At 41.5% G+C, this 133666-nt stretch overlaps 5 protein-coding genes, 3 long non-coding RNA genes and 2 pseudogenes across 15 annotated transcripts in view; 5 read left to right on the top strand and 5 right to left on the bottom strand.

Moving 5' to 3' along the window:
- xpo4 (exportin 4) overlaps positions 1-32584 on the top strand; it is a 71524-nt gene extending 38940 nt beyond the window's left edge. The window contains exons 8-24 of the mRNA XM_023950593.2: positions 2886-3043; positions 8418-8592; positions 9622-9798; positions 9912-10054; positions 12320-12465; positions 13103-13280; positions 17546-17705; positions 17845-18014; positions 18208-18382; positions 21277-21483; positions 22705-22791; positions 23694-23874; positions 23951-24072; positions 24158-24288; positions 27701-27818; positions 29024-29116; positions 31335-32584. Coding sequence (XP_023806361.1) covers positions 2886-3043; positions 8418-8592; positions 9622-9798; positions 9912-10054; positions 12320-12465; positions 13103-13280; positions 17546-17705; positions 17845-18014; positions 18208-18382; positions 21277-21483; positions 22705-22791; positions 23694-23874; positions 23951-24072; positions 24158-24288; positions 27701-27818; positions 29024-29116; positions 31335-31532 — 2619 coding nt within the window. The 3' untranslated portion in view covers positions 31533-32584. The remainder of the gene's footprint in view (positions 1-2885; positions 3044-8417; positions 8593-9621; positions 9799-9911; positions 10055-12319; positions 12466-13102; positions 13281-17545; positions 17706-17844; positions 18015-18207; positions 18383-21276; positions 21484-22704; positions 22792-23693; positions 23875-23950; positions 24073-24157; positions 24289-27700; positions 27819-29023; positions 29117-31334) is intronic.
- A 2962-nt stretch (positions 32585-35546) lies between these two features.
- On the top strand, positions 35547-41739 carry eef1akmt1 (EEF1A lysine methyltransferase 1). Its single transcript, XM_004081598.5, has 5 exons — positions 35547-35687; positions 36094-36313; positions 36695-36777; positions 40943-41232; positions 41331-41739. The coding sequence occupies exons 2-5, from the start codon at positions 36161-36163 to the stop codon at positions 41462-41464; spliced, it is 660 nt and encodes a 219-aa protein (XP_004081646.1). The 5' UTR covers positions 35547-35687; positions 36094-36160; the 3' UTR covers positions 41465-41739.
- A 4034-nt stretch (positions 41740-45773) lies between these two features.
- Positions 45774-61833, bottom strand: cryl1 (crystallin, lambda 1). 2 transcript variants are annotated; one of them, XR_013652710.1, is made up of 9 exons: positions 61674-61833; positions 59096-59203; positions 57756-57882; positions 56571-56732; positions 56258-56353; positions 53972-54070; positions 50518-50626; positions 46858-48331; positions 45774-46134 (listed from the first exon to the last, which is right to left on the bottom strand). XR_013652710.1 is itself a non-coding variant. In XM_004081597.4 (9 exons), the coding sequence occupies exons 1-9, from the start codon at positions 61712-61714 to the stop codon at positions 46030-46032; spliced, it is 954 nt and encodes a 317-aa protein (XP_004081645.1). In that variant the 5' UTR covers positions 61715-61833; the 3' UTR covers positions 45774-46029. The 2 variants fall into 2 exon arrangements, 1 of the variants encoding a protein (XP_004081645.1); XM_004081597.4 differs by having other exon boundaries at positions 48225-48331.
- A 228-nt stretch (positions 61834-62061) lies between these two features.
- On the top strand, positions 62062-91394 carry ift88 (intraflagellar transport 88 homolog). Of its 6 annotated transcripts, XM_011489444.4 has the most exons (27): positions 62062-62324; positions 62488-62550; positions 62945-63004; positions 63654-63707; positions 63919-63982; positions 64715-64784; positions 65100-65190; positions 65495-65599; positions 66818-66920; positions 67536-67882; positions 69538-69608; positions 69686-69772; positions 75415-75514; positions 77823-77909; positions 77999-78185; positions 79875-79983; positions 80139-80289; positions 80388-80503; positions 81425-81477; positions 82169-82234; positions 82323-82429; positions 84442-84505; positions 84770-84817; positions 85756-85770; positions 85881-85931; positions 88403-88501; positions 90565-91394. In XM_011489444.4, the coding sequence occupies exons 1-27, from the start codon at positions 62244-62246 to the stop codon at positions 90681-90683; spliced, it is 2568 nt and encodes an 855-aa protein (XP_011487746.1). In that variant the 5' UTR covers positions 62062-62243; the 3' UTR covers positions 90684-91394. The 6 variants fall into 6 exon arrangements, with proteins under 6 accessions (XP_011487746.1, XP_020568872.1, XP_011487747.1 ...); XM_020713213.2 differs by lacking the exon at positions 84770-84817; XM_011489445.2 differs by lacking the exons at positions 85756-85770; positions 85881-85931.
- Positions 91395-91713: 319 nt separating this feature from the next.
- il17d (interleukin 17d) lies at positions 91714-97346 on the top strand. 2 transcript variants are annotated; one of them, XM_011489433.3, is made up of 2 exons: positions 91714-92532; positions 96766-97346. In XM_011489433.3, exons 1-2 carry the CDS (start codon positions 92222-92224, stop codon positions 97085-97087), a joined length of 633 nt encoding a protein of 210 aa, XP_011487735.1. In that variant the 5' UTR covers positions 91714-92221; the 3' UTR covers positions 97088-97346.
- Positions 97347-98649: 1303 nt separating this feature from the next.
- LOC144988879 (tripartite motif-containing protein 16-like protein) lies at positions 98650-99389 on the bottom strand (annotated as a pseudogene).
- Positions 99390-100223: 834 nt separating this feature from the next.
- LOC101164935 (tripartite motif-containing protein 16-like) lies at positions 100224-101529 on the bottom strand (annotated as a pseudogene).
- A 791-nt stretch (positions 101530-102320) lies between these two features.
- Positions 102321-103037, bottom strand: LOC105356777 (uncharacterized). The gene is made up of 4 exons (XR_002872442.2): positions 103018-103037; positions 102866-102900; positions 102619-102680; positions 102321-102460 (listed from the first exon to the last, which is right to left on the bottom strand). It is a non-coding gene; the product is annotated as an uncharacterized LOC105356777 (long non-coding RNA).
- Positions 103038-103909: 872 nt separating this feature from the next.
- On the bottom strand, positions 103910-105287 carry LOC111946712 (uncharacterized). The gene is made up of 3 exons (XR_002872443.2): positions 105248-105287; positions 105072-105130; positions 103910-104168 (listed from the first exon to the last, which is right to left on the bottom strand). It is a non-coding gene; the product is annotated as an uncharacterized LOC111946712 (long non-coding RNA).
- A 12189-nt stretch (positions 105288-117476) lies between these two features.
- LOC144988908 (uncharacterized) lies at positions 117477-133024 on the top strand. Its single transcript, XR_013652984.1, has 3 exons — positions 117477-119596; positions 119722-128495; positions 130282-133024. It is a non-coding gene; the product is annotated as an uncharacterized LOC144988908 (long non-coding RNA).
- The last annotated feature ends 642 nt before the right edge of the window (positions 133025-133666 follow it).

Here is a 133666-nt window from a genome sequence, read left to right as displayed (position 1 = left end):
AACCAATAATCACACAAAAACTATTTTTTGTCACCAAACAAAATGCCTTTCCTAATTTAAATTTAAAAAAAATAAACCAATATTTGGATCAGAGCTGCCTAGTCCCACTTTCCCCGTTTAAAATATAAACACTTCATTCATTTATTTGTTTTGTGAACATTAAGCAATTCTTTTAAAAAATGTCTTTTAAATATTACAAAAAATGAATTATAATGTCATCGTTTACTTTTTTAAAGCAACTTCTTTTACTTTTAAAATGATTCAAGTTCCTGTCAAAATAAAATGCCCCCTGTGTCAAAACCAATCCGGAAACAAGTTGGAGTCACTTAGGAGTGACAGAAATATTAGATATTGTTAAATATTGGGGTTTTTCTTTGTGTCTGTGCCGTTCACCTCACAATGATGGTTATATATCTGTAGTCAGACTGGAGGCAGTCGGCATTACTGGCATTGCACGGCTCGCTGGCTCAAACAGCTGCTTTTCCAGAGCTCACGCTCTCCAGTCTGCTGGTCTGCTCTTCCACCCCTCCTTCTCGCTACCTCTCTCTCATCTCCTCCCCCGTTCTCTGTCTGAGCTCCTCCAGAAGATGACTTCACGCTTTGGAAGGGAGCAGCAGCTTTGAGGACTACAGTGTAGTGGCCACACTATGTTTCTGTGAGATCTCTTCCTTGCAGTAATGTGGCGCCTGACCAACGGGGCAGGAGGAGCTCACAGCTGTAGAACAGAAACAGAAATAAGGGGAGGAGGAGGTGGGAAGGAATCTGGAAGCGGAGGAAGATCTCAAAGAAAGAAGGCTGAAGGATTGGGGCCATGCTTGGGTTTCTGTGTGAGGAACCACTTTTTCTGGATTTAGGACGATGACGAGAGAGAAGCAGAGATCTTCTTCTCAGAGGACAGCTTTATAAACTCCAGCTGTCTGCGCCGTAGAGTCTGTACAAACACGTGTTGCTGTGATGACTTGCATGGATATGTTGCTGTTACCTTGCTGCACACGTGCAACAGTTGAAAGCGGCGATGCCTCTTCTCCTGTGACGCCCCAGCACGGAGCGGCGGCGGATCCCAAACTTGAACAGCGGCTCTACTCGAAGCCCAGATGAACCGAGCAGCTTCTTTCTAATCAGGATCTGGTTCCTTCATCTCCAGGATTGATCGAGGCTGTGTGAGAGCTCAGACAGCAGCGAAGTTGTTTTTTACAGCCAAATCTGAAACGCTTGACCACTCTTCAGTTTGAGTTTTCAGTTTTTTTCATACCAGTGAGTATCATTCCCACTTGCTGAGTTTTTTTTAAAATTTGGAGACTTTTTACATTTAGATTCAATTTACACCGCAAAAACTGAAGCTTTAAAAAGTTAAAATACCCTTGTTTCCAGCTAAATTGCCTTATTTTCTGGCTTGCATGAAAAATAAGATCAGGAAAAAGTTTCAATATCAAAATAATCTTAGTTTGAGATAACATTTCTCAGTGACTAGAAATGTTTTCTTCAAGTAGGAATTCTTGGTATTTGTCTTACCCCATTGACAGATTTTTTTTCTTGCCTTTTTAAAGAAAATCTGCCATTTAGATTTTTTGACTAATTTCAAACGGTTTAGTTTTGCATTGCAGGAAGTTCTGCAGAGGAGTTTTATTAATAAGAGTTTGAAATCCTAAAATATTTGGAGCATTTTGTGTCTTCAAGGATTGTAATTATAATAGTCTTTTATTGAAACATGTTTCCTGACATGCTGTCTCGTGCTTGCGTGTCCTTTCCCCACTTTTAGCCAATGAGAATGGTGCAAATAACTGGGCTCACTGGTTCACTCTGTACTCGTTTGCATAAACGCTATCACTACAGCTTGCAACATCAGCAAGAAAGCTCATCAAGTCATAATTTTTAAGTGCTAGTTTATCTAAAACAAAGGTTTTATTGATTAATTCATCAGTTTTTTCCACCACAATCAGGACAAAAGTGTGAACAGATCAATGACCGATTGCTTGATTTTTCGCATTAAGTCGTAAAAAAAACAACTATTTGGTTTGGTACCACAGTGGCGTCGCAGGTCGGTATTTGAATTTAGTAAAAGTGTATATTTTGGTTCAGTAGATGATAAAAATTTTGTTAGTTTTTTATAAAAAATAAAATATTCCAATTTATGGGAGAAAATTTCACCAAACAAATTGAGCCTGAAATGGAAAAGTCTTAAAAAATTGTGTTTATTGCGTTTGTGTATTTCCTGGGATTTAACATCTTTGGTGTTTTAGTGTATTTTTCCATTTATCTGTAATCTTAATGCATTTATATTTTCTGTTGAATACCTTTGATTACCCTGACTTTTCTCTCATTAGATGCTAAAACCTTCAAACGCTCTAAATCAATGACTATCTTTGTTGTCATTATTTAGTCTTTTTGATAATTTCTGGATTATCTTGTCAGTTTAGGAACAGCCATGTCGTTTTTTTCTCTTTTGTAAAATTTGCTAATTGTCTGTTATTACTGAAAGTAATAGGAATTACAAAAGAGTGAAATAACTTGATAAAATGTGTGTAGATTCAATGTGAGAAAACTCCTGCTGACCTTTAAGCCACTTTTTTATCTGCTCATTTGTCTGGACGCAGCACTTCAATCTAATCTGTGAGAATTGCTTTTATTTTCTAAATAAAATTAGTTTCTTCATTATTTTTGCAGTTTACTCCTATAGCTCCATTCTACAAAGATCTTCTGCTTGGGTTTCTATGTGAACCGACTAAATATCTCATGAGTTTGTCTTGTTTTATGGAAAATCTATTCTGATCTTTATGGAGTGGAGACTTTGCTCACATTTAGGGAACTGCAGAAGAGCAAACCTGGAAACATTTCTTTTATTTTAAACATTTTAAAAATGACAAACTGATCTGTCTCCTTTGCAGGTGCACAGGAAGATTCGGGAAGACTCGGACATGGCCCAGGATTCTCTTCAATGCCTGGCCCAGCTGGCCTCCATGCATGGGCCCATCTTCCCGGATGAGAGTGCCCAGATCTCCTACCTGGCCCACATGGTGGAGGGCTTCCTTAGCATGATCAACGGGTAAGCTGAAGAAGAGTTTTGGCTCATCTCCGTGCTGAACAGTTAAAAAAAATGAATTTATTTGTTGTTTCTTTCGCTGATTCACATCAGGCAGACTATAACAGTGAATGGGTTTAAACAGTTATAAAAAAATATATATTTTCTTTAGATGTTCTTTTAACCATTTTCATTTAGACAGAGATAATATGTAAAAGGAATTCTTGCGTCAAAAAAACAATGAGAAAAACATTTTCTTTACTATGATGATGAATAATGTTTTTGAACTTCTACACCAAGGCTTGTGGTGAAGCCTCTCCTGTTTGGTCTGTTGACAGTTTGTGGTTGTGATCAATGTTTCAAATCGTCATGGTGCCAACGTATTGTCGTAGTGCTGTTCAGATCATTGAAGGAGAGGTTCTAAAATGAACATTTTGTTTAAAAGGAGACCATCCATCTATTTTTTTGTAACCCCCAAATCCTTTTCACGGGGTTGCCAGAGCTTGTCCCAGCTACGCCTAAGTCGATTCACCTGTGAAGAATGTTTTTGGACTGTGGGAGGAAACTGAAGAAAACCCACAGATGAAAAAGAAGAACGTGCAAATTCCACAAACAAAGGACCCAGACCAGGGCCTTTTCACTGTTTGGCGAAAGCCACCATGCAGCCAAATGACCTTCAAATTATTTCTTGACATCTCCTAATGTGCTACAATCCATTAAATCCGTTTTTTTAAAAACTGCCCTTTCAAGCAAAGGAGAAGTGTTGCTTTAAATTCTAATGAATATACTATGTATTTAAGGACCCCTTCTCCCCTTCTCTTTTTTTCTGTTATCTTTAACCTCAAATTCAGTAGCGGTATATTTCCCCGTTTTATCTCAAGGATTTCTTAAAGCAAGACTCAACAATGATGAAGGTCAAAGCCTTCAGTGGCGTGACTCATTCTCAACCAGCTCAGCTTTATTTACAGGAAGTAATTGCTTGTTGAGTCTTTGTTTTTAATGCCCTCTTATTCTATCATGGGAAACTGTCTCTAGTCTACTAACAAATGGAGTAACTAGTGACTTATGTGTCCCAGATGCCTCCAAAACTGACTAAGCCGAGCTGAATCAAATTATACCTTTATTCTACTGAGACACTGTTTTCAACTAGAGAGGACTTAAACCAACACTGGTAACTGCTCAAACAGGACTAAATAGTGGGTATGGCTGTGTTTGTTGTACATGAATCAACTGTGGTCCTATAATATAACACTGAACTGTGAGCCTGTAATAAAACTGAAGCACAATTGAAGCTCTGGCCCCATCCTACTGAAACCCATTCCGCTGTCTCCCGTCTGAAGCATTTTCCTTTCTATCCAGGATGTGTTCTTCTGTGAATCATCAGTGCTGAGGCTTCCTCCCCCCTAAAGTCACGTATTGAAGAAATTCATAGAAATTCTCCCAGCATTTCCTCTCAAACATTTCACTTAAAATAAACAACACTGTAAAGTCTCACTCCGATCATCTTTTGCTCCATTGTCAAATCATTCTCGGGGGTCTTTTAATTAGGATTATGCCGTTTATAGCCAAAATCAAAAATCCTGTGTGGTTTTCTAGAACATAGTTTCTGCAGAGCAGCAGGAGTTTATTAGAAGTTCCCCTATGAATTGTGGGCAGGACCCTTGATGCCGAGCAACCCTGCTCCCCCTTCCCCTCCCCATTTCTGAGAGCTCTCTGTCCACATGCCCTCCCGCAAGCTTACAACCCCTCATACACCCACCAACCTAACATTAGTGCAATATCTGAGCTATCCAGCCGAACAGCTGTGAGCCAGATGCCAGCTCGGACGAGGAAAACAAAAACCTTTTTTATTTGTCTGCAGGAAAATGCATCAGAGCAGGGGGCTTGCCCCCTCCCCCCCAGCATAGTTTCTGTGTGACATATACGCTCTTTTTGTTTATGTCTGCTCCTGATTTTTAATTTGAATAAAGACATACTCAGAAATGCAAGTTTAAGCTTAATTTTCTTCATAAGAAAAATGCCACATGCCACCATAAATGAGCGACCTTGGTCGACTTTCAGGCAGATTACTCCGCAGTGTTTTACTCAGTTACTCCCCTAGAGCGGTTCAGTTAATCAACTCACCTGTTCGGCGTCCTATTTAAGGCCAGGTGTGCAGTTGTTCACTCTCTTTCTTTACCGCAAGCGCTGCGTTCGTCGCCCCACCCTCATCCCTGGCTTCCACCTGTGAGCTCCGTTAGGGGTAGTTATGACCCAAAGGTTTTACGGAAATCTTATCTCATGGAATTGTACGGAGCCTTATGCCAAACGAAAAGAATGTGAATGCCAAAACTAAATAATGTGAAAATAAATGTTTTTTTACTGCATGAGTTGTTTGACTGAAACACCATTTTCCTTAATGCGATTCTTCAATTCCAAAGAAATTTTACCAACAGCCTGTAAGGAGGCTGTTTTTTTCAACGGGACTCTCAGTTTTTTTTTTTTTGCTCACAAACAGACAATTGAACTATTCATCAACACTGTAGCTTTTTTAAGGTCCAGGAAAGAAGGCTTTCTCTGCCCGGGAACATCTCCATGATTAATTCTGATTGGCAGCTTCTTGATGACTCTTTAGATTAACTTAAAGCTGTTAAAACGGGAAAGGATCTGTTTTTTTAAATAAACCTGGTCAAATGACTGTGAGAGGTTTTTTTCTGTCTTTATGTGATTCCAGTGGCTCACATTTGCCTTTGCTTTGCAAAACAAACAAAACTTTCCTTTACGGCAATCTCACTTTTGGATTTTTTTGGACCCTTGTTCTTATTTGTTTTTCTTAGCCAGCCTTTCATATGCATTGAACATAGATTGTGCTCTCAGTGTTGGGTTTCAGGATGAGTTTGCTTGTATTTATAGAACACGCTGAAAGAGAAATTGTCGGCTGTGATTTACAGACGGTGAAGCTCAAAATAAAAACAACAAATGCTAAATGTGATCCGGCAGTAAAGCTTTCAGTTACATTAAAACCACTTTGTTAACCGTCAATAGATCCCGACATAAAATGGTAAAATTAAAAATTCCCCCATGAGACCCCTTCTCTTATTTTTCGGATCTTCAAAAATAGTTTTAGGAGCCAATTCTAAATGTGCTTTTAAATGAGTTTTATAAGGAAATGTTTATTTTGGTCCGTTTTGTGTCTCTAATTATTAAGACTTTAAAACTGTAAATGAAAGGATTTATAGATAAAAATCCAATGTAGATCTATCAAATCCTTGAATGGATTATTCTCCAAAGCTCGCATTTCTTCCACTCAAAAAGCTTTTTTTTGGGGTTAATTTTCATGAATAAAATGTGGAATTTTATTAGAGAAAGTTCCACTTGTGTGGGAAAACTGTTTATCATAAACAAAAAATGGTTGTTGAGTGGAAATTAAATGATTGTTTTAAAACAATTGATCAAATCACGGCAAATGAAAAAGTGAATCCCTGTCCTTCTAGTAATCTGTTCATTTTATGCATCAAAACATTTTTAAAGTAGGTTAAAGCTGCACACAGAAGTGCCCCGTCACTAAGTGAACTCCTTTTTAGCCAGCGTACTCCTTTTCTCTGACTGTTCTCTGCCACCTTCTTCAGAAATGTGTTTGTGTCCATTCCTAGAATCAAAATGCTGTCTATTTAAAGAAAATGAACTGTTGCACTGAAGAAATTTAAATAGGAACTTTGAACCCCCTCAGTAAATTCTTTTATATAGGATACAGTCTTTCTTTCGATTCCATTAAAATGTGTCTTCATGATTCTTGGTGCTGGGATCTATTTAAATTGGTATGAGTGTTTTAACATGGAGGACTTGGTCTTTTGTTGAGTCTCTCATCGCCTTCTTGTTGATTATGCATTTCTACAGAAAGATGCATCCAACGATGTTGATGTGTTATCTATCTCTAACAGCTGAGTAATGTGTGTGTGAGTGTTGGTGTGTGTGTGTTGGTGGGTGTGTGTGTGAATGGGACTGTGACTTTGAAGCACCTGAAGTTAATTTGTGGACATAAAAATGATCATTTGTGTGCACAAAATACTAAATTGACCACAGAATGTCATTTTTATACAGAAAATACTAATTTGTGGTAATTAATTATTAATTTGAGGGTATCAAGATATTTTGCGTGTCAAGTCCAGGTTTCTGTAGAACTATCACAGAGTTGAAAAAGGTCAATAGGATGGACACTGGTTAAAGTTTTGATTTTAAAGATGTAAAGTTTCTTCTCCAGTTTTCAGAAAGAAAGAAAAAAATCTCATTTGTTGTTTCAACTATGTAAAATGAGAGCATCAGGGTCTGAGTGGACGTTAAACAAATGTCACAAACAAAATGGTAAGAAATGTGTTTAGATTTGGTTTCATTCTCAAAATGGACTTTTTCAGCTGGCCTCTGCTGTCTGCACAAATCCTGCTGTGAACATTATGTGGTCCATTTATTTGTGTTATATATATTTTTATTCAATTCTGCTAATATATGTCTCATGCTTACAGTTTAAACATTTTCAGATTTCAATTTGTTTTGTCAGGCTTTAGAATTTTCCTCATTAAAAATCCACCAGATGTATTCTTAGTAATTATCTTCTCTTTTTCTCCCTTTTGCTTTTATATTTATACCATATTTTCCGCGACTATAGAAAACCTTTGACATGTTTAGTCTGTATGGAAATGTTTTAGTGTTGGTTTTGAACGTCTCTGTTCTATTTGCATTATCCCGGTTTGGGTTTTTAATACTTTTTTTTGAGTGCGGGTCAACCATTCGTCCAGATCCTGCAATCATTTGTATAAATGAAGTCCACACGCTAGCAGAGAAGGGGTCTCATCCACTCCTCCTTTCTTCCTGCCCTGCTCCCCTGCTCTGTCTGCAATCACCTATTCTTAGAGCGTTTCCAGTTGCCTCATTGGAAAACCATCCAGAGAGGGTCAGGAAAGTGGAAATGCACAGAAAGCTTTGGGGGTGGTGGGGATTTTATTTCATTTTATTTAGGGGATTTCTCAAATCGATTTAACTTTTTATCTTAAAGAAAGAAAAACTTTTGTTTTCTTACATTAGGAGAAAATAGATTCAACTCATCACAAATACTCTGATGCAACAGTATTTTACTAAATGATTCAATTAAATGTGTTTACACTGATTGTAAGAATCAGCTGCATGGAGGTCTGCTGCACTTATGATTGTTTTATTTTACTCTTCATTAGTGTGTAATCTATATATTTTCCTCTCTACTTGTGCATTTTTAAACAATTTTTCTGGCTTAAACGTTAACAAAAAAAGGGATTCTTTGACCCTTTCTGATTAAAAGAAATGAGACTTTCTTGCTTCGAAATTCTGGATGGTGATTTTCTGATACCTTGGTTTTAAATATCCTGTTCTGTGTGTTTTTCATTTTTAGAATTGAGATTGAGGATTCTGAGGCTGTGGGCATCTCCAACATCATTTCTAATCTGATCACCATGTTTCCACGGAGTGTCTTAACTGCACTTCCCAGCGAGCTCTTCACTTCCTTCATCAACTGCCTCACACTGCTCACCTGCTCATTTGGACGCAGCGCCGCCCTGGAGGAGGTGGTGGGTACTGCCTTTCCAAGCCCAGCCTAATGCTAAGTTCACGCTGGTACTTCAACACGTTTTTGGTGTTGTTGTTCACACTGTACTGTCGCTAGCACGTGTCCACTAACTGCAGCTTCAAGAGGTGTATTGTAATTTATTTGTTGAAGCAGGGATGATCTGGTGAATCTTGCTCCAGGCTTTTTCTTTTACAGCTCTATTTCAATATTTAAAAAGACTGTCATAGAATTCCGGCCGGGCACAAACAGCAATTATTAATTTCTCCTCCATAATCAATTTTCAAATGGTTGGTTCTTCTCTAAATTAAAAGGGCATCATCCATATGTCACTACCAAATCTGTGTCCCTGATTGGTCAAAGTTAAACTGGTTTAACTTCGACGCGCGTTCCGTGGCCACGTGTTTTGCACTTATAGCCTGAAAATGGTTGTAGAAACTTGCCTAGCTACACGTTTTGACCGTGGAAGCCTGCGCATATGGGCGTTTAGACTTTTCATTGAAAGTGGTCGGCGGAACGTGTGTTGCAGAGGCCGTAGTCGTAGCTTCACGAAGACCTTTCACTTGAGTTGTGTGTAGATATCAAAATATATACTGATAAATACCAGTGAAGTGTAACTGATATTTTAGGTTTTGTCACCAATGTAAATATTCTGATTCTCCAAAGAACTTTGTCTTTTCAGGAAAGATTTAAAGTTTGAGTTAGTGTTTTTAAACATGTTTTTTTTTTTTATTATTTCTGGTGTGTGCTCTTGTGTTTGTCAAGTTTTTGGGTTTTATATTATTTGAAAAAGAAGCTACCGGCTCTTAGGTGTGTTTTTTATACATTTTTTGTTTCAAGAATAAAATGAAATGTTTTCTGGTTTCATTTCTGGCATTAGAAGATTTTTTAAATTCTGATGAACATATGTATTCAAAGCACCAAGCTTCTTTTTAAATGATAGTAGACAGGCAGGGATTGGATGTGACTCACAGAGTGAAGTGTTTACAGTTAGAAGTCACTGACGCTGTTTTGGTTTGACGGTTTTTTGCAGCTGGATAAGGACGACATGGTTTACATGGAGGCCTACGACAGGCTGCTGGAGTCGTGGCTGAAGCTGGTGCAGGACGAGCAGCATTTCCCTCGAGGCTGCTTCGTCCAGCCAGCCATCCAGGTCTTCAACTCTTACATACAGTGTCACTTGGCAGCTCCTGATGGCACCCGCAATCTGGTGAGGGACCTAAAAAAAAAGCAACAACCACGCACTGACACACAAAATAAAAATATTCTGTTTAAACTTTCCTTTGTCAACTAACAAAACACTGCATGCCTGTAACCTGTCAGTCTGTCAACGGCATATCGTCCCATGAAGAGGAGGAGATTAATGAGCTGCAGGAAGATGACAGAGAGCTGTTTTCAGACCAGCTGTCCAGCATCGGCATGCTGGGACGTGTGGCGGCTGACCACTGTATCCCTCTGCTCACAAGGTAATCAGGAACTCAAGATTTGCACCATTTTAGATTGCAGATTTAGCAACAAGATTTATTCTAGTAATCATATTTTAAAATAAAAATGTTTTATTATAACATCTAGCTGTACTAGTGACTGCGTCACAGAAAGAAAACCCTTGTTTTTCCTGTTATTCATAATCATTAACAGTATTGTGGTATTATTATTATTATTAGAAATGTTCTTTATTTTCTTTTTCTAAAAATAGCCTTTTTTTCTGTGAGACCTTTCATTGTTCATGTAAGTGTCTGCTTTTATTTTAAATCACTAATGAGAAGAACTTTTATTTTGTGGATTTGGAATTTACAAAAATCTATTTTGAAGTAAAATATTTTTGAAAAATCAAATCCCACCTGTGTAAATCTGAATGGAATTAATTTTGTCAGTGATAATCTCATGTAGTAGTTTAAGAATGCAAGTTTTATTCCAAATGAAATAAATTTGGATTAATTTGGTACCAATTGTATAAACAAAGTTTTGCCTTTTCTAATGTGTTAAAGATTAGCTAAAAAAAAAAAAGAACTTTTTTTTTTTTTTTTTTTTTTTTTTTTTTTTTTTTTTTTAACTTGTCCTGTCCAACAGCTGGGCAAACAGACGAGAGCTGAGGGCCTCTTGTGTTGGACATATTTTGCTTTAACAAGAGGGGTTATTAATCTTCTGACAAACCAAAGGTATGTCTGAATAAACCCCTTTTGTAATTGAGGCCAAACTTTATTAATTTCAATCATGTCTGAAAATCTTTGGTGTTGGACCGGACGGAAAAGGAAAGAGGGGAAGAAGAGAGAGGGACGCTAGAGAGAGGGGGGGGTAGGGGGTGATAATAGGAGGGGAAGGGGGATAAGACCATGAAGCAGCATACAGCAACAAGTTTACTGGTTGTTAATCATTATGGTAAGGTTCAAATGCAGTACAAAAAGGGCGGGGCCCGTCCACACACACACTCAAATGTTATAAACACACCTGCTAGCTGCAAAAATGTCCACCTGTCGACATGTACACAGAACAGATAGTGTTCACACACGCATACTTATGCCTTAAAACCAACTAGTGTGAAACATTTCAGTCATTCAGTCATGCAAGCTATTAGTGCAAAGGTGAGCTAACACCAGTGCTCAGGTGAGGTTTTATGTTCTTCTAAAATGGATGGTGGAACGTGAAAAGAAGGAGGGAGAGTGCCCAGCCATCCCCACCCCAAGACCCCCACCGCAGCAGCAGCGGCAGCCGGAATCCCCCCAACGCCACACGGGAACCGGCAGGGAACAACCGCCGCCCGGGCGACCAAGCCCGCCACCCAGGCCAGGGCCAGCAGGGCCGCCGCAAGGCCCCCAGAGCCAGAGGCCAGGGAAGCACGGAGGGAAAGAGAGCGCCGCCCCAGCCCAACCAGGAGAGCAGCCCCCCCGCCGCGCCGGGAGAACCCAACGCAGAGCCCCACCGGAGAAGGACGCCCACAGCCCCAAACGAGCACCCCACCACCACCCAGGAGTTCCGGGCATCCCCCCGCCCCAACCCCAGGTACGAGCCAGGACCCCCCAAGGGAGACCCGCTCCGCACTCCAGGCAGCCATCCGCCCGGCCCACGGTTGGTCCAGGGAGGAGCGAGGCAGGGGGCCCGCCGCCCCCGCCCAGGAGGGGGGAACCCCGGGGAAAAAAAGAGGGCCCACAAGGGGTGTTATAAATATGGCCCGACCAGGCTCGGCCACAGTTGGAAATTTGGCGGGGCCCAGCACTCAGGAGCAAGGACCAGAACCCACCCCCCAGGGATCAGACACCCCCGGCTCAGATGTAATGTGAACTCCCCCACCGCGCGGAGAGAGCACCGCCGGGCCCAGGAAGCCGGCACCCCGGGGACACGGCCGCCGTTGCAAAGGGGCCCGCACCCCCCACCAGGGAAGAGGCAGGGGACAGATGGACCCAGGTCCCACCTTCCTTGCAAAATGTGTGTGCGTGTATGTGTGTTTGAGATGGTGTGTGTGTGCATGTGTGTGTGTTTATGTTGGGATGCGAACTTTTATTTTTTTATTTTACAAAATAACGTAAATTAAATAACAAATTTAAAGTGGAAAGTTGCAAGAAGATGAGTGGACAGGCCGACCTTTGACCTACCAGTACTTTGACATTTTTCTCAAATCAGTCTTGCCTAAACGCACCACTATTGTTCTGCCCGCCCTTTTTTTTTTTACATCTTGCATCATTTTGGTTGATTATCATTCCATGAATGGTGACGGTTGTGTTCTGTAACTGCAGCCTTCTAGAGGACCGGGTCAACCGGCTCCACGGCCAGCTCCAGAGGACTCAGCAGCACCTAATGGCCTCATCTGATCTGGGATCAGTGGACCGCAAAGTCCTGGACGATCTCTATGAGGACATCCACTGGCTCATTCTGGTTTCTGGTTAGCAGCCAAACCTAAACTGTTTTTTATAACATTTTATTTTCTTCTTTTTTTGGTTTGATTTTAAAAACATAAACGGTTCAAGTCTTAATGTTTTTTTTTTCTTTTTTGCCAGTTTCAATATATTTATTGACCAAACTAGTTTAGGATCATGTTGCAAGAAAGGGCTATACAGATTGTAATAATTCACAGACACAGTACTGAAGGCACTCAAAATAAAGTTAACAGGCAGTCCTGAGACTTTCATACAATATAAATGTTTTTTATTGGGCTGACGGGTGGATTTTCCAGAAAAGTCTCCACAGTTTACTGGCTTTGTGTGCGACAGAGGCCGAGCAAGGGAATCCACCCTGTTCTGTGGGTTCAAGCTAATGAAATGATGTCTGCATTATTATTTTTCAGCAATTAGACCAGTTATGCCCCTCCTTCTAATGACAGCACATTTTATTTTTATGAAGTAAAGGTTGAAAAAAATGCTGAAGAGTTACAAAGATAATTTATTTTTAAGATGTCTTAGTGAAATCCATATTTTAGTTACAAATTAAAAAAACAATTAATGCCCTTCAAATTTTGAAGACTTCTCTTTTCATCTTTCCTTTTTGGAGCAGTGATGTCATCACGCGTTCTGTCTCTGCAGGGTATCTGCTTGCAGATGATCCTCAGGGAGAAACCCCGCTGATCCCCTCAGAGGTGATGGAGTTTTCCATCAAGCATTCAACAGAAGTAGACATCAACACCACCCTGCAGATCCTGGGATCGCCGGGCGAAAAGGCCTCCTCCATACCAGGCTTCAACCGCACAGACTCCGTCATCAGGTACCAAGAGATGGTCTCTTTGTCTTTTAATCCTAAAAAGCCTTTTTTGATTTCTTTTGGGAATTCCATCGGTTGAGATGAATAGTTGCCAGTAGATGGACGGCGGCTGTGATGGCTGCAGGCTGGTGTTTCTGGGCAGAGATGAACCCTAGCTTGAGTTCAAGGATGGTTCCCAGCTTAGCTGTGAAGGACTTCACCACACCTCAGCTTTTACCAGAGTGGATACATTAAAGCGACAGCTACCCAGTGAAGGGAACAGAGCCAGCTCCAGCTACTGTACAGTAGTTTTAAGCCTGCTTCAAAAAGGAAGCGTTTTCTTGTTTCCCCCTGGTTCAGTCACAGCTTGTTGTCCTTCATGGGGTGGTTTGAGTTACTTAGTCAATTGTTTTTTTCCACTGGAATGTATTTCATGTATTTACATGACTTGTTGGACATTTGTCATTACTGTCACAGTCTGATTTGTTTTTAGAGTCACTTCAGCTTATATACCAATATTTATTTATTCTACACAGCATGAGATATGAGACTTTATTTAGCAGGGTTCATTGTTTCTGAATTTGGAAGATTGGTGGGATGAGTGGGGGGAGGGGAATGTCTGTCAGCATTGAATGATCCATAAATCTCTTAACCCTTGTGCTATCCCAGGCACTTTAACATTGGGAGTTGGGTCATCTAGACCCACTAGACAGTGCGCTGAACCTTTTTTCTTCAATGATTTGTAATCTTCACTGGTGTCCATGGATTACATGAAATCTTTCCACCTTTATCCACCTTTGTCATGGTAGGGAGAACACGTCAATGTAAGGGTGGGGTCATCTAAGATAGCACAAGGGTTAAGTCATGTATCGCCCTCAAAAGTAATGGCATCACAGCAGAAAGCTGTTTGATCTGAGCTTTTGTGTCTCTTTCCCAAAGTTTGGTTTCTTGTTATTTGAAATCTTAGTGGGCCATAGAAACTATTTTTAATTCTCTTTTATGTATCATTCTTAAACAGACGTGGAGTTAAGGCATTGTTATTTTGTTTTAAATCCATAACTGATTACAGAGCTTCAGGTCTGACCAACGTTAAACTTCTAACACGTTCACTAAAGGGTTTGTCTTCTTCTGAAGTTGTCTTCTTTTCTAAAGTGAGAAGAGTTTCTATGTTCAGATTGTTGTAGATCAGGAGCAGACACAAAAACACCATTTGAAAAAGATCATATGTGTAACAGATTTGCTGGGCAGGCCACAAGCCGCCTGCTCCACTCCATTCTGACACATCCACTGGTAGAAAAACAGATCCATGAACGTCTTTGTTTTTACCTCGTCTGAGCTGGTTTCTGTACGACTGGATAGCTCCAATATTGTTCCCCATTATTGTTGCACCGCTAATGTTAGGTTGGGGATGTGAGGGACTTTAAGCTAGATGGAGGGACTGTAGACGGGGAGGGGAAGGGGGGTGGTCTTGCTCCCCATCAACAGTCCCGCAGAGGTGATTTTCTAATGAACTACTGCTGCTCTACAGAAACTGTCCTAGTACACGTTCTTTTAATTTTGGCATAATCATAATTAAAAGAGCACTGGGAATGCTTTAACAATGGATAAAACTATGATTGCAGTGGGTCTTTAATCCTCTCTGAACTCCTAAGTGCTGTTCAGTTTATTTATGAAGTCAGGTTAGTTTCTCTGCATTTGGACCTGCAGCCAGTCAAACACTAACGGAGGTCGTGTTTGTTGCAGTTAGAGTGCAGCCTGCAGTTCATCCGACTCTACAGAGAGCACACATGCAAACGCACACATGATAAAAAGGCTCCATAAAAGTGTCACTCCTGTTGTCACATGGCCCACTGTTAGGAACAAAGAAAAGCGCCTCTGTTATTTTGTTGACAAATCTTTCGTTAAATGTTAAAAATGTAAATGTTTTACATTTCCTTTGCTTATCTACTGATTTGGTAAAGACATGAATCAATTTAGAAAGGAGGTAAATATGCAGATAAATCATAAAATGTAAATATTTGTCAATTTACTTTTAAATGTAGTCATGTTTATTTAGTTTTATTCCATTTACTTAAAATTGTTTGGTTAATGTATTTTCTCTAGTCTTTTTTTCTGTCCTTTTAATGAGTTTTTCAGTTTACAAATAGGATGAAAGGAGTGTTTTGTTTTTGAAATGATTGTTTTTTGTTTTTTCCTTTAATGATTTCTGCACGCGGTTGAGCTTAAAGTGAGCCGAGCATGGAAGTGTGGCTGTAGTTGTTTTTAGTAGATAGGATTTCTTTTTTTTTTTTTAATCAACAATTACTTGAGCACCCTGAGGTGCTGAAAGCGCCTTGTTGCCTTCAAGCAGCTGCAGAGGATGCTCTTCTGGTAATGAGTGACGACAGTAGACAGTGGCAGCAGGCAGTGATATTGCCTGCTGAAGGTCATTTAGCCCCTCTGCTATCTAGATTGTTCATTATGCAGAGTGTGTGTGTCGGCGATGACAGTGAAGACGAGCGGATGGCATCGGGTTACCCATCGGCGAGCGGCTGACCTCGGCCCCGTAAATGTCGGCGTGGTTTTGTTTTCTGCAGACAATGTAGAACTGTGTGCCACCCTCGCTCAGAAAGGCAGACCTGTAATCCACTTTAAGCCCTCTGTCTCTGTGTCCTTTTAAGCGCTGTGGGGCCTGATGGTGCAGCCGGGTTTGCTGCAGGGACAGAACAGACGTCCACCAGGCTAAAGATGAGATTAGGAAGGGTCGCAGAAGCAAATGATGCATTACTGATTCCAGGAATCTCTGCGAGTCGTCTGCAGACATACCTGGATGTGTCTTGGTTATCAGAGGGGAATGCCGCTGGAAATGCCGATCGCAAGCTCCAAGGTCACACCAGCTGCACTTCCTCTCACTGTGCTGCTTCGATTCCAAGCCGAGAGAGATGCCCAGATATCCTTGGCATTCTTGTCCGCTAATGTCTGCAACGGCACTCGCTTAAATAGAGCGCATGCTTACCTTTGACCTTCCATGGGGCTTTGCAGCAGGTTTCCAGAACATTTGTGAGGATGTCTGGAGTAAAAGTTGCAGGAGCAAAAAAATGCAAAATAAAGCAGAAAAAAACAAACGCGTCACTCCGGAGTATAATGGCACTTTTGGGAGAAGAGAGCAACACTTCTGAATAAATCTGCCAAACCTGTTCACGTGTCAAATTTGCGTACGCTACCTCTTTTATCAGATTGGGTCCTCAATGCTTCTCCAAAAATGTTTTCATAAACTAGATGCTCCTGTCACGTGTAAGAGATAAGTCAAGGTTTTAGCCTCATCGCTACATGGAAGCATTGACTGGATCTCTTATTTACAACGCACAGAAGACACGGATGATGTTTAGAGATCAGGTGCCTTTATTTTGAAAAGCTCTACAAAAGCATTGTAAAGCACTGTCTGGGTTGAAGGGTGCCCGTGCTGCAGAGGTAGAGTGGTTGACCTTTGATTGGAAGATTGCAGGCTCGGTTCCCACCCTGCCCACTCGTGTCAAAGTGTCTTTGAGCAAAACAATGAGCCCCATATTGCTACCGGTGGTTTTAGGTTGGTGCCAGTGTTAGGCCACCAGTGTGTGAATGGGTTATTGGGACTCCAACTATGAAGTGCTTTGGACCTTTGAAGAAGGAATATACAAGTATACACCATTTACCACCATTCAATCTATTTATTTATTTTTTTGCCTAACAGCCATCCTTACTTCTATACTGCAGGAACTCCATCTAGATGACAACACTTTCAGTGGTACTTCCATGTCTCTGTGACCCAGTTTGATGACTTGCTGTCCTGCATTAGTCAGAGGAGGACAAAAATAAAAACAAGAATAATAATGTCTCGATGCACACAGGAATCCTATTGTATATCCGGAGAACGGTGATATCCTCCTTCATGTTTGTTTTGGATGGAGGAGAAAATAATCTTACCAAGAATTCTTTTAAAATTCTAAGAAAAACAAATTCTTGTCACTCAAACATGTTTTGTCCAACTAAGATTATTTTGCTCCTAAAAAGCTTTCTTGATAAAACTATTTATCTTGCAACATAGAAAATAAAACCATTTTTTTGAAACCGGTGTCTTTTACGTTAAGTTTTGATTTTTGTGGTGTACTGAGTGTATTTGAATTTCCTCTATGCTGGGTTTAGTGAACACGAAACCCAAAGGAATGAAAACGTACTAAAACAATAGCTTCTTTTCATGATGAGATGGTGTTTTCCTTCTGTATCTGTGCAGTCTCTAGGGTTCTACTTTCTCATGCACTCTTCTCCCACAGGTTGCTGTCTGCAGTCTTAAGGACGTCCGAGGTGGAGTCCAGAGCAACCAGAGCGAGCCTGACGGAGCTGCTGAGTCCTCAGATGGGAAAGGACATTGTGTGGTTCCTCAGACGGTGGGCAAAGACATACCTGCTTGTGGACGAGAAGCTCTACCAGCAGGTCAGTGGATCCACAGAGCGGCTACGTCATCAAGCCCATTCTTTTGTTTTACTCACATCAAATAAATTCCTGTTTTTTACATTTTTTTTCTCCTAACAGCCTTTCATATGTGCCCTTATGTTTGTTTTTCCTTCTATAGATCAGCATCCCTCTGAGCACAGCTTTCGGAGCAGACACGGAAGGCGCCCAGTGGATTGTGGGATATCTGCTGGAGAAGGTGATCAATAACCTGTCCGTGTGGAGCTCAGAGACGGATCTGGCCAACGACACTGTGGAGCTGCTAGTGACACTGGTGGAGAAAAGAGAGAGGTGAGGAGAGCCACCGGTAAAATATTTCTAATGCCAATAACTTTATTTGAAGGAAGAAACTTTAAACTTACAAGAAAGAGCATTTTTAAGCTTTCTGTATTTTATTTGTACCTGAATGCAGTGATTTCCACAGTCTCACATAGGGCAAAGCACAAATGTTCTTAAAGTTCTTTTTTTCCCCTCATCTGATCAGAGCAAACATTGTGGTTCAGTGTGAGAGCTGGTGGAGTCTGGCCAAGCAGTTCGCCAGCCGCAGCCCCCCCCTGCACATGCTGTCCAGCTGCGTGCAGAGGTCCCTGATGAAAGCTCTGGTCCTGGGGGGCTTCGCTCAAATGGACTCCGACACCAAACAGCAATACTGGGCAGAGGTAACTTTTCCAAATAGCTCAAAATACAAATTTCTTAAAAGTCCCACTCCGATCATCTTTTGATCTATTTTCAAAGTGTTCCCAGTGGTCCTTTAAACAGAATTATGCTGCTTTTAGTCAAACTCAAAAAACCTGTGTCGTTTTCTAGGACATAGTTTCTGCAGAGCAGCAGTAGTTAATTGGAAATTTTCCTCTTGAGTTGTGGGTGGCCACTTTTGGCGCCCGCTTCTCTCCCACTAACTTACAGCCCTTCACACCCCCAACCTGACATTACCGGTGCAACAAAAATGTTAAGCAATATTAGAATAATTTAGTCGTACAGTTTAGATCCAGTTACCAGCTCAGACAAGGAAAACAAAGACGTACGTGGATCAATTTGTCTACAAGTGGATGCATCAGAAAGGAGTGGAGCAGGGAGCTTGTGGCCCGCCAAACTTATTTTCTACATCACAAATAAGCGCTTTCTGTCAGCTCCTGATTTACAGCAATTTGAATAAGGAAAACTGATAAATGCAGTTTTAATCTCAATTTTCTTTATATATGTCCTCCATCAAAAAAAACAGCAAAAAAACACCATTTTCAATGGAGTGGTTCTTTAATTATTGATTAACTATATGTTAGAAATAAAAAGCTGACACTTTATATGTAGACATCTTACTTTAATTAATCACATTTGAAAAGTTCAACTACAAATAACTGAGAGAAGAAAACTGTTTTCACTGGCATCTTCATTCGTTCATGCAGGAAATAGTTTTAATGAAAATACTAATACTGAAAAACTGATGTCATGATATAATTTTTGCAAAAAGTTTCTGAACTCGACTTTTATTTAAACTCAGTATTGAATCTGCTGTGCTGACGGAATATCTGTTTTGTTGGTGATTGGCATGATTGATTTAGCTTTGGTTTTCATCAGAGGCCCTTTTCTAAGTCAACCGTCTGCATTCACCCGGGTTTGGAGCCGGCACATTGAAGTAGAGTACTCTCTCACCAAATTACAGTTCACCTTTCGTGGCCTTGCTGTTTTGTGGATTTTTTTAATGCAGTTTTGCATGCTTTATTTTTTTAAAGTAGACTGTCCTACAACCTGATTGGCTGTTGACCTTGTGGTTGCATTTGGGACAAGAGTTTTATTTATTTTAGGAGAATGTTTTAGGAGTTTTTGTTTTTTCTTGCCTCCAATACCGCTCCACCGCGATGGGATGCCATGGAGCTCCATAATCAAGACACAAGAATGCCATAAAGCTTCATCAGTAACACCCTCCTCTTGATCCTCCTCCCGTGTGAATGAGGCGATCCTCCTCTCCCTCCTCGTCTTTGTTTAACAGGCTGAGTAGTAAATGGAGGCGCAAAGCCTCTTCGATTCCAGAGTAATTGCTGGGAGTGTACAAGTTAGACTGCAGCTGCTGCTTGGTTCAGCTGTTCTTTATGAACTCTGACAGCCTGTGTGAGGAGGAAGAGGAGGGAAGGAAGGAGCTTGCAGTTGATCAAACACTCCCTGCATGTCAGCTCTTCATCACATAGAAGACAACACAACTTTTCATCTTGGATCCAAATTATTTCTCTTGGCTGACACTTTCGGACATAATCAGTTTTTTTTCCAAGTAGTTGTTCTTTTGTGATCTACTTAACCTCCGCTCTGTCCATCCATGTTCAGATCCAGAATCTGGGCGTGACCGACCTCAGAAACATGCCTTTTGTCTCTGACTTTCTGTTGAGTCTGGTTCTGATGGGCCCGTTTCTTCACATTCAGCTTGTAGCTCTAAAGTTACGTTCACACCGTGAAATCTAAGTGCATTCATGGTGGTCACACTGAACGAACAGGGAGGGGCTTCTTTTTCTATTGTTTACTAGCACATGTGTGCGCCTACAGTAGGAAGAGGCTTGGTGCGAAATCCAAATCTTGTGAATCGGGCACAAAACGGAAATGGTTTGGTCCATCCTTGCAATGGCGGATATGGATTACCATCATATCAGGAGAGTGGCCTAGGTTTGACTTTATTTGAAAAACAAAGCCAGACATCACCAGGCTCATTGCTGTCTGGGTTCACCAGATAAACCAGCTACACTCTGAGTTTGGTGAGTTTCACCGCATCACTGCCAAACGCGAGTCCCTGATTCGTCAAAGTTTGACCTGGTTTAACTTGCAACACACATTCAAATGCCACGGCTTTTGTGTCTAGAGTCTGACAATGGTCGCAAGAAGTTGCATAGCAACATAGACTTTCTGTTGGAAATGGTCATTGAATGCGCGTTACACTGTGTGTACGTAGCATATTAGGTTAAGGTCAGAGTTCTGTACCAGAGGGCACTCACATCACTGCTTATGAACATTAAAACACACTAAGAAGACCCTCCTGACTGTCTCAAACCCCAACAGTTTGATGTCGTTGTCCCAGTTTATCCATTGGAGTTCTGTCTGTCAGCATTGTTACGGATCAGGAAAATTCAAAGCCTTTAGGCAGATTTGCAGCATGTGCAGTAGTTATTGGGCAGCATGAGTCATGTTTAACCTTTTACACCAACATTAACATTTTCTGTTCTTATGTTCATTTTTAAAGGCAAAGATCAGTTTGAAAATCTTTAAGTATTTAAGTCAGAGTTCTGCTCCGCCTGTTTTCCTTCAGCCAAAAAGAGTTTAATGAAAAGAGGAAACATTTGGGGATATTTCACATTTTCCTGATCCTACTGTAGACCAGAATAACCATGAAAGATAGTTCAAAAAGTGTATTGTGTAACATTTCTCACTCAGTCATGTGTATTTAGTTGCTTTAAATAAAATAAAGACAATCTTGGCTCCTCTGCTTCAGTTCTTCTTCACTGTGGAAGGAAACAGCTGTAGATTAGGAGTGTTGCTGGACTCTGTAACTGTGGTGTTCCTCCTGTTTCTCAAGGTTCTTCATCCGCTCCAGCAGCGTTTTCTCAACCTCATCAACCAGGAGAATTTTGCTCAGATCAGCCAAGAAGAAGCCGTCAAGCAGGAGATCATTGCCACGTTGGAGGCGCTGTGCGGCATCGCTGAGGCAACACAGATAGATAACGTAGCCTCGCTCTTCTCTTTCCTCATGGACTTCCTGTCCAGCTGTATTGGCCTCATGGAGGTAGGAGTCCAACAGCTTTAGATTTCTTCCAAAGTAACAAACTGATCTGACTACATTTAAATGCAGAAACTCGAGAGAATCCTCCAGGTTTAAATTAACCCACAAATGTGAGGAAAGTCACAGGAATACAGAGACGAAGAATTGCTGTGAAAAGACCATTTGATCTCATTTCAAAGCGTTTAATTATGATTATGCTGGTTTAAAAACCTGTGTCGTGTCTAGGACATAGTTTCTGCAAAACGGCAGGAGTTCATCAGAGGTTCACCTCTGAGTTGTTGGCAGGACTGTTTACGCTCTCTTCCACTAGCTTACAGCTCCTCACACCCCCACCCCCTCACAGCTAATTGAATAAAAACTACTCAGAAATGCAGTTTTAAGCTTTTTTTCTTTATATATGTCCGACATCTTCAGAAAATGCCAAAAGAACATGTTAGAAACACCAAAAACAGTTTTCTTAGGAGGTTTTAAAAGGGGAAGGATCAAAAAATGTAATGAAGCAAACTGATTAATTAAAAAAAGGTTTCCAAGTTAAAACTACATTAGAATGTTTTTATAATTTATATTTTCAGGCTCGATTAAAATTTGATGAAGAATAAATGGAAGTAATTGATGCTTATTCATGAAAACTCTAAAAGGAAAAAGTGTTTCTTGCAGAAATGCTTCTATGGATGCAGACAGACAGATGAAGCACTGAAAACCGTTTCTATTTGCACCAAAGCCAAGATTAAAGAGCTGAAATAATGAATAAAACTTTAACTACATTTACAGAAACCTAGTTAGTTTAAAGAAGATATTTTGATCCTCAAGGAATACTTTATATGTATTTAGAAAATGTATTTAACTGACACAAAAATGTGAAATAAACAGAAAAAGTTAAATTAGCTAAATATATAAAGTCTGCATTTACGACCAGATAACCAGGAGAAATGCCAAATGAAAAGATAGTTTATTGTTTTTAAACATAATCTTCAATGTGAAAAATGACTTATGAATTAGTGTACGGTACTTCAGAAATCCAAAAAAGGACAAAATGATGTGTGTTTGTACCCAAATCCTGACTAATATAGCAACAGTCTGCTCATCAGACAAGTACAGATAAATGCAACTAAATGACATGACCATACATTAATCTGTGTAGCTGTGACTCTAGTTCTGCTCATCTGAACCAGACATTTGTTGGCTTTCTGGTGTCTTTGTGGTGAAATTGTTTTTATTTTGTAGGTTTACAGCAACACGCCTGAGACCATCAACCTCATCATTGAGGTTTTTGTGGAGGTGGCTCACAAGCAGATCTGTTACCTGGGGGAGGTGAGACTTGGAAAGACCTACAAATGTTTCATACAAACATACAAAACATACAGTGGAGGGAGTAAGGATTTGATCCTCTGCTGATTTTGTAGGTTTGCTCATCTAAAGAGAAATTGATAGTCTGTCACCTTCAGATTAATCTGAACAGTGAGACGACTTTAAAGAAGTTAGATAAATGTATTTGCATTTCATTGAAAAAAATAAGTGTTTGATCCCTCTTGTTCTAAAGATTTAGTACTTTGTCAAAACCTTTATTTGCAGCTTAGAGGTCAGATGTTTTTTTTGTAGTTGAGAAGTTTGCTGCACATATCAGGAAGAATTTTGCTCCACTCTTTAGTCTTTCCATGTTGGAGAGTTTGGAGTCTGACTGATGGACGGATTCTGTGGACAGGTGTCTTTTCTACAGGTGATCAGATCAAACATGCGTCTTTAATTCAGGTCACGGGTAGATTAGGAGAGTCCAACTGGTCTGTTTGAACCAGAACTCTTCAAAATTACTTTGGGATCAAATACTTAATTCTCTCAATGAAATGTATATAGATTCTTTAAAGTCAGTTTCTTGATTTTCTATCTCTCACTGTTCAAATGAACCGACCATTAAGATGACAGACTGTCCGTTTCTTTTTAAGTGGACAAACCTATAAAATCAGCAAAGGATCAAATAATTATTTCCTCCACTGTATAACTTTTTTGGGGGGAAAAAATCTAACAACTTTAGAAAAGCACAGATTAAACAGTTTACTGTGGAAAATGCTTATTTTAAAGTATGTTTTTCTTTTTGGAGCTGTGAGTTTGAATAGCTTCCTCTGGTGTTTGTATATCAGAACAAAGAAGTGAAGTGAGGGGAGATGGAGGTCTTTTCTGTCTGCTGAGTTCTGAGGACGCGTGTTCTCTCTCCGCAGATGAAGTCCATGAAGCTGTACGAGTTGTGTCTGACGCTGCTGCAGGTCTACTCCAAAAACAACCAGAGCAGGAAACGGGGCGACGCCACTGCAGAGGAGGACCAGTACCAGGACCTGCTGCTCATCATGGAGCTGCTCACTAACCTGCTGTCCAAAGAGTTCATTGACTTCAGCGACACCGGTGAGCCCTCCTCCGCCTGTCTGCTTCACTGAAGGAGGTGCATTCAGGCACTGAAAGTGGTGGCTTTATGTTCAAGATGAGGTGTTCAGAAACCAGGACCAGGGAACGCCGGCGTCCAGCCGGACAGTTTCAGCCGCAGACGTGGTCCTGTACGGCGTCAACATTGTTCTTCCTCTAATGTCTCAGGATCTGCTGAAGGTGAAAGACCGGCGCCACAGCATGGCATCTGAGTAAATGTAGCCCTGTGAACTTTGACACTAAATGTGTCCCCTTTGTTTTGCAGTTCCCATCTTTGTGTAACCAGTACTACAAGCTCATCACCTTCATCTGCGAGATCTTTCCAGAAAAGATCCCACAGCTGCCTGAAGACCTCTTCAAGAGCCTCATGTTTTCTCTGGAGCTCGGCATGACCTCGTATCCTTTCATCTAGGGTTGTGCCGATGGACGATATCATCGTCCATCGTGATGGGTGACTGACATCCCGATGGAGAGACCACCATCGTGATGCCACGCCCCCGCCACGTTGCGCGTCGACACCATAAGCCGCGGTTACATGTACAAAATATCTTGATGGGATCAATGGTCGGATTAGAATCCAACCGTGTACATGGGCACAGAAAAATGTTTTCAGAATATAAAAACGTTCACTAAGGTCACACTTTCCGTCGGAATAAATCATCCGCACATGCGCAGTAGGGTTTGAAAAACGGAAGGATATAAATTCCGCCGAGCGGCTTTTTTTTTCAAACTTTATTGAATGCAACAATTCAATACAAAACATTGTTAAACAGCGCCGAGCGGCTATACATTGACATGTCAGCTCGGTAAAATACGAGATGATCTTCTAAACGTGCTTTTAATAATGTTACGGTTATTATGAAACACCTGTTCCTCATCATTTGAATTTTAATCCGTGTGGTCAGCGCTTTTTCTGAACAAAGCCAGGATTAGCAGTATGCTAACACGGGCTAACAACATTAGCTTTGGGTGGCGCTGCACGTAAACGTGTAAGAATAACATCAGCCTTTATTTAGTCGGGACACGACTGGAAACACAAATCCGCGTGATTGTTTGAATGTTTTCTAAGGACTGAGCGACATTTCTGCTTTGAAGCTCAAACCGCTGTGTGTGCTGACGATCCGAGCTGTGCTCAGACACACACTTAAGACCCGGTTCTGAGTTCGGTTGCTTGTACCCCTAGAGCTGCGGGACGGATCGCAGTCTTAAATCTCCCACACATACCGCTCATGTACCCCCCCCCCCTTCCCATCAAACACAAAGCTGTAAGTCCGCGCTCCCCCGGAAGTGCGGGAGCGGACTACTTCTTTTCTATTTTGTTTGTTACTTTTTTTGTTAAAGTCACTTCCCTCAGTTTATACTGGATCATCGCGGATTAACCATTAGTTGGGAAATAAAATGAAAAAAGCAAAAAAACGAATAGCATTTATATAAGAACGAAAAATGTAAAAATACCCCCCCCCCCCGACGATGTCATCGTCCATCCCGATGGTTGACAGCAAACATCGTCAACGGCCAATTTAAGGGACATCGCCCAACCCTACTTTCATCCACCCAAGAAGATTTTTCTGCATTTTTTCCACACGGTTGAAGATTTATTTTTTTCCCCGCTGCAGTTCTGGAGTCAAAGCACCAGATTCTGTCTTGCTGTGCGTTTTACCTCCGCCACATACTCTGAAACCTACTGAAATGTGCACGCGCCTAGAACCCAGTGGAAATGAATTTTGGACATTAAAAAAGATGACATCACAGTTGGCGAAAGTTTCATCAAGATGAATGGGGCTCAAATCTACGACGGAGTATTAGGGCCAACAGAAAGAAAAAAAAAAAAGTAAAATTAAGACATTTTTAGATTAACAAGGAAAAAACACAGAAGTTGTCTGTTTATCGGAGCATCGCTTGAAGATGAAAAGATGTGGAGCCTTTTGTGAAGCTTTATTTTCGGATTATTATAGGTTTAAAACAAAGAGATTCTGAACCTTTGGCGACTCAAAATCAGATTATTGTCAGTGGAGCCGTCTTTCCGGGGTTCAGTGTCAGTAAAGCGGAGTTTCATATATAAAATAAGGAGCTCAGAGACACGTTTTGGTGCAGAGGATCGCTGCAGCCTTTATTCTCCTTTTCATTCACAAACCCTGAAGTTCATCTGTCACCTTACGTCATGAACCTGTCATCAGATCCGAACACCAATGCAGAAGTAAACGTCCCGTTATATCATCAAACAACAAAGATGAATGAAAATAATCTATTATGTTAGCATTAGAACGTTGAAAAAGGCAAAAAAAGTGATCCTCAGACGGAAGCGTCACACAAACGTAGAGATCTTGTTTTTGGTGGAGGAAGAAAGGATTGAAGTGGAAAGCTGCAGGGACACCAGTGGCTTCATCGGGCTGCAGGGATCCTGCAAACCAACCATCAATAAATAAAACTTTAATAAATTGTAAATCAAACAAATGACAAGCAATTTACGAGTTTTTATCTCCTAAATTTACGAGATAAAAACTCGTAATTTTACTTTTTTTTTATTTTTTGTGGCTTTTTTTTTTTTTTTTTTTTTGGGTTGCCCTAATACTCCGTCGTACAAATCTCCTATATGGATAAAAAAATATTTTGAAATCCACTAACTAAACCAAAAACCAGGTGCCACAGATATCCAAAAGAGTTTTTTTTTTAGTTATTATGGGATGGCCACAGGTCCTACAACTTGTTACCCGTTTTGGGACAAATTGTGAAATTTGGTGATTTTTTTTTTTTTATTTTATTTATTTTTTTATACATTTAACCACAATGAAAACTTTTGTTTACACGATCTACACTAAATGTCACACATATGGCACCAGCTTCAGTCTACTACTAAAAACCGAAATTTTCAACAAAAATAGAGAAAGAAAGAAAACACTTTAATACCTTCTACAATTTAAACTCCTCCCAGGTATTTTAAACTGTCACCTCGTTTCTACATACTTAACCGTAATTTGGAATACACGAATCCCTGGCTCATGCTGAACAAAAATGTGACATGTGACGTGAATATATTAGGAATGTGGCTCCAGTTTAAAAAAAAGAAAAAACCTCTGTTGCTAAGCAAATTCCAAAGTTTACTTTTGCAGATACTTCTAAAAACTACATGGAGCTGTTCGTCAACCCCAGATGATCAGAACATATAATGGTTGCTGTGGAGATAAAACTAACAGAAAAGGCACCATTTTGAAAAAAGTGGGGTTTTAATGAACGCGGCTTTGACCAGGGTGACGGCGCCGCCCACAGCTTTAATTTCAGTGGAAATGTCTGCTTTTGTGTGGATAGAAAATAAACCTGAAAGCTCGGGTTTTGCTCGTTTTTTGTTGTTTCTACTCAAAAACTAAACATATATATTTTTCTAAAGTAAAGGTCAGAGTCTGTCAAATGTTGAAAGTTCAAACAAAACAGGAAAGTAACATTCCAAGCTGAAAAGATGAAACCATCTGTGAATTATACCCACTGCAGTTTGATTCCTGTCTTTGTTAGATCCTGTCAACTCTATTAATGCAGAATCTATTAGGATGAGATTTATTAGTTTTTTATTTAATTAAATATTGATTTTTATCAGTTACTGCAAACAATGTTTCTCATAACCAATGACTTGAACAGAAGAAAGGAAGAACTTTCATTACAAGAAAAAGTAGAATTCTCACAATAAATTTTGATTTAAAGTTTTTTTTTTATTTTGTCAGACAAACTGACATGTAAATGCTTCAAAGCAGATGTTGGTTTTTTATGAAACAGGATTGGATCTAACGTTTTTGAGCTCCTTAGCGTTTGCTTTCAGAATGGGTTCAGAAATCAGTCAGTTGTGTTTGGAGGCTTTGTCTCCTCTGACTGAACAGTGCGCCAAAAACCAGGAGAAGGACTCGCCCCTCTTCATCGCTACCAGACACTTCCTCAAGGTCAGCCTGCAACACAAACCACAACAAGATACATGTAGACATAGCATAGATGGAGGAAAGTCTCATAGCTGAGGTTTAAAGGTTCTAAAGCAGGGGTCGGGAACCTATGGCTCGCGAGCCATATATGGCTCTTTTGATGGTCACATGTGGCTCGCAGACAAATCTTTAATTATACTTTTTTTTTTCATTAGACCAGTCCTTCTCGGGCGCGATGCGATGCCAGAGGCGCGCAGTAGTAGCGTTGCTTGGAGAAAAAACTATCAGTTTACTATTATCTATTATTTCACAGAGTTTGTACCACCCGGAAACCTGTGAATTGCCGTGCCTAAAACGGCGCGCTCCCGTCTCTGAGAAAGAGCGCGCAGTTGCGGGGACGGGATGTGTGAGGGAGAAGGGGGGGAAGGGGGGGCAGCAGGTGAATCGCGCAGGGATGGCAAAAACGTAAACCCCGCTGCCCGTCACTCACTGCAGCGTGAGTGTGTGTTTGGCTCCAGGTCTGCATGTGATCAGTCTGTCTCACATCTAAAGAACATTCAGACCTACGATCACGTTTAAAGTCTCAACGCCTGCATGAAGCAGAAACTCACCACGTATCAACCGGACAAGACCATCAGCAGAACTACCACGAATCATTTATTAGCAACAGCATAACGATGACTTATTGTACTTTAAAAGTGTTAAAATTACATCAAATGCACACATTCATTTGTATTTTTAGTTTTAAAAATATTGTCGCGGACTGAGTTTAACTTGGCTGTTGGGCCTCGTTAAAAGTTCTGGAGTTCATGGAACGCATCGATCAAGCAGAGATCTGATTGGCCCTTTGTTCTGTCGCTCAGCCTGTTGTTAGGGAGTTTGGACCAATGGGGTTCAGCTATGGGCCGAATAAGGGAAATGGGAGGACTGGAGCGAGAGCAGGGGAATAAAAAGTTGAGAGAAGCGCTCTCGTCTCGTCTCGGCGGGCGAGAATAAGGAGTTGCTGAATTAATTGTACGGCGTTTGTTAGGGGTCTGCAGTAACCAGAACAAAGAACCTTAAAAGAGGTTAAGTCTCCGTGCCTCAGTGTGGGAAAGGGACGCTACATTATTGTATGGCTCTTTCAAAATTACATTTAAAAATATGTGGCGTTTATGGCTCTCTTGGTCAAAAAGGTTCCCGACCCCTGTTCTAAAGCGTTAACGCTGTGTTTGACATCCTCCCCTCAGCTGGTGTTTGACATGCTGGTCCTGCAGAAGCACAACACAGAGATGACTGTGGCGGCAGGAGAAGCTCTTTACACACTCGTGTGCCTGCATCAGGTCAGCATTTTTCTTCTTCATCTTTTTCCTTTTTTTTCATTGTTATGCAGCTCAGATGATATTTGGTGCCCTCTAGTGGCCACTACTTAAAAACACACCAAAAAGAATTTTTTTGAACAAATGTGTCAAAAACTTTCCTGACTTACAGAGTTCCCTTGTTTAATATGTGTACAAGGATTTTTTAATGCTGTCAAACTCCTCTCTACACACTTTATCCACTTTTCTCAGACAGAAGTGAACATTTTCACGTTTTTCTCTCTTCTTTAAACTCTCAAAGTTCAAACCGTGAAAGTTAAGTGTGAGAGATCATCTTCTTCCAGATGAGGCCGGTTACATCCATAATTAATTCATCCAGATGATAATTATCTCCATGATTATCTTATTCAGCGTTTCAGGATATTTTCCAGCAGCTTCTGAGTCTGCTAATGCCCTTTCTCCATGCACAAATACAAACTTTACTTTTAGCGATTCAGGAACTGGTGAAAATAGCTGAAATATTCCTTAGCAGCCGACTAGGAAGCCGACGCGCTGACGTGCTCTTCATCTCCACTCCCCTCCTCCCCTGCAGCCCCTCCTTCGGACGTAAAAGTCTTAAACAAGCGTCTTGAGTTGTCTGAGTTTTTGTGATGAACCAGAGGAATCCGCTATAAAAATCTGCGGAACTTCGAATAGTTAAATGCAAATAAGCAGGGAAACACTGTAGTCTACTTAAGTCTGCATATCATGAACGGATCACCACATTTTACTGTGGTAAACGCAGCCGAATACAACATCAGTTTGAGGCGCTCAAAAACAGTTGGGTAAAGTTAGTTAGCAGAATATTCATAAATTCAGACTTCTAGGATCAATACCTCTGTTAATTTACATTTTAAACTTATGGAAAGTGTCTCTAATGGGTTGCCTTAATGCAAACAATGACATAGAAAGGCATTTTAACAGGAAAAAGATCACGTTTTTATTTCTTTTTAATGGGAAACGGCTCTCTTTGTGCTGCTGACACAGACGGCAGTGAGACGGCTGCCAAGGGACCGTCTACAAAGCATCTCTAAAGATACTGTCAGTGTTTGCACATGACTAATTACTACCTGTTTTTTCTAGTTAATAGTTAACTATTTTTTCTAGTGGATAATGTACCATCTTTACTGTTAAAGCTACTTTACAGAAATGCTTTGCTTAAGTGTTACATGATAAAAGGAGGTTAGTAAAATAAAAAAAATGGAAAACCCGAAGTCTGGAACAGAAAATAGACAAAAATATATAAACAACTAAAATCCAAAAGGAAATGAGAAGAAGAAAAATCGTATTAGTTCTCCTTCGTGAACCTTATGTCATTAGTATTCCTGAATCCAGTTTTCCCATGATCAAAGGTCAGTGTTTCAGCTAAGAGGACGTTCAGTTACAGCTGCACATGTAATTATCATGTCCAAAAACACCCAAATGAACAAACTGTCATTTTAGAAGCATGCATATTTACAAATGTTCCTGTTTTCTTTTGCATATGTACATATTTATCAATGATCATATTTCTGTAATTATACATGTTTCAATCATTTACTGGTTCTGTTCCACAGCTTTATTCCACATAATGAAACAAAAAACTTTTTTTTGTACGTGTTTTATACACGAGAAATTCATTTTTTCCCTCTTTTTTTAAAATAAATAACCTTTTGATATTTGTCGGTAATACATTGTTTTCTGCCTTGAATATTATTTGAGCTTTATAAAACTCTACTAGATCATAAAAGTTGAGTAATTTTGATTGCATAAATAATTTGTTCGTGTGATCAAGGTAACTGACTTTGTGTACGAGTCGTATGGCTCTAGTTATGTCCCCTAAACCGCTACACAATAAGAAAAAATACGGAGAATCTGTTTATTAAATTTGTTCATATTTTAAATGTTTTACTAAAGTATCAGACTCAGCATCAGCAGCTACTCCAAACCAAATGACTCGGATCGGGACATCCCTACTTTTCAAGTCTGTTCCAAACTGCACACATTAGTTTATAATGTTTTTGTACCAGAATTGAGAAACACAACCTTTAAACTCATAATGACTTGTCTGAAAATCAGAACTGAAATGGATCAGTTTGAAACCTGGAATGGAGTTAATGACATGTTTTTTACTGAAGTGTGTTTTTCATTTTTCCGACTTCCTCAGTTGTTTTTAATTTGTGGTTTGATACGGATGTAACCCTGTCCCATTGCTCTTCATCAGGTGGAGTACTCTGAGCTGGTGGAGACTCTCCTCTCCTCCCAGAGAGATGCCATCATCTACCAGCGACTGGCCGACGCCTTCAACAAGCTGACGGCCAGCAGCACGCCGCCCACCATGGATCGCAAGCAGAAGCTCGCCTTCCTCAAGAGCCTGGAAGAATTTGTGGCCAACGTGGGCGGCCTGCTCTGCGTTAAATAACCACTGGATAACATCGCTGGCCTTGACTCGTCCTGAAAATCAACCAATGAAAGACTGACCCCGCCTCCTCTCTGGGAACTTTGCCTGGGACGATGCGGCTCGAAGCCTCGGAGGAGCTTCTAGTCTGAATGTTTACCCCGTTTTCAGCTGGGAACCTTTTTTTTTTTTAAATCCTCTTGTGCCCGTTGCACCTGCCTGTCCCACTGCTCCTCCAGCATGTTTTACATAGTTACTGTGGTAACCATGGAGACTGAACTGCTCAACGGAGACCTGGTTGAAGGGTTCCCCCCTCTCAAATTGCAGAGGCTGCTTTTTTTGACGACACCGCGCTTTTATTCAGTGAGATGAAAGCTTCTGGAGGCTGCACTCAAACACACTCACAAGAACACAGAGGGAAAAGACTGACTGTGTTTAGGTTAGGCTTTACAGGGGCCGTTTTTGATGTCTTTTAATGAGGATTGCCATGACGCGCACAAACACACACCACCCTGTCCTTTCCAGAGTGCCTTGATGTTGTTGATTGCTCTGTGGGTGTGCTTGTGTGTGACAGAGTGCCTGCGGTTTGCCAAAACCTCAGCAAATTCACACAGATTATAAAAAGCATTGTTATTTTTGATTCTTTCTGCACAAAATACTTTGTTTTTAAACAAGATGGAGTGACTTCTCCTTTTCGGCCAGTAGATGGCAGTCTGCACGAGTTTAAGGGATCTATTATAAGAGCGAGCATCGCTCACCACGTTGACCTTTGCAGATTTTTAATTTTCCTTTTTACCTGGACAGACGCTAGGCTTTAAGAATCTTGACACAAAGAGGCTTGACAGGGATGGAGGGTTAACGGGATCATTTTAGCGTTTTCACGGCAGCATCACTGTTCAACACACACTGGAGACTGACGTGACGGACAGCAATAACAAACCAAATAAAAAGGAGCAGAGCCACTTCTCAAAGCATTATTTTAGAGATCCATTTCACTCAGAGCACTATCCCAGTAATTGTAGATGGCTGTTTTTGTTAATGAAGTGTAAAAGTGTACATAAAGTTATTGTATAAAATGTTCTGGCCTCTTCGGTTTCCTTTTTATGTCTGCTGTCAAGTTTTCTTTATCTAATAAATAAAATGATTGGTTTACAGCATAACTGTGAGTCAGACAGACTCAAAGAAGATGCCCAGATTTTCTGCATTATTCTGTAGATAATCACCAACCTGGCAACCTTCAATTAAATATTTTCCAATTGGTGATTTAAAAAAATTCATATAATACTTCATCTAAAATAATTTGTTTTGCTTCTATTTGTAATTTTAAGTTATGCTGTAAATAAACTAAACTTTTTGAGATATTTGATTTTTTTTTTTTTTTTTTTTTTTAGCTAAACAATCCATGTTCTTATGAATATCTCTGGTCCGTAGGTTTTAAAAACAAAATACAAGAACAACTGAATTGTGGTAATATTGAGTGTTTTGACACCATTAACTGTTTTGTTTTCAATTTTATATACAGTATAGTAGTTTAAAATGTTTATGTGCAAATGAAATTCATGCAGAAACTGAAATTGAAAAAAGAAATGCAGCTAAATATAAAAATGAAAACAAATGACAGCAGTGAGGGCACAGCCCCGCCCCTTCATTTTTATTTTTAAACTTGTTCTGTCCAACAACTGAGCAAACAGATGAGAGTTGAAGGTCTGAAGATCGGCCGCCCCTCCCCGATCCCACTGTGTATTGTGGTGTGGGGGTACAGTGTGTGTGCTGCAGGTAAAATGGGAGGTCTCCTGTGGGGTGGTGGGCCCCCCTGCTGCCAAGCAGCAGAGCCCCACCCCCACCCTGGGTTCCCTCTGTGTAAGTGTGTGTTTGCTATGTGTGCGGTGTCTAAAGTGAGAGTTAAATTGGGGGGTGGACAGGTGAGATATGAACCCGGATGTATCCCCGTGTCCCCCTCCACATGACCCTAGATGAATCAAGGTGTCTAATACGCGGGTAAAAGTGGAATGGAGGGCGGGTGCCGTTGAGGCCCCAAAGAGGGTGACACCCCGTTCAGCCCTGCCAGCACATCCCACCCGTCCAATTTCCGGAGCCCTATGTGCATGTGTGCAAAATTAGTTTGGGTGGGAGCGGGAAGGAGCAGGCGGATGGGCACAACCGGGGGAAGAAGGCCTCCCCCCGAGCGATCGGTCCCCCAGCAGGCCGCAGTAGGTGCCTCACCTCCCAGGGCGACCGGGAAGCCAGAGGGCAACCAGCCAGCTGCAGACAGAGACCGGGACAGCCCCAGCGCAGAGACAGTCAGCAAAGGAAGGGGTCCACCACCGGACCTGAGGGGCAGGAGGTCCAGCACCACCACTCATGCCCCTCACCCTCCTGAGGAACTAGCAATACCTGAGCGTAGATGGGCGTAGACCAGTGCTTCTCAAATAGTGGGACGCGCAGTAGTAGCGGTTTTAGGCACAGGTAATGCGGGCAATTGCTCGGGGCACAAATTTAACCGTGCGCGGTGGTGACAGTGACTTAGTGCTTGGAAAAAAATCTGCTCCTTTATTGATTTACTATTATCTGTTCTATCACAGAGTTTGTAACAGCTTGAAACCTGTGAACTGCCGTCCCTGCAGCTGGTCCTGTCTCCTGTCACACGCAGCTGCGTGTGTGAGAAGGAGAGGGGAGGGATAGTGTGCTCAGGATGCGAGGTGGAACAGCGCACGCCAAGATCATCACGTGCCTTTAGATTACTCCGTTTGTAGGAGCCATAATGGAAATGGCACAGGTGAAGCGCTGCAGGCGTGTGTGGCACAATTTTTGAAAGGTGCTCACTGACTCACTGGTGACGCATGTGAATGGATGAAGAAGTGGGGTGAGCCGCGGTGATGACATCATTTGTTGACCGCTGTGACGGGGTCCCGTCAGGAAATAATGCAGAGGAGCCAAGGTGAGGAGGGTCGTTCTTTATTCAGAACCAGTTGACACCACAGTTTCTCAACGCAGCGCCACACAGCGCATGGCACCTCCGTCACTCCTTATTTCACTACCTGTGGTGCTCCCTTTTAAGCGCTAAGCCATGCCTGTTGGGCGTTGCTTTCAATTATTGTCCAGATGGCACCACAGGTAGTAATTTTAAAACATAAAACACATAAATACACAAACAATAAAACACGGTGTGGCCCCCCCCTTGTCATCTGACGGTGCCACACCGTCATAATCGCGTTATTTGTTAAAATTTGGAAGTCTGTCACTGCTTGATTATTTAATGTGTTAATCGTTTGGACTGTATGGATGGGAAACCTGCAGAAGAAGAAAATAAATAATTTGCAGCGAAGCAGAAGTTTGGACTTTTGTTGGAACGCGCGTCTGACAGAGAAGCCGGGGCTTAGCCCAGGGCGGCCCTCAATGCTGTTTGGCCGCAACACAGCTCATGGTAATAATTTCATCTTTTATTAACTATTGTAGACATTTTGATGACATATCTGTATATTCCATAAATGTATTCTTTGTCCGCCTGTCGTTTAGTTGGTGTCAGTATTTGACATAAAGACAGCAGGAAATGCAGGAAAACAGCTGCACTTTTTGAGATCATAGATAAACAATCGATCATTTAGAAAAGAAAAACAGCACAACGTTTTTTGTTAACCTATTTCTTCAAACTAAAAACATTAAATATATTGGTGCTGCTGTGTTAATGTTTAAGATCAATTTACATTTAATATTATTTTTTGATTGAATTATTTTAATCAGCATCAAATGGTTCAGTTGGTCAAAAATGTGTCTAGTTTAAATAAGGACTGACAGATTTTTATTTTTATTTCAGGCAGTTTAAGCTACTTTTCTGCTTTAGACTATAACAGGGTTTCTGTGTGGCTAAATAAAGTTAATATTTGTTGAAAGTGGATTTATATTGATTTTTTCTTTTGTTATTGTTAGAAGATACAATTTCAGGTATACTTACACAATTTGTATAGATACTAACCTAATTTTTCTTTTTCCTAGGCCTTGCAAAAAACAATTGAGAAGCACTGGCGAAGACAGTTTTGCTGGCTTCTTGTCCCTCTGTTGTCGCCGTACTGTTTTGTTACGTCACAATCCTGCGACTGCCCGTGAGTTCGAGAGCGCAGCAGTTTCAAGCGTTTCTGACTGCAGAGTAACGCAGAGGCCAACAGGAGAAAGGGGTTACACGTGAGTCTCGTGCTCACAGACAAACGTTGACACAAACATCGACGATGAGTTTAAAGTAATTTTGGCTGCTTAAGAACGAGCGCAGACATGAATTCCGGCTGTAACGGGACGTCCAGCCCTGACATGCTTTCATCATCATTCATGCTGCTAGAGTTCTCTTAATTTCCTTGACAAAATGAACCCGTTTGAACCGATTTATTGCTGAAAACCTCAACCCAGGATGTTTTAGAGATAATTTTCAATGTATCAAAGCTTATTTTTCACAGCGTAAACTTAGAGTTCTGTTATGTTTCTGAAAGTCTTCCAGAATTTGTCAGATCTCCGGAATGAAAACGGACTGAGTTCTCCAGGTCTGAATCTGAAATGTAATAAATCAGGAATATTCCCTTTTTTCTCCTTATCTCAGTTCCATCTAAGGGAACCATCACTGCTGGGGGAATTGCTTCCTCCTCATCTTCCTCCTCCAGTCCATCATGAGTGGGAGCGATGATGATGATGATGTTCCCACTCTGTCTGCTCACACTCTGGCTGCCCTGCAGGAGTTTTATGAGGAGACTGGAGCTAGTCCGGACCACCAGGCAATTCCCTCCGACCCGTTCAGTGTAGGAGCTTTGGAGGAGGACTGGGTGAGTTCAGATGCTTTTGCAATGCTGGAGAACTTTTTGCATTTGTCCAAATTAATCTCATTCATGGTCTGGTCTCTGATGTAGCAAATTATGATGGATTTTTTTTACAATGCAAATGAATGTTTTTTTTCTTCTTTCTTTCTTTTTACTGGTCTTGTATTTGGTTAAACATCTTATTTATTGGACACATTTTTGGATTTCTGTGGTTCTACTTTGTTTTTTTTTTTTACATGCTTTGAGTTTCTGCGTCTGCATTTTTGAGCAACTGATCCAGACGTCTGACAGAAACAGGAAGAAAAGCTGATGAACTTCAGTCGTGTGCTTCAGATTCTGGTTCCTGATGACTCAGTGTTACCGATCGCATGGACTCTTGTGTTGCAGCGGATGAGTCAGTTCTGGTACAGCGATGAGACGGCAACACGGCTGGCGGAGGAGGTGGTGCGAGAAGCTGGAGAAGGAGGCAGGTGGGGCCACAACATATGTGCGATTTTAGCGATCAATAATTCAATATATGACTTGTGGTGCATTAACAAATAGCAAAGCAAATAAACAACTAATACATCTTTTCCACTTAATTGGACCTATTTTATTTAAATAAAAGTCAACATAACTTAAGTTATACTCCAAATGATCCTCATCCAAATAGGAGGCGGGCATCTAACATAAAGGAGGTCCATCTGTTTGGTCAAATGCGTAAAGGGCTCAGTTTGATTCTTTAAATACTTCAAGCTGTCATGAGATTGTTTTAGCGTGCGTGTAACCATCGCAGTTTACGTCATCTTTTGCCAGGTTGATATTGTGGTGATGATAAACTTGCAGTTTAGTGTACTGGCCGAGAGGCAAGTAAGGTTAGACACATAGGACCCTCTTTGTTTCAGATTTGGTTCTGACATTGCAGCTGCTGATGCTCCTCTGGTGTTGGAAGACTTTAGTGGGCTCAAAGCAGGATCAGCTTAAAGTGAATGAAAAGGCAGGTTGTAAATCTGGAAGAAAAAGTTGAAAACTATTTTAAACCCGACAGTACACATGGTAAACTTGAAGAAAATATTGCAAATTTCAAAAAAAAAATTGTAAATTGTAAATTTTAAGAAAAAGAACTAGATACCTAAAACTGTTACCAAATGAAAAATAATGTTTTTTTGTAACATCTGCTGTTTTTTTATATTCAACTTTTGTTTTATTCATTTCTTTTCCTCTTTGCTTTTATTTCTCAGTTTATAGTTTCAATTCAAAATTTTGTTTTATGTGTTGGGCCTAATTTGGGGCTTGGAGGCCAATGGCTACCGGGGCATGACTGGGATCAGGTGACAGAGGTGATGGTGGAGTCGTTGCCGCTCCTGAACAGCTGAAACTTTAGTAGAGCATTACTGCTAAAGAAGAGGCTTTTTAAAATACTCATGTCAATATATCTGCATCTTAAACTAACATTGTTGTCAACAAAAAATGACCAAATCATCCAATGTCTCATAATTGATACCATCTACAGTAAATCTCATTTAAAAAAATGAAGATGCGATTTATTTTTTGTGGAATTCATCAAAGGGTTTAAAAATTCTAATTTCCAAAAATCTGAATTTTCTGTCAATTCTTTGATGTGGTGGACTGTCCAGGGTTAAGAGTTGCTTTGAAGTGTTTGAGTGATGGCCCATGGCAGCTCTCCGAGCTTCTCTCTTCGTATTCAGATCAGCTGTCCAGCGTTTCCTGCAATGATCAAGGTCCAGAAGGAAGCTCAAAGGGGATCGAGCTCTTCCTGTTTGTGCTATAAAACTGCGGAACGCTTCATCACAGCATGTTAGACCAACATTTACATTGTCCACCCTTTAAATCAAATCTTAAAATCCATTTTTACATCCCAGCCTTTGATTCAGTGTTGGACTCCTTTCTGCTTCTGCTTTCTCCTTAGTTTGAAGAGTTCGGTTGGGGGTTTGTGTCTTTTTAAATAAAGTTGGTGGTCTTGTATCAGTATATTGATGCTGCATCATTGTACTTTCAAAGTGTTAAACATGATGCATCATGATCAGTCCTCAGGTGAGTTCTGAGTGAAGAGGCCCCTCCCATTCTTGGGTTATCGGTCGCCTATGCAAACACTTTGTTTCGTCTTGAGGGTTTAAGGCTTGATTTAAAGGCAATGATCAGCACTAACCACTGCTCAGTGGTTCTTGCCTCACAGCAACAAGGCCCCTGGTTCAAGTCTCGGCTGGGGGACCTGAACCAGAACATCAATGGGGGACCTTTCAGTGTGGAGTTTGCATGTTCTCCCCGTGCATGCGTGGGTTTTCTCCGGGGACTCCGGCCTCGTCCTACCGTCCAAAAACATGCTCCAAATTTAATTTGAATACTCTAAATTGTCCCTAGGTATGAATGTGAGTGTGTATGGGTGTGTGATTGTGGCCCTGCGACAAACTGGGGACCTGTCCAGGATGTCCCCTGCGAGTGGCCGGGATAGGCTCTTGCAGCCCTGTGACCCCGCAAGGGACAAAAACTGGTTTAGAAGACGGATGACTAAATGATCAGCCAGAAAGCTGTCCCTTCTTATCTCATGCTTGAATTTCTGATGGATGTCTGAAAACTTAAATCAACTTAATCAACTTAAATCCAAATGATCTGATTCATTTTGGGCTTGAAAGGTGCTTGAAATGAGCTATTCTAGCAGTTAAACCCTCACCATGCACCAAACAAACCGGTTTAGCTGCTAAACCTTCACTGCCTTGGCTTCAACTTCCTAACATGAAATCCATCAAATCTCTGTTATTACTGATCCTCAGCTGGATTGCACTTTGGGCAATTTGGAAACAGTGACACACTGCAACAACAGGCCATTAGAAATAAGTTAGAAATTCTAAAAATTTGAAAGATTTTCTTTAAACAAACAAGAAAATCTCCCAAGTGGGGTAAAAAAAATGCTATAAGAATTCTTATTGTATCAAAAACAATTCTAGTCATTAAGACATCTTTTCTCAAAGTAATATTATTTTGCTATTCTTGATAAGATTATTTTTCTTGCTAGACAGACAACAAGACAAATTTTCTTGAAACGAGGATCTTTCTACTTTCTTAAGAAACAGGTTTTGCAGTGCAGCAGTAAAACCCAACAAGCTGCGATTCTTTTGTCAATAAATCCATGTTTGTGATGAATTATGAAGGAGAATTTTCAAAAATCAGATCAAAGTTAAAAAGCTAGATGAAAGGGGTTTGTTTGAATTAGGCCTGCACAATATACCGCAAATTTATCGTTATCGCAATATCCAGCTCTGCAATATGCATATCGCGAAAGACGGTGAATATCGCAATAAATCATAAACCCAAAATGTGTTAAACAATCTTATGGCAGCTTGAAGCATTTAACGCATCAAATAAATCCCTTTATGTTTTGACCAATCAGATGGACGCTTACCCATTGTTTACCAATCAGATGGAGGCCTATTATGTTAGACGATTGTCACCTGTGTCGATGAGGGTCATTTGGAGTATAAATTTTAAACTTTTGCAGTGAAATGGGAATGATGTTTTTGGTTATTTTTCTATTTGTTTATATACCGCAAATTATATCGTTATCGCCATATTGATCAATAATATCGCATATCGCAAGTTTTCCTCATATCGTGCAGCCCTTGTTTGAATAAACTCCTATACCATACAACATCAGATTTTTGAGCTTTTATGTGTATAATAATTTTAATTCCTCTCAAAAAGTAGTAGTATTTTGATTTTGAGTATTTTGATCCGTTCACGCATTTCTGAGTATTCCTCTAAAAAAAACCTGCGCTCTGAGCACCAGCCCCTCCCAACCCACAAAAATGTGCGTGTCCTCACATTGTGACGTGGATCAGTGAGAAAAGCCCCTTCTGGGAAGAGTCTGTTCTGCCAGCTCTGCCCCCAGGCTAACACACACACACACACACACACACACACACACTTTCTCTGTAAAGCTAGCGGTGATCAGCAAAACGCTTTGCTTTTCTATACACAATATGCATATCCATCTTTGCAAAAGTTTGGATGTCGTTTGTTTTTGTGGGAGAAACGCTGACGTCAACTCTAGGTTGACGTGATGAAATGGGCAGCAGTCACAAGGAACTTAAGTCTTTTTAGTAAAAGTGTTTTTGGTATTCCTAAGCAAAAAGTAGTCTATTTCAGTGTACTAGTCTGTGTTAAAAGTGAGGCAGTATACCTGAAGTTTACTTTTTATTTACTATCTACATATTGTAAACTTAAAATGTTCCAAACTAGTCTAAAGAAGTATTCAGTTAGTATACTTCTCAACACTACAGGTACATGGTCTATAACAGGGGTCTCCAGGATCCTACTGGTTTTTGGAAATCCTGCTTCATCTGCAATAAATAATCTTTATCAGGTGTGTTCAGCCAATGAGAAGCTACAATGGCAGGTTAGTTGGAAAACATGTAGAACACTGGCCTTCGAAGTCTGGAGTTTGGCACCTGTGCTCTATAGTATACATGTTATACTTAATATTATTTAATACAATAAACTTGAAGTGACCTCCTTTTGGCTGAGGGGTATTTCATGAATTCACTCAGCCTCTTCAGATTTTCTCCCTGTCAGCAGATGTTTTCTTTACGTTGAGGTTCTCTGACCTTCAAACATGTCTGTCGGCGCTCCTTCTCTCAGGATAGCCTGTGTGAGCGCGCCCAGTGTGTACCAGAAGCTGAAGCAGGGCGTGGTGGACGGTTCAGAGCGAGTCACTGCCGTCGTCTTGGAGTTCGACCGCCGCTTCTCCACCTACAGAGAGGACTACGTTTTCTACGACTACAACCAGCCGCTGTCTCTCCCGGTGAGTGTGGAGCCACGCAGCTTCGACATCGTCCTGGCCGACCCGCCGTACCTGTCCGAGGAGTGTCTGAGCAAAGTGGCCGAAACCATCAAGTACTTGAGCAAAGGCAAAGTGCTGCTGTGCACAGGTGAGAAGAGGGGGCTCCCTGACCTGAGCCTGCACGCTGTTCCGTCAGTCTCGCGTGTCTGTCTGAACTAACCGTTGCTCTGCTCTGCTCTGCTACAGGAGCCATCATGGAGAATCTCGCCAAAGAGCTGCTGGATGTTAAAATGTGCAGCTTTGAGCCCCGGCACAACAGAAACCTCTCCAACGAGTTCCGATGTTTCGTCAACTACCCGTCCAGCTTGCTGTGTCTCTGAACTCTTGGCCTGATTCGAGCAGGGACTGTCTTTGGCAAATAAGGATCGTCTTTTTAGGCGATGCAGAGCAGCAGGAGAAGAGACTTTCACTTCAATCAACAGAATGCTCTTTCATGACTGCTCATTGAAGGAGCAAATATTGACGTTTTTCCAGAAAAAAATGTCAAACATCTTATAAATCTAAAATATGTGACTTTGATAGTCAGTAGGGGCTGTTTGGTAGGATAATAAATCAAATGTTGTGTTTTCCAATAAAAAATCATCTCTCATCTTTATTTTAATGGGTTTTAGTTTTGAATGACTTTTAACTTAAGTTAATTTATTCTAGCATTTGATGAAAATTACAATTTCTCCGAGTTGTAGAGCAGAAACCCAAGTTCTGCTGGATATTCCTGGTTGAACATCAAATGCGGGATTTGATTTTTCTTCATACAAAAGCAATTCTGCTCTCATGGAAACTTTCAGCTGCTGAAATCTGAGCTTTTCTTTTCCTATGAAGAGTATTGCTACTACTGGATTGGACCCCCTATTGCCTTGAGAACTGCCTTAATCTTTGGTGCCATAGGTTCTGGAAACATTCCTGCAGAGACGTTGGGCCATATTGACATGATAGCATCATGCAGTTGCTGCAGATTTGTCTGCTGAATATCCATGATGCCAATCTCCAGTTCCACCACATCCCAAATTTTCTCTATTGGGTTTAAATCTGGTGGCTGGAGATCATCTAAGTCCAGTGAAGTCATTGTCATGTTCAAGAAACCAGTCTGAGAGGATTCCAGCTTTATGACATGCGGCGGATCTACAGACCTAAAGTTTACTTAGTGAGCAAAAATGTAGTTTAGTTGTGCCAAATCTTCCAACCAATACTTTCTGTGCATCATTCAAAACCAGGAAGCTGCAAAACAAAAATCTCCAGCATTGCAAAGGCAGAACTTTTCTTTCTACAAACATGAATTGTGCATCACTGTATAAAGTTTGGTGGTTCTGTCTTTTTTTTTTCCAACAAAATATTCTTTGTTTTAAACTTCAATGACATCCTCTGGCCCTATTTGCATGCCACACACTTAGCTTTTTCCAGTAATTATTTTTGTTGGTAGCAATCTGAGTAGAGTGTATTCTACATATCTGGAAGTTTGGATTCCTACAAAACATAAATGCTAAATAATGATTGTGTTTTTATTTCAACTGGATGTAAAAAATTAAATCTTGATGGAAAAGGCATACCTAACAAAATGTCTAGAAATTCACCAAGTTGTCACTTTGAGACTGTTAGCCTTCCATGATCCCCTGATCCACCAAGATCACAGATCACCTGCTGACCTGCTGTTGACATGACTTACTCAACAAAAGAAAAGAACTCAGAACCACAGAACCCATCCAATGTAACCCTTGTGCTATCCAAGGCACTTTAACATTGGGAGTTGGGTCATCTAGACCCACTAGACAGTGCTCTGAACCTTTTTTCTTCAATGATTTGTGATCTTCACTGGTGTCCATGGATTACATGAAATCTTTCCACCTTTATCCACCTTTATCATGGTAGATAGAACAAATCAATGTAAGGGTGGGGTCATCTAAGATAGCACAAGGGTTAAGAAATGAAGGTCAGTCAGTCGGAAAAATTGGGAAAACTTTGAAAGTGTTCCAAAGTGCAGTCAAAAAAACCATCAAGCGCTACAAAGAAACTGGCTCACATGCGGACCGCCCCAGGAAAGGAAGACCAAGAGTCACCTCTGCTCCGGAGGATAAGTTCATCCGAGTCACCAGCCTCAGAAATGGCAGGTTAACAGCAGCTCAGATTAGAGAGCAGGTCAATGGCACACAGAGTTCTAGCAGCAGACACATTTATACAACAACTGTTATAAGGAGACTGCGTGAATCAGGCCTTCATGGTAGAATATCTGCTAGGAAACTACTGTTAAAAGGCAACAAGCAGAAGAGACTTTTTGGGGCTAAAGAACACAAGGAATGGACATTAGACCAGTGGAAATCTGTGCTTTGGTCTGATGAGTCCAAATTGGACATTTTTGGTTCCAACCACTGTGTCTGTGCGACGCAGAAAAGGTGAACGGATGGACTCTACATGCCTGGTTCCCACCATGAAGCATGGAGGAGGAAGTGTGATGGTGTGGGGGTGCTTTGCTGGTGACACTGTTGGGGATTTATTCCAAATTGAAGGCATACTGAACCAGCATGGCTACCACAGGATCTTGCAGCAGCCTGCTATTTCCATCCGGTTTGGGTAGTTGGACCATCATTTATTTTTCAATAGGACAATGACCCCAAACACATCTCCAGGCCATGTAAGGGCTATTTACTAAGAAGGAGAGTGATGGTGTGCTGCACCAGGTGACCCGACCTCCACAGTCACCAGACCTGAACCCAATCCAGATGGTTTGGGGTGAGCTGGACCGCAGAGTGAAGGAAAAAGGACCAACAAGTGCTAAACATCTCTGGGAACCCCTTCAAGACTGTTGGAAGACCATTTCAGGTGACTACCTCTTGAAGATCATCAAGTGAATGCCAAGAGTGTGCAAAGCAGTAATCAAAGCAAAAAGTAGCTACTTTGAAGAACCTAGAATATGACATATTTTCAGTTGTTTTACACTTCTTTGTTATGTATATAATTCCACATGTGTTAATTCACAGTTTTGATGCCTTCAGTGTGAATCTACAATTTTCATAGTCATGGAAATAAAAGAAAACTCTTTGAATGAGGTGTGTCCAAACTTTGGTCTGTATCACACACACGCACACACACACACACACACACACACACACACACACACACACACACTCGCTGCGGTGACTTTAAATAAGATCAGTATCTACAAAAATTGTGCTAAGTATACCTAAAATTGTATCTTTTAACATTAACAAAAGAAAAAAAGCAATATAAATCAACTTTCAACTGTTTATAATCTCACTTTCACTGCTGTATAACACTGATACGAATGCATGTCATGGATAAATATGTATTGTTTTCTTTTTTTGTCTATTTTTGTATTTGCTTGTTTTACGTCTTGTGGGTCATTTTGCCAGGTCATCATTGTAAATGAGAAACTGTTCTCAATTGATTCATCTGGTAAAGTAAAAGTTAAATAAATAAAACATCTGGCTTGCTAATAGAACAGCACATTTTGGTGAGGCAGACTCCTCTCAACGCACACTCTAGACCAGGGGTGGGCAGACCTTTTGACTCATGGGCCACAATGGGTTCTAAAATTAAAAAGAGCTGGACCAGGAGCAGAAGCATGGAGTATAATCCTTCTCATTAGAGCAAGAAATAACATGGAATCTGGACAAAAACATGCTTTAATTTTGATTGAAAATTAATAGATATTTTAAAACTGAAAACGTTGGAGTTTCTATTTCAAAACTTTGGCTTTTTCTCTCATTTTAGTGCGAATTGCACCAATGGATTGATGTCCCTCAGTGGAACGTTTTTGAGGTGAAAAATGACCGTCCAACTTGAACAACATACATGAATATTAGAAAAAGAACAAATCTTCCAACACCACATGAAAGCAGAATAACTTTCTTCACCTACAAAAAAGTCAATTTAGTTTTTAGCTTTAAAACTTTAAAATGAATTTAAAACAAACAAGGAATTAAAATGCCTTTTGTATCCCTTGTGCTATCTTAGATGACCCCACCCTTACATTGACGTGTTCTCCCTACCATGACAAAGGTGGATAAAGGTGGAAAGATTTCATGTAATCCATGGACACCAGTAAAGATCACAAATCATTGAAGAAAAAAGGTTCAGTGCAATGTCTAGTGGGTCTAGATGACCCAACTCCCAGCGTTAAAGTGCCTAGGATAGCACAAGGGTTAATATTGAGTTGTAAATTGCAAAATTAGAATTTCATGACCATATTCAAAATTAAATTGAAGATTTTAAAATGCATTTTCATTTGAATTGAGGTACCAAAAACCCATAACAATTTAAAATGCAATTGATTTTGCTTTTATTTATATTAATATTTTTCAGATTGAATTGTAATTTTTACATTGAATTCTAAATTGCAAATTAAATGTTCAAATTGCAAATTCGTATTCCTGGGGTTTCTTCGAGGGCATGGTCAGCTCTTTTTTTTGGGGAAAATCACGCCACGCGTCCTGCTGTGTAACCCGGAACCGGAAAAAAAAAAAAATGAAAAAAAAAAAAACTTCCATTGGAAGAGGCTTTGAAAACCTGAAAGGTATTCATTGTCATGTTCTATGTGTAAATTAAAAAAAATCACAATTGATTATTTATGAAGGCTGATCAAAAATGTGGCAGTAATGTTACATTGACAATGTGGAATTACAATGAAAGACTGAACTGAATTTATTGAGAAAACAATATCTTAACAGCATCACATTACAAATGCTTCCCACATTTTAGAAAACTTTAAAAGAGAATCAAATCCTTCATGAATTACACTCTAGATTGCTGAGAAAGTAGAATTTTACCACCTCAAAATGCAGTATTTTGAGGTTTTCCCTTACAATCAATTAAAGTCCTTATTGATCTATAAATGTGTGCATTTATTATAAAGTTGTTCTTGATGATGGCGCTCTCACTGGTCTTTCTTCAGTTTGGACAGTTGCATAAGAAGCTGATCCCTCCTCTCCTTCCTTGCTGACAAATGCTGCTCATCATTGGGAATGAGCTCACACATTTCCTGAAGATATAAAGTTCATATCATTAGTGTAAAGAAATGGGATCTTTCATTTGCAAAAATCAAGTCAAAGTTCTTCATTACTTACAGTCAAATGATAAATTACATCAACATAAAAATCTAAGTTGCGGTTCTTGTTTTTTTTTTTATTCATGCATTAGTTAAATATATTTTGAACATGGATGGAAACGTTTAAGAGTAAAAATTCAGATTTGGAAGTTTGTTACAACGCCCTCCAACCATCCACACACACATACACAAACTCTCTAAGTTTTTTTTTACACAGGCATTTATCAATTTTGACAATGTTGATCATGCAAAACAAAAATTCAAAATGTTTGGCTCCCACTGCAGTAAAGAAAATAGTAAATTTTCTTAACTTTTAACATTGTAATGGATCACATTTTAGGGAGATGCTTATAAATTTAAAACAAACATAGCTTCAGTGGAGGAGGTAAGTATTTGATCCCTAGCTGGTTTTATAAGTTTGCCCAATTAAGAAAAAACGACGGTCTGTCATCTTCTTTCAAATGACTTATAATTATTTAGATTTTGTGGCTGTTGCTTGGTAACTCTGAGCTTCAGCTCTCTATAGTTTTTTTTTTATAGGATTGAGGTCCAGAAACTGGCTGGACCCCCTCCATGAGCGTGATATGCTTTTTCTTTAGCCATTTCTTGGCTGGCTTGGCTTTATGTTTTAGATCATTTTCTTGTTGGAAGACCCACCCATCCCATTTTAAGTGTCCTGGTGGATGGTCTCGCTCACGATTTGACGGTACATGGCTCCATCCATCCTCCCATCTACATGGGGAAGTAGCCCTGTGTAGAAAAACACTCCAAGACCATAATATTTCCACCTCCATGTTTGACAGTGGGGATGGTGTTTATAGGCAGCATTTCTCTTCCTCCAAACACGATTGGCTGAGTTGTTGCCATAGAGCTCCATTTTGGTTTGATCTGACTATAGCACTTTCTTCCAATCACTCTCTAAATCATGAGGCTGTTTGTTGACAAACTCCAGCTTTGATGGTTTTGTAGTCAATTCTGGTTTTGTGCAAGTCTACATTCTTCTCCCTTAAATCCACTGAAAGCTCTTTAGTCTTTCCATGTTGGAGAGTTTGGAGTCTGACTGATGGACGGATTCTGTGGACAGGTGTCTTTTCTACAGGTGATCAGTTCAAACAGGTGTCTTTAATTTGGGTAACAATCTTCGGGTTACTGGTCTGTGTGAACCAGAACTCTTCATGGTTACTTGGGGATCAAATACTTATTTTCCTTAACCCTTGTGCTATCCTAGGCACTTTAACATAGGGAGTTGGGTCATCTAGACCCACTAGACAGTGCACTGAACCTTTTTTCTTCAATGATTTGTGATCTACACTGGTTTCCATGGATTACATTAAATCCTCTCCACCTTTATCCACCTTTGTCATGGTAGGGAGAACACGTCAATGGTCATCTTGACGCCATAGGATAGCACAAGGGTTAATCAAATGCAAATGTATATCAATTCTTTAAAGTCATTTTCTTGATTTTCTATGTCTCATTGTTCAAATGAACCGACCAATAGCTTGACAGACTGTCAGCTTCTCTTTAAGTTGGCAAAACTAAAAAATCAGCAAAAAACTTATTCCTTCCACTGTATATTTGGCAAGTTTTTTTTTAATGTAAATCCTCAAACTGTTCTCTCTCTGAGATGGGCGAGTCAAACAATTGACCATGGTGGTATGTAAAGAGAATGCAGCAAAATTTTTAAATATGTGACTCAAATTAAATTAGTGTTTTTTTTCTTTACTCATTTGATAGGGAAGTAAGTGCAAATGTTTGACTTTTCAATGGTTTGTGAATGCCTCTGATTCAAATGACTGCGGCTTTAGCCCAACAGTACAAATGAAGAACAAGTACAAATACCATCAAGCGTCAACAGAAATTAGCACTAATGTTTTAACTATATTTATCCTGAAATTTAAACACGACCATTAACAGATCACCTATATCAATTATTTGTTTCATCACCACACTGATTTGCTCCAATCCTTGCCATGACACACACCCCTCCTTTATGAAATGAGCTTAAAAATCTGTGCTCATACCTCAACGATGCTCCCGGCTCCCTGATCGAAGAAGTTAGGCACAGGCCCAAATGAAGTCAGGACTCTCTGAATGCCTTTGCCATATCGCTTCATATAATCTTCCAAACCTGAGAGTGCATAGAAAAGATTTTGGATAAAATATATAACATTTTTTACCTACATGTGCTTTGCAGATTTGGGGATTCAGCGGGCTAAGACGATAGATGGATGGACCTTCAGCGTGCACTGGGGTTGTGTGCAGAAGAGTGTGACGTGGCTAGAATAAGAACTGGCACCTCTAAGTCAGAGGCTATTGTTCTCAACGAGAGAAAGGGGGTATGCCTTCTCTGGGTAGGTCAGGGGTCGGCAACCTGTACTTCTCAAAGGGCCATTTGGATCAGTTTCCCACTGAGATGAAAGCACAGGGAGCCGCAACACTAAGTGTGTTAGAAAAAATGTTTCTTTCAAGTTAGTTCAATTAGCAATACTTGTATTGATTCAAAATGCTGTCAGGATATTTATTTAATTATTTATTTTAAATATTTTTATTCTTCATGAGCGTGACGTTTCCTTTAATCTTTTGTCCATTTTCCACAACCTTGAATAGACTTTTCCGTCTGTCAAACACCCAGAGTTAAGATGAATGAGATGATGGAAACAAATTTCCTTTGATGCAGACTCCTTTCTATTTTTTCTTTTTCTTTATATCCAGTAAACCCAATAAATTATATTAATTTTATGAATGAAAACTATTTTTTATTAGGAAGCAGCTGTTAGTTTGTTGCGGGGCTGGAATCATAAGCGGTGAGTCTTAGCCCAGCCCCCGCCTCTCTACCTGTTTGTTGTTTTCCCCCACGTGCAACCCCCCCCTCTAGCGTGTTCTACACAGACAGCACAACATACGGTCATCGTAGCAGCAAGGTGACAGGAGAGTAGGGGTGCCCTAACGCAAATCTAATTAATTTTGGAAAATGGGTGGTTTTAGTCTAGGGGGGAAAAGGCCTTTTTTTGGGGGGTGCTCATTAGCGGCTGGGAAGCTCGGTTGGTAAGGTGAGAGGCTATCATGCAGGAATCCAGGGTTCGATTCCCGGAGGGGGATAAACAATGGTACTGGGTCAATAACCGTCTCAGTTAACATCACCCAGTGAGGGTCCTTAGGCCCTTAACGCTGCTGCCTCCTGAGCGCGGTTAGACTGCAGCTCACTGCTCCCCCAAGGGATGGGTCAAATGCAGAGAAGAATTTCCCCATTGTGGGATCAATAAAGTACCAATTATTATTATTATGTGTCACCTACGAGATAGCTGTCTTTCAAGAAAAACTCTACATCCCATAATAGACTTTGGTCGGCGTTCACAGCTGCAGACACACCCCCTCCGCACGTTCAAGCTGCTCTCTTCCTCCTGCCAGCTTGCACCACCTGACGGTGTTAAAGGCACCACGACAATCTTAGAACATGATAGTTATTTTGCCAAAACAGAGAGCTCGAAGGAGAGCCGCTGCTCCTGCATATCGAGACAGGCTAGTCGAGCTAACTCAGGGATCTCTTCTGGATGACTCCTGGACATCCCCATGTGGAAGTATTCTGGGTGTTTCCCACTGGGCGGAGACCCCGGGAAGACCCCAGGACATGCTGTAGAGACCACGTCTCTTGGCTGGCCTGTGAACGTTTTAGGATTCCCCCAGAGGAGCTGGATATCTGGCCATCTCTATTGAGACTGCTGCCTCTGTGACCCGGCTCCGGATGAGCAGGAGAAGATATACGGGTGAATTTATAAAAGCTGAACTCCCCCAAGTATTACTCATTGCTTGTCTTAATAGAATTCTGCCAAAATAACTAAAGTAAAAAATTTGTATAAGTTTTTTCCTTTAAAAATAGGGGGAAAAACTGATCTAAACCAAGTAACTTCAGCTATGGGTTCACTGTATTGTGTCTATTAATTTTATTTTTTTCCTAAGATGTCGGTTTAGGTTTCTAAAAGCTTTCTCAGCTAAATGTCAGGTTTACCCCTATTTTACACATACGTGTGCACACGCACACACATGCAAAAACACACACCCACATTTTAACCAACTGATGGTAAAAAGAAATGGATTTTTTTACATTTTGTTAAAGTGGTACAAGTATATAAATGAAATCCACCACACTTTCATCAGCAAAGTTGTTATTTTTTTTAGATTGTCCAAGTTAGGAAGATTGACCTATATTTGCCTCTCATTAATGCATTTTGTTGGCTCTTGAAGAAAAACAATGTTCAAAATCAGGATTAGTGGCAAAACCAAAACTGAGTAAAAATGTCATGTATGTTGCATTACCTTCAGGGGCATTGAGGTGCATTGTTTCCATGGGGCCTATAAAAGCATAACGCATTCCCAGTCCCTCTGACATCACTAAGTCAATGTCCTTCACTGAGATAACGCCGTCCTGGAGAGACGAGAAAAAATGTGTCAACAAACCCCACAGAGGATGTTTAACTGAAATCTGGAAGGGCAAAGGCCAAAAGTTTCTCAGATCCTTGTTCAATAGTGGCTGATTGCACGAAAAAAAGGAAAACGTTTTTGAACGTTCTCATTCAGGATGGGGAAATGTGTAAATGTAGAAAAACATTTCCTTTTTATGTCTTGTTAAAGTCTCTTTTTTTTATTTTGCCTCTCCCTAAGAAATATTATTGACACCTTACATAACATGACTTGTGTGTTTTTTTGACAATGTTTTAAACTGCAGAAATGAGAAAAACATCCGGATGTTCAGGAAAATTATTCTACATCAGTTCTCATAAAGGCTTTTTCAAATTTGCTGTCAGTTTGTGAAGCTGAATTCTGTGTTTTCTGAATTCTGTCCCTCACAGACCTATTTTTTTTTAAAGACGCTCCTTAAAGCTCTATCTTACGTTCATTACCTGCATTAATGTTACCTGTTGGAACTGGTTATTTGAGCAAAAACAGCTAGATTGTAACCTCTACATGACTAAGACCGAAGAGCTGTCTGAGGACACCAGGAACAAGATTGTAGACCTAAACAAGACTGGGATTAACCAATTTACAGTAAGAAAGCAGCTTGATGAGAAGTGATCTACTGTTGGAGCAATAATTAGAAAATGGAAGACACACAGGATCACTGACAATATCCCTCCACCTGGAGCTCAAAGAGCTCACCTGGTGGAGTACAAATGATCTAGAGAACAATTTGGAACAGACCAGAACTACACAAGGGAACTAGTCAATGACCTGTAGAGAGCTAGGACCACAGTAACAAAGATTACTCTAGTAACACAGTTAATCATCATGGATTCATATCCAGTCCAAAGGTCCCCCTGCTTAAACCAGCACATGTCCTGGTCTATCTAAAGTTCTCCAGAGAGCATCTAAATGATCCAGAGAAGGACTGGTAGAATGTCATGTGTTGAAACCAAAATGGAACTCCTTGGTGTAAATGCCTCTCGCTGTGTTTGAAGGAGGAAGAAGAATGCTAAGTCGCATCTCAAGAACACAAAGCCCACTATGAGGCACTTGGGTGGAAACATCATGGTTTGGGGTTGGTTTTCTACAAATGAGGCAAAACAATCGATCTGCTTTAAGGAAAGCGTGAATGGGGTCATGTATGAAGAGATATTGGACAAAGCCCTCCTTCCATCAGTGAGAGCATTATGGGTAAACATAATAACAACATACAAAAGCAGCTATATAAAAAGCATTTCAAGGTTCTGAAGTGGTCTCTGGACCTCAATCCAACAGAGAATCTGTGGGGTTAATTAAAAAATAAATTTTCAACTAGTTTGTGTCTATTTTTTTTCCGTCCGTCTGATGTCGTCGTTACTAGGATTCAGCTTTAAATTCCAAGAAGAGAACCTCAACTTTATCTGACCTAATAAAGGTGTTAACTTTCAGTTTAAGCGTACAACATTGTGTTAAGACGAAGCTTTTCATGTTTCATACTTTTCACACTACACTGCAAAACAGCACTCCCATAACTGCTGCTACATCCCTTTGTGATTTATTAAACCATTTCTTCCTCAAGTATTTATGGAAGTTTTAGAACTCGACAAAAGTAAAACTAATTTGTATTCATTGTGCCGTTATGAGCGTGATCTGACACACAGATATAAGCACAGAAAAGAAGAAAGAGCAGACAGGTCAACAGTAAGGAAAACGAATGGTTTAACCTAAAACAACCCCAAGTGGTTCCGGTTTGTGATAGCATTACTAACGACTTGACTCGGGGTATGAGTTTATCCCCATCTACAAGTTGAATCAAGACAAACTTCTCAAGTCTAATCTTAAAGCTAGGGAAGGTGTGTGCTTCCAGATCTGAAGTGAAATAAAGACGTACAAAGGAGGAGTGTGATAGCTTCAGGCTTTTCCCATTCTAGTTTTAGAAATTATTTAAAAGGATCAAAATTTGAACCATAGATTTGTCCATAAATTTCCTAGACCATCTACAAAAACAAACAAACAATCCCACATCATAATCCCCCCTCCACCAATCATCACATTTGGCACGATGCTTTCAGAGACGTCATGTTCTCCTGGCCATTGTAAAACCTAGGCTTGTCTATCAGGTTGCCAGATGGAGAAGCAAGCCTGTGACAGACTGGCGACCTGTCCAGGATGTCCTCTGCCTTCACCCAGAAGTGGCCGTGATAGGCTCCAGCAGCCCTGTGACCCCGAAAGGGAACAAACGGCTTAGCAGATAAATGAGAAGCATGATTTGAAAAACACTCCACACCATTTTTGGGGACTACATCTAATTCAAGAGTTCTAGAGTTATCGACTGTCTATTTTTCACCTGTTAATTTTTTTTTCTTCCCTGTATATTTTGTGTCTTGTATTTATTTTATCTCTTATCTTATTCTGTGGTGCTGCTACTACAAATAAATTTCCCTTTGGGGATGTTTAAGTTGATCTTGAATCTTGAAGAATGAGGAAAGAGGAAATGCAAAAGCTGAAAGGATGAGGACAAAAACAGAGATTATAAGAAACAGCAACTCATCAGTGCTGCCTCAACAAGCCATAGTCATAAATTGATGCTTGAGGAGTTAATAATAAAAAAATAAAATAATTTATACTGTATTCATCCCTCAATGGGGAAATTCTTCTCCGCATTTGACCCATCCCCTGGGGGAGCGGTGAGCTGCAGCTGAACCGTGCTCGGGAGGCAGTAGTGTTAAGGGCCTAAGGACCTCCACTGGGTGATGTTAACTGCTCGCCATTGATATGGTAATTGCCCCCCAGTACCATTGCTTATTCCCCTCCGGGAATCGAACCCTGGATTCCTGCATGGTAGCTTGTCACCTTACCAACCGAGCCACCGAGCCACCGAAGAAATATAAAACACCAGGAATTGATCCAGTGACCTTCCTGTTGGTGGACAATTGTTGTAGCTTCTGAGCTACAGCGTCCAAGTTAGGAGGCGAAAGGTCAAAATCCCTAGGAGAAGATAAATTTGTAGTTGGTACAAAAGTTGTTTTATTCTTTTGGGGGGAAATTTAAGAGGGGCAGCCCCTCAAATGAGGTCAAAGGTCAACAAAACTTTGGTTGTGGTTAAAGACTTAAACTGGCGGTGTGTGTGTCACATTTTTTTAAGATTGTTTAAACAAAAGTTTTCCCTTATTGTTGGAAAATTGTAACAATTTTGTTACATAGGTGAAAAAAGAAACAATTATTAATGCTTTGTTTTTAAAGAAGATACACTTAAATATATTTTTCCGCAACTTTATTTCCAATGAATTTAGCGCTAATGTGTAAAAAAGTGGCACAAAAAGAAACTGACCTGGACCAGCCTCCATGACTCTGCGATAATAGCTGCTTGGACCCGGTTTATGGCAAAGCCATCAATCTCTTTTTTCAGGCAGACAGGTACCTGGCCAACCTAAAGGAAGACGGATCACAAATGACCAAGAATAAGAAATGGACAAAAGATTTATTTGTTGTTTTATTAGAATTACATAACAGTTTAAAAAGAATTTTTGAGTTAAATTACTCTTTTTAATACAGCAGACGAGTTGCACATTTATTACAAAAGTGCAGCTCCATCAAATGTTGCAAAACAAAACAGCACAATATCAATCACAACAAACTATTAAAAAGTAAAATATTTTTAAAAACGTGCACAAAGACTGACATAAAGTCCACCCCAGGTGATGTTGGAAGGTATATTATCATTTAAAAGAGAGAAAAACTGAGAAAATATAAAACTCTATTAGTGTAAGTCTACAAAAGTCTAGTTTTAGTTTAGTTCAGAGAGCTCACTTCACACGAAGGCCATTAGTTTGTTCACAACTCTCAACCGATCAGAACTAGGAAATATGCAGTTTTAGCAAATGCCTATCAGGAGCCATGAACAGTGTTATCTGATGAAGTATTACAACAGGGGTGGGCAGACTCTTCAACTAGTGGGCTACAAAGGGTTATAGAATTTGATAGAAGGGCCAAATAAGGAGCAGATGCGTGGAATGTTTTGGTAATCCACCTTTTAAGAGAAGGGAATAACATGGAATCTGGACAAAGAAATTTTGATTGAATTTTTTTTTAAAACAGAAAATATTTATTTCAAAACTGTGGCTTTTGTTCTCATTTTAGGGCCAATTAAACCAATGGCTTTATGTACCTCGTGTAAAACCCAAACTTAGAGAAATGCTGCGTTCACGTGCAGTTTGAACGATCGGAAGAATGAAAAACAACAAACAACAAAAAACACCACAGAAATGCTAGAGCGGGGTCCCCAAACCTTTTCTTGTGAGGGCCACATAACATTTTTCCTCTCTGATGCGTCTGATTTTAAATGTATTTTTTCTTTCTTTTATTGTGAAGCACTTTGGTTCCCCTGAGGAGTTCTAAAGTTCTAAATGAATAAAGTTTCATTCATTCATGATCCTTTTAATAAATTAAAAAACACTATTTATGAAATAAATAATTAGCCAAATAACACTTCTGTGATTTTCAAAGTAAAAAGTCGGGAAAAATTATACTAATCAATTTCAAAAATATAGCCTAACAAATAAATAGTCTGTCTTCTCCCGTCATAGCCTCTCCTCTGAGACTTTGGAGGGCTGCAGCTCCTCCCACATCTCACAGTTTGCGTAAAATTTCTCAAATCAAACTGAGCAGCAGCACTGTGTCCTGCACATATGTTTCTCATCCAGTGATAATGAAAAAAAAGTCAAATTCTAATGTCTTCTGCTGCAGCTGGACATATATCTGCATCACCTTTTCACCAGTACAGTGTTCCCTCGTTTATCACGGGAGTTGCGTTCTAAAAATAACCCGTGATCGATGAAATCCCCAGAGTAGGATTACAGATGTTTAAGGGCTGTAAAACTCTGGAGAGCTGCATGACACAGAGGAGATTGATTGACAAGGTCTCCAGCCAATCAAGACACAGAACAGTGTGTAATGAAAAAAAAAAAGAAGCATGATTGCCCTAAAAGAATGAGCAAAAACGCAAAAGATGAACTGCGAGGCGGAACGGGAAGACTGTCTTCTGTTCTACATGAAAGAGATTTTCAGAGGGTTTAGATTGGGGCACAGACTCCAGAGCGGTGGAATAAAATGTAACATTCTAAGTGGGTCTCGATCGCATGACCAGATAAAAATAAAATCATGTGTATCTGATATTGTTCAGGGGGCTGGACCAAACATGGATGTGTCCCGCGGGCTGCAGTTTGCCCACCCCTGTATTACATGAAATGACCAAAAAGTTCTAAACTGCAACTATATAACAATACAAGTAAATGGAAGCTTGAGTTCCAATGAAAACATAGAGAATTTGCTTTGGACCATTTCAAACTTTTTTGTTTTTTAGTACTTCCAGAGAACAACTTTTACATTAGTTTCATATCAAGAAATACAATTGCCCAATTCCCTGAAAACATAATCCCCAGCAGGGTGGGAATGCTGTGTTTAGTGCATTACAGGACCCTAAAACTTAACTGGTGGGATTTTGACAATGACTATTCTGTTTTTACCAATGCCAAAATGATTGAGCGACAGACTTTTGCTACATTCCTACTGGTTACAAGTCAACTGAAATCTGGTGTATGGTATGAGGCGTATTTACTTTGGTCATCAGAGCATGGGTGGTGTCCATGATGGTTGCTGTCGTCTGAGGGTGGGGTACAAGCTCCACCAGTTTGACATAGTAAGGTGGATTTACCTGGGAAAACAAATATAAAACTGCAGCGTTTATGATTAATGAAAAAATGATACACTTCACTTTAGCAGATAAAACCTTGTTGTGATTAGAGAAGAACGGTAGACTAGAGTTCTCTCACTTTACTACATTTATGTCAACTTGATCATTTTTGCTTTTTTGTGTCAATATTGCATGAAAAGTTTTGTTTCTTTGTGCCAGAAACTTCCCTCCGACTAACCGGATGAGAGACGAGGCAGCGGCTCTTGTTCTGAAGTTTAGAGAAGACACTGCTTGGCACCAGGCATGAGGTAGAGCTGCTCAGGATGACATCCTTTCCCACAATCTGCTCAACCTCCTGAAAGACGCTCTGCTTGATTTCAAGCTGCTCGAACACACATTCCTAAAACACAGACAGAGCATAACTATCAGCCACTTTCAAAAACATTCAGGAACTTAGTGATTATTTTGTCATTTTATAACAAACCTTGATGTTAATATGTAAATGCTGTAAATAATATTTTTGTAATGCAAATATACTGTTATTTGTTTGTTAGCTGAATCTAAACTGTGGTGAGCTTCCGTGGACAGAAGCACCTTGGCTGTTGTTTGTATCTTTGGGTTGTGGGAGGCATCTGAAGTTCCCAGAGAAAACCCCCACATGCACAAGGAGAGCATGTAAACTCCACAAAGAAAGGACTCAGTTGCAGGGTCCTCTTCCTTTGAGGGGAGAGTCCTAATCTGTACCCCACCATGCAGCCGCAACATCCCCCGTTATGCCAGAATACAAATCCCTTTTCTACACCCTAACACTTTCTTGCACTTTTCTATGTAGCTATTAAACATATTTTTGATCAATTTGATATGTCAACCATGATCAAAACTTTATTAAGTTAAATTTAAACAAATTTAATTTTTATCCAGATTAAAATAAAATTGCATTAATGTTAATCTGAATAAAGAGTTTCCTTGTTTTAACGACTCTCTTATTGACCTTATTGGCCTTTATAAGCAAACTTGACTTTCTTTTGGACCTCCTGGATTGAAATACTACATTTTTTTAAAGTGTATGTTGTTCCAAATTTGCAAAAGGGAAAAAATATTGCTTAAACTCAAAATTTTCAGTAAAGTTACAGTAAGAGTTAGTTATAGTAAAATCAGAAAAAGCTGCTGAACATTGTCACTGTAAACTGGATCAACAGCATTTGAAGTAGATTATCAAATAGAATAGTGAATTATTAAACAAAGAAAATACAATCTTTTCATCCGACTCCATTGGAAAAAGAAGAACCTCATTCCCCAGTTCATCCAGCTTTGAACAACATCAGAATGTCAGAATCCTAACAATAACAGTTCAAATCACCTGTAACTCCTTTGAACAGTAAAATTAGGAATACTGACATGTGCTCCTCTGTGATGACTTTACCTGAACAAAGAAGGCTCCTTCCAGGGCCTGAGACAAGTCGTCATAGCTGCTTATCAGGGTGAGCTGCTGTGTGGCGGTGAGCTCCCCTCTAAGCATGTGGGCTTCCTCCAACTCCTTCAGCTGCTGACTGAGATATCACAAGCAAGAAAATACAGATTTCACTTTGTGACAAATATAATCATACATGTAAAATAATACATACCTGACCAGTCTATTTAATAAAAACTTTGTAAGATCCTTTGTTTGTCTTTTTTCCTTTCCAAATGAATGTACAGTAGACAAAGTTTTATAAAGTAAAGCGCTATTGGATAACCGTGCGTTGTGTTGGGTTTGGACTTTAACCTAATATGCTATAAAGCCAAAAAGTGGTATATTCTAATGTGGGACAATATAATTTCTTTATGTTGAAAAAATGTGTATATAAATATAACTAATACCGCTGAAGCTATGGTCACATATGCAAATTGCCACAGTGCATCAACCTAAATACAAGTTTTTCAGCAAATTCGGCAGGTGGCCGCACGGTGGCACTTGTGATCAGGCGGCGGCAGTCGCATTTTTAAATGCTGTGCGGCAACCAGATGAATTTTGGCATCAGTCAGCCACCGCCCTGGCACATTAGGAGGTAGCACAGTAGGGGTCTGGTGGCAGGAATGTTCCCTCTAATTTTTGGTGTGTCTGTGCAAACACACAAGCTCCCCCACGCACTGCACACGCTGCTACACTGAGGCTCCCTGGGCTACCGGTCGGCTGCCGGTGACACTTGATATGGACAGCCGCTTAAATGTCAGAAACATTTAAACATTGTCCAGTCAGAGCTGCCGGCCAGCAATCTGGCTTTGACCACCCAGCTTTCGCCCGATTTTGTAACGCCAACCCCACCTAACTGAAAGCCACCGGACTGCCCCCGTCTGCATTCATGACCACGCTTACAATTTCTTCAAGACTCTGCCGATGCCTCCCCAACTTGGTGTGGTAGTTGTATATGTGATCATAGACTTGGTGTGGTAGTTGTATATGTGATCATAGACTTGGTGTGGTAGTTGTATATGTGATCATAGACTTGGTGTGGTAGTTGTATATGTGATCATAGACTGTAAACTGTTCTTACAGTCTATGATGTAACCGTAGCTTTAGCTAAACATGAACTTAGTAATGCTGATGTGCCAAGTTCACTTACTATAATCCAAGTGTTTATGTTTTTCTGGATTGTTCCAAATAGAGATCAATTCAAGTCACAGGGTGTCTTTTTAATGATAGTGTCATAGAAAATACAAATGAATTTGGAATAATGACATGATTTTTGCAGAGTGACCATAGAGTCAATGATCATGACCCACCTTATCTCAAGGATAGCTTTGGCAGCCTGTCCTGGCTGGTTGTCATAGATCTTCACACTGTAGCCTCCGCTGGCAAACACCATAGCCCAGGAGCGGCCAATGAGCCCACTACATCATTAGCAGAAATGTTTATACACAGAATCACACAAACTAAGTTATTGATCCTAGTTAGTAGTCCATCTATACTGGAGAGCAGAGATATCCGTGTTTTACTGTTACTAATTGTTGTTATGGTCCTTAAAAAGTACCTGCAAGGCAGGGTCAAGACAGGATGCACAAGGCACTGAGCCTGAGGTTTTTTAGAAAATATTTGCACTTTTTATGCAATTTTGTCCAAGACATGGATCCAACTACAATAATACAGCAAATGTTAAATAAGCCCAAGAAAAGACAAAGCCTAGAAAACAGTGCGGTTTAGGAGCTCATGCAAATGTCACCTTAAAGTGTCTTGGTTTTAAATTAGTGATAACATTTTAAAAAAAAACTGAGAATAGTTTCTTAAAATATTCTGTGCATCTCCTAATATGTTTTAACAAGTACTCTGGCCCCTCTGCTGTTGGAGCGGTTGGCCTTTTGGACAGCCAGCATTAGACCTTTAGTGTTTCTGCTCTACCAAAATAAAACATAAACAAAGAAATCAAGAGTTAAAAACCTTTTTAAGCTATTGACAGTGATGTCCTGGAAGTAAGAACATAGTCTTAAATCAAAAGCCCCAACTTAATGTCAACACCAGTCTGAGTCCAAAGTAAGTCCCAATAATTGCTGAAGAGAATAGGTGAATGGTAAAATCTCTACAGCTGTTTTTTGACACTGCCTTTGAAACATTACATTACCTGAAAATGTCATTTAAAATTAAAGCTGCGAGCAGCTGTCACTTCCTACCTGGTCAGAGCTGCACGTAACAAATTCATGAAAACATTTTTTCACAGTGGCAGGGTTTCCATTTTATACTTTGGTTTTCTGGGGGCTCTGGATAGGTCTATGTAAATTTTTGAAGAATTGGTAAAAGTACATTTTTTTTATTTCCTTGGCAACTGAGGGTTTTTGTTGACTACACCTTTATTCCCCATATTCCCTTAACCTGGTGGCATGTGTGTGAATTTTTTCCCCATATTGTGGCTAAAAGTGAAAATTCGCAAATTTCATATTTTGCCACTAAATGACTGCCAAGCTTTAGGTCCTGTGGCCATCCCATAATAATTTTAAAATTTCCTTTAATATCCCTGACTTGTGTTTTGGTTATGTTTGTGGATTTTGAAATATTTTTTGAGCCCTACAGGGCAGATTTTTGCCCCATTCATACTTCATACTTCAATTTTTGATGGTCTCTCGCGCTGTGATGTCTTTTTTTTTCATTGGTGGAATTTGCTATGCCCAAAATGTATTTGGGTGGGTCTACATGATGCATGCAAATCATTGACTGTATACGAGAGATGAGCAGAGCAAGTGTGACGTCACCCATAGAAAATACCTTGCTCCCAATTCCAATGAAATGAAGTCAATTCACTTTCCATTTTTCCACTATACGGCCATCGCCATGTTGGAACCAGGCAGTAAGCAGTGATTTGTCCCAGTCGGTCTGGGTCTACATTTCTATAGCAACCGCTCTGACCAAACAGGAGTAAGCATGTTGTAAGACCACACCCTTTCTACTGAAAGTGGGCTCAGGAGAATCAAATGCTTTGAATATTTGATGTGAGGCCATCTACTTTTTTAAGGAATCTGATTGGCCAGTTCATAACTTGAATAACTTGCATTACAGAAAAAAATATAATCCAAAAGAATTTGGATTATCAGGAACATATTAAAAAAGGTATCAGATGAAGAACAGTTATTCTGACAAATAGAATGACTAATAGTAATAATAATAATACTTATTGTACAATAATTGCATAGTAATAATAATGAGTGATAGTTGTTTATGTTTCAATAGAGGTCTGCATGATTTAGGCTTTAGGGGACTAGAGGGTACTTCCTATTTGGTCAGTCCAGACCACTCAGTCCAGTTCTCTTATACAGTCAATGGTGCAAATTGACTTTTAAGCTCAGGTGAAATGTTCGCTCAAAGGGGCAGTAAGAAAGAAGAATTGCAAAAACAATTTTTAAAAAAAGTATATCTGTGAATCTAATAAAAAAACGTACAAAAGCTAAGAATAGACAACATGAAATAAAAGCTATTTCCAGTAATATAGACACTGAAAACTGTTTACGGGTTACAGCAGACTGACCCCTGTTACAAAGACCGCTCAGTGCACAGATACACTGATCAAGGTGCAGAAAACAGGTTAAAATGTAAACAGGATAAGACGAGAAAAAGCCAACCCAATGGACAAATAACAGTTCTTCCTCTTATTAGATAAAAAAAATCTGTCTGCTAAAACAAAAACCGCTTGAACGTTTCTTTTTAGCGTTATTACGAATAGCTGTTGTCTTAATGCTTGCAAAACGTTCGGTACGCCGACCTAGTTGTAAGTAAACTTGTGGAAATATACTACCGCTTTTTTTTTTACACATGCAAGTTTAACAAACCAAAATGGTTTTTTTTCTGTGTGCAAACAAACTGTCTTTTCTTACTCACCTGCCGATTACAGTGATGGTCTTTGACTCCGAAATGTTCATGATTTATTTTAGTATTGCAGTTCAACCAGAGATTTCTGCATTTATGCCAAATTTCTTTCACTCCCCCCCCTTCCTAGTCACGCGTAGAGGGTGATACGGCAACCCTTAAGGACAAAAAACTCAAAAAATTGAAAACGACATCGTTTAATGTTTATCCTCTTCTGGGGAATACACAAGAGAATCATTACATAGTTGTATATAGTGACAAGTAAAAGCTAGACACTGAGAAAAATAATTTTGAATTTTGACAAGTTGTTGCAGAGATGCTAATGTTTACGATTGTCACCTAGCAACGGGTGAGTAACATTCAACCAATCAGGTTAGGTCCACACGATGAATGACTCCTTGTTAACCAATTGAACGTTTGGAAAAGGACTGAATCCCACCAATGCCGCGTTGAATTGTGGGAATAAATCCTAACAACTACAACAAACGGGCTTGTTTAAAAAACTGTTAGAAGAAGAGGAAAACGGTTTTGTTTAGACGATAAGTGCTTCTTTTTAAAGCCAGTTTATCGCGTGGAGAGAAAATGGAAAACGTTCATTTAGCAGTGGAGGACGAAGATCTTTATTCGGGTTACAACGACTTTAATTCAACGTTTTTCACAGAGGTGAGCTTTCCTTCACTGCAACACCTAAGCTATACAATTGGATTCACTTGTTGTACAATGTTGGAGTCGCAGCTAATGATCCTAAACTACCATATAACACGTCTGTGTGCTGATGGGCGGGGACATTGTAGTTAAAATAAACGAATGGTTCATTATTTTAAAGGAGTTGGAGAATGATATAGGCTTCCAGCAGGCACTGCGGACAAGCCAAGGAAGAAGACCTCTGGTAAGACTAAACATTAGTTTTGCTGTGTGACACAAAAAAATATGTGGATATTGTCTGTCTGAGTAATGAGTATTAATGCAAATATGATTCCCTAATTCTTTATTAATATTATTATTTCTCACGGACGCCCCCTAGTGAGTGTAATATTTTCGAGACAAAAGCTCCTTACAACTCTTTATTTAATTTTAAACAAAACTTAAACTACAAATATTCATACTACTTCCCTGAATGATCATTTTTTCATCAATGAAGGGCTAAAATTTTAAACTATATCTGTGCCTAAATATTTCTGGATCAAACTACAGTAAAGAGGAGTAGAGCAATACACTGAAGATGGATCAATAAATTGTAATTTTGTGGTTTAATAGCAGAAATGTGTCTTTGTTTTGTCAAGATGACTGCAAAGTTGCCAGGTACTGCCATTGGAGGTCGACCTTTAGCTTCATCTTTTGGAGTAAGTTCATCCTTCTTCCTTTCTCTAGAGTCTAGTCATTCTGTTTTTTTTTCTTTCGTCTTTTTCTTTTTCTCTTATGACCGTCAAGAATGGTGAAATTGCGTAGTTTTCAAGTAAAATACCTAAAAAAATGTATCTGAAGCTGATTTATGTTCATTTATTTTCTTGATTTATCGTGAAATCTCCACTTTTTATTTTAAGTTAAATAGAATCTCAACATAAAATGCATAACATGCATGAGACCAACAAGTAATACCAGAAGTACATGATTTGCAAATATGTAATAAAATGTACAAGAAACCCATTTATATTTAACTCAGTGGTTATTGTTTGACAATAAGGTTGTAGTTTGAAAAACTGGTTTGATAACTTTATTGCATAATTTCATCGGCAGTGACATATTTTTCAATGAAACATCCAAAGAAAGATTTTGAGTAAAATAGGAAAGATTTTCTTTAAAAGTATCATTCAGACATGTTATTATTTTCTGTTAAATCAGTTGTTTAAATTGTTTGTAAAGAAGTGTTGCTCTTGGTTATAGTTGTGTGTGTGTGTGTTTGTGTGTATGTTAAGGAAATTGCTTGGGGTCCGTTTTCTCAGATAAGCTTTAATGTGTGCAACTTCTTGTCTTTATTGCTGTTTCATGTAGTCTCGGGTCCCTTTGGCATCATCAGCAGGCAGACCTGTGACTGGAGCTGTGCAGGTGAAAGTATATTCTTAAAAGCTTTGATGTTTTCTTACATGACTTCATTCCTGCTTGGAACATCTGCAAATACTTCAGACTGGTTTTGTGAGCAAATACACAATTGTCTCTCTTAATATTGTCGCCTCTCTGCATTGACATACTTTGTTAAGTCCACTTGTGTAATCAAAGCTCATGTGAAATGAGACTGCTTTTTTCAAAAATGTTTCAGGAAGGAGCTGCTCGTCCGATGACTTCTATCAGAGCTGCAGGTTACACGTCCACCATGATGCGTGGTAAGTTCAAGTGAATCACATACAAAGTCTGGCTTAAGTTTTTTTGTTTTTGTTTGGTACTTTCTTGTTACTTATTTTACTAAACGCAATGCGTTGTCATGATAACGGCTCCTGAGCCTGCACCGACCTGTCTCTGCTGCAGCGGAGAAAAGTGCTATATATGCTGAACGTCATGTTAAGTGATCCATCCATTTTCTGAACCCGCTGTACCCCTTTTGGGAGCACGGGGCTGCCAGAGCCTTAGCCGGCTACTGGTTGGAGAAGGTGGGTCACACCCTGGACAGGTTACCAGCCCTGTCGCAGGTTCACACAATAACACACACTCTCAGTCACACCTAGGGACACTTTAGAAAAACCAATCAACCCAGAATGCCCGGAAGTGCTCTTAGCATCATGGAGAACATGCAAATTCCATACAGCAAGGGACCCAGCTTGGATTTGAACCGACGCCTTTTCACTGTGAGGTAAAAGCACTAACCACTGTTCTACTGTTCAGCCCATGGATGGTACAAAGGATCATTTCAGAGAGAAAGTTCACCTCTTACTGCTTAGTTTTTGTCCAGATGATGAAGCAAAAGTTTGTTTTAAAGAAACAAAGTCCATTTAGGCCAGTGCAATAATAATTCAAACTATTCAACCAGTGTCCATTGTAACTTTTAACTGACATCCTGCAGCCAATCAGAATCGAGTATTCACCCAGCCCATAGTTTAAACAGTTTTTTTTTTCTTCAGGTTCAACATTTGACACACTGGGCCAGCACAGGGGCCCCGCACCTCCTCTTGAAGGAAAGAATGAGGACGCGTGAGTTATTCCTTTTTTTAATTGATTCCTCGTTAAAATTGTCAAATCAAATCAACCTTTATTTATATAGCACTTTTCCAGCACATGTCCCTCAAAGCGCTTTGCATAAAATACAATCAAATTTAAAAATAAAATGACACGACAAACTATGCCAACAACAACCCCCCCCCCCCCCCCCCACACACACACACACACACACACATACATACACAAAGGCAGGCACTATTTCTATATCTATCAGTTTGTTTTGTTGGCCTTTCAACCAACCTGATCGTAGATATTAACACAGTCACGTTCTGTCCTGTTGTCTTTCAGGCCCGAGGAGAAGATCAAAATCATGGAGAAGAAAGTCAATGACCTGATAGAGGAGAGTTGCATGGCTTACAGCAGTGGCGCCTCACAGTTGGTCAGGGAGATCATTTATTTACCTCAGCCTGTATGCAGTTATTCCATTTGTTTTGTAAGATTTGTAGCTCTGTTGTTCATGCTAAAATGACTACATGACATTTGTCATCTCGAAAAAACACTTATATGTAACCAAAAAGGAAAAACGGAGTAATAATTGGGATTCTTAGGGTTAGTTTTCCTTTTATTTATCCTGTATTTTTAACATGAATTTGACCGTTTATGTTTTTTCACCTCAAACATGAGCATTTATATCACAGCTGCTGATCTGCCTTTGGGTTTGGGTCTTTGATGTGTCGCTATAGGCTCTTGAAAAGGCCAAAGAGGCGAGGAGAAAGGAGCAGGCGCTCGTCAGGCAGAGGGAACAGTCTGGTACTGCGGATCATATTAATTTAGACCTAACCTACTCTGTAAGTTAGATTGACGGCAAGTAGTGTTCTCCCGTTCTTCTGTGATTGATCTGTTTTCCACTTTTCTGTTCTGTTTGATTTGTTTTCTTTTTGTGTGGGGAGACGGATAAAATAACATGTCATTTTTTCATACCTTTTTATGAAATAATTGCCTCTGTTTAATACAAGTTCATTATTTACACTGGAAAAAATATTCTTCTCAAAACGAGGTAAAAAATATAGAATATAAGATGTTTTCCCCTTGTTGTAAGTAAAGAAAAAATCTGCTAATGAAACACGTAGAATTTGTCTTGGTAAAAATTTTTAAAATAAGTTGTGATGTTCTTCACATTTTAGAATAAATAAATCATGATGTTAGCTATAAACGCTCATATTTCGTTTTTTTTTCTCGTGTTATTGGAAATATCATGTCTTAAAATAAGCATGTTGTGCAAAATAATTTAATTACAGTTGGTATCATTTCGATTCCCCCAAACATATTCTATTTTAAGCAACAATCCAACTATCCCTATTTCTAGACCATAATCAACTTAAAGTAAGACTAGGAATACACATTTTAAGATCAATTTATCTTAAAAAATGTGTTTTGAGCCAAACAAACTCCTGCTTAAAAAAATGTGAAAAACGAGCAGTGAATGAATTATTTAAGGTCCGCTTGGGTTCTTTTCCTGTTTGATTGTGTGTCATCTGCACACAGTTAAGAAATGTCATCCCACCAAAAACTACAATTCCTTTCGCATTTGCTATCATTAAAATGTTCTTTGAAAAAGGAGTTAATTCAGTGGTATGCAGTGGTTGGGAGATATTCAGGTTTAGAAATGTGCTCTACAGAGGACAGATTTACATTGCAGGTTGTCAGGAGGAGATGTTACATTATGCCAGGCCTGACTTCTCTCAGACCATCCTAACAAAGCAACTAGAGAAAAAGGCCGTTTAATAAGTTCAATTAAAAAATCCAATGATGTCAAAAGAAAATCCCTGATGGATTACACATGCTTGTCCAAAAAACAGTTTTTTAGACAACTGGAGAAATTTGGAATCTGACAACAAAATCCCATCCAGGACATCAAAAACGAACCAGAACAACATATAACATTTTTTCACTTGGGTTATCTTTGGCAAAGGATGTTAATCTGAAACATTTGAGTGGAATAAATATGTAACAAATAAAGCAAATTCATTATCACAGTATTTACCCAATTCTTCCCCTATTGACAGGTTTTGCTCAACCTTGCAAACCAGTATGAACACAACGAAATGTACCCAGAAGCCCTGAACACCTACCAGGTCATCGTGAAGAACAAGATGTTTAATAATCCAGGTGAGCAGATCACCTGTGTTACGCTCACTGTCACTGAGTTCAGAGTTTGGTTGCTGTGGTGGACCAGGACATCCTGTGCTATGACACGGGGATTCCTGTGAAACCAGAGATTTTTTCTTTTTTGAACTCTCATTTCCATCCTGGTCTCTTTACTCCAATAAAAACTCTAAAAGAGTAGAAAGCTTCTTTAAACACTGACTATAAATCGCTCTGGAGTATAAGTCGCAGCAGCCAAAAAATGCTTGATAAAGAAGAAAAAATTGTAGAGGAGTATAAGTTGCACTGAAATAGTTATAAATGTTTTCAGATGCTGAAGCATAAATACATTTGTGTTTGGGACAAATTAGTACCTGAAATATCCCAGATCACTGTCATGAGGACAAACTTGTGATTTATGCCTTTTACTTTCATGATAACCGTTGTTTCCTTGTAGTTATTTGAACCCCTAATTTACTTGTATCCATTTTAATTTAAAATTGCACAAATCAGGTTTCAAAAACTGATGTTAAAACGTATGGCAAGTAATCTTTAACAGATTTGGCTTTTGTTTTATAAATGTCAGTCCTTGCTTTAGTTCTGCAGTTTCCACTCATATTAACTGTGCTTCTCCTTCAGGCCGTCTGAAAGTCAACATGGGCAACATTTACTTCCAGCAGAAGAACTACCCAAAAGCCATCAAGTTCTATCGCATGGCATTGGATCAGATCTCCAACGCTCACAAAGAAATGAGGATCAAGATCATGCAGAACATCGGGGTGGTGTTTTTGCGGATGGGCCAGTATTCAGATGCCATCACGTCCTTTGAGCACATTATGAGAGAGAGTCCCAACATCACAACGGGCTACAACCTTGTGCTGTGCAACTACGCCACTGGAGACAGGGAGGGGATGAAGAAGGCCTTTCAGATGCTCATTTCTGTTCCTCTGGGAATAGATGACGAGGACAAATACATTCCAGCCACTGTGGGTAACATTCATATTCACTTGATGTTGAGTTCAGTATCAACTCGCAGTTAGATTCATATTTACTGCGTTTGTCATCCCCAAAAGTCATTAGACGGTCTGTCTGTGTGTTTCAGTAAAGTAAAAAGTGGTGACAGAAAAATCTGATCTGGCATCTACCTGCCAAGATCCTCCACCACTTACCTAGTTAAAAAAAACATCACATTAAAACTTGATTAGTTAGCATTGTCTGTATCTGAGAACTGGACTGAGTGACTGTGACGTCACCGATAGATAACGGTTTACTTCAAGCTCCAATTATATGAAGTTAGTTCAATTGCCATTTATTTTTGCAACGCAGACACTGTCATGTTGGAGCCAGACGACGTCATTAGGCAGTGATTGGTCCAAGTTGGTCTGAGTCATAATTTCTATGCCCGGTCCAAGCAGGACTGAGCTTGTTGGAAGGCCACACCCCTACCACTCAAAAGCAGGCCACACTAAATCTGTCAAACATTTCGAACATTTGACGTGAGACCACATACTTTTACTCAGGCATCTGATTGGTGAGTTTATAACTTCAATTACTTGCAATTAAAGATGAATTATCATGAAAAAAATTAGGATTAGCAAGAACATCGTAAAAAAGGTAGTAGAGCTATTCAGTGATTCTGACAAACATAATGAGTAATAGCTGTTAATTTCTCAATCCAGTTCTCATCTAAAGTCAATGTCAGTCAGCTGATATCTATAAAGTTTAGAGAATGGTACATTTGTTTCCAGCTGGCGGGGGGGAAAAACTTCACCTCATGACAATTGAACGATTGGACAATGGCTGGCAGGCTGCTTGGCTGGCAGGCTGCTGGACTGGGAGGAGAAAGGTTTTAAAGCAGAGATTATGAGTATATCAAGGCATGCCTAAAGCAAGGAGAAAGAGGGATTTTGCACAATTGAATCACATAAAGCAGTTTTTTAAGGGGCATAAAAAACATTAACCCCTTAATACCTGAATTTAGTTCCAACTATGAAAAAAATAATCCACAAATAGTACTTGTGCTTTCAAATAAATGCTAAATTAAGGTAAATGTGGAGCAGAAGTGGTTTGATGCAATAGTTGTCAAGTGGCTTTGCTACTTTTGCTGACTTCTGCAGTAATTTGAACGATTTTCATGTTTTTGCTGTTTACTGTCTGAACTGTGAAATGTTGAAACACGCTTATTTAAGTAGTTTAGCATGGCCATAGCTTCACTCTTTTGTCACATTAGATCGTTTTACATCCTTAACACTCTCTTAACACAAACCCCCCTCTCTTTAAAACTATGTTTAAACTTTGAAAAAGCCTTCATCTGTGGTTTCACTCTGTGCTGAACTGAGAAAAAAGTATTATCATGAGAAACTCTATCCTGAACATAATGGTGTTGGTGCATTTGCCAGCAAACAGGCCTGTCGTCAGGAAGACCTGCCAAATGCTGAGTGGGATTTTTATTTTTCCTGTTGGAGCAGTTTGGCCTCTGCTGAAGACTGGAAAAAGCAATTGGCTTCCTGTTTGACTGCTTACTCACATCTGTGCACTGTCTTCTCTTTTTCCATGCAACAAAATCATTGTGTAACGCACACATTCTTAATCTAGTGAATTTAGCATTCTGCATTGAGGCGTGTCCTTTTTGTTCTTTCAGGATGACTCTAGCACAAATATGGTCATTGATGCCATTAAGAATGATAAGCTTTACCAAATGGAAAGAGACAAGTAAGAAAAACTCCAGTAAATTTGTAAGTTTGTTGCCAAGTGAACCAACTGAATGTCCATTCCTGTGTTGTTCACAGAAAAGCCCAGGCAGAGAAGTACATCATGACCGCAGCCAAGCTCATCGCCCCGGCCATTGAGACCTCGTTTGCCAGTGGATTTGACTGGTTAGTAGAAGTTTGTAGAAAACATTCAAAAAGACGTTAAAGCAGGCATGTCCAAAGTCTGGACCATTGGACCTAATATAGCCTGGGTTCCAAATTTCCACTGAGCCCTGAAGCTCCTGTCATAAAATCAATAATATGTGGCCACCATCAGGTTCTACAAACTGTAGGTCCAAATTATTTACTTTGATTGGCTAAATTATGTTCAAATTTGTAAATCTGTGGCAACACTGTTGTGTTACCCTTCTAGGCCATTTCTAAAATGTGTGAAAAATGTAAATAAAAAAAAGGCAAGTTGACAGTGAGGGCCACTGCTTCCAGGACAAGTGAAAATTGGAGTGTGTTTTTCAGTGGACATGCGAAACAGCTGTGTCTGCCTAACATGCCAAGAGACTGTTGCTGTTTTCAAGCAGTTTAACATCAAGAAAGACTACCAGATGAGACGTGCTAACTGGGAAAACCTGACTGGGACAGAAAGAACAGTGCAAAAACTAGAAAGTCTTTTAACGGCACAGCAGTGTTTTCTGACAAACCTGTGAGGCAAATGAAGATGCCTCAATGAAAGCAACAAGGTTGCGGCAGCTCAGCAAACCTTTTACTGATTGGGAATTTATTAAAGACTACGTGATGAAAAGGGTTGGAGAACATTTGACCTGAGCAGAAGCCAGAGTTTGCCAATGTTCGCCTGGCTTGTAACATTGTGGTCTGGAAACTTGGAAAACAGTTCATCAGAAAGTTCGACAGTTGGAGGCAAAAGTAGTGAGGTCTGAATTTCTGTCTTCTGCCTACAACAAAAGGTACAGATTTTTTTTTTTTGAAGAGTGCATGATGTAATGAAGGTCAGCGAAGAGCTACTTGACCTTCAGGGCCCAGATTGATTTGTTTTTCTGATCAAAGGCACAGTGGTCCTTCTAAAAAACTGATGAAATAATGAATTATTTTCATTTAAACCTTAATTTAACTATGTTGAAAGGTTTGTTTTTCCCAACAGACTATTTCTTCTTTTTATTTCTGTTCCTCAAGTATGAAAATCCCAGTAGTTTGGGTTGAATTGTATTTAGGTTTATTTGTGTTTACTGTGAAGAAATGTAAAGAATGCCATTGGAAGAAAGTTTTCATGAAATTCAGGAGTTCATTTGCATTTAATGTTATTACAATGGTTCAAAGACTGGAAGACCGAATTGGACCAAATCCAAATTCTTCCCCTACGCCTACGGCTTCTCCCTACACCTACAGTTTTTACCTTACAAGCGGAGAGTTGTGGAAAAATAGCTTCCTTAAATTCAGACAACTCTACCCCAAATTGACGTCATGAATAGTCACAGGTGAGCCACGTTAGCGCTCAGAAAATACATAACAACATTGGTTTTATCATTTTAAAAAGTCATCCAAAAACAAAAAGTCAGTACTTACATTGAAATGTAAACTTTTGTGCTTCAGAGCACACCCACATGAAGAAATGCATTTCTCTTCCATGGCACCGCGCGACACGGATCAACCTAGCGGCAGAGGGATAGACCGGCCTAAGTCACTACGGCTTTTCCTTACAAAAATAAATTGGGACAGCACTACAGCTCCAAATGCACCTACAACATTTGGATTTGGCCTGAATAATCTTCCCTGCATATTTTTACATCACCAAATCTGTCCTCTTTGCAAAATGTTTGGACACCCCTGCATTAAAGTCAAACAATAATTTAATTTTGAGTTTTTTTTGTTTATGTGGGAACCAATTAATTTTTTTAATTTCTCAATATTTAGATTTTTTTTTACGCATCAATGAGAATAACTAACTTTTAAATACAAATGTTAATGTTATGACACTTCAACTATTTCATGATAAAATATGAGTAGAGCTAATATATTCTCTTCATATAAACCCCTCACAGGTTGAATTGAAGCCATTGGCCATGAAGCAAAATTCAGTCTAAGGTGCATCTATGGCCTGGTTTGAGTTGTGTAAAGCTGTGCAAAGATTATTTGTGCTGTTTAAATGAGATTTGCTGCTGACCGACTAAGACCACGCAGTATAGAAAATGTGCTATGAATTGCTCACAATAAATAAATGCAAAGAAGAGTAGAGAATATGCACAATAGATGCAATTTTACTAAAACACATTCTGCAGCCGCTGCACGGTGGCACAGTGGTTAGCGCTCTTGCCTCACAGTAAGAAGGCCTCTGGTTCAAGTCCCGGCTGGGGGACATGAAAAAACAACATCAACAGGGGACCTTTCTGTGTGGAGTTTGCATGTTCTCCCTGTGCATGCCTGGGTTCTCTCCGAGGTCTCCGGCTTCCTCCCACCGTCCAAAAACATGCTTCATAGGTTAATTGGCAACTCTAAATTGTCCCTAGGTTGTGAATGTGAGAGTGAATGGCTGTGTGTTTGTGGACATTCTACCCTGCGACAGACTGGCGACCTGTCCAGGGTGTCCCCTGCCTTCGCCCACAAGTGGCCGGGATAGGCTCCGGCAGCCCCGTGACCCCGAAAGAGAAAAAGGGTCAAGAAAATGAATGAATGAATGACCTTTGAAAAAGGTCTGACTTAAAGCCAGGAAATAATAAATTTGAAAAACTGTAATAAATGGCTTTAATAACCATGAACAGTCAGCCTTTAGCTCCTCCAGTAACTCAAAACTATGGAAGCATTACTGAAAGCCTATGTCAGTGTTTTTAACCAGTGTGCCATAGCACACTAATGTGTACCATGACTGTATATTGTTAAGTAAGATTACAGAAATTCTTTTTTTCCTTTTACCTTTATCAAGAATAGATTTAACCTCGGTTCAAAAAAGATTGAGAAACACTGACTGATGTGTCAATAGGATTTACATCTGTCATTCCACTGAATTCACATGAGCAGAAAAGATAATCTCTGTCGATATCTCATTAAAACTATGATGTATCAAGTTGTTTCACTTTCCAGCAGGATTTCTTCAGTTTAGTTGTATGGTTAGGGGACTTGACTTATGTTTCAGAAAGCCCATAATGTGCACTATAAATTTAGATATTTGCATTAATCTTCCCAGTTTAGTTCACTTACTGCCAAAAACCCTTTTATTGCATACATGGATTATATATTAGATTAGATTAGATTAGATTAGATTCAACTTTATTGTCACTGCACATGTAGGTACAAGGCAACGAAATGCATCTAACCAGAAGTGCAATAAGCAGTAAGTACAGAATCAAGGTCTATAGTATGTACAATAACTATACAGGTAAGTATTATGGACATAATTTACAGATATTAATACTATAAGCACGATATACAGATAGGTGTACTATGAACATACTATTCAGATGGGCTATGTAAAAGTGTATGAACACTATAGGCAGAACTATGAACATAATTTACAGTATTGCAATGGACAGTAAAGTACATAGAAAATATTACAATGTGCAGATGGATTATACAGTGTTCCCGGATGAACAGACAGTAGTGCAAGTAATAACAAGTTACTGTTTTTGCTTGTTGTGAATAGTAAATAATTCAGAGTGTTGAAGAGGGGGAGGAGTCTATGGTGGTGTGGGGGGTGTTTTAGGGGTGTCAGAGGGAATAGTTCAGCAAGGAGACAGCTTTAGGGAAAAAACTGTTCCTGAATCTTGTGGTCCTTGTCCGGAGGCTCCTGAAACGCCTCCCGGAGGGGATGAGGTTAAACAGTCCGTGGTCAGGGTGAGAGGAGTCCTTGAGAATGCTGCGAGCTCGACGTAGACAGCGTTTCCTCTGGATGTCCTCAAGAGGAGGAAGTGGTGTCCCTGTGATGCGCTGCGCAGTTTTCACCACCCTCTGCAGTGCCTTGCGGTCAGCCACTGAGCAGTTCCCATACCAGACTGAGATGCAACTCGTTAGGATGCTCTCGATCGCACACCGGTAGAAGTTCACCAGGATGGATGAAGACAGCTGGTTCTTCTTCAGTGTCCTGAGGTAGAAAAGACGCTGGTGAGCCTTCTTGAGCAGGCTGGAGGTGTTTGTGGCTCAGGACAGTTCCTCCGAGATGGTGGTTCCCAGGAACTTGAAGCTGGAAACACGTTCAACAACCATCCCGTTAATGTGGATGGGGTCATGAGGGCTTCCATTCTTCTTCCTGAAGTCCACAATGAGCTCCTTGGTCTTGTTGGTGTTAAGGAGCATGTTATTGTCAGCGCACCATGTGGCCAGGTGCTGTACCTCTTCCCTGTAGGCAGTCTCATCGTTGTCACTGGATCCATGCACGGGCTTGCAGTCGTGGGTGTAAAGGGAGTAGAGGAATGGGCTCAGCACTCAGCCCTGTGGTACGCCAGTATTAAGTGTGATGGTGGTGGAGTGGGTGTGACCTGACCGAACATGCTGAGGCCTGTTGGTCAGAAAGTCCATAATCCAGTTGCAGAGGGAGGTGTTGATTTCCAGGTCTCCAAGTTTTGTGGTCAGTTTGGAGGGAATGACGGTGTTAAATGCTGAGCTGAAGTCAACAAACAACATCCTAACATATGTGTTGTTATTGTCCAGGTGTGTGAGTGCAGAGTGCAGCACTGTGCATACTGCATCCTCTGTGCTCCTATTTCTGCAGTAGGCAAATTGGTGTGGGTCCAGTGTGGGTGGGAGGCAGTCTTTGAGGTGTGCTAGGACCAGTCGCTCGAAGCACTTCAGAATGATGGGTGTGAGTGCCACGGGGCGATAGTCATTCAGGCACGTTGGGGAGGAGTGTTTCGGTACTGGCACAATGGATGTGGACTTAAAACATGTTGGCACAGTTGCCTGGGAGAGGGACAGGTTGAAAATGTCTGTGAAGACCCCTGCAAGCTGCTCTGCACATGCCCTAAGCACACGTCCAGGAATGCCATCCGGGCCAGCAGCCTTGCGTGCATTGATCCGGCTCAGTGCAGTTTGGACATCTGAGGGGGTGAGTTTAAGGCAGGGGTGTCAAACTCATTTCCACCGAGGGCCACATCAGTATAGCGGCTGTCCTCAAAGGGCCGGATATAACTTGTACATGTAACTAAATGTAATGAAACATACATGTAACTACTCCTTAATGTTAAACAACTAATTTATTTATTTATTATAATTTTTGAAAGTGACAATCACAGTTGCATAGAAAACATATGTTTGCTTGTTATTCTAGCATAAATCCTTTTAAATTTGATTCTGTCAGGTTAGGTTATATGGACAGTGTTTGAGTCATAATGTTTAGTTGCCCAATTCGATATTTCAAGGCAGATTCCCCCTAGATATGAATAAATACACACCAATTTTTATTTTTTATTTTAAGAAATCAAAAACTTTTATGCTCTCGGGGGCCACATAAAATGACATGGAGGGCCACATTTGGCCCCCGGGCCTTGAGTTTGACATATGTGGTTTAAGGGGTTGGTGGTCTGCTGAGGGTGAGATTTTGGTGGCCGTCTCCTTGCTGTCGCTATTGAAGCGAGCATAAAAGTAATTTAGCTCGTTAAGGAAGGAGACGTCCGTGACTGTTGGTGTGGAGTTGCTTGACTTGTATGCTGTTTTGTCCGCTTAATTGACTCATTGCGGTCAGTGAACGTGCATCTCGCCTTTACATGTGCTGTTTGTACACACAAACCTTTGGTAAATCAGTGTTATTATTATGTAAATAATATGTGCAAAGTGTTACATTAAAAGTAAAGTGTATTGTTGCTTTTAAGGTGTGTGGATATGGTGAAGGCTTCTCAGTATGTTGAGCTTGCCAACGATCTGGAGATCAACAAAGCCATTACATACCTCAGACAGAAGGACTTCAACCAGGTGAGTCAGTTTAGCGCCTTAGTTCTCCAGCTGACCAAAAATGTATTTGATGACCGGAGTAGATCGCACTGTGTTCGTTATTTTAACCCTTTTTGATCTTTTTTTCTACTTTACAGTTTGCTCTATGAATTTATTGATATGTTTGTGATTATACTAAACAGAAATTTCACAATAAACCTGGTACTGTCCAAAACCTCAATGCCAAATGGTAAATTAGTGCATATTTTGCTGGAAAAAAAATCAAAAAAAAAAATCAAACAGTTTTTATCTTTAAAAACAAAAAATCAAACATGTAAAGGCAAAATAAAAATGTATAAATCCACAAGGAATGCAAAGAAAAGGTCAAAACAATGTGAAAAATCTATCAAATAAATGGCAAAATCCCACTGAACTACAGTACATACAACTTTCAATGATAAATTCCTAGTATCACATTTATGTGTCGTAACTCTTGTTATGCTTGTTGCAATACAAAAATTCCAAAGCTTCAATCTTTTTAAAACCTTAATGTTGAATTTTGAATTTCATTCTGAGTTTCCTTGCTGTGTTATTGTAAACAGTTGATGCGGTTGGCAAATTCACTAGTGAGTTGAGGGTCGGCTGAGGGTTGAGACAGTTGTTCTCTTTTTTCTTCTTCAAGTACTGTCATTTGATACAACCACAATTCATTTGTTTAATTTTTCATCACAAAACTGTTGATCAAAGCTCCTGAGTTTACATTTTCTCCTCCATGTCAGCTTCAAGTCTTTGTTTTGTTTTTTTCATTTCTTTCCCAACTGGATGAAAAAGAATGAGGGATGTCTGCCTTCTGCATTAATCATCTCCTTTAAGCTGTTGGGATTTATCACCTAGACAAGATGTAGTTTATTTATTTATTTATTTATATTTATATATTTATTTACAAAAGCTAAAGGATTTCTGCACACCATCCAGACTTCCAAAAAAAAAATGTATCTTTTCAATGATGGGCAGGGTTGCTCTACACCAAGGTCCTGCCCACAAATGTCTAATAAACTGCTGCTGCTCTACAAAAACTATGTTCCAGAATAGAGCACCATTTTATTTTTATTTTGGCTAAATAACCCCCAAATTAAAAGATCACTGGAAACGTTTTAAAATAGCTCAAACGATGATTGAAGTGGATCTTTAATGGTTCAGAATGAAATAGAGTCGTTGAAATTATCCGTTTAGTTTATTGTTTGCTGTTTTTGGCAATAATATTTACATAGATGCTCTGGTACTATCATAGATCATAACAGTGAGCAGAAAAATATGTGTCTTATATTACTTTTTGATAAAAAAAAGAAATGTAAAATTATTTTTACATTATAGGAAATATCCAACCATCCTGCAATGAAATATTGAATACCTGCTAAAGGGTAAAGGCCTGTTTTATGCAAAAATCCCTTTCGGGGTCACGGGGGTTGCCTGTCCCGGCTTCTGTTGGGCGAAGACGGGGTACAAACTGAACAGGTCGATAGTCTGGAGCAGGGCATGCAAGCACTCCCGTACACAATCACACATGTACACCTAGGGACACTTTAGCACTACCAATTAACCTGCATTGTGGGAGGAAGCCAGAGTGACAGAGTGCAGAAAACCCATAAATAAAGGCTTGAATAGGAATTCACAAGTAACTCATCAGTTTTTCCTTGATCCAAATCTTTTAGTAAAATGAGCAAACCTGGTTTTGAATGAGAAAAATGATCAAATAGAAGTTTAGTTGACTAATGACTCAGTGGGTTTGAATGGATTTGATTGAACCGTTTGGCTTATGGGCCTCAAAGGGTTCTAAAATTTGACACAAGGGCCAGAAGGCATGGAGTGATTTGGTCATCCACCTCATAGGAGAAAGAAAAAACATGGAGTTTGGATGAAAACATGCTTCAATTTTCAATTTTAAGGTTGTGAACATTTCAACTGTTGCTCTTTAAGAACCAAAAACATGTCTCCATTGTAGACTTTGTTTTTGAAGTGGATAAAATTGTTAGAAATGGAATTTCTGTTTTGAAAGAAATATCTTAAAAAATCTATTTTGACAGTAGGAACGTAATAAAATCTTATTTTTAATTTTTTTTTAAATGAAGTGTTTGTTAAATTTTTGCAAGTAAACTATAGAAGAGTTTTCTCTTCATATGCTGATGTGTTTAGAAGCTTTCATTCTTTTGGTGTTCTAGTTGTAGAAGATCTATCTAAAAGGGAAAATGCTCATACTTGGTTTATATTGTTAATCAAATTCATCTGGATGAGAAAAAAAGAAAAAAAACCCTGTTTCTGATCAACTGGTTGTTGTATGTTGTGTAATCAGGCAGTGGAAACACTGAAGACTTTTGAGAAAAAGGACAGCAGAGTGAAGAGCGTTGCAGCTACAAATCTCTCCTTCATCTATTTCCTGGTAAAAGTCTTTTTAAATATCAAAAGTGTTTTTTTATGTGGGGATCTAATCGTTTTCTCTGTTTCTGTAACCTGTTTGACCCCTTCCAGGAGAAAGATTACGACCAAGCTGATCGATACGCAGATCTTGCTATGAACGCTAACCGCTACAACCCTGCTGCTCTCGTCAATAAGGGAAATACAGTGTTTGTCAAGCAGGATTATGAAAAGGCTGCAGAGTTCTTCAAAGAAGCTCTGAAGAATGATTCCTCCTGCACTGAAGGCCTTTACAACCTGGGTAATACTGGAGCTCTTCATGGAGAACTAAAACAGTGACAATTCACTTCATTTCAATAATAACTAAGTGGACTTGTGTTGAAACAGTTTACAGCCTTTATTACCAAAAGACATAATGATGAGTACGGAAATATGGCACAGCAGTTTCTGTTTGTCATACATTGTTTGTGATACATATTTTTGATCACCCAGATTAGAGAAAGACTCCTGTCAGCCTAAACGTCTTTTCTTAACGCCTTAGTCGGGTAGATACAGGCTGTCTGCGAATGAAAAATGGCCAAACCTGTCCAGGACATGCAGGTGGCTCGCAGGAAGTTTTTCAGTCAGCCTGTACAGAGAAAACTTTCATGCACATTTTTTTTGCAACGGGCATGCTGCAGAGTGTCAGGTAGTAGAACATTTAAACAAAATGTAAGGGTAATATAGGTTGGACGCAAGCCTGATGTCCAGATCTTTAATTTTTTCAAGCTCACTAAAACCTGTGCACTGCACAAAGAGCCCATTAGTGCTGTTCATGTGATAAGTGTGCGCTCCTTCTGAGCAGTCTGTGTGTTAGGAATAAGGAAAGTAGACAATCAGAGCTTAGTGTGTGAGGACATCCTAAAGGGCATCTTAATGGCACTTATGTTTCTACTACATGGCTCTTGCAAGCTGGATTTTCACGCTCAGTAATGAGCCAGTTTGCATACCTTACTATTGACTAGAGTGTGATATAAGTGCACCACCGTACGACAGCATCATTCATATGTCATTAGTGTGGGCAACTGACATTGTCCTTAAGAGTACTTCACAATACACTTACCACACACACAGCAATGGTACATTCTACTTCCATGACGTCCCTTGTGACCCTGCACAGGCCTAGACAACCCAAAAACCCACAGCACCCCTACAGGTCAGCGCCCGTACGAGTGCATGTGACTAAGGCGTTCACCCACTTCATAGTCATCTGTTTCCACATTATTGTGGTTGCTGAGCTTAGAGAAAACCTGCTGTTCGTTTCTTAGGGATCATTGTGAAGTTGCCTTCTAACAACAGATTTAACGGCTGCAGCCAATAGGAGATCAATAGGAGCCAATAGGAGATCATTCTAAAGCAGACTTTTGGGGGAAAATGCAAACAATAGATGTTTTTCTTTTCTTAAATTTTTTTAAAGTTTTTTTTTTAACGTCATGTGATATTTCAAGAGGTTTTTATGATTTAAGATAATATGTAAGTTAAAGATGAACATTTAAAAATTTTTTGCAGTGATCAATAAATGTAAAAAAATGGGAAAAAAAAATCTTTAAATGTTTCATAGACACAGCTAGAAGGTAATGGAGGATCTTTTAATGGCGTGATCCAAACTTTCTGTCTACTCTGCTTTGCACCACATTGGCAATTACGGCTTTACAGAATAGAATAGAATAGAATAGGATAGAGGGTTAGAACTTAATTGATTCTACAAAGGAGAACTTGTTAAAAAAGCTCTATCCATCCATAATCTTAATTTCAAAGATTGTTCTAAATGGAATCATAAGAGGGGTTATTATTTTAACAGGAGCCTGGAAAAGCAAATGACTGAGAGATTAAGTACTTAGAATCAAACTAAAAATGTATTTCTTCTTACTAATAAATATGATGCAGTTTTAAGATGTTAGCATTTCAGGAAACCTAAAACTTAATTTTTTTCTCCTTTAATTGACTTCAGGTTTGACCTATAAGAGACTGAACCGCCTTGAAGATGCCCTGGACTGCTTCCTGAAGCTTAATGCCATTCTGAGGAACAGTGACCAAGTCATGTGTCAGATAGCTGACCTGTATCTTTGTCAAAATCAGTTTGAAAGGCTTTAAAAGTCTTTTTATATTTTCTAAAACAGATGGGTTGTTTTAAGATCCCTTTCAGGTCATGGAAGTTGCATTTCTATTCAGTTTCACATGCGTTTCTTTTTAGCCCTTGATGTTTTGATGTCAGCTATGAGCAGCTGGGAGATCTACAGCAGGCAATCGAGTGGCTGATGCAGGTCATCAGCGTGACTCCCACTGACCCACACATTCTCGCAAAGCTGGGAAAGCTGCACAACGATGAGGGAGAGAAGTCCCAGGCTCTACACTATTATTCTGAGGTAGAAACTCAATTCCTTTCTTTCTACAAACTTATTAATGAGCGCTTATGTACTGCATGAATCCCTGGTTAGTGAGAGGTTGCTGACATGCTGTTCAGTCTTTCAGGTACTTTCCCTCCAACATCAACGTGATCACATGGCTGGGTGCTTACTACTTGGATACCCAGTTCTGTGAGAACGCCATTCAGTATTTTGAAAGAGCCACTCTGATACAGTAAGTTATAATGATGGAGCGTGATGGCAGTGAGCGTTACGTTCACTGACAAACCAAATCTATTGAATGGATCTGTAATATGAAGGGGAGGAAGAAAATCCCAGTCAGGAAGCTGTCCTTTGTTTAGCTGGCTTTACTCTTTCACACAAAAATAGATGGTTTCAAACTAAGACAGCCTGAAACACACACTATTTGTCTTTGGGAGATCATCAGTGAGGGAAGGAGCCATTAAAACTGTACATGTACTGCATTGACTCTGCTGAGAAGATATTTAAAAATCCTCTCAGAGCAGAGTGCATATTCAGTTTAAAGACCCACTCTGATGTAAATCGTGTTTTTGGTGTTTCTAACATGTTCTTGTGGCATATTTCTGATGTTGAAGGATGTATATAAAGAAAAATAAGCTCAAATGAGCATTTCTTTGTATTTTTTATTCAAATCGTTGTGAATCAGGAGAAGATGAAGAAATGCCATTTGAAAAAGGATTCATTTGTTGTGTAGAAAATACGCTGGGCGTGCCATAAGCTCCCCGCATTAAGCTCTCAGCAACAGGGAGTCGAATGAGAACAGGGTTGCTATGTGCCCACGACTCGGAGGTGAATTTCTAATGAGCGCCTGTCACTCTGCAGAAACTATGTCCTAGAAAACAACACAGAAAAATAGATCAAAAGATGATCGGAGTGGGACTTTAACTTCTCAGAAAGTGAAGAATAGGTAGAAGGGAGAAAACAGCAGCATCTGGACTCCTGTTTCTTATCACCAAGTCAGTAAAAGCAAAATGTGACTTTGATTTCAAGCTTTATTTTTGTTCTTCTTCTAGCTTTTATTCCATTCAAATGTAAAAATTCCTAAACTTTTCTGGAATTTGGGGTGTACGGCTGGTTTCACACTGACTGGATACTTCTATGTCATATTCTTTAGACCCACCCAGGTGAAGTGGCAGCTGATGGTGGCAAGCTGCTACAGAAGAAGCGGTGAGATGGCAATTTCTTTCAAAACAAGCACAGAATCAAAAGAGTTTTTTAAAGTGCCTGTCTTTATCTTTTTCTTTTATTTTTTTATTTTAAATAGTGAAGGTTTACAGAGTATTCTTAGTTAGTCTTGGCCCACAGATCCATTCTCCAAATTAAGACTCCTCACAAAACTTTTTAAAGGACCCCACATGTCTTCGAACAGTTCCAACTTTCCTTTCCTAATACATCTAATCCTTTCTAATGGAAAAAACTATGAGCATCTGTTTCCCCCAGTGAGTCAACTTGGGCCTACAGGTTCTTCTCCAAAACATTGCAATGGTTCTTTTTGCTTGTAAAAAACACATGTCAATCATAATTTGTTTGCTTTTAGTAAACTTGGGATTTTAAGGATATATACCTAGAATAAACATAGCAGGATTTGTTGGAACAGTTTTTGAAAGAATCATCTCCACTGCTTTTCTAACCTCCCAAAAAAGTCTTATCTCAGGGCATTGCCACATGCAGTGGAAGAGAGTCCCTTTAGCCTCAGCACACTTACAACAGATATCGGGGATATTACTCTTATATCGGTTCAGTTGAGCTGGTGTTATATATGTTCTCATAAGCCACTTGTACTGCAGAAGCCTAAACCGAGTACTGATTGTCTTTATCTTTTTAAAATAAATTTACTTATATATAAATTTTTCTTTAGGAAACTACCAGAAAGCTCTGGAAACCTATCAAAACATCCACCGCAAGTTTCCAGACAATGTCGAATGTAACATTTTGAGTTTTTTACACTTTATTCCAAGCAAATGCTTGAACAGCAGCAGAATTAAAGAAAATAATGGATGCTTGTTATGCAGGCCTGCGTTTCCTGGTGAGGTTATCTACTGATATGGGTCTGAAGGAGGTCCAAGATTATGCCACCAAGCTGAAGAAGGCGGAGAAGACGAAGGAAATCCAAGAGCAGGTCATTTCTGTTCACCTTTAAAGGCTTTGATGTTCTCTGGATAACCTACTGTAGTCATTTTCCAAAAAAAAAAAAAAAAAATACATTATCATCACTTTTGCAGGATCATGGCAGCCTCTTATTTACTCTTTATAGTCTCACTATCTAAAAAACAGATGTGTCGTTTTGCAGCATAACTTCTTTTTGATGTCCATAAATGTTAAACAGTGATGACAGAAGATGGTAAGAAGCTGTTCAACACCTGAATCTCATTAATCTGGAGTTTTTTGTTTTTTTATATCCTGCCTTTCTCAAAGACCTGATCCTGTGAGCCTGTTTACTTTGTTTGGTGTGGCTTTAAGTCCCACTCCGATCATCATTCCGATCACAATGATCTGTTTCCACTGGTCTTTTCAGTTATGATTCTGTCTTTTTAGCCCAAATTAAAAAAAACTGTCATTTTCTAAAATGGTAAATGGCGTATACTTAAGTATATAGCGCTTTTCTACCTTCTTCAAAGGCCGAAAGCGCTTTACAGTCACAGACCCATTCATCCATTCACCCATTCACACACTGTTGGCGGCTCTGCTGCTGAACACTGGCATCAACCTTCCACCAGAGGCATGGTGGGGTTCAGTGTTGGGGTGTACGGCTACTATATTATGGCTTCCCTTTTCTAATAGTGTTGCTCCTCTCTTCCTCCTTCCCTATATTCCTATCAGAGGTCGACCGCCCTTTCACTGCCCCACAGCCACCCCAAAAACTAAGACATTGTTTTTGACATCCGAGTTTTGGGTGGGACCTTGGCACGGAGCAACCCCGCAATCCCACTTCCCATCATCTATCTGTTTACATGCTTTCCCGCTAGCTAACAGACCCTCACAACCCCAAATTAACATTACCGATATATCAAAAATGGCGAACAATATTGGAGCTATCCGGCCGTACAGTTTTGATCCAGATTCCAGGACGAGGAAAACAAAGACGTACCTGGATCTATTTGTCTACAAGTGGATTCATCAGAATGGAGCAGAGCAGGGAGCTTGCTGCCTTTCAATTGTAGCTCCTACGTCAGAATTTCTTTCAGACAGCACTTTTTCGCCTGCTCCCGATTCACGACGGTTTGAATAAAGAAATACATGTACTCAGAAGTCCAATTTTGAGCTTAATTTTCTCAATATATGTCCTCTAATCATCAGAAAATGCCACAAGAATGTGTTAAAAACACCAAAAGCACAATTTTCATTAGAGTGGGTTTTTAATCGTTTGACACTTGTGGATCTTTCAGTTTGCTGAACATTACCAACAAGGATGGTCTGTTAGTTCGTTTAGGCTGAAGTCCTTTTTTTTTTGTATTTCTGTCCTAAAACAGCCACTTCATGTTGCAGTTTGACTTTGAGACACTGGTGATAAAGAAGCAAAACTACTGCCAAACTACACACTTCTTTATTTCTATGAATCCCTTTTCTAATATTTGTTGCTCCTCACTTCCTCTAGCACCCACGTGCCTCTACTGAACTGGAAACAGAACAAAATTCAAATTCAAAACAAACATAGTATTTAAAGCACATGATTAATCAGTAAAGCATCTCTGTGAGTGCTTTATCAAACCATTTTAGCTTCAAAGATCTTTTATCATAACTATATACAAATAAACCACTGAGATTGATGTGAGCCAACCTTTGCTCAAGGCAGCCTTTCAATCCATGCTTCAAGTCTTTGTTTCAACTTTTCCATCTGTAAAAAAGAAAAGTTCGGAGAAAACTTTAATTTAAAAACTAGCTGGTCTCTAATCCTTAGCCTCAGTACAACACACAAGAGTAAAAGTGTTGAATCATCGATTTTGTTTTGTAGAAATACCTGAAAGCATTAAGATGATGATTTGTACCTCATTTTTAGAACCAAATAACAGTTTTTTTAATGGATCGTTCAGTGTTTTGGGTTCAGTCTGTGTTTAGTCATTCCTGATCTTCTCTGTAGTTTGTTGTGAATCTTCCCGGTCCAGGCTGACATACTTTTCATTTTTGGGGCAGAGGGTGAGGTCGGGGCGAGAGAGCAGCTCCAGAGGTCGCAGAGGAAGCAGAGAAGGCAGCGCTGGTAATACACTGAACGTCTGATCTCATGTAGTTTCAGCCACTAAACTCCACATGAACTAAAGATGTGTTTCAATGTGGTATTTAATATGTAACCATGTTCATTTTTGTTGTTTTCAAGAGAAAGCTTAGAGATCAGTTTTGCTGAAAGGTTTTGGGTCGTGTGTGACTGAAAATATAAACTGTAGAAATCCGGTTGCATTTGTGTTCTAGAGTCAATTGAAATGATTTGTTCTCTCCTGTTTTTGTTGCTCACACGCTGCCTCAGGCATCTCCACTCCCGTCCTTACCTCTCCTATGAAGTCCAGCATTACGGGTACATTCATTTTCCTCACCTCAGCTGTTGGTGCGTCTGCGTCAGGGCTCCTCGAACAGGCCGATAAATCCTCAGAACACTGTGGCTGAACTCCCACACACTCAGCTCTCCTTCACAACAGACCCACAACAAACACACAGACACTGGCTGAGATGCTGGAAAACTGTCCCATCAACACATTCTGGGGGAATCTCACACCGCCATTAGAGTACACAAAGCTCTTTCTGCTGTGCAGCTGTTTCTAATAGCATGTTGAATTGCACTGTGATCTATGTATTATCTGTTTATGTGTTTCTTCTCTGCCAACATTCCTATTATTACTATTAAAGTCCCACTCCGATCAGCTTTTGATCTATTGTAAAAGCGTTCCCACTGGTCTTTGAATTATGATTATGCCGTTTTAGACAAAATAAAAAAATCTATGTTGTTTTTAGGACATAGTTTCTGCAGAGCGGCAACACTTTTTTTGAAATTTGTCTATGAGTTGTGGGCGGGACTGTTGGCGCAGAGCAACCCCGCCCCCCTTCCCCTCCCTGTTGCTGAAAGCTCAGAGCAGGGAGCTTGTGGCTCGCCTATAGTATTTTCATGTCACTATTAAGCTCTTTTTCAAACGGCATTTTTTCATCTGCTCCTGATCCACAATTTGAATAAAGAAATTCTCAGAATTGCTATTTTGAGCTGAATTTTCTTTAGACATGTCCTCCATCATCAGAAGATGGCACAAGAACATTTTAAAAACACAAAAAACATGATGTTCATCAGAGTGGGTCTTTAACTTTTTATTTCATAGTTTAGCTTTATTAGTGTGATGTGATCTTTTAAAATATATCTAAAAGATCAATTTAGTTGTTTTAGATTCTTCAGACATTCTTGCTTGTTAAATTATGTTATTGTAAAGTTTGAGTTGAAGTGTTTCTGTTTTGTTTCTGGCTCAACAGAAGACGTTAAAGCAGGTGAGAAGGATTTCTGCTCAGCTCTGGGGCTTTCTTTTGACTCATAGGGCTTTCTTTTGACTCATACATCTTATTTTTGCTCTCACTCTTGCTTCTTTTCTGCTGTCCAGTGTCTCAGCCAGAATCCAAACTGTTCAGTCCACTGTTGGACTCTGGGAGAGGTATGTAAGACTGAGGCCCAAATGTGAGGAGGGGGAAACCAGCAGCTTGGGTCAAATATGCCTAAATGTGGAGAAACTGGTTTCAGCGCTGTACACTGTTAAAACAGGCCGCTAGGAAATCAGTGAAAAAACCTTACCCCGTTGGCTGATTTCCTTTGAACAAGCGAAAGAAAAGAAAACTCTACCAATGTGGTTGAAAATATAGTCTTTACAAAAGTTCCTATTCAAAGAAAAAAAAGATTATTACGCTAATGAAAAACTTTCTTGATGCGATTATTTTTCTTGCAGGACAGTAAATAAGACAATTTATCTTTTTACTTTCTTAAGAGTCTGTTTTTGCAGAGCAGTCTCACGCCTCAGAAAGTTTAATTCTATGCATTTATGTTACAAATAGAATAAAACTCAAAGAGCACCTCTTCAAAGCTGTAAAAATGCTTCTTCTGTTTAAAAACAACTCATTTGTTCATTTGTAATCCTCTCAGAAGTCACTGACTGTAGACAGACTCAACAAGTGTATTCTGTCAGAACGTGTGAAAGTGCTCTAAAACTCTGACAAGGAATTGAGATGTTTGCTCTGACTGAGGAGGAGGAGGGGACGATGAAGCACAGCCCTCTGTTATTTGGGAAAAGTTCACCTGAGAATTTTCCATCTGTTCTGTGAAGTCTGTGTGTGTTTGTGGACATTTGTGAGGAAGTTTACAGCCACTGCAGTCAACTGCAAAGGCTTCTTTTTTCTTTTGTGTCTAAAAACTTTTCTTACTTTTACTTGATACACACGTTCAAGTAGTTACCTTGTCAATCAATCTCCTGTGTGTCGTGTCTCCTCTACAGAAACGCACAGCTCTTCAGATCTACATAAATCTTTGATAGCGATCAGATCTTTGTTTTCCTTCTATAATACTGAACTTAATTTCTATGAAGGTTTGAACTTTGAGAATCCAAGGAAGAGAGAAAAGTGTTAAAATATTCATGTCTGTCACAGAAAAGTGTAGAAAGTGTGTAGTGATGAGTTTTACAGCCATGAACATCTGTAATCCCACTCTGGGAATTTCATCGATCACGGGTTATTTTTAGAACATAACTCCCACGATAAACAAGAGAACACTGTACTGGTGAAAAGGTGATGCAGATATATGTCCAGCTGCAGCAGAAGACATAAGAATTTGACTTTTTTCAGTATCACTGGATGAGAAACAGACGTGCAGGACACAGTGCTGCTGCTCAGTTTGATTTGTGAAATTCAACCCAAACTGTGAGATGTGGGAGGAGCTGCAGCCCTCTAAAGTCTCAAGGGGGCTATGATGGGAGAAGACAGACTATTTATTTGTTAGGCTATATTTTTGAAATGTATTAGTATAATTTTCTTGACTTTCTTTCTTTCTTTGAAGATCACAGAGAGAGTTATTTGGTTTGCAACCCCTGTGTAACTCATTCAGAGCTTCAAAGTGCTTCATAATAAAAGAAAGACAAAAGAAGTTTAAAATCAGACACATCAGAGAAGTAAAAAGTTACGTGGCCCTCACAAGAAAAGGTTTGGGGACCTCTCAGGTTTGGAGGATTCCTGGCTACCACAGCTGCACCATGCAGATGACCGTACAGCCATCGCTTTGATTCTCAACTTCATGTTTCAATTTACAGTTGAGAAAAATCCTTTAACCCTGTTAAACCTACAACATCAAATAAATAATAGAAAATTCTTTTTTTTTTTAATTAAGAAGTTTTTTTAAAAACTTTGATTTAATCTACGTAAAAAATTGAATTATTTATGTAATATAGATCATATCATTATTGATGCATTGGTGATTAAGTTTTTGCTCCGAACGATGTTAGTTGAAGATGCAAAAATATTGAGTGTTCAGTGAAAAAGCACTGTCATAAATTTGATCTACACTTTTTTAACATAGTCTAACTGTGTCATAAAGAATTCATTATCAACAAATTAAGTTTTGAAAGTTAGCTAATCCTTTCTCACCATAAGTGAGATGTCATGGTAGCCGCCATTTTGAAATGGTAATGCCCTTTTACTGCCTCTAGTGGAATGATGAAGAACTACAGGGCAGATAACATGGACTAAGTTCTATATACGTAATGGGTTTTTTTAAGGAAAGTTTGAATAATACTAATCAGATAGGGGTGTGAGAAATGTATGTATTAATTATACAGGGTTCATATATATGTGTGTATATATATACATATAATTTTTTTTCATGAAAAATTCATTTAAAGGAAAATCAACTTGTGGATTTCATGCATCTATTTTCCATTTGTAAGTGAAGATCCACTAAATTTTTATTCTATGACCCAACCTTAATCATTCTCAGAAACATTACTCACATTGTGCAGAGTGTGAGCGCCACCATGCAGATGATTAACAGGCTGACATCTGACTGTCTTTAAAACCTGTACAGCGTTCAATTTGAACGCCTGGTAACCATCAGAGCTGTGTTTTTTTTACAACCTGTTTCATGCAGACAGCAGCAACAGCTCCAGAGGAGAGCGGCGCAGCGGCAAAAACATTTCACTTCCTGCTTCCAATGAGCCTTATGAGAGCAGCAGCCCAAAGGAACTTGGTAATGTTTTTGTGTGTCCTGTCTGTATGTGAATGTGTTTGTCCAGGCAGTCTGCTTGGTTTCTGTTTTATCCTCAAGCTTTAAAAGTTTGTACATTCTGTATCTGTGACATTCCTGAAAAACTGGTGTTTTGAAGTTCCGAGCGTCTGTTAGGTAATATTAAAATATAACAGTCCTCACAACAAGAACTCATTAGGCAGTCATGAAACAGGTAAACAATTCTAACCCACAGGCATTAGTCCCGTGTCAATTCAAATTATTTAGACCTCTCTTTTTGTAACGATTCGAAAAATATAGAAAATAGAGGAAAAAATCAAATAGTTTCATTACCTCTTAAACCTTGTTCTATCAAGATGACCATTGATGTGTTCTCCCTACTATGACAAAGGTGGATAAAGGTGGAAAGATTTCATGTAATCCATGGAAACCATTGAAAATCACAAATCATTGAAGAAAAAAGTTCAGCGCACTGTCTAGTGGGTCTAGATGACCCAACTCCCAATGTCAAAGTGCCTATGATAGCACAGAGGTTAAGGCTTTTGAATGAACTGTCCTGAGAAACCGTGTAAACAATCATGATACCAGTCAGATCCAGACAAACTAAAGGCTGATGGTTATTCCAGTTAAAGTTCATCCACAGCTACCGGTAGATGTTGTTAGCACATATTAACCTAATCCTAATCCTCTTTCCGGGTCAGTTCAGCCAAAAAAAAAGGCACCGGCCGGCACAGATAAAAAAAAACTATGAAGTCATAATTAGTCGCAGGCCACAGGGGCCTGCGACTAATTATGACGTCACATTTTTTGATTGGCTGTACGTTGGTCCGATAACGTGTAAGATAGTGATTGCTCTGGATAAATTAAGGTACGACCATAGAAGAAGATATCGCCAGTTCCGTTGTAAACAAAGTTCCGACATATAGCGAGATGATCTTCTAAACGGGACTTTATAGATGGATGGATGGATAGATAGATAGATAGATAGATAGATAGATAGATAGATGAGGTTAATACATACTAACAACATTTAGCCGTGGATGAACTTAAACTGGAATAACCATCATCCTTTATTTTGTCTGGACCTGACTGGTAACACAAATTCACATGATTGTTTGCACAGTTTCTCAGGACTGTTCATTCAAAAGCCGCCTCCGCCCGTCCCAAAGCCGCTCATCTTTTTGGAGATACAAATCTCCCGGGAGACCGTTGTCCTGAGTTACAACACCGTAGTAAAGCACCCTAACCTGCCTGCAAACACGAAGCTACCAGTCTGGCTGTTCTGCTCAGAGACACGCACATGCAATATGTGCGTGCGCATGATTGCGCAACAGTACGAGCACAATCGATTAATCCGTGTGCATGGTTTATCAGATTTTTTTTTTAACCACTGGCACCTGGAGGGTTCCATACTTTTCAAACAGCATATATTCGTCTGTTCCTGTTTTACAATAATATGAATAAAGAAATACTCATAAATGCAACTTTCATCTTAATTTTCTTTTTATATGTCCTCTATCATCAGAAAAGGCCACAAAGCACCATTTTAAAAACACCATTTTCAATAAAGTAGGTCTTTAAACTAATGTTATGGGATGTTTTTTTGAACAAACATCTACATGCCATTGTTCTGGTTTGAGAATGGTTCAATGTCCTGAAAAACATCCTCAGAAATGATTAATTTCTTCTCTATCATCAGTTTTCAAACGGTTGGCACTTCCACGAATTAACATGGAAGCCGTCACTACCAAATCGGAGTCCCTGATTGGTCACAGTTCAAACTAGTTTAACCTTAAACGCCCGTTCAATGGGTGCGCCCTTCGAACATAGAGCCCAAAAACGGTCGTAGTAACTCTCATAGCGACGCATGAGTGCGAGAGTTTTGAACGGGGAAGCCCAAATAGTGCAGATACACACGTTTACATAGACTCTTGAATGGAAGTGGTCTCTTGAACATGTGTTGCCGAGGGTGAAAAGATGTAGCTTTAGAGAGTAGCTCCTTATGTCCAAACAAAAAAATAAAAACGTTACCATTAAAGCTGTTTTTTGTTTCTACATGCGTGTAGATGCATACTATGTGGACCCGCTGGGGCCTCTTATGGAGAGACCAAAAACAGGAGCAAAGAGAGTCGTGGAAGAAGACTTCGCTGATGAAGATATTGGAGACGACCTTCTGCCAGAGTAGATGGATCTGCTCTGTTCTGTAATGAACTTTTCCAGATTGTTTAAGGCTCTTCAGGCCAGTTTATATGTTCAGAAATTCACACATTCAAGTGTTTTTAGACCAGATGTGTGCGAAGCAGCATTCTTATACTTAAGTTGTGGATTAATTCAAAATAAAATAAAGGTTTTTCTCTATTTATATGGGTTGAATAATGTGACAGACTGGCGACCTGTCCAGGGTGCCCCCTGCCTTTGCCCACAAGTGGCCGGGATAGGCTCCGGTGGGATAGGCTCCGGCAGCCCCGTGACCCCGAAAGGGAATAAACAGAAGAAGAAGATGAATGTTATCATTGTTCTAGTTTTTTATAACTGTATCAACTCGACTGGTAAATCACTTGTAGAGGGGGAGCAAGTGCTGACCTACCAACTGACTGACTGAGTAGGAAAGTCATCTGTACTCCATACACCGCAAGACCCCAGAATATCTTTAAGAATGTATTATTAGTAGTTTCTGAGATTCACACAGTCTCTTACTCGCAAGAAAATCGCTGAGTACACACACAATAAGTGTACAACATGACCGTCAGTTCCCTCACTCTTTGTACAGGATTTCACATTTCCCAGGAGTCTTAGTGGATCTAAGGTAGCCCAGGTCACTAAATTTGTATTATCTTTTATAAATGATTATTTACATGTATAACTGTTCAAATAAAACATTGTTATTTTCCCCTAAGCATGATCAGTGTGATCCTTTGGGCTTCTTTTCTTTAAATCAAATATTCAACATAGATTTGAAAAACTTGTTAAATGAAATTTTGGAACTGGATTATGATTATTGGTTTTCGATTATTTGGGTTTTGGTTTAAAAGTTTCTGTTGTTTTTTTTTTTTTTTTTTTTTTTTTTTGGGGGGGGGGGGGGGTATTTTTGTTTGTTTGATACTGTGGTCCTGTAAAAAATCGTCGTTTCCTCAGAACTCCAGAGGTTTTCCAGGGCGGGTTCCAGTAATCTGGCGTCCAGCAGCGGAGGCGCGCGACCAACTGTCTGGACTTCCCACTCGCGTCAGGAGCTGCTCTCAGTCACGCAGGGGAAAACTTTCCTCTTTTTGTCTCCGTGGCTCTAAGCCTCAGAACGGGACTTGATCTGTCAGTGCTTTGGTTTGATTTAGATTTCTGGCGCCACGCAGTTGCATCCAAACGTCTCCCAAAGGATTTTACGCACAGATTTCCGGAGAGGGGAAATGAAATGGAATGGGTTTTTCTGTCATAGTTCCTGGGTTAATCCTATACCAGTATTTGAAAGGTTTCCTTCTGTAAGGCATCTGCTGTTTGTGGCGTCATGGCGGGTCTTTGATGAGAGCATGATTGTAAAAACCCTCTGCTGGAGCGCACGTGTCTCACTTTCACCTCCGGGGCTGCGGGCTGCTTGCATTGAAAGCTGCGTCTGAAATTTCACATCTGTGCTCTTCATGATCATCTAAAAAAATTGAGGGGTTAAAAACAAACAACCCGCAGTTTCACCTCGTGAACGCGCCTCGAGCGAGGCGACATAGTTTTCAAGAGATGACAGCTGGTTCTTCTCGAATCTGCGTCCTGCTGCTGCTGCTGCTGCTGCACCTGGCGGCGTTGCTGGATGCGAGCAGGGTCCGAAAGAAGGCCAGCAGGACCCGGTCCTGTCTGGACCTGCCGGAGGAGATTCTGGAGCAGATGTTCGGACGGCTCTCCGTGGGAGTGATGAGCGCTTTCCACCACGCCCTGCAGCTGAAACCGCAGGACAAACTCAACCTGAGCTGCCCGTCCACGGCGGGGACTCTGACCGCCAGTAGGACGCGCCTCCCGGTCAACCTGCTGAGCGTCTCCCCCTGGGCCTACAGGTGAGAGCCGAGCAGAAGCTGGGAGATCTGACAATAACGTGCAGTCTGTGGAGCAATTTCACGATTCCCACTGAGCTCAAGATATTATATAACTAGTACACCTATTGTAGGTTTCTATCTCAGACAACTCTATTATGTTACTTTAGAAGTCTATCAATAGTGTTATGTATATTAGGGTCGTAACAATTCATTTTAACGATTTTTGATAGTTGATGTTGCCGTTTCGATTCATTTTCAATTTTGGTTCATTTTGTTTAATCAATTCACTCACCTAAAATAGATCCAGGACATCTTTAGCCAAAACTTCATCCAGTCTGACTCAGAGATAAATACCTGGTACTGAACAGTTCAGCAGAAGTTTTCCAGATTCCTTGGATTTCTTGCAAGATAATCAAGTGTAATTAAAATATGTGTACAAACAACAATGAATAGTAAATCGATTCACATTTTAATTTCCTAAAGTTCCGCCCACTGTTGTTTTTCCACATCCAAATAATCCAAATGGAACATTATTAGATAATTCTAGCACACCGTATGGTCATGTGTCTTTGCAGTCCAGACATTGGACTGGAGTGATGGATGGATCAGTTTTTGCTGACTTCACATGCGTGTTGTCAATCATTCTGTATTTCACTATTTCAATTAGATTGATTTATCTCATTTTGAAATGATTTTTTAATGTTATGGGGTGATTAGATTCTGCCTCAGACAGACTGATCTGGTTCAATACTAGGAATAGAAAACGATTTGATTAATTGTTACACCCCTACTGCATATAGAGGTCTTGTAGGCCCACTGTTTAATTGATTTCAATTGTTTATTTTTCCATAAATTGGAGTTCCAGCTCATAAAACACACAAAAAAAAGATTTCAGAAAATTTGTATACTGTGGATAAAATCCCCATTTAAAAAAAATATAAAGGCAGACATTATGATCACATCAAATCAATCATAATAAATGATATATCCATCTTCAATAGTACAGGCAGAGAGCAGGTCCTGCTGGAAAATATGCTTCTCCATCCAGATCCTCAGCAGGAGGAATCTTGAAGTCTTCTAAAACATTCTGCTAGTCCAGGGGTCGGCAACCTTTTTTACTCAAAGGGCCATTTGGGACCGCCCCTAATGAGAAGAAAGCACCCGGAGCCACAACCCGTTTTGTTATCATTATGTATATTATGCATGTATAAATTATTCAAAGGTGCTCATTACATCGATCATGATCGACCGGTAGATCTTCAATGACATGAGTGTAGATTGCGGGCCAGAAAAGATTTTTAAAAAAAGTACTTCTTAGAAATCCACCTGCCAATCAAAATCCTCACTGAGAAGTACGGGACTTGATTGATATGTACATTGGGCAATCGGACATCCTCTGAAACGTACATCACTGCAAATGCACATTATGTTCTTTAAAGGATGATGCCGTGGCCGCGTGTGGTAGGAGCTACCAGCTGAAGTTATGGTCTGATCGCTGCATGGAGCGATGTGTTTGTGAATGCATGGTAGACACGAAGAATGTGGAGAGATCAGGTTTATTATTTTGAAGAGTTCTACTTGGTAATCATGTTTCCATGTTTGAGTTCATAAAATCATCCCAGGGAAAGTCTCTGCTTCAACTCCTGCAGTGAAAGCTGCGTCTCAATCTGACGCCCATGTTTGCATCTTTCTGACAGAGTTTGAAGCCAAAGCCCCTTCTCCGCCTCTTTACCTGCTTTTCCTCTCTACCTATTCACCTGTTCACATCCTCTGCAGCTGAGAGTTGTTTCCCCTGCGCTCCTCAGTGTGTCCTACACAGAGAGCGCAAAGTACGGTCATCATAGGTTGACACGATAGTCGGGGCGGGTTGTGAAAATGATTTGAAGAAGGCGGCCCACTGAAGAAAAATTCAATAGTGTACACATTTTATTATTAGTCTGAACTATCTAACTATTATTTAGAAAAATCTATTATTTTGCTAAATAAGTCCAGTACGAAAAAAAAAAAAACATCAAGAAAAGCTGTGTTGGGCGGTTTTTGGCTGGGTCTGGCGGTTTTCAGATGACTTTTGGGTTGGAAAACTTTGACTCTATTTGGCAACACTGGCGCAAACTCTTTGTCATCAGAGAGTTGCTCTCTGCCCCACGGCACATCAAGTTCCCGGCAGAAGATCACTCCGGACAACCGGAGTGTTTATTGAAGCCGCCCCGCGTGAGTCCTCCTGCTATCAGCTCTGCAGGTCTCGCCCGATAAATACGAGCTCATTAAGAAGCTGATTTTTACATGGCATTTTTACGTGGCACGCGCTTCGGTTCGCTTCGCTTCGCTTCGCTTCGTATGGAGCCAGCAGAGCCTTTGAAATGCCATGAAAAATGAACAAATAAAATAAAATTTATTTATTATAAAATACTCATTATTTTCCAAAGTCACAGGGAGCCACAACAGAAGGATGAAAGAGCCACATGTGGCTCCGGAGCCATGGGTTGCCGACCCCTGTGCTAGACTGTTACAGTGATTTTGGATTGAAGAAAGTAGAGTTTACCAACACCAGCGCTAGACATTGCAGCCCAAATCATGACTGACTGTGGAAATTTCACTCTGGATCTTCAGCAGGTTGGGTTCTGCTCCTCACCAACCTTCCTCCAAACTCTCGGACCTTGATTCCTAAATGAAAGGCACACTTTACTTTAATCAGAACCAGGACCTTGGACCACCCTCCAACGGTCCAGTCCTTCTTTTCCTTGGTCCAGTTGAGACGTTTCCTCCGTTGGCCCTGGCTTAGAAGTGTCTGGACCCGAGAACCCAACAGTTGTAGCCCATCTCCTGAATGTGTCTGAATGTTGTGGTTTTTGAAGCTGTTCCTCCACCTCCTTACTCTTTCTGGATGTTTGCAGGTTCTGGAATCTTTTGATAATCCGCTGAAGCCCACAGTCGTGTCTTTTGCTGCTGTTTCTTCTCATGCCACATTTCCTCCTTCCATTAGACTTTCCTTTGATCTGCTTGGACACAGTCTGTGAACAGTCAGCCTCTTTAGCTTGGAACTATGGTGGCTTATCCAGACTATGGAGGGGATCAATGATGGTCTTCTGGCTGGTTGTCAAGTCTGAAGTCTTCCCCATATTGATCCAAGCTGTCATCTGGTAAATCTGTGCAGGTGCTTTGAGTTTAGTAGATGATAAGTTGGTGAAACTCAGTTGAAAACATTCATGTCCTGCAGAATTTAGGCAGATTTCACCTCAATTCTATAAAACTTTATAATCCTATTTCTGTGGGTTTTATGTGCTGGAAGCTTGATTTATGTAAACATAAACAATTAAATACTTGAAATAATTACAGGTGAAGAAGATTTCATGTAATCCATGGACACCAGTGAAGATCACAAATCATTGAAGAAAAACAGTTCAGCGCACTGTCTAGTGGGTCTAGATGACCCAACTCCAAATGTTAAATTGCCTAGGATAGCACAAGGGTTACACAGTAGGCCCTGCTTATTCTATTAGTTTTCAATGGAAATATGATAATGAATACACTTTTTTCCCAATATTCTCAATTTTTGGAAATGGTCTGTATAACTATAGTAATTTTCTTATAAACCTAATACCTGGACCTTGTAAACTCATTAAAAGTGTTTTATTATGAGATGGAAAAACGTGTGACACTCTGCTGAATCGGAACAATTACAGCTTTTCCAATGTTGTCTTTATTACACTCGTCCTGCCTCTTTTACATCTTTGTGTACCTGATCTGATCTGTACAGTCTGCATACACAAATCTTCGTGATTGTGAAACTCATGGAAAAGCTCGTGTTCCATCATGATGCCACTCTAGCAATAAACCAGTACATTAATGTCATGCTTGCTGGATCCAGCCAGTGGATCTCAATTTTCTTTGTAGACATGTTTTAGAATCACAGCAGCTCATCCATGAAGAGAGTCATAAAACGTTTAAATGATCCGCCAATTCAAAACTTTAAAGAAAACTGAGCTGTTGGAGCTACCTGAAATTGCTTTCACTGAAGGCCCAACATGAGCGTGGACTGTGGGGCTGTGAAAACCTGCCTGCTGTCTGTTTGACTTAAGATCTGAGCCTCCCCCTGATAAGTTTGGTGGAGGAGGGATAATGGATTCTGCATCTCTGTCTTGGATGAGGTGATGGCTGAGTTCTGTAGCAGTGTGTCTGTGCTTCTGTTGATGGTAACAAGGTGTGTTTAACCAACCAAAGTTGAAGAAAAAAAAGATTCCATGTATTTTTCAGGATTTCCTATGACCCAACCAGATATCCTCGCTCCATCCCTGAGGCCTACTGTCTGTGCAAAGGCTGCTTGATTGGACCATCAGGAGAGGAGAGCAGGCAGTACCGCAGTACTCCAGTTTACTCTCCGTCCGTCATCCTCAGAAGGACCGGCTCCTGCGCTGGCGGGCGCCACTCCTACTCTGAGATCTACGTCTCCGTCGCTGTGGGATGCACCTGCGTTCCACTGCTGGAGAAGGACAGAGAGCCACAGAGCAGAAACCAAACCCTGCAGAGAGGAGCCCCCAAAGCCAGAAGAGTCTCTGCTGCTGGACACAAGGGCTGAAGAAAGGAGGACTCCAAATGCTCTGGCTTTTTTCCCCATAAAGACTCAGTTCTGCAGAGGCTTTATATCTACACTACGGTACTCACAATTATTTAGGAGAGCTTTTCCTATTTGGTCTGAATTTTAATGAAATATGCTAAAGTTTCCTTTGATATCACCAATAATGACTGAGAAAGAACATCATTTTCATTAGTTTGACATTCATCAACGTTAACCCAAAAATGAAGACAATAATAAAGAAATCCCCAAATAACCAAAACTGACTATGTCAAAAGCAGCTAATTCCATCATTTTCCTCAATGACATCTTAACAGCAACGTCTCCTGCTCCTCACTAGCCTCATGATGTTGTTCTGAGGAGTTCCACTATTCTACAAGTGCTACTATCAGTTCTACAGATCATTTGGGGGTGGGGATACAATCATCCAGTCTCTGCTTCAGCTGGTCCCAGACGGGACAGGGGTCTCCAACCACCGGGCCGTGGACCGGTAGCGGTCCGTGGATCAATTGGCAACGGGCTGCAGAAAAAATAATTAATTATGCCTGGTTCTTTTTTTTTTTCCGTTTAAGTTTCGACAATCTTTTATTTTAAAAGATCTTTTATTTTGAAAAATAATCAGATTCTGGGCGGAGGCCCCAGGGAAGACCCAGGACTGTCTCTCGGCTGGCTCGGGAATGTCTGGGGGTCCCCCCAGCTCCTTTGGGGAGATGGAAGTCTGGACATCTTTTTTTAGACAGCTGCCCCCGCGACCTGGATGGATGGATGGATGGATGGATGGATTTTCTCAGCTACAGCTTGAGGTGTAAAGTTTGGTCAGGGAAGGAAAATTGGCTACCTTTGAAAAATCTTTTATTCTGAAAAAAATTGGTTTTGAAAATTGCCTGTACAAAGCCCATTGAGACAAATGTTGATGGGAATTTGGACTATACAAATAAAATTGAATTGCTGGGTCCGGGTCCATTCAACCAGGAATAAAGCTCTGGCCAACATATTTAGAAACTTATGAGCAAACTGACACTTGCTAATAATCCTTATTTACAAACAATAATTAAGCTAAAAGGACTCAGACTGACTGACAGATGTTTCTGCTCTAAACATGAACTCAGTCATTTCTGGAGTTTCAGGAAAACTCCTTCAGTTCTTCCCTCATATTATTCCCACTTTTCATCACATTTCACTCAAAGTCTGGAATAAAGACAAAAGAATCAGGATGTTTTTATTGTCATGTGATCAGAAACAACTTTTCTCTGAAGAACAGAGCAACGAAAACACAAATCTTCAATCAAAAGTTGTCAAATGAAGCAGAAATTAAATTCAAAAATTCTTTCCACAAACACAATCTTCCCCTACAGCTTCTTCTCTTGTCGTTTCTTTGTAGAACAAACCAGAAAAAGTCTGGGATTGTGATGTCACTGATGCTATTTGTGTTACAGGTTCCTTCAGCTCCCATGACAACACAAAAACATTTTAAATTCCAAAGTTCAAAAAACCACAAGAAAACAGATTTTACTCCCAAAAGTTTAACATTCATGTTCGAAAATGTCTCCAATCCACATTCTAAAGATTCTTTTAGTTCTCTCTATTTCTGACTACAAACATTACTCCACAAAATATTAGCAGTTCAAACATTTAGTTTTAAATGATCCAAAGCAGAGAAATCCCTGAAAACAAACATTTCACTTCTTTCAGGAACTATTTCACTTTACACACATCTGCTGTGGATCCAACATAATACAAACTCAGTCCCGCATGGAGCGGCTGAGTGAAAGTGGTCTGGACTCGGTGGAGGAGAGTCCTGCTTTTAGAGACGCTGTAGAAGGACAGAACACCTGCTCTGTAATCCAGGTACACTCCTACTCTGGAGGAACCAGGAGCTGAGATGGAGGTTCCTATGCTTTTGTGGTAAAATGAGAAACTGAATGGAGAACAAACTAATGACCAAGATTTATCATTATAACCAAATACACTATCATTTCCAGATCTGCTGATGTTCTTGTATGCGACTGTTACATAAACAGTTTCCTCTCGTCTCCACCTCCCAGTAGCAATGTCCAGTCAGACTCTCTCTACTCAAAACCTGAGCATGAATAGTGAATCTGTCTGGATGTTCAGACTGAGGTTTTTCCATATATGTCACCTTTCTGTTCTCATCTGACAGTAACAGATGTCTGCATGCTGTATTTGGATCCAGTGTGATTTGACTTAAATATCCGAGGAAGTCAGCTCTGCTCTTTGGTTCTGGTTCTGACAGTAAAACGTCCACACGAGGGACTGTCAGTGAGATGTTTGTCCATTCCTTCAATTTTCAATTCAATTTTATTTGTATAGCCCAAAATCACAACAACAGTTGTCTCGATGGGCTTCGAAGTAAACATGAACTCAAAAGGATCACGAATACAAAGAGTTCAATAGGAAAATACTAAAATGAACTAACAAACTGACGAAGCTATACTGGCATCCCTGCCCTTAGACCCCCCTTCGCAGTAAGGAAAAACTCCCAAAAAAACCGGATTCCGGAAAAAACGAAGAAACCTCAGGGGTGCCCACATGAAGGAGGGATCCTCCCCCAGGACGGACAGGCGATTTAACAGAACTCTTAGAGAAGAATTAACTTATCTAAATCTACAACTACATATATAAAAAGTCCAGCAGACGAGCTTCAGCCATGGTTGTGGGGACAGTCAAAGGCGCGAGTCGAGCCGGAGACAGGAACCACAGCCAGGTGTAGGAGTAGGAGCAGAGACGAGGTACTCGGTCAGGTACAGAGCAGAGACGAGCCAGAGATGAGCCAGAGGCAGGATCCACAGCCAGGTGTAGGAGCAGGAGCAAAGGCGAGGTACTCGGTCAGGTACAGAGCAGAGACGAGCCAGAGATGAGCCAGAGGCAGGATCCACAGCCAGGTGTAGGAGCGGGAGCAAAGGCAAGGTAGACGGTCAGGAACTGGAGCACGGATGAGCCAACTGGAGTCTGGAAGCACTCCCACTCCCCAGGAGGGGAGAGGAAAAGAGGGACAATACATGAATCGCACTGTACCAAACAGAGGCATGGAGAACTAAATGATAAATTATGATCAAGAATAGAGGAGAGGAAGGGTAGAAGTAGAAAAGAAAAGAGGACAGAACCCCAGTGCACCATAGTTACCCCAGCTTCAACTTCTAGCAGCCTTTTAAAAGAAATAGTTATTAAGTTTAACTTAAATAAATTAACATTAAGTTAAATAATCTCTGAATACTAACTAGTCTGACAATAAGCCTGTCCAAAGGCTTATTGTCATTCCTCTCTCAGAATGTCCTGCAGTTTGTCTCTGAGCTCTGACACAGCTGTTGTTACATCCTCAAAGTATGTCAGAGGACGGACATTGATGATGGCTGAGGGGGTGGACTCACTGAGTGGTGGCAGTGAGGGGTAGTTTAGCAGAAAGTGGCTGTGATCCTCTGTGAGCGGGAGCTGCTTCAGCTCAGCGTCTCTCCTCTTCAGCTCAGTGATCTCCTGCTCCAGCTCCTCCTGAAGACCTTTGACTCGCCTCACTTCAGTTTGCTGCTGGGCTCTGATCTGCTGCTTCACATCACAGCTTCTTTTCTGGATGAGAAGGATCATCTTAGTGAAGATCTTCCCACTGTCCTCCACGGTTTGATCAGCAGAGTGATTGATGGCCTCCACCTCCTGTTGAAGCAGCTTCACCTCCTCTCTGTCCTGGATTCTCTGCTGGATTTGTTGTTGACTCTCCTCCATCTCTCTCTGCTTCTCAGTCCTTTCTGCTGCAGCTGAGACTGTGTCGTTGCCTCTATGTTCATCCACAGAGCAGAGATAACAGATACACTTCTGATCAGTGCGACAGAACATCACCTCATCATGACGGGAGCAGATGTTCTCCTGCAGGTTCTTGGAGGGTTCCACCAGCTTCTGTTTCCTAAATGCAGCTGCTTTCAAATAGGCTGAAGGTGTTTCTCACAGTAAGAGGCCGGACAGCTCAAGCAGGACTTGATGGCTTTCAGTTTTCTTCCAGTGCAGACATCACAGACCACATCTTCAGATCCAGCAGAGCAGAGACTAGCAGGAGCAGCTTGGAGTCCGGTCTTCTTCAGCTGCTCCACTAAAACTGCTAACATGGTGCTTTTCACCAGAACAGGCCTCGCTGTGAAGGTCTTCCTGCACCGAGGACAGCTGTGGACGTTCTCTTCATCCCACAATCCTTGAAGACATTTCATGGAGTAGATGTGTCCACAGGGAATAGTAACCGGATCCTTCAGCAGATCCAGACAGATGGAACAGCAGAAGCTTTCTTCATCCAGATCCTTCCTGCTCATTTTGCTGCAGAGTTCCAGTTGAAGAAGCTGCAGTTCTTTCTGCAGTCAAGGTTTCCTCACAGCTTGTGTCCCTTCAAGACTCTTGTCATCAGGAGGAGGGATTTAAGGATCAGAGTCCAGGAGAGTCTGATTTCCCAGAGGACTTACTGCAACTCAGAAAAATTTATTGGTTTTACTGTCAGTCAAAGATCAAGAGAAAAACTCCAAAGTTCTTCATGGTTATCAAATGCTGTGTTTTAGCAACAACAGTCAGAAGTTCTTTAGAATGAATTTAGGACAGACTCTGGAACTATGAGGGGATATTTCTGCCACTAAAATGAGAAAAAATAAAGACAGAAAATCCCATCAGTTTTCAAGAAGGAAGTGTTAAAAATCTAGATTTGTATTTAAACTTGATAGAATTTTTATTGGATCCTGAAACAATGAAGCAGTTAAGTAGTAGAGGAAAAAGGATGACGGTTCAATTTTTGTCAATAACCACATTGACAAGTACATAGACAAGACAGTACATAAAAAGGATGTAAAGAAAAGAAAAAACAAGCAAAGAGGAGAGCCAGCCCCTATATCCAAGCAATATGGGAAAAAAAAGAAATATGTACATAAAAAAAAAAAAAAAAAAAAAAAAAAAGGATAAAATAAAATAAAAACAGCCGGAGAAAAGAAAAAAACAGTTCCAGACGTGTTGGGTACATCAAAGGTTTTCCATCACAATCCATTAATAATGCAAGGGGAGTCTTAAGATGTGCAATAAAGTGAATAAATAAAATACAGCAGACGAAAAGAAAGTACACTTCTACACAAATGCTCTTATCATATAGGTGTGACCGAACGCCCTCTTACATTTGTAACCCAAATGGAGACTGGATTTGATAGGTTAAAAACATAATTAAAAACTTGACACAAATTCCATAAAAGAGAAAGTTAAAATAGACTCGGACAGTTGGACCGCACTCGAACACTGCATGAGGGCGGCTGCCTCCAGGATTGCCTCAGCCCCACTGCACTGGCGGGTAGCCACAACCACCACCAAGGGAGATCTCCGATCCAAAACCCTCACCAGGAGTACCTGCTCAGGGCCCAAATGCACACAAAAACACACCACAACCCAAACAGTGATTAAAAGAAAATACAAAAAAAAAAAAAAGGTGCACCTGAGCAGGTCACCACTAATTTATGGGCTGAAAACAGGGGGATCCCCCTTACACAATACTATATGGCACCCACCAGCCACCATAAGGATAAAAGGAGGAGGCAGCCACCTTCAGCCAGGTCCAGACACCAAGATACTAAAAATGAGCACAGAACAGTTTAAAAATGGATAAAAGCAAGGGTGTCAAGCTTGATTAAAAGAAAATTAAAAACAATGACTAAAAACACTACAAGCAAAACAGCAGTGGCAACTCTGCTGGAAAAAGAAAAATAAGTTAGTTCTCCCTGGGACAAAGACATGTTTTACAAACCCTTATATTACCTCTCATGCCCCAGGGTCAGAACTCATGCCACCACCTGTTAATATAAATATAATTTAAAATCTTGCAAACTCAAATGCTTAAAAACTTTAGTAAAAGGACTCAAATGATTAAAAGCTTTAGTAAAAAAGGTCCACATGTCAAGCTCACCCACCAAGGCCAAACCAGGAAACCAGCACCTAGATGGAACTCCCACTGCTGCTATTTATCAGCCTTGTGAGCCAATCACAGCTCAACAGACAGGTGCTGGCCATGAATGTTCATCTATGGAACACCATGAGGGACAAACTACCACCCACAGCTCTGTCTGTCACATAGGCAGAAATGTTCACATTACTATAGTCAAGGAATGGCCTCCAAGTTTTCTCAAAGATATCAGTTTTGGAGTGTGAGAGACTAGTCAGGCGTTCCAAAGGAATGTATTCCATTAACGCCCTCTGCCATCAAAAAAAATTGAGGGGGTTTTGTCCTTAATCCAGTTGTGAAGGATGTGATTTCACCTCAATTCTATAAAACTTTAGAATCCTATTTCTGTGAGTTTTATGTGCTGGAACCCTGATTTATGTAAACCTAAATAAATAAATACTTGAAATAAATTACAGGTGAAGAGAATTTCATGTAATCCATGAACACCAGTGAAGATCACAAATCATTGAAGAAAAACGGTTCAGCGCACTGTCTTGTGGGGTCTAGATGACCCAACTCCCAATGTTAAAGTGCCTAGGATAGAACAAGGGTTACACAGTAGGCCCTGAATCCATATTTTATTAATTTTTAATGGAAATATGAAAATGACACACTTTACCCTGATATTCTCATTTTTTGGAAATGGTCTGTATAACTATAATCATTTTCTTATAAATCCTGTCTCTTTTACATCTTCGTGTACCTGATCTGATCTGTGCAGTCTGCATTCACAAATATCCGTGATTGTGAAACTCATGGATGAAACTGCATCTCTGTTTTGGATGAGGTGATGGCTGAGTTCTGTAGCAGTGTGTCTGTGCTTCTGTTGATGGTAACAAGGTGTGTTTAACCAACCAAAGTTGAAGAAAAAAAAGATTCCATGTATTTTTCAGGATTTCCTATGACCCAACCAGATATCCTCGCTCCATCCCTGAGGCCTACTGTCTGTGCAAAGGCTGCTTGATTGGACCATCAGGAGAGGAGAGCAGGCAGTACCGCAGTACTCCAGTTTACTCTCCGTCCGTCATCCTCAGAAGGACCGGCTCCTGCGCTGGCGGGCGCCACTCCTACTCTGAGATCTACGTCTCCATCGCTGTGGGATGCACCTGCGTTCCACTGCTGGAGAAGAACAGCATTTTTTTACAGGAATATTGGAAATGTTTATAACACAAATCTTTAGATCAAGTTGAACAAAATGACATGATATATGATATGATTTGATATACAGATAGGGTATCTGATAGGGTAGATAGGGTCAACAAAAACCCTCAGTTGCCAAGGAAATAAAAAAAATTACTTTTACCAATTTTTCTACCAAAGTATAAAATGGAAACCCTACCACTTTGAAAAAATGATTTCATGAATTTGCTATGTGCAACTCTGACCAGGTATGAAGTGACAGCTGCTCGCAACTTTAATTTTAAATGACATTGTCATGTCTCGTCAAGCTTCCTGTGGTCTCGTGTGGGGTTTCCTGTTTTATTTTGAAAGTCTAACCTACCTCTCGTTCCAGACCTTCCCCTTCCTGCCTTGTCTGTTCCCCACACCTGAGTCTGCCTCATCATCCCTGATCATTCCCACCTGTGCTTCCCCTCCTCATGTATTTATGGCCTGTGTTTCCCTTTGTCCTGTGCCTGTTTGTCACGTGCTATCACCTGTCAAAGCTAGCTCTTCTCTTGTGTCCAAGAATTAAAAACCTTCTCAAGCTCTGCATCTGAGTCCAGTCCTGTGTTCTGCCTGTCAGTACAAACAGGCCAGAATGGACTCTGCAGAGAGCAGTAGATTAACATCAATCCTGCAACGCCTGGAAGCCCGCCTTGCCCAACAGGAGGACTTCCAGAAGGCCCTGGCGTCCCATATGGGTCAGGTCTCTACCCAAGTTCAAGACCTCCGTTCAAGTTCAATCTGGAACAACCCTCCTCCAGGACCTTCTACGTCCATCCCATCTCCTCCTACTCCCATGCCTGCCAGGAGCCTGGAAATCAAGCTCACTCCTCCCGATCGTTACTCAGGAGAACCTACCGCGGTCAAGTGAGCCGACATCTCGCCAGCCGTCACTGAATTTTTGCATGCACCACCACCTGTTAATATAAATATAATTTAAAATCTTGCAAACTCAAATGCTTAAAAACTTTAGTAAAAGGACTCAAATGATTAAAAGCTTTAGTAAAAAAGGTCCACATGTCAAGCTCACCCACCAAGGCCAAACCAGGAAACCAGCACCTAGATGGAACTCCCACTGCTGCTATTTATCAGCCTTGTGAGCCAATCACAGCTCAACAGACAGGTGCTGGCCATGAATGTTCATCTATGGAACACCATGAGGGACAAACTACCACCCACAGCTCTGTCTGTCACATAGGCAGAAATGTTCACATTACTATAGTCAAGGAATGGCCTCCAAGTTTTCTCAAAGATATCAGTTTTGGAGTGTGAGAGACTAGTCAGGCATTCCAAAGGAATGTATTCCATTAACGCCCTCTGCCATCAAGAAATTGAGGGGGTTTTGTCCTTAATCCAGTTGTGAAGGATGTGATTTCACCTCAATTCTATAAAACTTTAGAATCCTATTTCTGTGAGTTTTATGTGCTGGAACCCTGATTTATGTAAACCTAAATAAATAGTTTACGGTACACACGCCCAGCGAGCTGGAAAGACGGTATAAAGCGATAATATCACCCATGTCACTGTCTCTTACCCATTATCAAATAACATGTACTGTACTCTGAAATAAATGGTAGTTCCGGTTCCAGGTTACACAGCAGGACGCGTGGCGTGCCTCTCTGCGAATACAACTATCTTCAAATTACTTAAAAGGTTGATTTTCTCCAAAAAAGAGAGCTGACCATGCCCCCGAAGAAAACCCAGGAATACGAAGACCTCAAAAAGACTCTTGACGTTATTCAAGAAAGGCTGAAAAGCTTTATGGACCAAGTGTCCGCTAAGCTAACGCCACTTTGGGAAATGATGGAAGAGTTCCGAAGATTTCGGGCTCAAAACGAGCAGCGAGAAAAAACCGGGTCGACATTCGGGAGAAAAGACTGGACAATGTGGAACAGCAAGTAAGGAGGAATAATGCCATTCTCACTGGAGTACCAATCAAAACTGGAGCGAAGCAGACAGCAGGAGCAAGCACTGCTAATGCTAGCGCTAGCGTAGCTAGTAGTGCTAATACAGAGAGCGGTGGAGAGACTCTGGAACAGCAAATACATTCATTTCTCACATCTAAAGGGATTTCCCTGGATCTCAATACCATCGAGACCTGCCACCTGCTCCCCAGGAGAAAGGAGACGGATAAACCAGCGATCCTCATCAGGCTTGTGAATCAAAAACACAAGCTAGCTTTGATGACCCAAAGGAAACACCTGAAAGGTTCGGCTGCTTATCTGAACGACCATCTGACCAGAAGGAATGCTGAAATCTCAAAACATGCACGGCTTCTCAGGAAGCGTAAGCAGATTGAGAACACTTGGGTTAAAGGCTGCAGGATTTACGTCAAACCACTCGGTCCACCGGACCGGGTCAAGGTTCTGGTTCTGAACACCATGAAGGACTTTGAGAAGTGTCTTATTACGGTCGTCTGAAACAACATGCAGTAATAAATCAAAGAGCCAAATAATTTCAAGAAATATGACGCCTGGATTCCTCACTTTCTCCATACGTCTGACGTCACCTGAATAACAGCAGAGCTCTGACATGCAGACAACTTGACCTCAACTTTCACCGCAGCTGATATCAGCTGAAGAAGGATATGGACCCAAATCTAATGTCTCCAGACATAACATAGAAGAGAACTATAAACTGTTTTGAACCCAGAAGATCAGCTGTCATTCAGCAGAAGAAGAAATACCAACCTTGGACAATCGACATATTATGGACCCTTTTTATTTTTCCTCTACAGCATTACTTTATTATAAAAAAAAAAAATACAAAAAAATATGAAAAAAAGTAAAACAAATGATTAATCACTTATTGAAAATTGTTAAAATGATTGACTTTTAGTGATATTACTTCATTAGCTCCAAAAATTGATAAATTGATTCAAAAATCTTTCCTAATGTAGCACAATTTTGCACATGTTTTTAACTTTTGATACATGATGAAATTTTGCTATGAAAATTTCTGAAACAGTGTTGTGTCTACTTTACTGATATAGTATTATGTTTTAATCATATGAATGACTTTTATAAGTAACATAATCTGCATATATTTCAGATGACTGATCTGCATTTGCCATGTTGATTTCTAAAATAGTTATTTTTTACGTAATAATTAAGTAATCAGAATCTGTCTGATTGATTATATTTCAGACATAACACGTTATTTCTGGTAGTTTATTATGGAATGAACAGACATGCAATCCAAATGAATACATTTGTACATCAAATAACAATATAGGGCTTGCAATAATTGTCACTGATTTCAGAGTACAGTACATGTTATGTGATAATGGGTAACAGACAGTGAAATGGGTGATATTAGCGCTTTATACCGTCTTTCCAGCTCGCTGGGCGTGTGTACCATAAACTATGATGTAAACACGCATGCAAAAAGTCAGTGACGGCTAGCGCGACTGACTTCCACAGATGTCGGCTCACTTGACCGCGGTGGAGAACCTGGACTATGTAAGCCCTTCCTCACTGACTGTTCGATTCATTTTGAACATTCCCCCTATGCCTTTGTTTCTGACAGAGCCAGGATCGCCTTCATGATTTCTCATTTAGCGGGGAGGGCTCGTGCATGGGCTATGGCTGAGTGGGCTCGTAGCCTTCCAGGAGGCGCTTCAGAACACATTTGACCCGGTATCTACCAGCCAGGATAAAGCCCGTGAGCTCACCTTCATACGTCAAGGTGGGGACTCTGTCTGCGATTATGCCATCCGATTACGCACCCTAGCAGCTGAGAGTGGGTGGAACTCGCTGGCGCGGTATGATTTCTTCATGAAGGGGCTGGCTCTGCGCATTCAGGAGCAGCTCATTCCGGTGCAGCTCATTCCGGTGGACTTACCTCAGGATTTTGACTCTCTGATCGCTCTCGCCATCCTCACGGATAATCGAATCCGTGAACTGGTCTCCCGACGTGGAGGCGGATCATCAGGAGGCGGGTCGTCTCGCAGGGCGGATTCCATGGAAAGACGAAACTTCCGCCGCTCCACAGCCGACCTGCATCCCTTCGTCTTGGCGGAAAGATGTGAAGAACCCATGCAGTAGGGACAGACACGTCTTTCGGCGGAGGAACGACGGCGACGCCTGCAGGAGGGTCGGTGCTTCTACTGTGGGGAGATCGGTCATCCCGTTATCTCCTGTCCCATGAAAAAAGCCAAGTTGGTGAGTCAGTCACCGCTATGGACAGACGCGCACGGAGCCTCACGTCATTAGTGGTAACCCACCATGGCTCTTCTACGACTCTCGTAGCCCTCATTGACTCCGGGGCTGATGTCAGCCTTATGGACTGGAAGCTGCCCATCGGCTTAGGTCTTAAGCCACAGCCTCTAGACCAGGGGTGGGCAACCCTGGTCCTCAAGAGCCTTAACCCTGCCTGTTTTCCAGCTCTCCCTGGAATGCTTGATGCTTATAACTTAAATCAGGTGTGTTCAGTCAATCAGGATGTGAAATCACTTGAGTCAGCTAATCAACAGCAAGCTGGTGAGGCAGAGCTGGAAAACAGGCAGGGTTGAGGCTCTTGAGGACCAGGGTTCCCCACCCCTGCTCTAGACAGACCCATCCAGGCCCGGGGCCTTCGTGGGAGGGGTCTCTTTGATATAATGCATGTTTCCGAACCTCTCAAACTTTCCATAGACCACCATACAGAGGTCATGTCTTTCCACCTGTTTAGGGGCTCCTCTAGGAAGGTGGTTCTGGGATTTCTTTGGCTGTGTGAGCACAGTGCCCGGGTGGACTGGGCGACCGAAAAAATACTTGAGTGGGGGCCAGGATGTGACACAAAATTTCCCATCCCGCAGGTAAACGAACCATCATGAACAATAACCCTGTCCCTGTTCGTCCTGCTTCAGGTCCAGAGGCCCCTGACCTAAGCACTATACCCTCCTGTTACCATCATCTGGCCGAGGTCTTCAATAAGAACCAGGCTCTGAGCCTCCCGCCCCATCGGCCCTTTGACTGCGCCATCGACCTGGTTCCAGGGTCCACCATTCCTAAAGGACACCTGTACTTGATCGCATCTTCAGAACGCCAGGCACTTAACAAATACATTTAATCCCTGGCAGCGGGTCTCATTTGTCCCTCATCTGCAGCTGGTGCCGGGTTCTTCTTTGTCGGTAAAAAGAATGGGACTCTCCGACCCTGCATAGATTACAGCGCGCTCAACAACATAACCGTCAAGAACAGTTATCCATTGCCGCTCATGTCCTCTGTTTTTGACCAGCTCCAGCAGGCCCGGGTGTTCACCAAGCTTGATCTCCGTAACGCCTATCATTTGGTCAGGATCAGAGAGGGGGACGAGTGGAAAACAGGGTTCAATACACCAAGAGGCCACTATGAATAACTGGTCATGCCCTTTGGAGTCAGTAACACCCCCGCCGTTTTTCAGGCCATGATCAATGATGTCCTCAGGGACTTCTTGGATCATTTCGTGTATGTTTATTTTGTATGTTTATTTGGACGACATCCTGATTTACTCCCTGGACCTGGACTCTCATGTCTCCCATGTTTCTGCAGTCCTCCAGCGACTTCTGGATAACCTCTACGTCAAGGCTGAAAAGAGTGAGTTCCACGTCACCACCGTCGCCTTCTTAGGTTTTGTTGTGTCCGCAGGGGCGGTAGAGATGGATCCAGCCAAGGTCAGCACCGTGAAGAACTGGCCGACACCTGACAGCCGTAAGAAGCTGCAGCAATTCTTTGGCTTTGCGAACTTTTACAGACGCTTATCCGGGGTTTCAGCTCCATTGCAGCACCCCTCCATGCCCTCACGTCTCCACTTGTGAAGTACCGGTGGATGCCTGCGGCCGAGGCCGCTTTCTGGGCGCTGAACCACCACTTCACATCCGCTCCACTGCTCACTATGCCTGATCCTCACCGTCAGTTAATCGTGGAGGTGGACGCCTCCAATGAAGGGTTAGGGGCTGTCCTGTCGCAGCGGTCGGAGCAGAATGGGAAGGTTCATCCCTGTGCGTTCCTGTCCCGGCTTCTCTCTCAGGTGGAGCGCAACTACGACATCGGCAATCGGGAGCTGTTGGCGGTCAAGGTGAATCTGGAGGAGTGGCGGCACTGGCAGGAGGGGGAAGAGCACTCCTTCATTGTCTGGACAGATCACAGAAACCTTGAGTATATCAGGACTGCCAAGAGACTCAATGCTCGCCAGGCCCGATGGCGGCTCTTTTTTGATTGTTTCTCTTTCTCCCTCTCTTACAGGCGGGGGTCCAAGAACGTCAAGCCGGATGCCCCGTGCCTGTTGCCACAGAACCTGAACCTATTCTTCCACTGACTTGTGTGGTTGGAGCGGTTTCTTGGCAGATAGAATCTGAGGTAATGCAGGCTAACAGTGGGGTGCAAACGCCCAGTGGTTGCCCGAGGAATCGCCTATTTGTACCCCCGACACTGCGCTCTAGGGTGATCCACGGGGCCCACACCTCTCTGCTTTCCTTTTGTCCCTTGAGTAAGGCGGACCATGCACGCCATCTCTCGGAGGTTCTGGTGGCTACGCATGGAGCCGGCCTGTTCAGTCTGTGCCAGGAACAAGTCTTCCACCAGTCGTCGCATGGGGCTCCTACAACCGCTTCCTGTTCCTTCCAGACTGTGGACGGACATTTTCATGGACTTCGTCACCGGCCTTCCCGTCTCACGTGGACACACCACAGTTCTAATGGTCGTGGACAGGTTCTCCAAGATGGTCCGGTTCATTGCCCTGCCTAGACTGCTTTCAGCTAAAGGCACGGCTGAAGTTATCATGAACCAGATTGTGAGGTACCACGGTTTCCCGAAGGACATTGTGTCGGACCGGGGGCCTCAGTACATATCCCGGTTCTGTAAGGAGTTCTGCCGGCTCATCGGTGCTACAGTCAGCTTGACCTTGGGATACCATTCTGAATCCAATGGCCAGACTGAACGCCTTAATCAGCAGCTGGAAACCGGCCTTTGGTGCTTGGTCTCTCAGAACCCCTCAACATGGAGCAGGCACTTGATCTGGGTTGAGTATGCACAAAACACCCTGCCCACTTCGGCTACCGGCATCTCGCCCTTCAAGTGTGTCTTCGGATACGAGCTTCCCCTGTCTGCGGCCGAAACAGATGCTGCGGTTCCGTCTGTCCACGCCCTGGTCCGCCGCTGCCATCGCGTCTGGGCGGCAGCCCGGCAGGTTCTGATTCGGCAACAGAACAGGGTCAAGGCGGTTGCTGACCCCCAGAGGAGTCCCGCCCCCACTTACCGTCCCGGTCAGAAGGTCTGGCTCTCAACCAAGGACCTCAACCTGCACGTTCCTAGCGGAAAGTTGGCTCCAAGATTCGTGGGTCCATTTCCCAAGGGGTCCATTTCCCAAGGTCATCAACCCTGCAGTGGTCCGCCTTCGGCTGCCCCGGTCCCTCCGGGTCCATCCCAAATTCCAGCTCACAGTCAGCAAGGTGAAGCCGGTGGTGGACAGTTCCCTGATGCCTTCCCTCGGAGCCACCCCCTCTGCCCAGAATGGTGGGTGGGGGTCCGGTGTACACGGTGCAGAAGATTCTGGCTGTCCGGAAGCAGGGCCGGGGTCGCCAATTCCTAGTGGACTGGAAGGGTTATGGTCCGGAGGAGCGGCAGTGGATTCCGGAACGCTTTATTGTGGACAGGTCACACCTGACGGATTTCTTTAGGTCTGGGGCTCCTGGACCGTCAGGAGTCGGTCCTTAAGGGGGGGGGTTTGTCATGTCTCGTCAAGCTTCCTGTTGTTTTGTGTGGGTTTTCCTGTTTTATTTTGAAAGTCTAACCTACCTCTCGTTCCAGATCTTCCCCTTCCTGCTTTGTCTGTTCCCCACACCTGAGTCTGCCTCATCATCCCTGATCATTCCCACCTGTGCTTCCCCTCCTCATGTATTTATAGCCTGTGTTTCCCTTTGTCCTGTGCCTGTTTGTCACGTGCAATCACCTGTCAAAGCTAGCTCTTCTCTTGTGTCCAAGAATTAAAAACCTTCTCAAGCTCTGCATCTGAGTCCAGTCCTGTGTTCTGCCTGTCAGACATTTTCCGATAATGTAATGTTTCAAAAGCAGTGTCAAAAAACAGCTGTAGAGATTTTACCATTCATCCTATTCTCTTTGGCAATTATTGGGACTTATTGGTACTTTGGACTCAGACTGGTGTTGGGGCTTTTGATTTAAGACTATAATCCTACTTCCAGGACATCCCTGTCAATAGCTTAAAAAGGTTTTTAACTCTTGATTTCTTTGTTTCTGTTTTATTTTAGTAGAGCAGAAACACTAAAGGTCTAATCCTGTGTTCCCACTGGCTGGCCATAAGGCCAACTGCTCCAACATCAGAGGGGCCAGAATACTTTTTAAAACATATTAGGAGATGCACAGAGTATTTTAAGAAAGTTTGGAAGTTTTTTTGAAAATGTTATCACTAATTTAAAACCAACACACTTTAAGGTGACATTTGCATGAGCTCCTAATCCGCACTGTTTTCTAGGGTTTGTCTTTCTTGGGCTTATTTAACATTTACTGTATTATAGTAGTTGAATCCATGTCTTGGACAAAATTGCATAGAAAGTGCAAATATTTTCTAAAAAACCTCAGCCTCAGTGCCTTGTGCGTCCCTGTGTCGACCCTGCCTTGCATACAGGTACTTGTTAAGGACCATAACAACAATTAGTAACAGTAAAACACAGATATCTCTGCTCTCCAGTATAGATGGACTACTAACTAGGATCAATAACTTAGTTTGTGTGATTCTGTGTATAAACATTTCTGCTAATGATGTAGTGGGCTCATTGGCCACTCCTGGGCTATGGTGTTTGCTAGTGGACGCTACAGTGTGAAGATCTATCACAATCAGCCAGCCAATCTGCCAAAGCTATTCTTGAGATAAGGTGGGTCATGATCATTGACTGTATGGTCACGCTGCAAAAATCATGTAATTTCTATGGCAATATAATTAAAAAGTCACCCTGTGACTTGAATTGATCTCCATCTGGAAAAATCCAGAAAAACAAAAACACTTGGATTATAGTAATTGAACTTGGCATTAGTTAGTTTATGTTTAGCTAAAGCTAAGACGTTGGGGGGCCGTGGGGCGGTCCTGCTAGACCTGTTTCGGGTGTCTGACTGGACTGCCTGGCGGGCGGATTCCCTCAATCTGCAATACCATGTCAGTGTCTGGGGGTCCTGGGTACTGCTACCACTTCGGCCAGAGTCTCTCTAAACACTCTCTAAACACAAATAGTATGTGTGACAGAAGGAAATGCTTTACATGTATTGGTTTGTATGTATATGTGCGTGTGAACTGTGGTTGTGTTGAGTACATGTTGATATGATTGTACGTGAAGATTTTTGGAGCCAACAGGTATATTTGTAACACTTTAGTATGTGTGGACAGGCCCCGCCCCCTTTGACTAACATTTACACCAGACGGTAATGACGACATTCCTTCAGCATCTTGTTACTTAATGACTGCACCCCTCCAACACCTCTGTAATCATCCTCCACATTTCCTTAACTCCTCTTTTCCCCCTTTCTTCTGTGTCCTTACCCCCGGTCTCCTATTTCTCCCTTTTTTGTCTTCTTCTTTTCTGTCCGGTCCAACAAAAAAACGATACAAATGTAATTAATATAAATAAAGCCTAAATTGCAAAAGGGGTTTATACAAATACAAAACTTGTGCGTCAGAAGATCCAGAACCCCCTGCTGTAGCAGTGAAATATGTCTAACACAAGAAGCCTTTAGCTCCTATCTGTGAGCTCAGCTGTTGGACAGTACAAGTAAAAAAAAAAAAGTTGGACAATCATTTTTCAGATCATTCCGACACCACACAAATGCAGCATTTCTCTAAAAGTGCATTTTCCCCTGAGGGACATCAATCCATTGGTGCAATTTCCACTAAAGTGAGAACTAAAGCCACAGTTTTGAAATAAACACTCAAAAGTTTTCAGTTTTAAAATACATATTAATTTTCAATCAAAATGAAAGCATGTTTTTGTCCAGATTTCATGTTATTTCTTGAAGAAGATAATCCAAAAGGTGGGTCAGGCTGAAAGATGAAGAAGACAACTGGAATCAAACCCAAACTAATCTTATGGATGTCAGGTCAATTTCTCTAAATGTTGGCCAATGCAGTGTTTTTCAACCAGTAACCAGTGTGCTGTGGGAGGTGGTCAGGTGTGCCGTGGGAAATTACCCTCATTCACTGATCTAAAAACAGACCGTGGAACAAGTGAACAAAACAACGAAGCTCAGAGAAGCGATCTCTGGCCGTTTTCACACTACATCTCCCATGATGCATTGGGTTAAAGTGACAGCGTCTCACAGGAGTCCTTGTTGCTAAACGTCTTGAAACCACAACGAACACACATTAAACAGTTTTTAAATCTTCTAACAACTTTTATTACATCTGTTAGAAAAAAAACAGCTTTTTTTGCCACAATTATCACAAAAATGTATGTGAGATTGCGGAGGGGCTCTAGATCAATACAGACTATGAGTTTTTCCTATGTTTATTTATTTTTGGATGCTAGTGTGCTGCGGGATTTTTGTCAAGGTTAAAGTGTGCCGTGGCTCAAAGAAGGTTGAAAAACACTGGGCTAATGGACTAATGGGTAAGAGCGGGCAAAGACAGTTGTAATATAGCAGGGGTGAGTGGAGATAGGTTCAGGAGTGTCAGGAGTGCCTGTTATCCAGCTCACCTGTGGAAACACCAGAAAAGGCCTGAGGAGAGCAATGGCAAAAAATAACCAGCAGAGGGAGACAGAGGAACAGGAACATGTAAAATCACGCCACTGGGTTTGTCTATATCACAGATACAGGTATTATACATACAGTGGTAGACAAAATTGTTGGTACCCCTCAGTTAAAGAAAGAAAGTTCACAATGCTCACTGAAATGGCTTGAAACGTTAAAAAGTAACAATAAATTACAATTTATTGAAAATGAAATAATCCAAATCAGCCATTACTTTTTTAGTTGTTGATTAACAGAATTATTAAAAAAAACAAAAACTAATGAATTAGGGCTGGACAAAAATGATGGTACCTCCATAAAAGACTGAGAACTAATTACCCAGGGGGTCATGATGAACTCAGGTATGTCCTTTAATTGACATCACAGCTGTTTTCAAACCCATAATCAGTGAGTCTGCCTGTTTAAAGGGAGACAAATAGTCACGTTGCTGTTTGGTGAAAAGGCGTGTACCACACTGAACATGGACAACAGAACACCAAGGAGAGAATTGTCCCAGGACGTTAGAAACAAAATTTATAGACAAACATTGTGAAGGTAAAGGTTATAAAACCATCTCTAAGCAGCTTGAAGTTCCTGTGACCACAGTGGCACATATTATTTTAGAGGTTTAAGACCCATGGGACAGTAGCCAACCTCCCTGGACGTGGCCGGAAGAGGGAAATTGATGACAAATTTAGGAGACGGATAGTTCAAACTGTATCCAAAGAGCCCTGAACAACCTCCAAAGACATTAAAGGTGAACTCCTAGATCAAGGTACATCATGACAGATTGCACCATTCGTTGTTGTTTGAGCCAGAGTGGACTTCATGGGAGACGACTAAGGAGGACATCACTGTTGAAAGGAAATCATAAAAAAGCCAGACTGGAATTTGCAAAAATGCATGTTGACAAGCCACAAAGCTTCTGGGAAAATGTCCTTTGGACAGATGAGACAAAACTGGAGCTTTTTGGTAAGGCACATCTATGTCAGAATCTATGTTTGTAGACTCAAAAATGAAACATCCTACGAAAAGAACACTGTCCCTACTGTGAAACATGGAGGAGGCTCAGTTCTGTTTTGGGGCTGCTCTGCTGCATCTGGCACAGGGTGTCTTGAAGTTGTGCAAGGTAAACTTAAATCTCAAGATTATCAAGGCATTCTGGATAGAAATGTGCTGCCTAGTGTCAGAAAGCTTGGTCTCAGTCGCAGGTCATGGGTCTTCCAACAGGACAACGATCCAAAACACACAGCCAAAAACACCCAAGAATGGCTAAGAGAAAAGCGTTGGACTATTCTGAAGTGGCCTTCTATGAGCCCAGATCTGAATCCCATTGAACATCTGTGGAAGGAGCTGAAACATGCCATTTGGAGAAGACACCCATAAAACCTGAGACAACTGGAGCAGTTTGCTCATGAGGAGTGGGCCAAAATACCTGTCAACAGGTGCAGAAGGCTTATTGACAAATACAGAAACAATTTAATTGCAGTGATTGCCTCAAAAGGATGTGCAACAAAATATTAAGTAATGCATACCATCATTTTTGTCCAGCCCTATTTCATTAGTTTTTTTTTTAATAATTCTGTTAATCAACAACTCAAAAGTAATGGCTGATTTTGATTATTTAATTTTCAATCAATTTAAATTTATTGTTACTTTTGAACAATTCAAGTCATTTCAGTGAGCATTGTGGACTTTTTCTCTTTAACTGAGGGGTACCAACAATTTTGTCCACCACTGTATGTATAATACCTGTATCTGTGATATAGACAAACCCAGTGGCGTGATTTTACATGTTACTGTTCCTCTGTCTCCCTCTGCTGGTTATTTTTGCCATTGCTCTCCTCAGGCCTTTTCTGGTGTTTCCACAGGTGAGCTGGATAACAGGCACTCCTGACACTCCTGAACCTATCTCCACTCACCCCCTGCTATATTACAACTTTCTTTGCCCGCTCTTACCCATTAGTCCATTAACCCAGTGTTTTTCAACCTTCTTTGAGCCACGGCACACTTTAACCTTGACAAAAATCCCGCAGCACACTAGCATCCAAAAATAAAGTTATCCATGGGTTTCTACTTTCCAATTAAATTGCATAATATTTGGGTTGTAAACTAAGTAGTACAAAATTGTCTTTGAGAAACCTTAGTATTATAAAAGCGATGAACTTGAGGCCAGGAAGATGCTTTATGGTAATTGAAGAACAACCATTGTGGAAGTATCACAAAAATTAAAATTACAGCTAAAAAAGACAAATATAGTTATTGAAAAAGAGTAAAATACTTAAGTCCCACTTCAATAACCTTTTGATCTATTGGAAAAGCATTCCCAGTGGTGTTTCAATTATGATCATTGTGGTTATATACAAACATTAACAAGCTGCAGAACAAAACAAACAAAACCTGGAAACATTAATAAGAAATAAAAAATCATGTCTTTCCGTTTTCTTTGCTCTTTTATCATTTTTGGACTCCTGGCATCATTTCTAGCAATAAGTTAATTTCTTGGTGTGTGACGTCCTGTGTGTGTCTTTGTGAAACGGATCAGCAGCACCACGAGACGAGCAGTTGCCGGGACCGACACAGGGGAGGATTGCTGCGGCAGGAGTAGGCTTTGGACCGACAGCGGAGGAGTCCCCCCCCCCTAAGGAACGCTCACCGGGTGAAGCAGCTTGGGGTGAAGTGGTGCCAGAACGGGTCGCCCTACGAGTCAGCCAGACGATCGAGCGCTGGCTCGCAGCAGAGGAGCAGCACCACCAGAGAGCGGCCAGGGACCAGCAGGAGAGCCGACTGGAGAAGAGAGGCGTGTGGTCGGATCGAGGGGGGCTGCGGAGGACCAACCCCAGAGGCCAGTTGTAATAGGGCCTGGAATGGATGTGATTAATCGCCCATAAAGCTAAGTTTAAAGAAACGTAACTGGTGTTGTGAGCACGAACGTGGCTACTGTCTGGCCTTGTTGAACTGCAGCTGAGTTTCCTTCTCCCCATTCCAGTGGCGTGCAGGAAGGGGGCCACTGCTGGAGCAGAAAAGTATTAATCGGGACCCCTTTCGTGGACTGCTGCTCACCCACTGCTTTAAATTGAAGGACTTCCTATTTTTTTCTTTACAATGCATGAACTGCCAAGATGGACTCTTAATGTGTTTTTATAGGCGTGTTTATTTGTGATCGATTTTGCTCCTTTTACCTGGCCATTTTATGCTTTTGGGACTTTTAGAATTTTTTAGCTATTTTTCTCGTGGTAGTCACCACTGGTACATATTAAAGATTTCTTTTGACACCAACATATTTTGGGTTCATCCTTTCTAACGGTGGAACTCGTGCTGGTATCCCAGAACCTTGCGCTGAAGGCGCGACATCTTTTAATTTTTTGGCGTTGTCGGCAGGATACCAGCTCCACTGTTAGAAATGGAGGCCGCTCACGGTAGTACTCACCCTACATATACTACACAGTACATTGTGCCATGGTTTATGGGGGCTGCTTGGATTCCAAAAGTTGATGGCGATAAAACTAAATTTGTCGAATGGAGAGCTCAGGTAGAAGTCATGCTGCGAGCACAGGGACTTAATCAACAACAAGAGGCTGACTTTATTTTCGGTGCCCTAGAAGGAGAAGCCAAACGAGAGCTACAACTTTTACGTCCAAGAGAAAGAAATACTAGCCAGAAGATATTGGACATCTTACAGGGGCTGTATGGCCAATCAGCCTCCAGAGCGCAGCTGCGGGCCAGTTTCTTTAATTGCAAGCAGAGGCCTGAAGAGAGTGTGCGGACTTTTGTGTTGAGATTACGAGAGCTCTTTGCCAGGTGGCGGGAGCAAGATGAAGATGAGCATGATGGTGAAGATCTTTTGTTGGATCAGCTCATGGTTGGGCTTAAGCCAGGTCGTGTAAAACAAGAACTAAGCAGACAAATGTGACGTAATGAGAGAATGACCTTCTCTGAACCCACTAAAGAAGCGCGGTTTTTGGAACAAGAAAGTGAAGATGGAGAGCCGGCCGTTTGTTCTCAGAGAGTGGTAGCCCGATCCCCAGGAGGCGTGGCTACAATCAGTACAGGGGAACCACATAGTCAAATACGGGCTGAGATGCAAGCAGAGTTGCTTAAGGAAATGCGGAAAGAGATCGCTGAACAGATGAAGGTCATATCAGCAAATCTTCTGGCAGAACTAAAGACGCAGGCTCCTATGGATGATCCAGCACCAAAGCCTACAGACAACCACGTGGCTCCCATGCAAGAAAATTGGGCAAGGACACGACGGACAGACCGGCAACAGCAGACCTACCGATGGGACCCACAAGGTAGACCTATATGCAAGTTGTGCAACCAGGTCGGACATCTCCAGCGCCACTGCACCCAGTCATCAAACCAGCGCCAGGGTTTTTGAGTTCCCCTGCAGTCGAGGGCCAGGCAGCAGGGGTGGTTGTCCAGAGCGAGGAGCCCACATTAAAAGCAGCCCAGCCAAAGTCTGCCCTAGTGGGTGAGTGCCCTACCGTGATTATTGAGATGAATGGTCAAACCATACCTTTTGTGCTCGATACAGGTTCTCAAGTGACTTTGTTGAGTAAAGGTTTGTTCACCCAACACCTGGAGGGGACTGGAGTGACCAAGGATGGACAAGTCCCTTGGCTGGCGCTACGAGCTGCTAATGGCCTGAAGATCCCCTACATTGGTTACATGTTGGTGAACTGCACGGTAGGAGGAATGCATATTCTTGAAAAAGGGGTGATCATTGTGGATGATGGCTGCTTAGGGGCTGACAAGGGAATATTGGGAATGAACATTATTCAAGCCGTGTGGTCCTCTCTCTCTCACTCAAGGGAGTCATCCAGGGATATCAGCATTCAAGACAATCGTATCACCTATGGAAGGGCAGGCCTGGACCCAGGCGTTTGCAGAGTGTCAGCGTGTGGCCACAAGGGTTCCTCCCATACCTTGTCAGGGTGTGGCAAAGTTGCCCCGTCAGCAACCAGTAATCATCCCACCTTACGCCAAGATGGTCATTTGGACCCAAGTATCGGGCGACGTATGCAACTCCTCCGATGTGATGGTAGAGCCTCTCCCAGACAGTGATACAGATTGGTGTGTGGGGCGCACACTGGCCACACTGAGTGGTGGGAAGATACCTTGTAGGATTTGTAACCTGTGAGGAAACTGGATTTTCTAGAAAGGACTGTATTAAATATAGTATTAGGTTGGTTCGATCCCTTTTCAGTTTCCAGCACACAGAAATAATGAATAATGACTCAGAGACAGTTACTTAGCTTCAGTGTAGGTTTACTCCGCACAAAACAGCACAGATTTGTACGCAGGGTTACAGACGGAGGAACAGGATCACAAGGTCTGAACCAGGTCTGAACAAAGACACTCAGAAAAGGGCTTGGTACATATACCTGACATTTACATATTCAAAAGATGGTCTGGGGATCTATGGTGTGAAAAACCCACCCACATGCTGTTGCAGGCTGGATACTTGAAGGTCATAAAGCTTCAAGTGTCAGATCTCTCTGATGTTCCCACAGACATTTGCCAGAGCACAAACACCAGAACACACAAAAGTAAAAAGGGAGGATGAGGAGAAACTGTGAGGACAATAGCTTGTTTGTGCTGTCTTAGGATGTAATATAATTTTGAGATGATAATACATGCTCAGTGAATTAAGTTTAAACCATTAGTGTAATAAAAGGTATAGGTAAATGTTATAATAGTAAAAAGGGAGTTTCTAACTATTCTATTTCTAATTATTCCTAACATACCCCCCTGTTTGTCATATCAAAATTATATGTGTAAAGTCAGCAGAACACTTCTCATCATCAACCATATACCATTTCACGAGGAATTTCAGTATAGGCATCATATCGGCACCGCATCGAAAACAAAAATGTATAGGTACATGTAAATACTGAAGAGCAGATAAAATCAACGTGAATAAATGAGTATATCAGAGGTGGTGGGTGATACATGAGTGTTGATGCGAAAACCTCCAGGGCTAAACTTATACCATCTGTGTGAAACATTCAGTGAGCAGTCAGGGAGGGCAAAACTCATCAACGACTCTGTGCCCCTCAGCAGTCATCCGTAAGGATACGCATGCATCACCAGTCCAAACCTCGGCACAAAAGCGTTAATTAAAGTTACATAGTACAAGAAACAAAGTAGGAAATAAAGAAAATAAAGAAAATCAAACCCCATAAAAGAAAGTCAAACTCAAGAAAAAATTTCAAACCCAATAAAAAGGAAAAATAACACCTTAAAGACCAGTTTCAACCTCGAGCGGGTGCGAACCAGGAGAATTGCAGGCATAGTGTTGATAAAGGGTGTTGACATACGTCGCACGGCCTGACAGGGCTTTGTCAACCATCGATCTGATGCAGGGAAACACACAGGTAACGAGAAGGAAAAATAAAAGCAAGACACAGAGAACCGGAGTGACTAGTTTTACCAGCACACTCCACCAGGGGCCAGAAGTGAACCAAGTAAGCGGGGAATCGGACCAGTAGGTGTCAGTCATCTGAGAAGAAATGTGTGATTTGAGGGTCTTGACCTCATTGATGATGTGAGTGAGATTCGCGGAGGAAGAGGGAATAAAAGTACAACAGTAATCGTGGATTAAAGCACAAACACCTCCACGCTCAGCTAAAATGAAATCAAGCGCCATCCTGTTCTGTAAGATCATTGTTGTCATAGCCTTTCGTTCGGGGTCTTCATGAAGAAATTCTGTCAGATGCAAAAGGGACGCGGTGAGATTATCAAGGGACCAATATAAATCATTTACTGCGTTATGTAAAACAACAACACCGTAGGAAGGGAAAAGCGCCATGGCAACTGTTTTACCGGTGCCAATAGCAGGGGGGCGTTCGTAATGGGTAGTGTCGCGACGACGCCTGGACAGATGATCAATAGACGAAGCAGTGTCTGGGTCAGACTTCTGAAAAACGAGAGACGCAGGAATAATTTCAGCCAGGTAACAGGTGCCGCACCAATCTGCAGGAAGCCACAGATAGGTGTTAAGGCCGCATGTCCAAACATACTCAGGAGGACAGGGAAAACCCTGTGGTCCTGGAACGTAAGTGAGTGCAGCTGGAACAGAAGCTGGTGTACGTAAACCAGCACGAATGCCTATGGCAGTGTAATTGAAGATCAAAGCATGAGGGAGAGGGTTGTGTTTAGAAAGCATGGAGGCGTCGTAGCTCCAATGCATGCCACCTAAAGAAGCAACAGATAAGTTTGAACCAGGAACGACGACAACATCCTTACAGTGGGATCGGCCTAGGAAATGGGTAGAACGGGCATCACATTTACTCCTAATGCAGAAGGGTGTAGTTTCAGGCCACCTGTTGAGAGCCAAACCCCTTAAGTTTGTGCTGTTAGTGGCGTTGGAAAAGTGGGCAGGTTGTCTCCATGTCGACTGGGCAGAAAAAGAAATGTTAACACCAGGAAAAAGTCTTTTAACACCAATACTACAGTAAGCAGAGGTAAAGTCAACAAAAAACATCAGCGTCTGAAACATAGAAACAGACCTGGGCGTGATTGTGGGATTGTGACGTGCATGATGGGGAACAAAAGAGCAAACATAGCAATCAGTGACATTGTAAGAAGAAGCTGTGAGGTTAACCGTCTGAAACCAGTAATTGTCCTGATGATCAATGGGATCCACCAAAAATCTCTTAACTCTGGGAATCCATTCAGGCGTCGTTGGCATCACTGTCGGTTCGGACTGGGAGTGGATTTGTGGACCAGTCTCATAGTACCAGAGGAAAAGGGTGAGAGCGCACAGGAGCAGCAGGGCAGACCACAGGCAGATGAAAACACGAGGGGGAGGCGGACCCATGTCAGCTGGTTCTAAGCTCACTGTAGCTGGAGGAGAGCAACGTCAGGGGAGACACTCCAGAGGGCGCTCTTCAGCCAGGGGCAGTGTCAGGGCTCTCAGCGGGAGTTTAGTCAGTGGAGTGTCTCACAATGTCAGTCTCGTAGGCTCTCAGTAATTTACAGTTGCTTACGTGAATCCAGGAGGGTCGCTCAGCAATGCGGACTGCCGTTGGTGTGGCGAGGAGAACTTTGAAAGGTCCTGTCCACCTGGGTTGTGACCAAACAGTCCGTTGAACGGCCTTGAGAAAAATGAGGTCACCGACAGAGATCTCCTGATCTGGCTTCAGAGTCTGTGGAGAGGAAAGGGCTTGGGCAGACTCAATTTGTTCTTTTGCACTCACAGCTTTCTTCAAATAATCATGTAAATCACCAGAGTTTTCATGAGAATCAGGCAGAAAAGCAGAAAAGGTAGGCAAAATAAAAGGTTTGTGAAAAACACATTCAAAGGGAGACAGACCTGTCGCAGAGCTTTGGGTGGTGTTTATGGTTAATCTAACCGCATCTATAGAGGCCAAGATTTTTCCGTGTCAGCGACAACCTTCGCTAATAACTGCTTAATTGTGGAATTTTGTCTTTCAACAAGGCCCGCACTCTGAGGGTGATAGGCTGCATGCAACTTATGTTTAATGCCAAGAGAAGTCAACAGTGTTTTGACACACTCTGCTGTGAAATGTGTGCCATTATCAGAGTAAATAATCTGAGGAAAACCAAAACGAGGAAAAATAGCTGACTGAAGGACCTTACATGTAAAGTCTGCATTCGCCGAGGCAGTAGGATGGATTTCTGTCCATTTACTGAATGCACAAACAATAACCAGACAATATTTAAAATTGTGGGATTTGTTTAGCTCAATGTAGTCCATGTGAATATGTTGGAAAGGTTCCGTTGGGTGAGGAAAAGAACCGCGTCGCGTTTTAACAGCACCCTGAGCGTTATGGCGTAAACAAATCAATCATGCACGAACGTGTTTCTGGGCCATCTTCTGAAAATTTGGGCAGTAAAAAACTTTTTGCACCGAATCTGTCATCTTCCGTGTGGTGACGTGGCAAGCACCATGTGAAACACATGCCGCCCAAGAATATAATGTAGGTGGTAGAACAGGTTTGTTCGTGGGTCCGTGTATAAGGATGCCTGTGTTAGAAGCAACATGCATGTCAGGAGAGGGAGTCAGTCGAGACTGATGATGTAATAGCACAGTGTGGTCAACAGGGTCTGACAACAAGAGCTGGGCAGGCGTGCCAGGTAAATTCAAAGCTAGAGAACGAGCAGATAAGTCAGCTAGTGCGTTTCCAAGGGACACTAAATCCTTTTTTCCTGTGTGGGCTGGACAATGAACGATAGCGAGGGCTGATGGGAGGGTCAGTGCATGACAAAGCTCTTTCAGCAGAGTTGCATGTTTTACAGGAGCACTAGAAGAGGTTGAGAACTGTCGTAAATGCCACATGGCGGTATGTGTGTGGCAGGCATTAAAAACGTACTTGCTGTCGGTATAAATCGTGACAGGGAAGCCCGAGGTTTAATTTAAAGCTGCAATCATAGCTTTTAACTCAGCTGCCTGAGCAGAGTAAGATGATGGCAGAGTGTCCGTTAGCAAGACATCAGACAGAGTAGTGACAGCATAAGCCGTGTGTGTCACCCCAAAGTCGTCTTTCAAAGACGAACCGTCAGTAAAAAGCCACAATGAGTTAGGAATGGGCTTATCTGTTAAATCTAACCTAGGCAAAAAAATCTTTAGGGAACAGTCCAAACAGTCATGAGCTTCCCCATCTTCAGAAGTGGGCAGAAGAGTGGCTGGGTTTAAAATTGTGCATCTGCGAACAGTGATGTGCGGTTGGGCCAGATAACAAAGAATAAAGAGGGGCAGACATCTGAGAGTAGTTCGGGATCCATTGTCTGCAGTAATTAAAGGTCCCTAATAGCGACATCAACTGTTTACGAGAGGAAGGGACGGGCAAATTACAAACTGTGGAAATCCTATCAGGAGAAATAGTTTTGCCAGAGGCAGAAACTAAATGTCCCAAAAATTTAACCTGTGTTTGGGCCAGCTGGATTTTAGATTTACTGCATTTGTGGCCCTGAGAATGTAGGAAATGGAGCAATGCAATAGAATCAGAAAGACAAATGTCTTCGGTAGGTGAGGCCAGCAGAATGTCATCAATGTAAAGTGAAAGCTGGGAGCCCCCTGGAGGTTGAAACTTTGAAAGGTTTGCAGACATGGCCATTGAAAAAATGCAAGGGGAGTCAGTGAACCCCTGAGGTAGTCGCGCAAAAGTGAGTCTTTTGCCCTCAAACGTGAAAGCGAACCAAAATTGAGATCAAACCAAAAAAAAACAAACCAAAAAAAGCATTAGCCAAATCCACCACAGTGAAAAATCGACTTTGTGGGTGCAAATCGTTTAACAAAGTGTGTGGGTCTGGCACAAGAGGGGATCTGGAAATTACATTTGAATTAACAGCCTGTAAGTCCTGAACTAACCTCCAACCAACACTGGGAGGAGCTTTTGGGACAGGAAAAATGGGTGTATTGACGGGGGAATCTGGGCATTCAACAATAACACCTGACTTCAAAAAGGATTCAAGCATGGGACGAATGCCAGCGACGGCGTCTGGTTTTAAAGGATATTGCCTAACATAGGGTCGAAAGCCAGATTTAGGTGTAATAACAACGGGGGCCACATCTTTTATGAGACCCACATCAGAAGGTCCTGTAGACCAGAGAGTCTCAGGAATGCTTTTAAGGGGTCAGTCCTGGTTATCAAACAGAAAATCAGAGGCCTGATCAGCGGAGTCAGAAGATTGCAGGCAATATGACGGAATGGGCACTCGCAGGGGGAGGGAGTCAGAGGGGCATCTGCTCTCTGACCCACACTGGCGTTCAACTTGGAAAGAACCCACAGCCGTAAAGGCAAATGGCAATTTAAACAGCCCTGTCAGGCGGGAGTGGAAGATATCTTTACGATCTGTGCATGGCAACCAATCGTTTGCAGATAAGCCTTCACACACAAGGTGGCCACAGTCCTCCCAAAACACATCAGAGGACCCAGATAAGGCGATGTGAGGGGCCACCTCAGTGAAGAGGGGTTCGAGATGGGACGGAAGTGTTACTGCGGCAGCCGAAAGACCAGAGGCATGAAAGAAAAGACCTGTAACTTGGAAAACCTCAGTCTGAAAAGATTCAAGCTTGCCAGCATAGTCAAGATCAGTCATAATTGAAGGATCATAACGCATGGTAACATGCAGAGTTATAGGTGGGTGAACAGCAGCAACATTCGGGGCCACATACTCTAAAGCAGAAGAGGAGGCGCCAAGAAGAGAATGTGCATAGTGTTCAGGCAGCATATAGGCATATAAGATGCCAGTACCCTGCCAGTCACCGTCATCCTCATGCCACATGAGCTGCTGCGGGGGAGTCTGACGTATAACCCTGTAGTCATCCCCCTGACGACCTACAGCTAAGTGCAGATCAAAGGCAGCATCCCTGCCGAGGAGATTAACAGGACAGGATGGGCAGTAAATTGCAGACAGTTCCGTCTGCAGGTTACTGACAGGATCAACAAACAAAAGTGGATCTGTGACTTTTTCTTTGGTCAATTCGCCATTAGCTGACCTGACTGTAATTGTTTTGCCGCTAAATGTCATGTCATCTAATTTAAAGTTCAATGTGGTTTTGGTTGCACCACTGTCACAGAGGAAGAGAACTTCTCTGCCCGAAACCAGGAGCGTAACAGTCGGTGTGGAAAGGGAGCGTGCACGCGCAGCACTGTGACTGCACGCGGCTCTCTCTGTTCTTCCCCAAGAGATGATGCACCCACACACAAGACGCAGACACAGTCAACATAAAACCCTAGCAAGTAAAGAGAGGACAGACTTTCTGTGTTGCATACTCACTTCAAGCAATGAACCTCGTTATTTGATGAGGGTCCGACACGACGTCGGGGGCACCGCCGGATCCAAAGGGCGAGGGCCGCCGATCCTGAAGGCGGATGTGTCAATGCTGAGGCTGTGATCTCAGACCGCATGCGGTTTTCAGGCAACCCCCCCCCAGGGGTTCCAGCGATGTCCAGGGCGTCAGTCGGCCGGCTCAGAAGGACCAAATGTGAGGAAACTGGATTTTCTAGAAAGGACTGTATTAAATATAGTATTAGGTTGGTTCGATCCCTTTTCAGTTTCCAGCACACAGAAATAATGAATAATGACTCAGAGACAGTTACTTAGCTTCAGTGTAGGTTTACTCCGCACAAAACAGCATAGATCTGTACGCAGGGTTACAGACGGAGGAACAGGATCACAAGGTCTGAACCAGGTCTGAACAAAGACACTCAGAAAAGGGCTTGGTATATATACCTGACATTTACATATTCAAAAGATGGTCTGGGGATCTATGGTGTGAAAAACCCACCCACATGCTGTTGCAGGCTGGATACTTGAAGGTCATAAAGCTTCAAGTGTCAGATCTCTCTGATGTTCCCACAGACATTTGCCAGAGCACAAACACCAGAACACACAAAAGTAAAAAGGGAGGATGAGGAGAAACTGTGAGGACAATAGCTTGTTTGTGCTGTCTTAGGATGTAATATAATTTTGAGATGATAATACATGCTCAGTGAATTAAGTTTAAACCATTAGTGTAATAAAAGGTATAGGTAAATGTTATAATAGTAAAAAGGGAGTTTCTAACTATTCTATTTCTAATTATTCCTAACATAACCCCAATCCTTACCCCATAGAAATCCCTCAACGACAGCCGTTGGCCCAAGTGGGTGGAGTCGCAGAAGAGGATGTACAAGGAGAACAGGAGTTGGTCCTGAGTAGTATGACATCAGATGTAGTGGAGGTGTCTGTAAGACGGGTGGGGTTTTCAGATGAAAATGATGTGGGGACTCACCTTCTAAACTCCCTACAAGGAGATGGTTTGACTTCCATCCAACAGGCTGAGATGACTAGTCTGTTACACAGATGAACCAAGGTTTTTGCAAGCCATGATGAGGACTTTGGCCGTACCGGAGCAGTGAGACATCAAATTCCGACGGGGTCAGCACCACTGAGTAGGGAAAGGTATCGACCCGTTCCCCCAAGCCTGTATACGGAATTAAGAGCCTTGCTGCAGAACATGCTCAATAGTGGCGTGGTGAGGGAAAGTTCTAGCCCGTGGGCAGCTCCCATTGTGCTAGTACGGAAAAAGGATGGGAGTTGGCGATTTTGTGTCGACTATAGGAAATTAAATGCAGTGACCCACAAGGATGCACACCCTCTCCCACGTATTGAGGAGTCTCTAACTGGACTCAAAGCTGCCAAATGGTATTCAACTTTGTATCTCGCCAGTGGCTATTGGCAGGTGGAGCCCTGTGATCGAGAGAAGACTGCCTTCACCACACCTTTTGGGCTATATGAATTTGACCGGATGCCATTTGGCCTATGTAATGCCCCAGCAACATTTCAAAGATTGATGCAGCGCTGCCTTGGAGACATGGTGAATGACTTCTTGCTGATTTACTCGGATGACATTGTCGTTTTTTCCCCTGATTTCAGCAGTCATGTGCACCATCTGGAGAGAGTGTTCCAACGACTAAATCAACATGGATTGAAGCTCCAGCCCAGCAAGTGTCGCTTGTTCCAGCACAGAGTAACTTACCTAAGACATGTTATCAGTGAGGAAGGAGTAGCCACAGACCCGCAAAAGATCTCAGCTGTGAAGGATTGGCCAGTACCCCAGACCGTGAAGCAGGTTAAGTCCTTCCTTGGTTTTGCTGGCAACTACCGTCGCTATATACCTGCCTTCTCCAGAGTCGCTGGACCACTACGTGCTTTGACCCATGGCTATGGAAATGGCAAGAAACCAGCTGTAATCGACTGGTCCTCAGAGTGTCAGGAAGCCTTCAATCTATTGAAGAAGGCTTTGATAAAAGCACCTGTTTTGGCTTATGCCGACTTCTCTAAACCATTTAACCCAGGGGTCGGCAACCCATGGTTTCAGAGCCACATGTGGCTCTTTCATCCTTCTGTTGTGGCTCCCTGTGACTTTGGAAAATAATGAGTATTTTATAAAAATTCAAATTTATTTTAGTTTGTTCATTTTTCATGGCATTTCAAAGGCGCTGCTGGCTCCGTGCGAGGCACGTGCCACGTAAAAAACAGCTTCCTTGGTGGGCTCGTGTTTGTCGGGCAAGGGCTGAGGAGCTGATAGCAGGAGGAGACACGCGGGGCGGCTTCAATAAACACTCCGGGTCTGGAGTGATTTTCTGCCGGGGGCTTGGCGTGGCGCGGAACGGGGAGCGGCTTTCTGGTGACGGAGAGTTTGCGCCGGTGTTTTGGACTCCCGTGTGCGGTGATGTGTGTTTCAGAGCAGGGGAGCTCGTTGCGTCGGTCGCGATCGACGGGTCATCTTCGGGGACGTGGGGGAGATTGAAGGGGAACAGAGTGCTTCTTGAAAATCCACCAGCCAATCAAAATCCTCACCGAAAAGTACGGGACTTGATTGACATGCAAAATGGCCAATCGGACATCCTCTGACAAACTCTGCCTTCAGAACGTCTTTTTCTCCCCGCGGCACATCATGTCCCCGGTAGAAGTCCAGCAACCGGAGTTTATTAAAGCCGCCCCGCGTTTCTCCTCCTGCTATAAGCTTTGCAGTTCTCGCCCGATAAATACAAGCTCATCAAGGAAGCTGTGAGGCACGCGCTTTATACTGTTGCGGAGTGTGTGTTTGTGCTGAGCGGCGCGCGTGCCACGAGGGAGGGGCGCATACAGGTGGAGATGTGGGTGTGAGCACGGAGCGGAGGGGTGTGCGTGAAATATATTGTGTGTTCGGAGGACGGAGCGATAAATTAGTAGTCGTTGTTCCCCATCAATACTGATCAATACGGAGCCAGCAGCGCCAAATGCCTCACAATATGCCACACTCCCCGCATTGCACCGTTTACAGCAGAGCATGAATACGATGGTCGCTGCTTTCTGTCTTTGTAATAAAACGCCTCATCTGTTAATACAAAGTATCTTTATGTAAACTCACTGTGTAGTTTTTAATCATCAGTACATAAACAATTATGTTGAAATAAACATGAAGATGAAAAGAAAGAAGTACTTTTTTTTAATCTTTTCTGGCCCGCAATCTACACTTATGTCCTTGAAAATCGATCGCGATCGACGTAATGAGCACCCTTGATATAATTTATACATGCATAATATATATAATGATCTCAAAACGGGTTGTGGCTCCGGGTGCTTTTTTTTTCATTAAGGGCGGTCCGAAATGGCTCTTTGAGTAAAAAAGGTTGCCGAACCCTGATTTAACCTGTACACAGATGCCAGTTTTGGTGGGTTGGGGGCGGTGCTGGCTCAAGTACAAGAAGGTAAAGAGCGAGTAATCGCCTATGGCAGTCGCAGCCTGCATCCCACTGAAAGGAATGACCAAAATTATAGCTCCTTTAAGTTGGAGCTAATGGCTCTGAAATGGGCAGTGACTGAAAAGTTCAAAGATTATCTGTATGGTGCTGACTTTACTGTCTTCACAGATAATAACCCACTGGTACACCTGGAGAGTGCTCGCCTTGGCGCAGTTGAACAAAGATGGGTTGCCCAGCTTGCCAACTTCAAGTTTACCATCAAGTATCGTCCTGGCACCCAAAATAAGAATGCCGATGCACTGTCAAGGCTGCATGACCGAGGGGATGATGACGTGCAGGTGAACCAGGTGGTCATTGAAGAGGAGACGTGGGTGGAACAACAGGCCCGGGACCCAGACTTGAGCAAGGTACGAGAGTGGAAAGAATAGGCCATACCACGGTCACAGATGGGTGAAGTGTCACCCTTTGTAAGACTGCTGTTGAGGGAGTGGGATAAGATCGTAGTGAGAGATGGTGTTATTGGAAGGTTAACCACAGCAACCGATGTTAACCAAGAACTCTTCCAAGTAATTGTCCCTAAACAGGCCACTCGAAACATCTGGGACAAATACCACAAGGAGATGGGACATCCGAGCATAGCTCGAACATTGGCCATTCTAAAACAACGCTGTTTCTGACGGGAATGACAGAGGAAGTGAAGGCCTGGACGGAAAGCTGCCCGCAGTGTGTGTGTTCCAAGACTGGACCGGATACAAGAGCACCACTGGTACCTATCCAGACATCCTATCCCTTTGAGGTCATTGGCATGGACTACCTCTCTTTGGGCCGCCCTGAGGACCGGTACCCATATATCCTGGTCATAACTGACCTGTTTTCTAAGTATGCAGTTGCAGTGCCCACCAAGGATCAAACAGCTAATACAACAGCTAGAGCCTTCTATGAACATTTTATAAGAACCTTTGGCTGCCCGGAGCACATCCTGACTGATCGGAGGGCTTCGTTTGAGTCATCACTACTGCAAGAGTTATGTAAACTGTATGGGTGTCAAAAGAACACCCATACAGCGTAACACCCACAAGGAAACGGGGCCTGCGAAAGGTTTAATCAGACATTGATAGGGCTCCTGGGTTCATTAGCTGAGACTGGCCAAGCACAGTGGCCAGACCAGTTGCCGGCTCTCCTTCAGGCCTACAATAACACTGTACACAGCACGTCGAAGATGACACCGCACTTTGTGGTGTTTAGAAGACACGCAAGGCTCCCTATCGACTGGGTTACGGGCTTGAACCATATTACAGAGTCCTATACCCTGCAAGGTTGGGTCAGACAACACGAGCAAGCCCTTAACAATGCATACCAGTGTGTCCGGAATCACACTGATCATTGACAAAAGCAAGACCAGGCACGTTATAATCGCCGGACCAGGTGGATCCCCTTACTTCCAGGCGAACGAGTGTTGGTCCGTAATTTCCAAAGGAGAGCCAAAGGCAAATTGACCCCAAAATGGAGTCCAGAACCTTTTGTGGTGGTGACGCAGTTGCGAAAGGGCCTCCCAGTCTATGTACTGTGGCCCGAGGGCAAGGAAGCCCCAACACGCACAGTGCATTATAATAACCTTCGTCCATGTCCTCTAGGTGTGTTACAGGAAAATCCAACAGCACTAGAGCCAGGCCCCATTCCATGTAAAGAACCACCTCGGTTGCCGCCACCAACTTGTTGGCTTCCAGGTCTAGTTATAGGGACTCAACAATCAGTACCACCGACCATAGGTGCAGCACAAAATGAGCAACCTGAGCCTCCATGTATCCCAGCAGTTCCCAGGGCTGAACAGGAGCACCCAAATCTACGGCGTTCCCAGCAAGTTAATTTAGGGCGCCCACCAGTCAGGTACCAGTAGTAGCAAGCGGTCGAGACGACCTGTGTTAAAGGAGGGGGGTAAATGTCGGGTGGCTTATCACATGTTTTTATTGAATATTTATGTGGGTTTCTGTGTTGCATGACTTTGTAGTGGATTCCTTGATTCTTTGCATGAACTCTTGCATGGACTGATTGGTGATGCATAACACCTGCTGATGAGCCGCACCTGAAGCACACAGGAGTCTATAAAGAGGAGAACGTTTGACTGAGCGGGGCGCGAGGGGAAGCAGGAGAGGGACGAACAGGAGCAGCACCACGAGACGAGCAGGTGCCGGGACCGACACAGGGGAGGATCGCTGCGGCAGGAGCAGGCTTCGGACCGACAGCGGAGGAGTCCCCCCCCCCGAAGGAACGCTCACCGGGTGAAGCAGCTCGGGGTGAAGTGGTGCCAGAACGGGTCGCCCTACGAGTCAGCCAGACGATCGAGCGCTGGCTCGCAGCAGAGGAGCAGCACCACCAGAGAGCAGCCAGGGACCAGCAGGAGAGCCGACTGGAGAAGAGAGGCGTGTGGTCGGATCGAGGGGGGCTGCGGAGGACCAACCCCAGAGGCCAGTTGCAATGGGCCTGGAATGGATGTGATGAATCGCCCATAAAGCTAAGTTTAAAGGAATGTAACTGGTGTTGTGAGCACGAACGTGGCTACTGTCTGGCCTTGTTGAACTGCAGCTGAGTTTCCTTCTCCCCATTCCAGTGGCGTGCAGGAAGGGGGCCACTGCTGGAGCAGAAAAGTATTAATCGGGACTCCTTTCGTGGAATGCTGCTCACCCACTGCTTTAAATTGAAGGACTTCCTATTTTTTTCTTTACAATGCATGAACTGCCAAGATGGACTCTTAATGTGTTTTTATAGGCGTGTTTTTTGTGATCGATTTTGCTCCTTTTACCTGGCCATTTTATGCTTTTGCTTATGCTTTTGGGACTTTTAAATTTTTTTAGCTATTTTTCTCGTGGTAGTCACCACTGGTACATATTAAAGATTTCTTTTGACACCAACATATTTTGCGTTCATCCTTTCTAACGGTGGAACTCGTGCTGGTATCCCAGAACCTTGCGCTGAAAGCGCGACATTTGTGTAAAAAAATTAAATTAAATTTAAAAAAATACCTGTGTTTGTGTGTGCTTCACCCAGCCACCGGTGACTTGCCCCTTCTCGAACTTTTTGACTTCTGTTCCAAAGACTACTGCAAAGAGGGGTGGGCGCAAGTGTCTTGCAGCAGAGGGTGGTGGCTACGTGCACATTGGGTCTGCTCTGTCGGAGCGGGGAGTTGTAGGAAATAATACCCTTTGCCTGCTCTGGTCGAAATTGGGTTGAACATGGGTTTTTCTTTTGCCTAAGTGCCTTTTCATGTGGCTGTTTTATGTTGTTTGACTCTTAGTTATTTCATCTTCTTGTGTTTACTTTTTTATTTTTTTGCACCATAAGTGTGGAGAGGGGAGAGGATGAAGACATGGGTGCGATGTTCAGTGTCAGATGTGTCAAAATATAGGCGCAAAATACTGTCTGTGGTAAGCCTATCAAAATAAAGGGCTGAAAGTCTCATCCATCGCTGAGTTGCTTTATTATGTGTTACACTGTGGGCATGCTATTGGAAGTGCGCACCCTGGAAAATGCTGCCCCCTGTTATGTGCCGCCCTGG

This window comes from Oryzias latipes, chromosome 21 (genome assembly GCF_053564925.1).
Source record: "Oryzias latipes strain Hd-rR chromosome 21, Olatipes_Hd-rR_3.1".
In the NCBI taxonomy this organism is placed as follows: domain Eukaryota; kingdom Metazoa; phylum Chordata; class Actinopteri; order Beloniformes; family Adrianichthyidae; genus Oryzias; species Oryzias latipes.
The sequence above is the reverse complement of the archived record's forward strand: the minus strand, read 5'-3'. Positions and strand labels throughout refer to the sequence as shown.

Excerpts from the sequence above, each read along its gene's own strand:
- il17d (XM_011489433.3), top strand. The coding sequence starts at position 92,222 with ATGACAGCTGGTTCTTCTCGAATCTGCGTCCTGCTGCTGCTGCTGCTG. Across the intron at positions 92,533-96,765 it reads GTCTCCCCCTGGGCCTACAG|GATTTCCTATGACCCAACCA; the intron begins GTGAGAGCCGAG and ends TGTATTTTTCAG.
- cryl1 (XM_004081597.4), bottom strand. The coding sequence starts at position 61,714 with ATGAACATTTCGGAGTCAAAGACCATCACTGTAATCGGCAG. Across the intron at positions 56,354-56,570 it reads GCTGCCTCGTCTCTCATCCG|GTAAATCCACCTTACTATGT; the intron begins GTTAGTCGGAGG and ends TTGTTTTCCCAG. Across the intron at positions 48,332-50,517 it reads GCACCTCAATGCCCCTGAAG|GTTTGGAAGATTATATGAAG; the intron begins GTAATGCAACAT and ends ATGCACTCTCAG.
- ift88 (XM_011489444.4), top strand. The coding sequence starts at position 62,244 with ATGGAAAACGTTCATTTAGCAGTGGAGGACGAAGATCTTTATTCGGGT. Across the intron at positions 69,609-69,685 it reads TACCAAATGGAAAGAGACAA|AAAAGCCCAGGCAGAGAAGT; the intron begins GTAAGAAAAACT and ends TGTTGTTCACAG. Across the intron at positions 82,235-82,322 it reads GTTTCCAGACAATGTCGAAT|GCCTGCGTTTCCTGGTGAGG; the intron begins GTAACATTTTGA and ends CTTGTTATGCAG.
- eef1akmt1 (XM_004081598.5), top strand. The coding sequence starts at position 36,161 with ATGAGTGGGAGCGATGATGATGATGATGTTCCCACTCTGTCTGCTCAC. Across the intron at positions 36,314-36,694 it reads GAGCTTTGGAGGAGGACTGG|CGGATGAGTCAGTTCTGGTA; the intron begins GTGAGTTCAGAT and ends CTTGTGTTGCAG. Across the intron at positions 36,778-40,942 it reads GAAGCTGGAGAAGGAGGCAG|GATAGCCTGTGTGAGCGCGC; the intron begins GTGGGGCCACAA and ends TCCTTCTCTCAG.